This window comes from Macrobrachium nipponense, chromosome 23 (assembly GCF_015104395.2).
Source record: "Macrobrachium nipponense isolate FS-2020 chromosome 23, ASM1510439v2, whole genome shotgun sequence".
Lineage (NCBI taxonomy): Eukaryota > Metazoa > Arthropoda > Malacostraca > Decapoda > Palaemonidae > Macrobrachium > Macrobrachium nipponense.
In genome coordinates, this window is record NC_061090.1 from 27,815,481 (window position 1) to 27,931,066 (window position 115,586).

The 115,586-nt window shown below is 41.6% G+C and overlaps 3 protein-coding genes across 6 annotated transcripts in view; 2 read left to right on the plus strand and 1 right to left on the minus strand.

Annotated features, from left to right (window-relative positions):
- The window catches only part of LOC135199674 (uncharacterized), a 5,995-nt gene extending 1,421 nt beyond the window's left edge, over window positions 1-4,574 (plus strand). The window contains exons 2-3 of one of the 2 annotated variants that reach the window (XM_064227839.1): window positions 3,054-3,562; window positions 4,190-4,574. In XM_064227839.1, the coding sequence (XP_064083909.1) occupies window positions 3,054-3,057 (4 nt within the window). In that variant the 3' untranslated portion in view covers window positions 3,058-3,562; window positions 4,190-4,574. The remainder of the gene's footprint in view (window positions 1-3,053; window positions 3,563-4,189) is intronic. The other variant, XM_064227832.1, reaches the window with a different exon arrangement.
- An 8,887-nt stretch (window positions 4,575-13,461) lies between these two features.
- On the plus strand, window positions 13,462-20,875 carry LOC135199691 (matrix-remodeling-associated protein 7-like). 3 transcript variants are annotated; one of them, XM_064227862.1, is made up of 5 exons: window positions 13,462-13,618; window positions 13,741-14,006; window positions 17,280-17,462; window positions 19,023-19,144; window positions 19,581-20,875. In XM_064227862.1, the coding sequence occupies exons 2-5, from the start codon at window positions 13,974-13,976 to the stop codon at window positions 19,693-19,695; spliced, it is 453 nt and encodes a 150-aa protein (XP_064083932.1). In that variant the 5' UTR covers window positions 13,462-13,618; window positions 13,741-13,973; the 3' UTR covers window positions 19,696-20,875. The 3 variants fall into 3 exon arrangements, with proteins under 3 accessions (XP_064083932.1, XP_064083926.1, XP_064083919.1); XM_064227856.1 differs by having other exon boundaries at window positions 13,526-14,006; XM_064227849.1 differs by lacking the exons at window positions 13,462-13,618; window positions 13,741-14,006 and adding an exon at window positions 14,253-14,324.
- A 5,690-nt stretch (window positions 20,876-26,565) lies between these two features.
- On the minus strand, window positions 26,566-96,138 carry LOC135197394 (mitotic spindle assembly checkpoint protein MAD1-like). The gene is made up of 14 exons (XM_064224489.1): window positions 96,105-96,138; window positions 95,381-95,583; window positions 77,765-77,932; window positions 67,378-67,443; window positions 66,153-66,293; window positions 65,867-65,997; window positions 65,332-65,455; window positions 64,253-64,398; window positions 56,620-56,764; window positions 56,122-56,313; window positions 54,257-54,444; window positions 32,711-32,889; window positions 31,777-31,967; window positions 26,566-28,527 (listed from the first exon to the last, which is right to left on the minus strand). Exons 1-14 carry the CDS (start codon window positions 96,136-96,138, stop codon window positions 28,129-28,131), a joined length of 2,307 nt encoding a protein of 768 aa, XP_064080559.1. The 3' UTR covers window positions 26,566-28,128.
- Between the last annotated feature and the right edge of the window lie 19,448 nt (window positions 96,139-115,586).

Genomic DNA, 115,586 nt, shown 5'->3' on the forward strand with positions numbered 1-115,586 from the left:
CTACTTACGAAAAACTCGAGATACAAAAGCCTATGCGAAAAATTTTACTGCTCTACATACGAAAAATTTTCAAGATACGAAAGGTTGTTGCTGTAAAGTCCCGAGATTCACCCGGACCACGAGAACAATTTTAAAACTCCCGCGCCACCAACTGAGTAAACTCGCCACCATCCTCGCTCTCCCATTGGTTCCTGATGCTAGTCACCCCATAAGGTCCTGCTCTCCTATTGGTCAGCATCTACCCCTTGTGCTTTAAGTATTCTATTGGTCAGCATCTACCCCTTGTGCTTTAAGTCTTCTATTGGTAAAAGGTTGCTGTAAATTGAAAAAACGTTATCAATGCAATTCATTTAATTAAAAAAAAAACATTAGGTAAAGATAGAATAAAGAATAGAAATGAATGGTTATTATACTGTTTGGTAGTTTCAGTAGTTGAAGAGAGATAATGAAAATTTAGGGCTTACTGTGTAAAAGTGATTGCTTGGCGATCGTTCGTACTCCTAAGTGCTGGATGTAAACAGACGTTTGGAAGCTTTTTTTTGTTTGTTTATTATAGTTAATGGTTACTTAATAATTTGAAATGAGTACATGCAATACATTTAATAAAAAAATTGTGAATTAGATATCATAAAATATAAAATAAATCAGACTGCCTACAAATACGTATTTTTTAGAATTCTTCTTCTGTTTTATTATTACGTTACGTATACGTATGTTTCATTATAGCTGTCAGTTAACTCGGTATCTCCATTAGTAAAGATAGATAAAGAATAGAAATGAATGGTTATTATACTGTTTGGTGGTTTCATTAGTTGAAGAGAGATACTAATGACAATTTATGGCTTACTGTGTGCTAGGAAAAATGATTGCTTGGCGCTCGTTCGATACTCGTAAGACGGGTAAGAGCTGAATGTAAACAATCGATTGGAAGGTTTGTTTTTTGTTTGTTTGTGTATTATAGTTAATGATTAATTTATAATTTTTAATTGAAATGAGTACATACTGATTATTTATACATTTTATTGGCATATTCTAAGCTTTTAGCTCTTAGGTTTAGATGTCAGAATCATAGACTAGGCTACAGTAGCACCAACCGCTAACATAGGCTAGGCTTATTGCTAAGGGACATATGCTAAAGTCCTAATATATGCAGTAAAAATGGGGTTTGAACATTACATGCAGTTGAATATTACTCAAGTATGTACAGTATTTTGCCTTTTTGGAGTCATCTTTCTTCCGTCGTAACCCTAGAACATGTGTTTTAGGCCTGGAAAATATAAAATTTACTGGGGTGTTTTTGGAGGGCTTGGAACGGATTAGCCATTTTACATGTAAAAGTGTTCCAAGATACGAAAAACTCATGATATGAAGGCCGTCTCGAACGGATTTAATTTCGTATCTCGAGGTACCACTGTGTATAATATATATATATATATATATATATTATATATATATATATATATATATGTATATATATATTATATATATATATATATATATATTTATATATCTATCTATATTTATTCTAATAAAAAAGGAACCCTAAAAAACCCCAAAATATAGAGAGAAAAGTATATTTCTCTCTATATTTTGGTGTTTTATGGGCTCCTTTTATTAGATGGAATTCTGTTGTAACAGAACATTTTTACCAGTCATTATATATATATATATATATATATATATATATATATATATATATATATATATATAAATGTATAGTGTATATATATGGTGTATATATATATATATATATATAAATATATATAATATATATATATATATATATATATATAAAAACATTCACCACTGTCTCACAGATGTCCAAGGGCTTATGCGCCGATGGAACCTGATGGTCACCCCCCCCCCCCCCCCCTCCCCCCCCCCCCCCCCCACCCCCCCCCCCCCCCCCCCCCCCCCCCCCTTGCAAGAACTGCCCCGACCAAACGTTCCAACGTTTGATAACATATCAACTACCTCACACACCCCCCTCGTCAAAGAGGCCGGTGGGGGAGGGGGTGCGCTTGATTAGAATGAATATTTTCTCATATGATAAAAAGGCTTGAGCCAAATCAGTGAAGTGGTGAGACAAACCGAAAGGCATCTGAAAATAATTGATATGACTGTGCAATAGTTCAAACCTGTATTATTGTTGTATCATCAGCATTGATTTGAAATTCAAGCTTCCAACGAACATGGTGTTCATTTGCAAGAAGTAGCAGAAGGTAATAGGAAATACAGAGAGTGACTCAAAAACATAGCCCCAATTGTCTATCCTAGGTTTAGCCTTAAGGCTTTTGGAAGCGAGCAAAAAATACTGGTGAAATTATAAACTGCAGAAATACATTGAATTTAGGGTACGAACAAACGGTGCCTATTGTGTGGTTTGAATTTATATCTTGAAGGTTATGAGTTTCCAAGGACTTGAGATATCGCCTGTACTCTCGCATATTGTTGATAACGGTTGTTGATAGGGCACTTGGCCATTTAAAAAAAAAATGGTCACTACGCTATGTGTATGTGTAGCATGGCAGAAGACGTACGCGTCCCACACACACACACACTATATATATATATATATATATATATATATATATATATATATATATATATATATATATATATATATTATATATAAATTCATATTGTAATTTACATAATGAGGTGTAAAGGATGAACTAATTATTATTATTATTATTATTATTATTATTATTATTATTATTATTATTATTATTATTATTATTATTATTATTGCTGTTGTTGTTTAGGGAGACCACTGACTTACATCTCCAGGTCCTCTCAAGACACATCACTGAAAACTGACGCAAATTAAAGTGAAAGAAGTTGGACAGCCAAGAGAGACTATAGACCAAAAGAACCAGGTGGAAAACGTTACAAAAGTCAAAAGAGGCGTTACAACAGTCTGTCTACATGAGCGCTTCACATATTATTATCTTATCGGGGAATTCATTTTACCGGGAAATCGAGACGGCGAATTATATACAAAAATCTTGTAATCTTTTTGTTTTTTGGTAAACAATGGCTTTGTTTTACAGATAACGCTGAAACGGGACACAAAGGGACATTTATCTTCGCATTGTCACCACTGCATCATGGGAGGGGGGAAAAGAGCTGACTATAGTAGATTCACATCAACCGTGCATTTGACGTCTAGGCCAGCCCCTTACGACGCTCCTGATTGGCTGTTGATAAGCCAATCGCAAGGCTGGAAGCTCTCGGTCTCTATCGAGAGTTCACAGGGGTAGGTTCTATGTTCCACCTCTCCTATGGGATACGTCTTTCAGGAGAGGTGGGACATACATCCTGCCAATGTGAACTCTCGAGAGAGACTGAGAGCTTCCAGCCCTGTGATTGGCTTATCAACAGCCAATCAGGAGCTTCGTAAGGGACTGGCCTAGACATCAAATGCACGGTTGATGTGAATTTATTATAGTTGATGTGAGATCCGGAACTTTCCCCCAGATTACTCTCTATATTGGCTTTCTGGGCCTTAATTGGATACATTGACGAAAATATTCGGTGCCATCTTAGGGTTTTGTGGCTGGTATGTTTACAGTATGTCACTATGCCACAAAAGCATCTTACATGAAGTACGAAAAAGATTAAAATCTTGGTCATGAGCTTGCCCGATAACATGTAAGAGTATTATCTCGTGAACAGTGGGTTCAGCTCAGTGTCAGTTGGGTATACGTGATAAGCTTGTCCAGAGTAAATCAAATTTTACTATCGTTAGACTATCATCATGTTTGTTTATCTATAGTATACTGACTACAGCACTTTTCGATTACAGCTTTTAATAAACAAACGGATATTTTCATTATAAAGAAAGTATGGTATTAAGGAAATATGATGGATACCATTTCATTAAAATTCAAGCCTTGCGAGAGATTGTTCCATGATAGTGTTAATTAAAAAAATTGTAGAATTTCACGTATTCATAACTCATACAAAATCCTTAATATCCTTAGCCATATTTCATACAAAATCCTTAATATCCTTAGCCATGATTCATACAAAATCCTTAATATTAGCTTTGTCATAATTCACACAAAATCCTTAATATCAGCTTAGGCGTATCATATCACGATAAGCAAAACATAGCATTTAAAAAAATGCATTTCAGTCTAATGCAGTCTTCAAATTCTCATCACAATCATTATGACATTGACAGATTACAGCCTGAATATCACACCAGCCTGCCGTGATCTGTGAGCGCGCCCTGTCTGCAGCTGTGGCAACAACCGCTGCTTCTGATAGTACAGCAAATAAATGCCGTTTCCTGGCTGGTCTCTGTTCGAAGATCCTACGAGAGACGATGCCCAAGTTGCTCGAAGCTGTTCTAGACTGGATAAGGTGATGTTTGGACCGTCTACGCCAGTGGTTTCCAACGTGGGACGTAGGGGTTCATTTTATTTTTATGGGGGCCAAGTTCTTCAATTTTACCTTGGTAAACTTGAAAAGGAATAAGAAGAGAATCATTTATTAATACTGAATTTTTTTCTGTTTTTAGGGGGGTCAAATTCTTGAAAAGGAATAAGAAGAGAATGAGTTATTAACATTGAAATTTTTTTCTGCCAAGTTTGTGCCAGTTAATACATACGGTGGATATAGAGTGTGGATACTTGAAAATACTTGTGTATACGTACATGTTCTTTACTTGTTTAAACCAAGTTATTAATGGCCTTTTAGGCGTCTTCCACGTGATTGGGAGTTCACTTTTTTAATAATAGGCATTTTAAATAACCGTGGGGCCCATCAGGATTTTAGAGGTAATTAGGTGGGCGTGGCCAAAAAAAGAAAAAAAAAGTTGGGAACCACTGGTCTACGCTCAAGACATCTTGTATTTCCAGTAGCCGATTCTGTATAAGTTCTGGGGCATTTCTCTGGGGCCATAACTTATCACGAACGCTAGTTTTCTTTTTATACTGAAACAAACAACTGCTTTAATACTAAACATTGATAATTTTTTTCTACTTCAGTATAGGATTTCTTTCCTTCATTAGCTGCTATCAGCAGGAAAACTTGAAATTTCAAGAGTTTAGATGAATGCATTTAATAGTACAAAATTGAGCTCCTGTTTCAACCCCACACTGGTCTTCTTCAGTGAGTAATGTGCCAAAATTCGTATACAAACCTTGTGCCCATTAATATTTGTATTTAGCATTTCTTCATAATTCGTTACATGTTCTTAATTCATTATTTCTCTTTGGCAACTATTCTCTCTCTCTCTCTCTCTCTCTCTCTCTCTCTCTCTCTCTCTCTCTCAAGGTTTTCTGATTAGTGAAAATGTCTCCATGTCGACAGTGGAATATGGTTGGTCATGATTAGTGCATAAGTTTATTATTATTATTATTATTATTATTATTATTATTATTATTATTATTATTATTATTATTATTATTATTATTATTATTATTATTATTATTATTATTAACAGGTTCTGCCTTAGGAGCAGATTAAACCTTGGCTTGAACTGGATGACTTCAGTTTCTTCAGTCAACTGTTGAATTTCACACCTCGCTTTGTGGTTTAGGTTATTAAACCTTTTGGAATATGGCGCCTTGGTATCTACATAAGATTTAAATGTCTCTGCAGACTTGTGGCAGCAGGAAATAGTATAGCTTTGTTTAAAGGATTCAGTCTTCCATATTTTACATGTAAACTTATTTGACGTGTTTTTCATATCCTCGTTCTCCTAGCGAGGGGCTGTAATGTTTCTCATAACTCATGATGATACCCATACTCTGTTTTTTTTCATCTGTCCATCCGCCTGTGGTGGTCGCGCATGGTAACACTGCGTCCCGGGCTTTAAATAGTTACGATATGTGTACACCAAGGATATCTTGGTGTACATTTGCAACTGAAAAGTGTTTAATAATTTACTGTATGCGAATTACACCGTTGATATTCGAAATAGGATATTATTTAAAGCCCGGGAGGATATTATTTAAAGCCCGGGACGCAGTGTTACCATGCGCAGACACCACAGGCGGATGGACAGATGGAAAAAAAAAACAGAGTATAGTCAGTGTAGTTGAATTATCTTTTTTATGTGGCCCTTCCGTAGCTGATACAAATTGTGACCGAGTTAGATTCTCGCGGGGAAATTCCCATCGCCTCTTTAAAAAAATGAGAGAGATCAAAATACATTAATATACTCGTACATGTTGTTATATAACACTCAAAATCCCACAGACAAAGCTGCGATGGACACTGCACCAAAATTCTGCACAGTTTTCTGTGATGTAACAGAAATCAAGGTACCATATAATCTAACTTTACTGAAGTCATAACTAAAGGTTTAAGATTCAACATCTGGTGATGATAGACTGGAATCATCTAAGCTGGGCTGAGAAATCAGTTCCTATAAGGTAGAGGCACTATTTCAGTTTAGTTGTGATTAACCTTAGATTTGGAGACTTTTAAGTAGTCAACAGATGATGCGGAGAGAAGGAACTAAAGTTGATAGTGAATACAACATCTGTGCCCTTTTAGCTATATATATATATATATATATATATATATATATATATATATATATATATATATATATATATATATATATATAGTATATATATATATATATATATATATATATATATATATATATATATATATATATATATATATATATATATATATATATATATATATATATATATATATATATATATATATATATATATATATATATATATATATATATATATATATATATATATATATATATATATACATTGAAGCCAATGGCATTTTTCGCAAAAGATACTATCTTCTAGTCAAAACTTTAAATCAGTCTATACTTCATTTTCTCTTCTCTAAAGCTTCTCTTGAATAAGGAAAAATTCGAAATTCTTTTCATTTACTTTTTCTTTTTCTATTCGACGGACTCTTGCCTCACCTCTCTCGACATACAGGGTTTTTAATACTGCATGCAGACATTTGAATTTGTAACATATCTTCATTAGGTGCTGAATTTCTATTGGGCGGCAGGTGTCATTCTCTCGCTGGCAGTCTGAGCAGCACCATTGGGCCTTCCTGGTGCTCCGCGGGATCGTCCTATGCCACAGCTTGAAGCCTAGGGCGTAGGCAAGGGCGTGATCGCCGTCTCTGGCCGATAGATAGTCTTGATTTGCTCCATTTTTGGTAGTCGTGCCCGGGGGTGTTCTGTCGCTCGTATCTCCCTTCGGATTCTCGCGGATGTCCCGTGGTTTCCAGGAAGAAGGGAAGATGAAGTCCGTGTTCCTCTGTATATCTAACGCAGGACGTTGCTGACTTTTGTTCAGAGCTTATGGTATTTGCAATCTTTGGGAGCCAGGTTTCTCTGTGCACGACCTCTGTGCTTTCTGATTAAAGCACAGAGATTGCTCATAGAGATGCCCGGTACCCACAGATTGCAAATAGCATTTACGCTGTTGATTTATGTTTACAGCTTGTGCTGTTTGCAATCTGTGAGAACCAGACATCTCTACGCACGATCTCTGTGCTTTAATGAGAAACCACAGAGATCGTGCATAGAGAAGGCCAGTTCCCACAGGTTGTAAATAGCATAAGCACTGAACATAAATCGGCAACGGGCTGTGTTAGATATACAGAGGAACACGGACTTCCTCCTCCCCTCTTGAAGGAAACCACAGGACATCCGCGAGAGTCCGAAGGGAGATACGAGGGACAGGACACCCCCGGACACGACTACCAATAATGGAGCAAATCCAGACTATCTATCGGCCAGAGACGGGGATCACGCCCTTGCCTACGCCCTAGGCTTCAAGCTGTGGCAGAGGACGATCCCACGGAGCACCAGGAATGCCCATGGTGCTGCCCAGACTGCCAGCGAGAGAATGAGACCTCCCGCCCAATAGAAATTCAGCACCTTAATGACGTCATGTTTGAAATTCAAATGTTTGCGTGCATTGTTAAAAACGTTGCATGTCAGTTTATCAATTTTATAATCCAGTTCTGATCACCCTGCTAGAAGAAAAAGTGAAAGACAGACTGATTCAAAGCCTTGATAAGATGATAGTATCAGTGAACAATACCACTGACGTCAGTAGAAATTGCAACAGAGTGAAAATATGCCCAAATAATATACACACATACAGTAATAACAACTAAAATATTTAAATATTTCCCAAGTGAGTCACTGAAGAAAGTCAGATTATGGGTGAAACAGTAAAACTGTGAACTATTTTTTTTTATTGCAGAATGAATTTAGCAGCTATATATATATATATATATATATATATTATATATATATATATATATAATATATTATACATATATGAATTAACCTTATCACTTACAATTGTTCTGTGCCTTAATACAAATACTAATAGGACCTCTTTGAAACTGGATGGTATCTAGCCATCCAGTTTCAATGAATTGCTGTTAGTAATTATATATATGATATATATATATATATATATATATATATATATATATATATATATATATATATAATCTGTGTGTTCGTGGTTGTTGGGGGCGTTACCTATTACTGTGCGCCTTGTGCATTACTCTGTAGGCGGTACTAAAGATACTCGGATGCAGTGCTTTCTGCCTTATAAGTCCAGTCCTTTATCTTTAACCTATTCCCATGTATATGCTGTCTAACTTCTTTAACACCCCGAATTTTGCCTCATATCTATATAAAAAAAGGTAACTCAAAGACCTTAAAATACCTCTTACTTTGAATAAAAATACCTCTTACTTTGAATAATTATGACAGGAACTGTTAAAATACCTCACGTTATGAGTCATTATAGATTATAATTATAGATATAATGGTCATTATGAATATAATTATGACTCCCATATCAAAATTTGGGGAATTTTGAGTCCAATCAGCCTCGTGAGAATTTTCAAGAAATGGAGTTTAGTGTGGTTAGAAATATATTCCACAAGGTGTTTATTTTCCCAAACCTTGGGGGGAGGGGACGGGGTGTTGGGGGGGGAGATGTGTGGGTAGGGGTGGGGAGTGGGTGGCATGGAGGGATTTTTTTTTTATGAGTGGGTGTTTATTTTTCAGAATTAGGTTACATCTTGTGTTTCCGTTCGTGAAATGGGTGTTTTGTTGTTGTTGTTGTTGATCAGAAGTAGGTTACAACTTGTGAGTATTTCCGTTCGTGGAGAGTTTCACCTTGTGCAGAAAACGATTCCCATAAAAGGGGGCTATTTCCCCTAAGGGGAACTCGTACTTCTGTCACTCAGGGGTGCTTTGGATTTCTCTCCCTGCTTCTGTTTACCTGACATCCTTCCGTTTTTATCGTTTCATCAAGTCTGGGCTAGTTAAGGGCATAAAGAATAACCGTCCCATTCTTCCATGGGGCTTGGAAATGAAAAGCATTGTGTAACCACAGTAGTTGGGTCTGCCCTTTCTATGTCATTGTTGGTAATTTTCTCATGTCCAATGAGTCACTCTTAGATTGGCTAGGGCCGTCTGAATCAGCTGGATAACTGATTTTAATCTTTCCCACACTAGTTCGGAACTTGTTACAAATTGATTGGCTTTGGGGCTTGCTCCGTTAGAATCTGTTTACAAATATAATAATAATAATAACAATAAATAATAATAATAATAATTTTTTACCAATTTCAGCCAGAATAACAGCAAGGTGTTCTTACCGTATCTTATCACCTTATCACCTTATCTTTGTTTACAGTAACGGCCTGCGAATCATCTTACTAACGCTCTCATAAAAACCAAGTGCTTTGCGATAAAAGTCAGGGCGAGTTGTTTATATCCTTTATAACTTGACATGCGCTACAATAACTGCGTCTGTTTCCACTGTAACTCGACAGTTACTTGTTCTGCCTTACGCAGTTACCTTGAGTGTGCGCAGTTAGTTACCTTGAGTAATGCACTGTTGTCTCATATGCAGTTCAGTTTTCTGTAATCTTGATCTTTCAGAACAGCTGCAACTTGGTACGTGTTGTATCTTGAGTGGTACCTTATTATTGCAAAACATGAGTACGCGTGGAATAGGTCGAAAAAATGGCCACCAGTGTGCTAAGCAAACATCGAAAGGATAAAATGTCCATATGTATTATAATTGAAAAACCTATCGAATAGAAATGGAATAAAGATGAGCAGCTTTAATAAAGGATGTAAAAAAGAAGCAGACATAGAATAAAGATGGGCAAATCAAATAGAGGATAAAAAAAATTCATTCGGAATTTAGTAGGATTTTAATGAAGACGATAGATCCTTCCTTTTGACGCTTAAGGCGTAGGGGAACTTGGGGCAGAACAGGATACTTAATATTTAACCATTTTTAAAAGAATGGATAGTTAAAAGAAAAACATATTGAAGGTTATAAACATTACTTTATATATTTGGGTAACATATGCAATACAAAAAGTAAGTATATAAAAACATTTTTAGTTTTGTTTTTAGTTTTCAAAAAGTCAGAAAATTTCCCGTTCTGCCCCACATACGGGGCAGAAGGGGATACTTAACGTTTAACCATTTAAAAAAAAAAATGGATGGTAAAAAGAAAAACATATTGAAGGTATGAAACATTACTTTATATAGTTGAGTAACATATGCAATACAAAAAGTAAGTATATAAAAACATTTTTAGTTTTTTTTTTTTAGTTTTCAAAAATAAAGTCAGCAAATTTTCCGTTCTGCCCCACTTACGGGGCAGAATGGGATAGGGAAAGTCTAGTTGGCCTATCCATTAAAACTGTTTATAGTTATTCTTCTTGTTCCGGTGTAAATACATTTTTATATTTTCCATCTGATTTATCAACCTTATAGTCAGGATTGTTCTTAGACTTTTTTACATATCTTTCAAGGCTAGATTTCGGTATGTTATATTGGTTAGCAGCCTTCAAAAACCCCTATTTCAGATGATAAAACAGCTTCAACTGCCATCTGCATTGCATTTACATCCCATTTTTGTCGCGGTCTTCCTAACGTACGTTCGCACCATCTGGAATAACATAAAAAAAAGGACAAACCTATTCCAATAAAAAGTGACGGGGCAGAACGGGATACTATCCCATTCTGCCTCATCCCGTCCCGCCCCGAGAGCACGTTTTAGGTTATGAGTGACTACTGAACCGAAAACTTGACGTATTTATAATGACTATACCTTTAACTAATAGCTAATTACATACACTCTAACAATATCTTAACACACAACAGCTTAGAAGTAACAGTTAGAAAGTTACCTTGGTACAAAAATACCAAAAAGTTACAAAAATCTTGAACAAACAAGACTGACAATTGTTCCTCTCAGAAGTCACTGTCAAACCGGTCAAGATTGCTGCCGCCGTGCCGCGTCTTCTTGACCATCTGTAGGTATAGTTCAACGCCTCTCCGCCAGGCACTGAAGGTCTCTAGTGCCATATCCTGTCCTACCCCGCTATCCCGTTCCACCCCCAGGTTCCCCTATCTATGTAGAACTCTTTGAGTGCATCCTAGCTACTGGACATAAGACCAAGATCGATCCCATATGAGGGGAAAAGCGATTCAATCCCCTGAAACAGGAGAGTGTATCAGCTCTGAGTTAACCATAAAAAAAAAAAACGTTATGAATTTTATAAGACTAATAAAACGACTGAAATTCGAGGTGGTTATAGGAGAAGTCACCAAGTTAACTTTTTCTTGTCATATTTGGTATAAGTATTCAAGTATTCATAGGTATAAGTATTCAAGTTGGACATTAATGCATAATGATGGTAATAAAAAAGAGACGAACACTTGAAAGGCAGAAAGCAATACAATAGGGAAACAAAATTGCCTACAGCGTGCCGTAGAAGTAAAAGTACTACTTCTTTACTAGGATTAAATAAACCAAAATGTAATAGGATAATGCCACTTTCTACATAACACTTATGTATCAAATATAAATTAACCTAGCAACACGAATCACGAGTTTCATTTCTTTCTACCAATTACTGAGAGAGAGAGTTTCTCCAACATTTTATTTATAAAGGGCTGAATATTAAATTGTTTGAATAACTTGAAACTGTTAAAAGAATTCTTTCGATGGTGTCAGAGAGAGAGAGAGAGAGAGAGAGAGAGAGAGAGAGAGAGAGAGAGAGAGAGAGAGAGAGAGAGAAAACGGCAACATTGCGAATGATAGACAAAAGCAAAATTGACCGGATGCCACATCCATTATTAGTTGCCGGATTGTGTATTTTGTTTAGAAATAGACAAAATATTAAGTAGATGACCATGTAAACTGTAACGCCTGGTTATTATATTAAAGATAATTAATCAGACATTCCAGAATATCATTAATAAACTAATTTTTAGGTAACATTCATCAGTGGAATTTACTCCAAAAGAAACATTTTTTAGCAGTGTTGGTATAGGCTTAGAGTATTTTTTGGACGTAGAGACAACTATGAACTCCACACAATACAAGCTCAAATTTTAATCGATGATTTTTTGTTTTGTTCATTCCACCAATGACAGTAATCTAAAAGTAGTTATAGATTTTCGAAAGAATTTCCAAGCAAAATGATGATTACAGCCATGACTAGAATTGTAAGTATAAAGCGCTTTTTGAAAATAGTATTCGAATTATAAAGGTGAGATATAGTTAAGTAGTACACCATGTAACCAGAATTTCATTAAAGTACACCGGAAGGCACAACAGAAACATAATAACGTCAAAGAAACACGGCAAACAACAACAACAAAAATTATAAGAAAAGCGTAACAAAGAGGGTAGCTTTATCGAGTGAGGGGTGGGCATTGATTTCCTATAATATGAAAAACGAATTCCTTGCAACCATCAGCCATCACCAGGTGAAGTTGAAAGTACGGCTAGCGCCTTTTCCTCCTTAATTTGCATGTATTTCATCACAAATCGTATTCATACACCTAGAAATAAGATATTTATGTGCCAACTGGTTATTACTTAGCCTAATCATCTCTTCAGTTATAGTCATTATATCGCTGTAGTGAGATTTAACAGGTCTGCTAAGTTGCTATAGTGATGGACTTAGTAATTGAGTTGTGCTCTACCTATAGCTACTTGTACTTTGTCTGTTTTTCATTTAAATTCTTATGATTATTTAAAGAAAAACAAAATATTAAAAATAGAGGCGAACTCAAGTTAGTAACAGGGGCGTTACGAACGTTCTATTGTCGTGTTTTCTGGAAGTAAATAAGATAAATGGCCAGTAGAATCGACACATAGCTAATGAATAATCACGAAAAATAGTATATCTTTCTTAAGGTCATTAATGTGACAATCTTTTGGAATAATTCGACGACATGAAAAAACTGTTGTGCAAAACGCGTCGCCATTGACGAAAGAAATTCCATTTGTGAATAGAATGCTTCATTCAGCTGACAGCCAATACGCCACTTCGTTCATTATAACAATGTTATTTAATATTGTATTTGGAATTATGTAGCATTCATTTGCAGATATATGAAAAATATGACATATTAGTTTAAAATTAGATTATCTTAGAGTGGCTTATTCGTCAGGGAACAATATATAAAAAACAGTTTTATGAACAGGCGATCAGGCAACTCGAAATTCGCATAGCAGAAGCGACAACGAAGTTAATTGCTCCGAGTCGACGTCGTACCCGATTTCTAGTAGTTATTTCCTTTTAAAAAAAATGTCAGGTGCGTCTTTTGCTAATGTATGTGTAAAGCCCGTCGGAATAGAATAAGATTAAAGGTAGACGAGCTGCCTGTCAGTGAGGAAATACGTGCGAATTGTATAGGTAATTCATTTGGCATTACAGGAAGTCGTACCACAACCCTAGAGATCGTCGAGACAAGTCCCTGAATGCAAGTTATCCTTAAAAGTTATTTAAGGGGACGTCTGTTGGATTTATTCTTTAATTAGACGTCGAATTGACCATCTAAAGAAGAGGAATAAAATCCAGAGGACGCCGTTGACCCAGAGGACGGAACGTTCAGGCTAGGCTGTGGCTCTTCGAGGCCTAAGCTTGTAGGCACTGACGTACGTGAGATCATGGACGGATTTGTCAATTCTCAGACTTGGGAGGTAAGTTTCAAGAAGCAAGAGGTTAATTCACTCATTTAGGTTAATTTCGTTGATTGCTGTGGCTATGTAAGGCAAATTGTTGGACTGGTGTCCTTTTAGGCTAGGTGGAACTGGTGATAAGGTAGCCATAGGTAGCCTATTGGGTAAAGCACCGCTGTGCGGACAGGCAGACACCTGTACCGTTGCGCGGTCACTTTCCCAAAAGAATAACTTTAGCACTGCCAGCAAGTCAAGTTAGAGGTCAGTCACAAGCCAACCTCTATGGAAGCAACACCTCGAGACCTCTACTTTCTTCTCGAAGTAAATATTTTCTCCGAAGTAAGAAATTAAGGCCGTAATTTCCGATTAAACAGAGGTTAATGAAAGTCTAGCCATGTGCAGTGTGAACTTAGGTACCTCCATGACGCTTTCAAAATTTTGGTAGATCTACCTATATAACTAGCCTAGGTATTCCGCGACGAGCTAGACTATGGCAGTTGCCGTTTTTCTATTCAGTTTTACCTCCTGAATAAGAATGTAAATTACTGTTTAGTTGCAGTTTGCCGAATAGATATAACTTTCAAATCTTGTACAGCAAGTAAAATATAACGTAGGAAAACGTCAATTGCCATAGTCTAGCTCGCCGTGGAATAGTACTTATATAGAAATACTAAAATTTTTACTTGAACACCTAGCGTAACATATAGATGATATACACCATCTCGATGTTTGCAGGGTCATTTGTGTAAAAAAACTAACCATTTCTTGTGCTAAATATTGCACCACTCGTACCCATAAACACTGGGACACTTTCTTCACAACAATCTTAAACAACGATGGTGTTTATGTTTGCGGACGGTGAAACTTAGCGATTGTTCGAGAAGAAGAAGAGTGCGCTACTTAACATTTAAATGATTAGTTACAGACCAAAATAATGTTATGAATTGCATAAATTTATCACGTATTCATGATAAACCATTTTTAAATATTTATTGTTGTAAAAGTAACCAGATTCCTGACACAAATTTCATTGGTTTTGCTGTGAATATTACCTACGATGTGTTCGCGCTTTCTGATTTTTTTCACTGTTGCCAATTGGTTTGTGTTTACCCTCCAAACTTGGGATAAGACTTGAAGAAAACCGTGGAAATAAGTAAATTTTGTGTATCTATTTGTAATATATATATACATAAATATTAGAGCAATTTTATCATTATTGCATTATGTGACATCTAGAATTCATGGAAACATTTTGTTAAGGCATCGGCATATGTGCCAACTTCCACGAAATTGGCAACGATGACTTGCCATTCCTAGCATGCTTAATATTAAAGGTTACCTTTGTTTCAGCTGTACAATTATTAAAAATTAAAAACAAATGATTTCAGCCTTACAATTATTAAAATTTCTTTGAAAAGTCAAAATTATTCCCGCCATGGCTTTGCTGTAAACAAACGTATTCTAAGTGAAATTTGGAACGAATTAAGAACGAAATGTGTATAATTACAATCAAATAAGTACTGTGGAGTTTCAGTTGTGATGACAGTAAGGACAAAACCACTGATTACAAGGTAAAAATGCATTTCAGTTTAAACCATGACCCCGGGAATAAGACATCCCATACTCTCACTGATATAGGCAACAAAATGTTTATTGTGCAAATTACAACTACAATCTGGAGTAATATCAATAAACATTACATACATTCACAAATATTGTTCAAATGAGGGCTGGGAAGGACATGGCCACAATTGTAGAACCAAATTGCACTCACAGCCATACCATGCCATACTGGATTTAAAAACTACCTTAAAAACTGCCTTGAACACATATTTTACGAAGACTTCACATGCTTATTTTACTTTGTAAGGCGGTTTCATATAGTATCTCATTTTGTTGACGAAACTTCAATCTTTTGAATGGTATGCTTAAATATTGAATTGTATTGTTGTTTTACCAATTAAATATAGTGAAAAACTGTTAACCCCATCACAAACTCATTAACTTTAAATGAACCATCATACCTGTATTTATGTTTTTGCTTGTGGAATTGTTTGTGATATTTACAATAATTTGTTTATGTTTGTAATATCCATTCCAAGTAGGCAGCCAATTTGCACGTGAATTGTTAGTCAGTGAACTAGAGAGGCACAGTAGTGGTCCTCAGTTTTACCAGAATAGGAAGCCACGATATTTGCAGAGCAGGAACCCATAATTCCATGTTGGAATTCATAATTGCCGACAACTACTGTGTCCCTTTACCTCGATAACTACTGGTTTACGTACAAGATGAGTGCGGTATTTACAACTAGTATCTTGGGGATGGATGCGAAAACAAAAAAACAGACTAAAATATAAACATAAAGGTATACGTAGTCATAAACAGAAACTTGATCAAAAGACTAAATGGCTCAACTGGCAACTGGGAGGAATTAGGGTGCTTTAGAATCCAGTTGTAAGGAATTAGCGAATTGGGGGACATTTGTGCAGTTTACATCTATGATACCATGCTTTGATGCACAGTTAAGCCTCTGCCTCAGATTTTTTTCAGAATGTTTTTGGCACAAAGTTGTTGCAAATACAATATCCCAGTTAAGTTCTGTAGTCTGAAAGTTTTTCAGTTCCCCATGGTAAGTTTCTTGAAAAGAACCTAACTCAGTTAATGGGAACTTCTAAGGGAACAAAATGACCCTCATAATCTCATGACAAGCAATAACTTGGGGTTCCAGGCAAAGTAAGACTAGGCATGCTAGGTTAAGATGCATCATTTCACTGTAGTACATTTCAGTTAAGGTTGTGGGGTGGGTCCAGGGCCAGGTACAGTGCATTACTATCTCCGTAAGTTGTCTCTTGGTTACCACTGCCGCATTTCCCTGTTAGGTATTTGTGTTGACGTTCTTTGCCTTGTGAATTTTTGGGGATTACACGGATGCACCACATACAGTATTATTAGTTCCCTCTGGTGTGGTTTATGCGTATTGCATTATTGCTACTAATGCTATTCTCTCTCTCTCTCTCTCTCTCTCTCTCTCTCTCTCTCTCTCTCTCTCTCTCTCTCTCTCTCTCTCTCTCTCTCTGACTCTAAGTTTACTATTATGGCCTTCCCATTATTGTTAAGGTCCAATTGGAATGGATTTATAATTTTTATTGGTGATTTTATGTTGATTGATTAAACTTGCAGTTTTTAATATTGGTTTGACTCTAATTGGTAACTGAATTTTGTGAACTTTCACTCATAAGACTGTTTGCTTTATTCTGAGTTAAGTTGAATTGCTTTTCTTTTTTCTTCTACAGGCATGGTTTGAGTCATATGAAGTCCTATGGGATAACACTTCTTATATTTTTGTGATATCCGTTCTGCTGTCTGTTGTAATAGCTGTTGCTACATACTTGATGCCCATTGGCTCGCAGGAACTTCATAGTTCGGAGAGAAAGGTGGAAGACGATGAAGATATAAGAGAAGAAAGTGAAGAAAAGGTATACTAAATTGTATTGTTCTTTGTTGACTTAATCACTTTGGTACAATTCAGATCTCAGTGCATACATGGTTGCCTTTTTTTAATTTAAAGCTTGTGAGCAGCATGCAGTCTACAGTATAAACTGTCATGGTAGTGTCATAATTTGTAGTGATGATAAACCTTATGTTTTTATGTTCACAAGTTTATATTATGTAGTACATATATATGTGATCTTTGTATCTGTATTGTAAAGGATATTTAGGAACTGTTTTTAGTACTATTATTGAAATGGAACTTTAGACAATTTAACTGTTTTCCCTTACTATTTAATAAGCACCAGTGAAGTGTAAACATCCCTCTTCACATTTATTGAACCTTTTGATAGGTATAGCCATCATTTTACCTTATAGTTGAATATGCTCTGGATGTATACTGTGTCAGCTCTTTATGACAGCTTTAGAATTAGGTATCATGTTTAGGGCCAGATGGGCACTTTACGTGTTGGTTGGTTTTGGAACAGAAGGCTGCTGTCTTGTTTGCAAATCTTATGTACATGCTTATTATGCTCTAGAGAACTCGTATACAGGAATTGAAATGTTAGTTCATTAGGGTATAAGTCATAGTTGACCTGTTAACAAAAGCAGTAGAGGAAAAGGTTTTTTATTCTGTTATGTAAGCTGAGACAGTTGATGCATTGGTTGTTTTGCTGCATAACCTAGTTTCTTGTTTTCAGAGTATGAACACTGCTTTATTTATTTTTGCATTAGAATAAGGTAGTATGACATGTACACATTTAGCATTAAGCAAAATCGTTTTTCATTATTTACAGGAATTTTTTTTCTGTATGCTGTTTAGCCTTTTGCAAAGTAAGGTTTGCATCTTTTGAAAACAGACATGAAAGACTTCACTTTTAGCAGCTACTATTTTCAGTGTGCCTTATATGATGTGCTGTAGGGAGTAAAAAAGATTCTTTATAACATCTCTCAAACACCATGTGCATTATTTTCCGTTTTTATTTATTATCCATGCCCATTGGTCTCACCTGTTATTTTCCTATTTTTTCCTCAAATTTTTTCCTATAAGGAAGAAGCCTATCAACCTGTAATTATTACTTTATACAGTTGCTAAACAACTGCATAATGTATATTCTATATCAATAAGATATGCTTTACAACTATTAGTTGCATATTAGCAGGTCACTTTTTATAGGAGTATATTCTTCATGTAACAGGCAATTGGGCTTTATCCAACAGAAGATTGTTTTGCAATTTATAGCACTGTATAGTAAATAAAGTAAGCTTAATTTGCTTTTCAGTTCCCCATTGTGTTATAGTGTCATTAGTTAAGAAGGAAATACTAAATGAAATATGACTCACTAATGCTAGCTAATTCTTCATTTCAAAGCAAATTTAAATTTTTTTAGATTTTTTTTAATTAAATGCATGCATACTCGTCATTCAGATAAAGAACATTTACTAGAATTTTGTCACTGAAGTATCAGATAAGGTTGTTTCTGTTCTTAGAGTTAGTCTTTTTTTTCTTTTCCATATTTAAATATACTTGGCTTAATGTTTTGTAGGATCTTGGAAGTAAAATTTTGGAAGAAAAACGTCATGTTGACTTGAAGAATGCCCAGAGGAGGGCTTTGGAGAGGAGCATGGAAAATCAGTTGACTGCAGAACAAAGAGAAGCAGAAAGAGAGTAAGTACAAATGATTTACTGTTCTTGATGTATGTAATAATAGAAAATAATCTGTGTAGCTTTAGTTCATAATCTTGATTGATAAAAATACCTTCCCAATTCTTTGTGTTAATATTTTTCACAGGTTAGTCAGCACTCTGAAGGATCATATTGATCTAGATACAGTGTATGTACATTATAAAGACCAAAATTTTAACAGAGAAGCATAACTAAGATTAAAAAGACAGCTTGGTCTTTCTGGGAAGGGGTCCTCACCAAAGAACTCATAAAGTCACTTCATTTATGCATTATTTTTATCTGCTGTTGACATTGGAAGTTGATGTTTACACTCCACTTTGAGCATTTTTCTAACCCTGGTAGAGGTGCTGTGTTTATTAGTACAGTCCATTAGTTTTTTTTTTTTTAAGTAATTAAGATTTATTCTTTTTCAACACAGGGCCCAGTCACAGCAGTTAGCAGCAATATTCAAGATGATGCAAGAACAAGAGGAAAAGTTTGGGAAAACATCAATTGATGACATAAAGGACCAAATGAAACTGTATTGTGGATAAATTTCTTATTAACCAAGACATCTGTTCTTGCGGCAGATCTTGCAAGAATAACAATACATAGATGATAATTTTGATAGCTGAGTAATTTATGTATAATGGAAGTGCTACATAAAGTATGATTCAGTATCAAAGCCTAGAATGCCTTTAGTCAAAGCATATAGTTGAGCTGATAATTTGGATTTTATTATATAAGTACTACTAACACTAGGCCGAGAGTAAGAAAAATTAATCCAAAGTGGAAAAATTATCAGAACTATATATATATATATATTTTTACTCCAATTTCTCTAGTAATTCTTGTTTGTGACTTATTTTCATAGAATTTGTAGGAGCCAGTTAATGTATTTTGGTGCTGCATTTTCAGGTTCATATTTTTGTATGGAGAGGATTTTATTTGAAGTGTGGTTTAAGCTCACTTTCATGCACCAAGTTACCGATAATTTCCATGAAAATAACAGAATATTTGTTGATTTTTGTGTGACAGTACTGGTACAGTATATCTCATTCCTAATCTCTGCAGTAAATTGATTACGCTTGAAAGCCAAATTTCTCATATTCCTATGCTGTATAATACTTTATACTTTACTAATGTCTTCTTCTTTCATCTTTAATAAGAATGAAATAAAACTTATTTTTCTGGCATGTTAAAATATGAAATATTTTGAAAAAGTTTGTCCATTTATTTTGAGTGATGTGAGTCTTCATTATTGTTGTATTTCCATATTCTTATGTAAAAAAAAGGCTGTTTTTTATTATTTGCTCTGTACAGATGAAGTAGTAAGAAAAATGTAGATTGTTAAAATCCTAATGGATGCTTTTGAAGGAAGAAATAATACAAATGCCATTTTTGCCTGTCTTGGTAGGTCAGACTTTCAACCCACCTTGTTATTAATTAGCACGATGCTGACGTGTTAAGAAATGTGATAAACTTGAAAGTGGTCCTTTACAACATGGACTCTGTGAGCAGGTACCTTTACCTATCATAAAAATGGAAACTTGAGTCAGCTGCCCATTTCTTATCATTGTGTGTACAGAATTGATATAATCTCCCCAAAATATATTTTATAACAAACTTGGGATAATGATAACAATATTAACAGGGGACGGTGGCACATACTTGGGATTGAATTCAGCAGGGGCTTCAAGAGTTTTGAGGTAGTTTTTCTTGTTTTTTCAGTCTTAGAAAAGTAGGAAATGATTGTGTATATTTGTAGTTGGAAAAATTACACCCAGTTAATGAGATGGCTGCTTTCTAGCTCTCTACCAAGTAGCTCAATTAGGAATTTTGCTCTGTAACAACATTTATATAACTGGACTTGGTCTGACACACTGGTACAGGCCAAATTTGTATTTGTAAAGCATTAGGTTATATTTGTGGAACAAGAAGAGCTTTAAATTTTTTTTTTTTCAGACTATGCAAAAGATTAAAAAGATTAATATTTTTAAACTTTTAAATGTGACAGTTTACTACTGAAGGAAATGAAGGGGAAAAAAGAGAAAAATTGGCTTTTGAATTGTGCTCCTACGGTAGGCAGGTATGAAAAGGGTAAATTTGTACACTTTTTTACATTTTTTATCAGTTTTTCTTGGGATTTGTCCTGTAGTACATATACTGGTTAATACTTGGAAAACAAAGTAGCATTGCTTGGAGAAATCTAAGGTTCTAAGGAAATTTGTGATAACTTTAGTCAATGAAGATTTTATTTATGTCTGGTTAAAACATCATCTATAACTATTAGATGAAAATTTACAAGATAACATACATAGTATATTGACTGTACAAAGATAGTAATTGCAAAAGTTATTAGAAGCAGTGGTCTCAATGTATTTGTTTTGTAATAATTATGAAAGGTATAACTGAAAATATGGAATTCATGAAACTAGTCTCCAGTTGAAAGAAGGAAATACTGTATGCTATACAATATTTGTAGTATATCTAAATGTTTTTGAGTATGTATTTTACTTTTTATATCCAAAATTGGAAGTATGAAATTTTCATGCTATTATAATTGTTTACCTGTTCATATTGGTGCATATTAATGTGCATTAATGTCCTGGGCATGCTGTTCTTGCATTTATTCATCGTTCATAGCTAAATTTTTAGTCCGTCCATCTGACCATTCTATGATTATGTCTGGAAAATTTTAGATGGTTACTGTTATATTTTTGAGGGTTATATGGTGGCCTTTCCTTATTTTTAAGGATTTGGAAAGAATGAAAACCAGCAGGCAGTCATTTATTTTATTTAATTCTGTTTTGCCATCCTTGGAATTTGTAGGAAATAGGTTGTTGTCTCTTACTAAAGGGTGTAGGAAATGAGTTTTTTATAAACTGAAGAACTTTGGTGTGACTTCAGACTGGTGAAGAAGCTGTATGATTGTGTTATTTAGGTAGTTCCACTATGACACCCGTGGTAATATAGCAGAGGGAAATGTACAGCCATGGAACCAAGCTTTTACTAGATTTTTTCATTAAAAATTGAACACTAGGTAATGTCTTCATGGTAACCTTATTATGATTCTGCAAATGTTCAAGTGATGTAATTATTGATACTACGTATTGTGAGTTTTGGCGTCAAGACTGCAGCAATCTTTGTTGGTTCTACTACCCTTTTTGCTTCCTTTCTCTTTGGCTGTGTAAAGTCTTAGATTTAATTTCTGTTTTTATTTTGCCCATTAATTAAGACTAAATACTATGGACCATCCCTATGAGAGTAGAAATTAGGCTTTGACATAATGGGGACAACTGCCAGCTTTAGTTTGGTCAAATCTAGTAATATTAAAGGTGCTTGTATGTTTAGGAGATGTATGCAAAAAGAATTTAAACACTTTCAGTTTTTAAGTGGTATTTCTGACTTTTTTTCTGAATTTGGGACAGTTTTCTATTTGTTCAAAGCTTACCTTTATGAAGTTAGAATTTGAAATAACTTCCATGTCTATCACAAACTAAGTACGTACTACAGTACTTAGAATTTTGATAAAAAAGGCTTGCATAATTCCCAGCATGAGCAAAGTCCAAGAAATTTCTAAATATCTTTTATAAGATACTGTAATAGTTACATATCCCTGAGTAATTACATGAGTTTTTCCCTTGATTTAGTTAAATGTAAAGTAAATCCAAAATCCTCTGTTGTATGCACTTTTCTTCCAGAATTCCCAGTTGTTCCAAGTTATCATTGAGTTTCTCTTCATGTTATTCCATGCTTTGTCTTAGTACAAATCTTGCCCTGCTACTACTATTTTGGCCAGCTGGTCCTTGTGCCTTCTCATTATATCTAGACCATCTCTGATGTCTAATCACTTGCAACCTGGTTTTCCCACTACACTGGGGTCATTGTCCTTTGCATTTTTTGTCACACCTTTTCTCAAAATCACCTTTTTCCTATGTCTGTTTCTGCTTTATAATGTAAGTAGGTAGTTTGGCTTTGTTTGTTATTGGGATATTTTTGTTGACTATTATTCTAGGAAACTGCTATTCTTTTACTACTTAGCCCCTCAGTACCTGCTTCATGGTCTATTGTTCCCTTCTACCACAACATGCTTCTGCAATTCCCTCTCATTTTATTTTCTCCTGATGTACATTTGGGACAGAAAACAAATTCAATGTATACTTCTTAAATGTGCATCTTATAGTAGAGTAATGAGCTTGTTTGCATACTTTCGGTAATATTTTAGTCCTTTCAAACTTGTGGATACTGAATGTGTTTTTAGAATTCTGATTACTTGATCTGAATTACAGGAAACTGTATATTCCTGAAGTTGCAGTGTGAATAGGTGATTTTATGTCTTGAAGTAGGAGTTAGTAGGTATATGAGTATGAAATTGCCTGCTTGGTTTACAGCACAGGCACTGCAGTTTATATGCAGTCTTGTGTCGTAGAGATAGTGTACTCTAAAGTAATTTTGAATTACATACTATACTTTCTTTTTTTCATACTGGGTACACATATCTATGCCATATCAGTAAAAACGGATTCATAGTTCCTAGTCATAATTTTATTTTTTTCCAAAGTCAATGTGATGTAAATTTAGATCATTATCTAGGCATTTAGACCATATTTAGAGGCGATTTCAATTACTATTTTATTGCATGTCATAAATTTGAGACTTGTGCTAATGACTAACATTATTTTTTTAGCAGCTACATGTTCTTTGCATTTAACAGGTACTGTAATCTTCTTGTTGATCATGTTGCAAGACAGTGTTGAAGGAATTTGTGTATTGAAGGAATTCCTACAATTGAGGCATTACCTTTACAATCACATGGCATTTATCTTTTGCATTCTGGTTTCTTGTCTTCATAAAGAAAAAATAATTTTGAACCAACAGTATAGAAGCATACTGTAATAGTAATAATGATAATAATAATAGGATGGTTAGGGTGAGCTACTTTGTCTTGGCAAAGTAAAGCCATAAAGTTTGGCTCTGAAGTCTGGCCAGGTTATAGGATCTTGATGCATCCTGTTGTTACTAATCAGGGTGGAAAATATTGTATTCATGAAGGAATTTTTTTCATTCACTAATAGGTGTGAGCGCCTCGGTGGCGTGATTGGTATGGTATCTGCGTCCCACCTCGGTGGTCGCGGGTTCGATTCTCGGCCATTCCATTGAGGAGTGAGAGATGTGTATTTCTGGTGATAGAAGTTTACTCTCGACGTGGTTCGGAAGTCACGGTAAAGCCGTTGGTCCGTGCTGAATAACCACTGGTTCCATGCAACGTAAAACACCATACAAACTAATAGTTGTGTTTAGTATTTGGTTGTTTCTTATATTATAGGTTTGTTTTGTCTGTCATCCACCCATCATGTTAGTTTATATAAAAAAATATTTAGCCCCAAATATATGCTTTATTCCACAAAGAACTTATCAAATATGTTTTATAGGGGATTAAGAAGCCCTCAGAATTATATATTTTTTTGTGAATGACTAGACTTCAACAAGCGGTGAAAATTATGTTTCCAATACGAGCCAGTTTAGGTAATTTGTCAGAATCCTATTTTTATTTATAACTATTTTTTTATTTATAATTACAAATTTTGAGAGAATTGCAGTTAAATTTTAATTTTACTTTTTGAAGGCAAACCCTTCTGGCCAGCCCCATGGAAATCAAATGCTTTGACTTCCTTGTTTGGTTGAAATTATGTAGTAATGAAGCGAAATGGAGTTGTAAAAGGCTCTATTAAAATTTTACGGTTGTAAAAGTTATAACTTGAATATAGTAGTGTTACTTGTATTTATATGGATTGGGTTATTATTGCCAATGATGTCTTGTCTATCATAAATTGTTTGAGGCTGCTTAAAAGGAGGCTCTTGGCAGCATTGGTGTCATTTTACATTATATTTTAAAAACTTGTTGGGAAAGTAATGGAAAGCATGATATAATATTTGTTCATAAAAATATGTCCAATATAAGTTTGGCATAATTTTAATGCAGAACTTCTAACCATTCTGTTTAAAAGTAAATCAGGTTTTTGCAAATGCAGTATATTTCAGTTGTGAAGGGTTATTAGTTCTGTATTTTGGGATTCAGTAGTGAGTAGAGTAAGCCATTTATATGTTAAATAGCCATGAAGTTTGGGCCATAATTTATAGCTTTTCTTTTGCTTGGGCATTTTTTCTCAACATCACATCCTCCTAGTCCCTCTTGCAGAATTTGATGAAGTGATGTCATTTAAGTCATTCTTACCTGGTTCTGGTCACCATACAAGAAATTGGTTTAAAGTTTGTTCACCTGATGTAACCAGTACGTAGTATGGTGGTTAGATGATCACACATCAGATTTTTTTTTTTTATGTATTTATGCAAGATGTATCATTTTCATAATTACCGTAGTATTCAGTGTAACCATACAGAGCAAAGTTGTTACTCTCACACTATCCAAGCACATGAAATATTATAGGAAGATTGAGAAGTCTCTAGTTTCAGTAAAATGTTACAGGCAGATTGATCGAACCTTTGTGATTGCATTGTCACAGGATAGTTTATAATACTGGTATGATTACAGTAAAAGGTTATAGTAAACATACTGATATGATAATTTTTTTATTATTATTGTTATTTTTTCTTTTATTAGTTTAGAATGCTTGCAAATCTGTAATTGACTTACAGGTTACATATCAGATTGCCATTGTTGCTGATGATAGTTCATCCAGGGTTCTGATTGAGTGGCCTTAGTGGAATTGCAAAGAATTTCTTGACAATATTATAGTGGTTGCAGTTCAATACAAATCAGGTAAATTTGCATAATAGAGCTAATCTGTGGTAGAGTTTCTGGTTTCTCTCAAGTATACATACGTACATGCATTTTGAATGTGGATATCAAAGAGCTGAATTATGAATAGGCTAACAAATGAAGATGGTAGAAAGAACCTGTACATGTTAAAAGGTGTAAACTGCTTGTAAAATGATCATTGTTAATATAAGAAATGCACAATTTTCTATTTTAAGTTATTGTTGAAATGCCTTTTTGTGAAGATGACTTTTGCATAAACAGCCCATGTAGAACACTATATATTTTGTAGTGATCAGTAGGTCTTGAGGTTTTAATGAGTTTAGTAAAATTTTTAAAATGTGCTTGATATTGTCCATGTACGTATATTAAATTTTTCATTGATAAGTATTTACCTGTTAGAAGGAAAGACATTTTTTAAAACTGTACTAGAAGTATTTTCATATAATATTGGTGAGGTTAGGAGATATGCTGCACCAAGAATATGGTATACTAGAATGCAATAATGCAAGTGCAGCCTTAGCATTTTTACAATGTGATAGTGACCTCGAAGTATGGAAACCATCAGTCCTTGCAAAGAAGTATATCTGGTAACCACGAACAGAACATTTGAGACTGAAAGTAAAGGTCAGATAAAGTGAGGTTTAGCAATGTATTCTTTCCATTATATTGTTGAATATACATACATGTCTTCAGTTAAAGCCATAAAACTAATATATACATCAAGTGCAGTCTTTCATATACAAAGTAGTTAACTTAAGGGTACTGCAAACAGAAAACTGCTTTTGCAACATGTTGTCATTTGGAAGCATTAAACCAAGTTATTGTATATGAAGGAAAATATCTTTTTGTACAACAGTGGCAAAGTTGCATTTTTTATACAACAGCTACAAAGTTATGTAGATGTACGTGATAGTTTGTCATTAATTTTGCACATGACATTTTTATACTTTTAAAAAAGTTAAGCTTCAAAAGTTAAGCCACAAGTAGCACATTGGATATTTTACTTCCAAAGTTGACTGAATTTGATATGCCTAATATTTGAGAATATATATATACCTTCCTAGTTTACATAGCTATATATAGTATATACAGTATTATATTGTAGTCTTGCATGGTAATAAAGTTTATAAAAAATATTTTTATTATAGAGGAGAAATATTATAGTAAAAGAACTGTAGTTCCAATTCACACACATGTGCTATGTCTTTGTGTCAATGTTGATGTCTTGTGGCTGCATAAACAGGAAATTTAACTTGGGAAATAAACTTTTAACTTCAGGAGTTAAAATTAACCATCTAAATCATATCATGTACCATTTGTCATTAACAAAGGATGTAGTCAGTGCTCAAAGGAGTTGAAGCCTTGAGCAAAATAGTTTTCAGGCAATTTGTAGGATGACAGTAATAGTTCCACATGCCTTCACCATTTGGTAGTAAGGCCATATCTCAATACAACAAATGATAAGTATATAAAATATGCCTGGCCACACATGACATTGGATCAAGAGTATGGTGGTAGTGGTAAAGCAGGTGAAGGTACCATAGCTGTGAGCTTAAATTCTTGTGATATACTGTAGTTTATGTTCCCTCTTGATCTTCAACAATCCATGTGTTACTAAATATACAAATTCTAAATATGTTTTACTTCAGAGAAATATTCCATGATCTATTTAATCTAATAAGATCTCATTACTATCTTAAACCATGTGCATTTAGTTGTGTAGATTCACTTCATACTGTCACCTTGCCTTGGTTTTGAGATAGTATGCAGCACCCAAACAAATAATTTTACTATTGAAACTCCAAAATATGTAACTGTATTATAAATTAAATGAATTTGTACTGAGTTTTGTCCATTTACTGATGAATGAATGTATGGTTTTTTTTAAGCTTCCATTCATAACTGAAAAAAATTGAAAATAAATGTTAGTTTTATAAACACCTATATGTTGTAGAAGTAACATACAGTAGATAAAAAATACATGCATAAAGGAATAACAAAAAATTGTTTGCTTGCCCACAATCATGAGAGAGACCTTTCTTTTTGCTCGAAGGTCCTTGAGCAGTCTCTGGTTACATTTTCGAGAGATCTTGTTTGTGTATATTTATTAGGAATCCAAATAAAAACAACAAATCATTTGGCACTGTTGTCTAACCCAAAGCTCTTACTGTTCTTGGCCAAATGATCTGTAATACTGTAATTGTTAATCTAAGCATATCAAATCATCTCCGTCATCCTCTTCGGCTTCTTCCCCTTCCTCATTTTCTTCTTCATCCTCTTCCTCTTCCTCCTCTTCTAGTTCTTCCTCTTCCTCCTCTTCCATTTCTTCTTCTTCATCTTCAGGTATCTCGTCCCCTTGGCTCAGCGGTATTTGTGGCCTCTGCTCAATTTCTCGATGCATGTGTTCCATTTCATCATCATCCATTTCATCTTCCACTCCACTCAAAGGAGATTCTGTGGAATGTTTCCTGAACAAGTCTAGTGTTACAGCTGATAAAAAGGCTGGGAATGAGTTTTTCCTTTGAAGATATGTGTCCATTAGTTCCTCTAGAGTGTTTGAGAAGTCTGTTTCCAGTAGATGAACCTGACCATCTGTCGAAAGCTGAAAAACATGGTTTTATTAAATCACATTATCACTAGGGTTCGCCTTCCCTAAATAAGAATTACTGTAAATTAATTTTTTAATAAAAGATGAGGCCAATAAAGCAAACAGCCTAACACCATCAGCTTGCTCAGTCCTAAAAAAAGTGTGGAACTCGAACATACAAGTGACAAAAAGCTTTGCAGATTACTGGAAAAAAATACCAATCACATAGCAAAATCATAAGATTACTGATTATCACAGCAAAGGTTCTAAATATCATGAATTATTACTCTGAACAGGAGTCAACAAGGCAGAAAAGTATGAAAACTAATTGTTACAATGCTGCTTTTATAAAACATGAGTTTTGATTCTGGGGTCTAGTTACATTCCTGTTACTGTACTGTATTAATTAAGTTAGGTATATCTTGGCTTTACCAGACCACTGAGCTGATTAACAGCTCTCCTAGGGCTGGCCCGAAGGATTAGATATTTTTATGTGGCTAGGAACCAATTGGTCACCTAGCAACGGGACCTACAGCTTATTTGTGGGATCCGAACCACACTATATCAAGAAATGAATTTCTATCACAAATAAATTCCTCTGATTCCACGTTGGCCAAGCCGGGAGTCAAACTTCGGTCCACCGGATTGGCGGCCGAGTGCGAAAACCACTCTCCAGCGAGGAATTCTGTACTGTATTATTACTGTACTGTATTATTGAGAATAGATATACCAAACCTGGTTCATTCATAACTGCATTACTTGTAAATTAACAATGATTTTCAACATGCAGTTTACTGATGCAAAAGTCACTATTTTACAGCATTTATCAGTGATAATATATCTGAGAATGCAAAAAAAAAAAAACTGGTCTTCCCAGTTATTCTGTCTTAATGTCAATCCTCTGCTGAACGTTTACCCATTACTTTTAACCCTCATTTTGAGCGTTAAAAGTAATGGAGATTCTTTGCACTCGATGGCTTCTTAAAGGGGCCGGCCGGCTAATGCCCTTTTTTAAGGACAGGACTTTGATATTCATACCACTTAATAAGGTGACTTGGGACATCTTCAAACCGCATATGATTTTCGCCTCTGACCTTCGGTTTTGTGACGCCAGGGCGATTTATCCCGAAAATAACCATTTTTCAAATTCTATCTCCTCCCTTGATATTTAATATTAAGACCTGGGATTACTACCATATATAGACCTGATGTAGACCTCCAATCGAATGGAGAGTTTTTTTTCTAAAAGTCATTTTTTTGCTAGATATGAATTTTTCAATATGGTCAAAAAATAAACCCTATAAATCAGGAGAAAAAAAATTTATAAAAAAAATACGAAACAAAAATTGGAAAAAAGGGCTCTATTTGATTGTTCTATAATGTCTTTCTGAGTTATATACCAAATTCCAATGTTATAGCTTTAAAACTAAGTGAGAAGATAGATTTTGAAGGTCAATAAGTATAGTTTTGAGATACGGGCGTTCAAAGTTTTCCTTTCGTATTTCTATAAAGACAATATTAATAAATAATGATTATTATGAATGTATATTTGTTTTTTGTGTATTAATAAACCAAAACTATTTTATTTATCATAATTTAATCATAAATGATGATCCCTTTGCTCATATATCGCAGCCTGGGGCACGGCTTGAGGCAAGATGGGGCACTCCTTCCTACGCAATTCTCTCTCTCCCCTTCACTAACTCTGCTTATTACAGCTAATTTTCTTCTTCTGTGTGTTAGCGAGATGTTTTCCTTGTATTTTCCTCTTTGGCATGATGAAATTCTTGCCCGAAACAGATCAACAAACGTAATTGCAAGAGAATGTCAAGAGGTGAAACTCGAAGGCGTACACTTTTTTTTTCAAAGACAATTTAATAAATCATGATTATTATGAATTTCTTATTCCATTTTGGGTATTAAAAATCCAAAACTTTGTTATTTATCATAAATGAAGATCTCTTTGCTCAAAGATCGTAGCCTTAGGCACAGTGTGACGTGTGCTGTCAAGCAAGACGGGGGCGTTACTAAGCAACCCTCCCCTCTCTCTTCACTAACTACGCATATATTATGATATTCTGTAATAATACTTGAGCGATTTTTCTTCGTCTGTATGTTAGTGAGATGTTTCCCTTGTCTTTTCCTCATTGGCATGATGAAATTCTTGCCCGAAACAGATAAACAAACGTAATTGCAAGAGAATGTCAAGAGGTGAAACTCGAAGGCATACACTTTTTTTACAAAGACAATTTAATAAATCATGATTATTATGAATTTCATATTCCATTTTGGGTATTAAAAAACCAAAACTTTGTTATTTATCATAAATGAAGATCTCTTTGCTCAAAGATCGTAGCCTTAGGCACAGTGTGACGTGTGCTGTCAAGCAAGACGGGGGCGTTACTAAGCAACCCTCCCCTCTCTCTTCACTAACTACGCATATATTATGATATTCTGTAATAATACTTGAGCGATTTTTCTTCGTCTGTATGTTAGTGAGATGTTTCCCTTGTCTTTTCCTCATTGGCATGATGAAATTCTTGCCGAAACATACATAAACATACGTGAAAGCAGGCGAATGTCAGACGTGACTTGGAACGTGTAGACTACTTGACGTCTGTGATCGCACTAAATCAGGACTGGACTTGGTAGCTTGAGCCTGAAGTCTCCTTCTCGACTCGGGGAATGTCTACAGATGCCATTTCTCCCAATTTCTTTGACAATAATTATCAAAATTTACGATAATAGAAGAAATATTGCATTTTCTTGTACGGATCAATGTTTTAGGCTTATTGAGTTACGTTAACTAATTACCCTGTAACTACGAAAGTAAGAGGAATTTTGACGAAATATTTCGTATACGTATTCTCAATTGCCATATGAAGCTACATGAATTTTTTTATGACTGCATTTTTCGCCCTATACCTCCATATATAGAGGTTCCGGCCGGCCCCCTTAAGGCTGCTAAGTGAATTACTGATAGTATATAGTATTCATGTTATGAGCAATTGTAATAGTATGACTACCTTAATAACAAAATGTATGAGTGATGAAATTAACGATAAGAAACTAAAGGAAAATACTATGTGCATTAGCGATTAATAACAAAAATGTAAGACCCAAAAAATGCCTGTGGTTTACCTATGTATACCACAGGGTGGCTGCTAAGGAAGTGGTGGAACACAGACCAGTGAGAAGACGGAGAATGCACGAGTAAGAAAAAGGAAAACCTGACAAATTGTGAAGGATAAGTTTTTCACTCACTTGGAACATGAAGAAGTCTTCAGGAGACTCTGCATACATATTGATCAGTTTGTAGTGATTATCACCTGTACTATCTATTCTGTATCCAGTGAGAAGATAGATAGCCTCCCTCATTTCAAGAGATTTCTTTTTAAATAGCTCCATCAATCGCTTGTTCCTCGTCTCAATGGAAGCCATCTGCTCTTGTAAACCTAAAGCATTAATAAAAAATAAACCACAATCATAAGTTTTTGAAAAAAAGTTGCAGGTTATCTTTACATTTTCTGAAAGACTACTTTCAATTTAAGATTAAAAAAAAAACTGTTTAGGTGGAAAAATGAAAACCTTTATCTAATGAATAAAATAAAATACTAAAAGCACTTTCATTAAGTAAAAATAACTGCATATATAAAGAATGTGACAGATTTAATAAGGGGGGGCATTCTTTGACATTAGTCTGGTCACCAAGATGCTCTGGATAGACCATAAAAAGGGTAAACCCTGAGGACTAGATAGCAACTACACTATCAAAAAGTGTTGTACTGAAATGAAAAAACAAAAAGCAATAATAAAAATTATACATTTTGTTTTATATGGCTGTTCCATTCTCAACCATCAACAGCTTTCTTTTCAGCAATTCAGTTTACCAAACAAAATTTTTAGTTTCACAAAACCATTTCATTTATTTAAAACAAACACTTTGGGCAACAGATAAACTTTCATGGTTATATTTATGCTAATCATTAAGAAAATTATTAATCTCAATTCTAAGATACACTCACAGGTATTTCAAGTTTTGATTTAGTGAAATTATTTTGATAACCTCTGCTTCTTATAAACTTTCATAAGAATGAAATATCTATCACATATTTTAAAATACAGTAGGAAAAAGTTAGATTCTTAAAATATTGCAGCTATGCATACATTTTTGAAACAACTAAGGGTTCACACTTACTCAAAACCTCTTTGCTTGAATGGCCCTCAGTGGCCACCTTCATTCCAACCTTCTGTGTTAAGTTATGCTGTTCTCCTTCTTCCAATAAACGTACACGTTCTCGTAGAGATTCATTTTCCTTCTCTAACATCTCCAGTTGCGTTTCACGATTTTCTATTGCGGTACTCAGGGGATTGTTTCTGTCAATATTTATGGAACAGGTATGAGACACTTGTTAGCAACAAAAAAATTCAAGTGAACTGTATTGTACAACAATAAACTGTATTAATCTTAAGTATAATGCTACCCTCTGGTGATGAAGTGTTTTTCATTTACCATTAAAACAATTGGGATCTTGAGAATGGATTTAAGAGAGTACTAATATGTACAAGCAATTAGTTGTGCACTATAAATGCAGGGGGTACTGGAATAACTCAAGACCTAGTGATGTTACCGTCCTTACACAGTACCAAGAGCAAAACAATGATAGATATATCAGAAGAAATTTTTATGAATTTCCATTTACAAAAGATCAGCCTCAAGTACATTCCTCTTTTATCACAGTAATGTAGGAAGGCACAAACTTGACCTCTGGGACCTGCTATATGCAGATGACCTTATGTTAACTGCAGACTCAAGGTGAGGAGGTTTCCAGAAATTTTTAAGGCAAAAAAGTGGAATGGAGAGAAGAAGACTGAAAATCGACATAAGCAGAGCAATCTTATGGTGACTAGGGAGGCACAATAGAAAAATAAAGTCTGAAAAGTGGTCATGTCAATGCAATGAGAAAAGTGTCGGGGTAAATTCAGTGGGCAGTCCGCGGTTGTCAGCGATCGGGTTGTATGGTGCTTGCCTAGCAACGACGATAACTGAATTTTCGGCGCAGACATGCGCCGATCTTCAGTTATAGGTGCTATTATCACTGATTTTCTGTTATCGTCACGCTGTTGGGAACAGAACCACCGCCAATGACCAGGGACTATCGAATTTGAGTTATTAACAATTTTCAACTGTTTTATGTCTAAATAAACATGTCCTGAAGCAATAATAGTAAACAAATTTTAAGACATTACATATTGGAGAGAGAGAGAGAGAGAGAGAGAGAGAGAGAGAGAGAGAGAGAGAGAGAGAGAGAGAGAGAGTCTCTGTGACTAACTCTGGATAGGTCCAAATGACTTATGGACTGTTTTATATGTAAATAATCATATCTTGAACTATTATTGCTAAAAAAAAAAAAAATATTAGTTATTGTACAATAAAGTTTCATACATACTTACCTGGCAGATATGTACTTAGCTATAGACTCCGTCGTCCCCGACAGAAATTCGAATTTCATGGCACACGCTACAGGTAGGTAGGTCAGGTGATCTACCGTCCCACCGCTGGGTGGCAGGAATAGGAACCATTACCTTCTAGAACCAGATTTTCTCTTCCACCTGTCTCCTGAGGGGAGGCTGGGTGGGCCATTCAATCGTATATATCTGCCAGGTAAGTATGTATGAAACTTTATTGTACAATAACAATATCATTTTCATACATTCAACTTTCCTGTCAGATATATACTTAGCTGATTGGCACCTTTGGCGGAGGGTAAGAGCAGCTAATTACTGATTAGACAGGTAAACAACATACGTTGTAGGTAATAAATAAATAAAACCTTGGTTCCTATGTGTTTAGACGAAGGGCCGACTTCCTAGCTATTGCTAGTAGTCTGCTTCGTCTCAAGAGCCTCAGCGAGGATGTGACCTATGGCTAAGAGTTCTTGTAGATCTGTCAATGGGGTCTTATCCCCTTACTCGACAGTATCTAAAGGTCATTTGTCAATGGGGTCTTATCCACTTACATGACAATACACCTATGCCTAGTGGCATAATTAAGGAGCACAATTAGTTAAGGATCAGTGTCGGCTCCCTATCCCAGCAACGTATCCGTAGACACGTATAACCAAGAGAGAAGGATCTCTCGTAGGTCAACTTGACCTCCTTCGTGTAATGGAAAGTCAACACAGAGTTGCATCTCCCGTAAGTGACAGCTAATATGTCCTTATGACATATTGTTATGGAAAGAACAAGAATTCATAAAAGCTCGCACTTCATGCGCTTTTAATTCTCAGCTGTTTGAAGGAATCATCAAGTTACTCATGAAGTGCTTTAGCGATCACACTTGTTTCAAGGAAGACCAGGGCTTTCTTTGAAATGGATCTCTTCTGGATGAAGCCTAGAGCCTGGCTGGCGTCTGGCTGGCGCCTCGCGCCTGCCTGACGCTTGGTTGGCGCCTAGCTCCTGGAAGGCGCTTTTCGCCTGACTCATGGCTGGCGCCTCGCACTTGCCTGGCGCCTAGCGCCTGGAAGGCGCTTTTCGCCTGACTCCTGGCTGGTGCTTCGCGCCTGGCTCCAGACTGGCACTATCTGGCGCCTGGCTGACTCCTCCCCACTTGCTGGAGCTTCGAGTTTGGTAGAGTCTCGAGGATGCCTGGCGATGTCCACATCGGACACTCTTATCTGTCCGATTTGTTTGCCTCTAGCACATCTGCGCTAGGTTGGAGGCCCCCTCTTTCTCTTCATCAGACAATGACAGTGTTCCTTGGAACTGTCTGCCTCTGGCGTTTTTTACGCCTGTTTTGGCATTTGGCGCCTGGTTGGCGCTACATTGTCCGAAAGTCCTGAACCTCCACAATAGTTTATCAGGAGACTGGAGAAGGGTGGAAGAAATTGTTCCACTTTGAGCTTTTGGTCTCTCCGGCAAGGGGAGGTGATTGTAGTCAGCTACATCCATTAGACGATAGGATATCTAACAGTACGAGAGATAAGAGTCTTCCTCCTCCGAGGATCCTTCTTGAATCCTTCCGTTGCTAACGAGATCTCTTCTTACCTGTTGATGAAGTTCCTCGTTGCAGAATCTTCCCTATCCTTGTCCGAAGGAAGGGAAGGAGCTTGGAAGTAGAAGGAGACTCCGAGCTGAAATTGGGAGGACTCCTGATTTCTAGCTCTTTATTGTATCCCTCTGAATACCTTCTGGGAAGCATTTCGAGCCCTCATCGCACCCCAAAGACTCTGTAGGCAACCGTTTAAACCATCTCTTCTTCTGTAGGTGAAAATGTAAGTACCCTGCCTGGGCAACGAAACTTCTATCTGAAAGCGTTGAGTCAGGAATAGAGGGTTTTAGTTCTTTTGCCAGACATACTATGCTGGCAAGAACCCATTGCCGAGTCTCCATTGAATCTGATGCGAGATTCTAATGCACAAAAAATTAACTTGTCTTCTTGGTAGTTAAGGGCCAAGAGAAAACAAAGAATTCCCTCATAAAATTTCTCAAAGAAGTTTGATGAGGAGCAGTTCCATCTTGTCGGAACACGGAATCTGAGGCCACAAAAGATCCCATTCGAAGTACATAATATCCTACTCTTGTCGTATTGAGGTATCGTATAAGATCCCGAAGATCTTAATCCTCTGCTATCTCTAATTCTCCTTGTATAGACAGAGTATAGCCTTTTACTGTGCTCTTTGATAGCAGATATATACAAAGGAGATTCTTCCCTCTGAAAAGGAAGAAAACCCATATGTGGTTCACAGAGGTATCGGAAGAGGACAGTTTCCTCTTCCATCAAACACGATCTGCAACAATTCTATGTCCTGGCCATGACTATTGTCATTCACCTTGAAAAATCCTCTCATTCATGTCCACTTCTGCTCAGTCTGCACGCAGACAGACTCAGAGTGGAGAGGTTGTTAAGGTCTATTTATAATAGATGATGATCGAAAATCCAAACTTTCTTGGAACAGACTTCTAAAACATGCTGTGAGAAGAACATGACCTCTGTGAATCTAATCTCTCTAAGACCAAAATGAGGCATAAAGTATCATTCTCTCTTCCTTTGACGCCCATTTATCTTAATATCCATTAAGAATGTATAATCTAGGGGAAAAAAGACTAAAGTTTATTCCCCTTTTTAAACTAAAAAATGGCATATATTGCTACCTTTCTTGGTTCGAGAATAAGGAAGCAGTATAGAAGCAGCATGTTCGTCTTCCATCTTGCGAAGAGATCTATGACGAAGACATCTCGCAGGTTTCCACAACTTTCTTTCCAACTAAGATTAGATATAAGTCAATAGTTATATTGTCGATCGAGAAGGTTCTCACGGACGTGTAATGAACCTCTTAAGGATCGTTACGTTCCGTGTCTGTGTTCCGAACAGATTCTCTCTTGTTAACGCGAAAAGAGGCGAAAAAAAGAGATTCTCAATACTTCTTGAAATATGAGAGAGCTGTGGAAATGGCTTAATTGATTTAAGTCCTTTCGTCCCTCCTTGGGATCGAGCCCCCTTCAAGATAGACGAGGAACCAAATCAGGAACTAACCGTGCCGTTACTGAGCCTGCTGTCAGAGAGGCTACTGAACCCTTTGATTAATAACTCGCTATATCGAAAAGTTAGCAAGTCCAATATCTTGCTTCTGTAAGCATGAGAGCATCAATTAATATATATAGCTCTACTGCATTAAATTCATTTGTAGTCTCATTCATATAATTCTGATACATTGCGGTAAACATTACCGCAAGGTTATAAGTGATCTTTTTATTGAAAACTTCTTAGCAAAACGAATACCATGTTATTCATGTTTGCCTATAAATCCCCTCAATTTGTGGCTAAGTCCATGATTGTAGGGGGAATATACGGTTAACCATTCGATCCCGTAGGAGAGAGAGATGTAACCAACCGATCATGACCGAGAACTGGATGGTACTGTATTGGCTTACAATTACAGTCGTCTCCTTCGCTGCCTCACTGTCTTCTTCCTGAGTTGCCAGTTACTCCATTCAATGAAGGAATATAATAAAATTATTCTCGAGCGTAAGGAAGCTCTCAATAATGCGTATTTAAGCCAAATAACCTTTGTTAAATACCGAAGCTGACTAGGTATTGTCGTAACAAACCTTTTAAGCGAATTCCTTACTAGGAAATTCCTGTAAGGATATAGATAATTCCGTAGCGAACCACAAAGGCAACTATGTTATGCGTATATGACTTGTCATTCAGTAGTCGTATACTCTAAATCTTCTTACTACATTCTTTCCTTTCCGATGCAGAGAGAGAATGGAAATCTTGCCCTCTTCGTTCTTTTCGTCAATAAACACGAATTAGTCTTAGTCGAAAGAGATCGCAATGAAAACCCTAGGATCAAAGAGAATCCCTCAAATTTTTATTCTCTTGGATATAAGGCCGTATTCTACGCCTCTATTATCTGAAAGAGCCTCTAATCAATGAATGAGAGCTTGTACGAATCTTGTTCAATTTGCAAACGATTGCCACTCTTTCTGTAAATGGTTGGTTGCATTATTTTAGAAGGGGGAAGATTTTAATATCGTCTTATTAGTAATGAACTAATTTTTTCAATAAAAAAGGTCGCTAAGGTCTTATAAACTGAGAGACCTGCCACCTTATTGGCTTCCAATTCCAATCTATCTTCCATTTCCTGTCCAAGTTGGGAGAAGAATGAGCAACCGGAGGAGAGTGCCTCCTTTCGTAAGGTGAAGAGCTTTTAGCAGTACCGATTCTAACCTGACAAGGGCTACGGCCGCCTGTGCGACATCTTGAGTCTCCACCAGGAAAAAAAGCCGATCTTGCTCTTGCCTTTACTTGCATTAAGACTCCTGAGAAGGGCGACGGCCGCCTGTGCGACAACTCCCGTCCTTATCAGGAGAAGGCCTCGAATGTCTTTACCTTTCGCAGAATCAGGCATTCCTGCGAAACTTCCCCAAAGAGGAGCCTCTCGGTCCGCCTCTAACTCCATCTCCGATGAAGATCCTGGTTTATAGCTTCAGGCGCTTTGTGCCTCGTTTCAGGCGCCTCAGGCTCTTTGCGTCTCGTTTCAGGAGCCTCGTTCCAGGCGCTTTGTGCCTCATTTCAGCCGCTTCAGGCGCCTCTTTAGAATCCTCTCGCCTTGTCGGCGATATGCGCCTGGCCGCCTCGTCTGAGCCGTCAAAGACTTCTATCAGACGGGATTTCTTAACGGGAAGGAAGCGATCCTTTCTCCTGGGAGGATCCTTCTTCAAAACTTCTATTAACGAAGATATCTACTGTTGCCTTTCTCCTAGGATCTTCGTAGCGTCGTCTTCTTTCTCCGTATCCGATCTAGGGGAAGGAGGATTTAATGAATAAATCTCTTTCTTCTTCTTCTAAGGTGGATAGTCTTCCGGAAAACTTTCCGGGCTAGAATCCCAAGCTGGCGATTTCCACGATCTTTTAGAAGGTCTCGACAGCTTGTCAGAACTCCACCCTATTTTCCTTTCGATGAAGACTCGGATGACGAAAAAACACTGTTTTAGGATGCCTTTCCAACGGCTATCATTGGCAGTCTGCGACGCTACTACAGATCCTACTGAGGAGACGCCCGACCGGTGGGGATTCTCTGAAACTTCCTTAAGGCTTTCGACATTCCTTCTCCTCTGGGCTTGTGAGCTTGGAAGAGGTCTAGGCCTGAGAGCGAGACAGAGCCGATCGGAACGCACCCTCCACTATTTTAGGACGCCTTTCCAATGGCGAACTTGGTAGTCTGGGACGTTCTACAGAACCTGCCAAGGGGACGCCTGATCGGTGGGGATTCTCTGAAACCCCCTGGCGGTTGTTGACATTCCTTCTCCTCTGGGCTTGGGAGCTTGGAAGAGGTCTAGACCTGAGAGCGAGACAGAGCCGATCAGACGCACCCTCCACTTCAATGGGGAACACTATACAGGCGGTCCCCGGGTTACGATGGGGGTTCCGTTCTTAAGACGCGTCGTAACCCGAAAATTGTCGTAAGCCGGAACGACGTTCTTGAAAACATGTCCACAGGGAAAATTTCACTACTAATTTGCAATTTTTCTTAGGGCCGTATCTTTAAAATTATCACTAATTTACTTTTTTCATGTGCAACACTGTGTATTCACAAATTACTGTATATTTTCATTAAAATACAAGAGAGAGAGAGAGAGAGAGAGAGAGAGAGAGAAATAACTCCTTACGGTTTCAATAGATTGAAATGAACGTCTGTAGGCAACTTTTTCACCCTCCCATAAATACATATATTTCTCCAGAGAAGAGAGAAAGAGAGGACTGTGCAATTATGTTTGTCTGTCTATCAATTCTTTTGCTGAGAGCGAGAGAGATAAAACGAAGAAATAGAAACACCAAATGTATGACAAGTATCTTGTGGAGAGAGAGAGAGAGAGAGAGAGATTGTCCTTACAGTGTTTAAAAGAGAGAAATGGAATGATTATTGTATTTAAAATACTCAGATATGAATTTTGTACTTACAGTTAATAAGTATTATTATTGGAAAATATTAATGATAAGCTTATTACATAGATAGATAGATAGATAGATATTTTATTGACCATTCTCCACAGAAACATCAAATACAATATTATGAAATTACACAACGGTCCAAATACATAAACTCATTTCACAAGTTACATTTCCTAAAAAGGAAAAAGAAAATTAAAAAGAACTGTATTCAAAACAAATGGCAACAATAATTAATATTAATTTTTTAAATAACACAAAAGAGATCATATCGAGAGCTGTTTAGAATATCCAATTCTATATCACATAGAAACAATAATATACAATAGACTAATAAACATCACACATTCAGATTAGACTGGAAATGTGTTAAAATTGTAACACAAAATGAAGTCAGCTGGGCGAGGCACAATGAGAGAGTTTGCATTTTATTATTTGAAAACTCAAAATTAAGCTTGCGATATGACAAACATTTGCATAGTCTGATCTTTCTACCATCAAGTCGCTCATTGATGAGATATCAAATTGGGTCCGAATCTGGTAGGTCCTGGGGCATGCTTCGATTACATGTTGCTCAGTTTGTATTTGGCCACACACACACAACCTCTCCTCTACAGGTAACCGGCCCCTCCCTCTTCTGTTCCAACGGCCAACCTCAATAGCAAGAGAATGGGAACTCAGTCTTAATCTTGTCCACTCCATTCTCTCCAACTCATTTACATTGGTTTTTTTACTATAAATGTCATGAACGTTAAATTCTGAATTGATGTTTTTATAGAAAGTTAATCTACCTGAGTTTGAGGTAGTTATCTTCATGTTTCAATCTTTCAGATGCTTGCATTAAATCGTCAATATCATTATCTAACAAGTCTCTGATATAACGTGAGGTAGGGGTATTAAATTGCAAAATTAGATTAATTACATGGGCCAGCGGATCGTCTCCCATTGTACCACGCTCCACCCAAGCTTTAGCGAAAAACTGTCTCTGCTTTGACCTGACCAGTGAACGAAAATCAACAAGACCAAGTTCGACTAAGCAAAGAGAATTTGTAGTGGTTTTCCTTACACCTAACAGTTGTTTTATGCACCATAAATATAATTTTTCCATGGGTCTCAAATCACCGTTAATCCAAGATTCATTTCCATACATTAATGCTGGTGACAAAGCCGAATGAAAAACCCTTTTTCTGGGCTCAGTTCGTGTCGCTGCGCGAAATATCCTTTAATCCATTATTTCTAAGGTAAATGTACTAACACATACCAGAGAATAAATAAAATAAAGAAAAGGTCAGTACAACTGACTCGCTCACCCTCCAAGAGGGTGTCGGTATGAACACTATGGCGAGTGAGACCACTACCATGAACTGCTTGCCAATAGAAATCTCCCACTACAAAATCCCCACAAGAGGGGAGCCGACCCACAGAGTGGGCAGCAACTACTACTACTCCATCCCATGCTGCCGACTGCTGCGCCTCTGGTGGCCATCCTTTCAGTTAGCGCACCGCGTATACACGTGCCCTTTTTTGCTCTGTGTGTGCCCTTTTTTCTGGATTTATTCATCATGGAGCGTACAGCCATTGCAGCAGCTAAGTTAAGTAATCAATATTTATTGCTATTTGGTTTTTTCCGGCCTTGAGTCAGTATTTGCCGTTTTTTAGGTATAAATACGAGCTCTAGGTCGGAAGCATGGCAGCATGGTTCTGCCTCGTGGCGGGTTCGTTCTTGGTCTTCCATACCCAGAACCTTCCCTTACATATTACGCTCTGTTATTTGTTATCCTATTTAATTTAAGGGTACAGCCTACGGGGTTTATGTCATGCATGCATGTCTTTTCACCTTGCGTAGGCATCTTCCATCCAGACCCTAGCCACAGCTCTTAGTATCGGCCCCGGCTAGCTTTGAGTGGTAGACTTTCTTTCGGGTTAGTCGTACACTCCTGGATTCTTTCTCCTACTATTTCATTTTCTTTCTTTATTTAGTGATTTTGTTTATCATGTATTATGTTTACGTTAGTGTACGGCGTCTGGCTTCTCCTAGCCTAGGTTTTGTCCCATTGACTCATGTGCTTCCGCTCTTCAGCTCGGTTGCTTCTCTATAGCATCTCTCGTGTCAGTTCGGTTGTGTATCCTAGGCTTTATTGTTTTATTGTATCTCTTGTTACCGCTCCGTGGTCACTACGTAATCACGGAGCAGCCAGACGCCTGTCCAGTCATCTTTCCCTCCTCCCGCTCTTCCATAGGGCCGGGGGGAGGGTTGGTCTGCCACGCTCGCTCTACATACCCGAGCCTGCCTCCCTCTCCCCCTAGGCGGAGGGAGTAGGGGGACGGTACACGACCCAGAACTGGACTCGACCTCTCCAGCCTCTCGGTACGCTCGGATGACAATGGGGGTGGGGGACTGGCCTTTCCCCCCCCTCCCGTCGTTACTGTACCCTCCGTCACTCCGTTGCTAGCTCGAGCCTGTTTGCCCTCTCGCCCTTTCCCACCTTACTGGGGCTCTTTATCTACCGGAGCTCCGGCATCCACGTGGAAAGGTGCTAATCCACCCTGACGGGCGGACTGCGGCATACAGTTGGTCTCCACTAACCACTCCGTCGCGCTGATATCGCGTCACGCTCCGCCTCGCACCGGACTTAGTCCGGTACGTTCCATATTTTAGGTTTAGTTTAGTTTTTAATTTAAACTATATTAAGTTTAATTTAAGCTATATTAAACCTCCCCTCCATTTGCATGCTCACACCGGATCTCTCCGTTGTTATAGCCTATTCAGGCGATAAGGGAGGGGTTATGCCCGAAAATTTTTCGCGCTCCGGCATGCAACGGAGTTCTTTTAACCTTTAGCCTGTAAGTGATATCTTTTAGGATGCTCATGTGTCTTTTCACTTACAGACCACCAACAAACTGTGAGCATCCGGGATGCAATGCCATGCTCCAGGACCCCTGTGGGCATGAAGTCTGCGGTCCCATGCTCATGCGCGACTCCGCACGGGAACCTCCAAGCTTGGGTCTCCACGAGGACCTGCACGATTTGCTATGATCTGGTGAGCCAGCTCTTAGACGGGGTAAGTATTTCCAACTCCGTTAGCCAATCCCTACAACTCTATAGTTCTTAAGTTTAAATTTAACCTTATCTTAAACTTAAACTGATTTTATATGGGATTTTGCATCCTCTATAATTTTAAGCTTGTACTTAGGTTTTAATTTTAAGTTTAATCTTAAAAAACTAACAAGTACCCTCTCTTCCAGGCTCCGGCTGTTAGAGACACCGCACTGGCTACCCTGCGGGCCTGGGTCGGAGGTTTTGGGAAGAACGCCGCCAAGGGTCAGCCCTACATACTTGAAAAGAAGTTGGCGGTCCTGATCTTCCCCGGCGGCAAGTCAACGGGCTACGTCGACCCAGCGGAGGCGGGCCCGACTATTGCGCTGATTCAACAGCAGCTCGCCGCTTCGTTGACTGATCCAGGCCAGGACATCTCGTCGGAAGTCGCGACGCTGGATTTAAACATTGAGCCCATGGTAGGTGTTGACGACCTGTTGGTCGAGGGTTGAGTAGTTGGACGCCCAAGGGCTTCCCTTGGGCGCCACTGGATCTTCTACTCCTGCACAATCTCCAGCTTCCTTCCAAGGCTTTACAGGAGCCGAGCTTTATACTTCTCCTGATGCTTCGGTTAAACCTAAGGTTAAAGGACAAGCGGTAAAAACCTTGAGTAAGACGTCGTCGTCGTCTAAAAAGACGTCGTCGGCGTCAACATCTCGCAAGTCTCCGGCTACAAACCCCGGAGCAGAGAGGTCTAGAGCTTCTGGGTCCGGCTCCAAATCCTCAAGGAGTAGATCCTCCAAGGAGAGATCGCACACTCCAGCGGAGTCAACCGTTCAGTCACTTCCTTTGGTTCCTGTTCAGAGCTACCCATCCACCTCCGCAGCAGCTCCGGCTTTGGATCCCAATGCTGGTCTGTTTGCAACACATGGGGGGATCTGGTTGGGTCTCTCAAGAACAGTATGGAACAGATGTTCTCCCGGTTGTCTGATAGGATCAACTCCCAGGACAACATTATCGCCGGACTGAGCCAAGCTCCGCTAGCTTCTCCCCCACCTCTCGGCACAGGGATACCTCAGTTGCCTCCTTATGACTCTCTACCTCCGTTCAGCATGAACAATCCCTGGAGAGTGGCGTCATGACGCCCCCCTTCCAAGACGGGCTTATCTCTATCCCGGAATGTGGAACTCGAAGGATTGAGGACTTCGAGTTCTACCCGGAAGATCTCCAGCCTCCGTTCATCGGCTACTGCCAGGTCCCACCGCCGCATTGCCATGACGCGAGATGATAAGGTCCCCTAAACCCGAGACAGTCCCTCTATTAACAAGGGACCAGGCTCAAAGAGAATGGCTCAGGTGCTTAGAGGACATGGACTGTTCAAACACGAAGATACAGCCGTTTAAAAGTCCATTTACAATCTTCACAATGGAAGAGGGTACTCCGCTTCTTTTCCTGACGAAGATTGCCACGGTCACTATCCCACAGCGGCCCAAAAGGGGGACTCGTTACCGCAGCTAAAGGAAGCGGACCCCTACGTCTCCTTTACTTCCCTCAACTGGAGAGTTTGTGGGAAGACCTGCCCAACACTTTTTCTGCGGGCAAACTCAAACCGACTGTGCTATGGAGCAGTTTTGGTGAGAAGCTGCCTAGACTCCCAGGATAGCCTCATTCAGGCAGAGTTTGATGCCAAGTCTAGGCTGGCCAGGTCTCTCAATACCATGGCCATGACAGAGGTGGCTACCATTTCTTATGGTTCCGAGCCTCTGTTCAAGCTAATCACCAAGTCACTGACTCAAACGGTGCAGTCTGACTTGTTCGAGTTTGCCACAGCCAGAACAAACTGTCGGAAACATGTCCTCCAAGAAGCAACTATTCGGCATGAACCGAATAAGTTGCTTTCATCAAACATCTGGGGAGCAGACCTCTTCCCAGATGCAATGGTAAAGGAGGTCCAGGCAGAGGCTACGAGGCTTAACCAAAGCCTTAAGGATCGTTGGGGTCTCACGGCAAAGAGACGCCAAGATCAAGCTGTCAGGGGTAAGGCTCAGAAGAAACCTAGACGTTTCCAGCCTTACCAAAAGAAACAGCAAAGGTTTGCCCAGCCTGTTTCGGCGTTGGGTTCCGTTGGTGCAGGCAGCCCAACCCTCTACCTCCAAGGCTCAATCACAGCCTATTTATGTGATTTCTCCCCATCCTCACCCTCCACCTCTTACGCTGTCTCCCCAGCCTTCAACAAGTGTTCAGAAGGCCAGGCTTTCAGAAGTATGACCGCTCTGGTAAGGGGAGGCAGAGGTAAGCGATCCTTTCGTCAGAGAGGATCGGGAGGGTCCCTTAATAGGGGAAAGCACTTCAGGGGATAGGCCGCGGATGCTACCAACACCAATGAGGACTTCCAGGTGAGGGATGGGAGGCTGGTTTTCCTTCCTTCCCCACCGGTGGGATTCAGCAAAATGGGCCAACAAAGCATTGTGTCGAAAGGCCTGGGTTGGTCTTGGGTGGCGAAGCCGCCCCCACCCAGACCTTTTTTCCGCCAACTTCCATCCAAAGAATTGACGGAGTATGCGGAGGACCTCCTTCAGAAAGGAGCAATAGCGAGAGTCAACAGATTAAAGTTTCAAGGGCGCTTATTCAGCGTTCCAAAGAAAGGCTCACAAAAAAGAAGGGTAATCTTAGACTTGTCCCGCTTAAACTTGGCCATTCGCTGCGACAAGTTCAAGATGCTCACCATCTCGCAGGTGCGGACCTTACTTCCCCGTGGGGCCGTCACACCACCTCTATCGATCTTACAGACGCATACTATCATATCCCTATTGCAAGACACTTTCGCCGTATCTGGGCTTCAAGATAGGAGAGCAGGCATTCTCCTTCAAGGTAGTTCCCTTCTCGGCCTCAAACGTAGCAACCCTCCCAGGGTTGTTCACGAAAGTTGGCGGAAGTGGTCGTCCAACAACTAAGATCGCAGGGATTATGGTAGTAGCGTATCTCGACGATTGGCTAACGTTTGGGACCCCCCCAGCTCCACAATGTCGAGGAATGCCACAAAGCAACACTGGAAGTAATCCGGTTCCTGGAATATCTAGGCTTCAAGATAAACAGGACCAAATCAAGACTCACTCCGGAGTCAAACTTCCAGTGGCTGGGCATTCAGTGGAATCTATCCTCCATACTCGTCGATTCCATCAGCCAAGAGAAAGAAATAGCGAAGTCAGTAAAGCAATTTCTAGGACACAAACTTGCATCAAGGAGAACCCAGGAAAGGAAGGTTCTGGGTTCACTCCAGTTTGCATCAGTGACAACATCTTGATGAAAGCCAAACTGAAAGACTTAACCAGAATCTGGCGCTCACGAGCAAATGTCAGGTCCAGGGACAAATTATCCTCAGTCCCTCAGATTTCTACGGAACCTCGTCTACGCCCTTGGTCAAAAGTCAAAGAACCTTTGTGCAATATCAGTACCCCTTCCTTAGTTTCCTCCTCCTCCGGGGATTACCAATCCCACACAGACGCTTCGTTAAGCGGTTGGGGAGGATATTCTCAGTTCAAGAAGGTTCAAGGGACCTGGTCACCCCAGTTCCGTCAGCTTCATACTAAACGTATGGAAGCCATGGCAGTGGTTCTTGACTCTAAAAAAGGTTACGTCCGCCAAAGAACTCCCACATAAAGCTAGTCTTAGACAGCGCAGTGGTAGTCCATTGTATAAACAGGGGAGGCTCCAAATCACGTCATCTAAATCATGTCATGATAGCCATCTTCTCCCTGGCGGACAAGTTCAGTTGGCACCTCTCCTCCACCCATATAGCTGGAGTGAAAGAAACGTCATAGCAGATGCCCTATCCGATCAGTTCCTCTGGAGTCGGAATGGTCACTGGACAACAGTTCGTTCCAATGGATTCTTCAGAGAGTTCCAGGTCTACAAGTGGATCTCTTCGCATCTCAAGCGAACCACAAACTCCCATGTTATGTGGCCCCCAACCTGGACCCTCTGGCCTATGCCACGGACGCCCTGGCCCTAGACTGGAACAACTGGGAGAAGTTTATGTCTTCCCTCCAGTGAATCTTCTCCTGAAGGTACTGAACAAACCTCAGGACATTCACGGGTCAAGTGGCTCTAGTAGCCCCAGACTGGCCGAAGAGCAATTGGTACCCCCTAATTCTGGAACTGGGTCTTCGTCCTCTTCGAATTCCCAATCCCAGGCTCTCCCAGTCAGTACAAACGAAGACTGTGTTCGCTTCCTCAGGAATTCTCAAAACCCTAACTTTATGGATTTCATGAAGTTTGCAGCTAAAAGAGATGCGAATATTGATCCTCAAAATATTCTCTTCTTGGAATCTGATAAAAGAGATTCAACTTTGAGACAGTATGATGCTGCAGTCAAAAAGTTAGCAACCTTCCTGAGAGAATCAGTATTAGAATCATGACAATCAATTCAGCTATATCCTTTTTCAGGTCTTTATTGAAAAAGGCTTAGCAGCTAGCACTATTACGACAAACAAGTCAGCCTTGAAAAAGATTTTTCAATTCGGTTTCAATATAGACTTGACAGACTCCTACTTCTCGTCTATTCCCAAGGCTTTGTTGGCTAGACTTAGACCTTCTATTAGGCCTAACGTCAGTATCATGGTTCCTAAATGATGTTTCTAAGCTGGCTTCAGAAACTGATAATGACACATGTTCATTTATAATGCTCTTAAGAAAAACTCTATTTTTATTAAGCTTGGCTTCAGGAGCTAGAATTTCAGAACTGTCGGCATTATCCAGGGATCCGGATCATGTTGAATTTCTTCCCACAGGGGAAGTGCTACTTTCTCCGGAACGTAGTTTTATAGCAAAGAATGAAGATCCTTTGATGAGGTGGGAACCATGGAAGGTTGTACCCCTTCCACAAGATATTTCTCTTTGCCCAGTATCGACCTTACGAGCCTTTCTGTCCAGGACCTCCTCATCCTCATCAGGTCCTCTCTTTAAGAGAGAAAAAGGTGGTACTTTATCTATTAAAGGCATCAGGCAACAGATCCTGTACTTTATTAAGCAAGCCAATCCTGACTCCTTCCCTAAAGCACATGATGTCAGGGCAGTAGCCCCACCTCAATTAACTATTTCCAGCATATGAATTTCGATGATTTGAAAAATATACTGGATGGAAATCGCCGACAGTATTTAAACGGCATTACTTAAAGTCCCTTTGGAAGCTCTGAAATTTTCAGCAGTTGCGGCGGGTAACATAGTTTCCCCCGACATCTGCTTAATCTTTAGTAGAAGATCCAGTCCTCCTTTCTACCTGCCTCACCCAACAGTTCGTCTATACCTGCCATGTTCATCTACGTTTACCTTGAGTCTTAGCTGCTCTTATGATGATATAGTGGGTGCCCCTTATTTTTTTGCTAGGGCCACTCACAATTGATTGTATATAATGATCTCTTACATGTGATCCCCTTATTTTTATGCTAGGGGACACATAGTATTTACAATGGTTACGGGTTTTGTATATTAAGTCATATACATTCCCTTTTATATTATTATTGAAGTTTGTTCTATTCAAGTTATTGTTATAATTGCTTTGAGTTCTTTGTACATATCTTTACACAGATACTGTTTTCAACATATATTCCATGTAATCTGTATATATGTTAAATTTAAGTTAATTTTAAGAAATATATTAGCAGTTAAGTTAAATTTAAGTAAATATTTCTAACTTTGTATCATTGTGTATATGTATATTTATTAGCAATTATATTTCTTTATTTTATGTTATCTTTTTATTTGAGACCCTTTTTTGTCTATTTTTTTTTGTTTTTTTTATTCTTTACAATCTTGTGCTATTTCTCTGGTACGATTTCGCGCAGCGACACGAACTGAGCCAGAAAAGGGATTTTGACGTAAGGAAAAATCTATTTCTGGGCGATTGGTTCGTGTCGCCAGCGAAATCCCGCCCTGCCCAGCTCCCGATCGCTAACAGGATTGTCTGCTAACTCAGGATCGGCCAGAGAGTTCGCAGCAGTCGGCAGCTGGGATGGAGTAGGTAATAGTTGCCGCCCCCCTCTGTGGGTCGGCTCCCCTCTTGTGGGGATTTTGTATGGGAAGATTTCTATTGGCAACATTGTGGGTCCTGGTTCACTCGCCATAGTGTTCATACCGACACCCTCTTGGAGGGTGAGCGAGTCAGTTGTACTGACCTTTTCTTTATTTTATTTATTCTCTGGTATGTGTTAGTACATTTACCTTAGAAATAATGGATTAAAGGATATTTCGCTGGCGACACGAACCAATCGCCCAGAAATAGATTTTTCCTTACGTCAAAATCCCTTTCTTGATATAGAAAGGAACATCATTATTTTTATTTAAGAATGAAATAAATTTAAAACATGACACATTTCTAGTTGTGCTTCTGCTTTCACTGATGATGATATAGAGCCATCAGCAGTAAAAATACATCCTAAATATACATATTGCTCAACAAGGATCAACAACAATACTCCCTCAAACCATTGGCTCGTTATCATGTCCATTGCCATTTATCACAAAAAATTTAGTCTTACTACTATTTATTTTCATTCCATGAGAGCTACAAAACTGATTGAGTAAATTTAACTTTTCCATCATACCACGCCTGGTTGTTGAAAGGAAATATCGTGTCATCCATAAGGACAAGGATGTGTAACCAACCCAAAAACCCATCAATACCACAATTATTTTTAATTAATCTTATAAGATCGTCCACAAAAAATGACAAACAATAGACATGAGGTTGGTGACCCCTGGCGAACACCAATTGTCGAAGCAATTAGAGTTGTCCCAACAATACTATTGGTAATTTTGTACATAGAAATAAGTGCTACTATCATTACAGATCCACAACCCAGTCTTTTCAATATCAAAAATAAAGTACGCCTTGGTACTCTGTCATAAGCTTGTTGGAAATCAATAAATGTCACAAAAAGTTTGAATTTTTTCCTCTTTGCAAGGTCAATCAACATCGTAAAGATATGATATGCTCCAAACACCCCCTTCCCCTCTGCGACCCCGCCTGCTCCCTGCATGGAGTAAACCAAAGAGAGAGTCGGGCACACAGAACTGCATCATACAATTTAGCTATTGAGTTTATCACATTTATCGCCCGATAATTTTTAACCAATAACCTTGAACCCCGTTTAAAGCAGTAAACACTTTGCATTAATCCACGATACAGGATACAATGAGGACATAAATATATTGTTAAACAAGGCTACTATACATAAAATCCAAGACACAGGTAAACATTTTATATAATCCAGGGGGCACTCCATCAGGTCCGCGTCGCTTTCCCACTCTTCAAACGCTTGATTTGTGATTGTACTTCATGGCATGAAATAGGATCATCCAAAATGGGTACATTATATCAGTTTGTAAGCCATCAAGATTCTCAATCGTATCCCCCGAGTGGTCATACAGTTGTGTGAAGTGTTCAATAAATTCCTGATCTGATGGTGAAGAAGCATTACCAGTCAGTTGAATTGGTATTTAACTCTCCGCGCCAATTAATAGCACGCCAAATTGTAGCACTATCATTCTCACTTAAAAGGCATTCCCACCTATTTACAGTAACATCAACACCAGGTGCGGGCCTCCTAACTACCGATTTACCTGCGCACTCGTAGAATATAGTACCTAGATTACCTTCAAAATTGTCAATATTTTCCATCAAAAGTAGGTTCTCTATGTTTCGCCAACTCACTGACAAACAATTCTTGATTCATTTTTTTCTGACATTATAGGCGGAGTCACATATTTATTAGTAGCTTTACTTTGCAACACTGCATGACCACCGCGCTGAGACGCTCTCATCTCAGTAAGAGAGAGAGAGAGAGAAGAAGAGAGAGAGAGAGAGAGAGAGAGAGAGAGAGAGAGAGAGAGAGATTACATAAAACCATTATTCGTTGACCATTGTATGGCATTAAGCTCCGAGTGTCACTCGAGTTGAGTTAGGGAAATTGATACAGAAAAAGACAAAGGGAAGAATTTTCTTTTGAAATTAGTTATCGTATTATTACTACTTCTATTATTATTATTATTATTATTGTTATTATTATTGAAAATATAATAAACATGTGCATCTACCATAAAAATTCTCTCATTCTCAGTAAGAAAGAGGAATTATCCTTACAAGTGAAATGGAAAGGTCATTTTCATCTCTTTAAAATACGACCATTATGAATTTTGTAATTAAAGTTTCATTATTATTATTATTATTATTATTATTAAATAACTGAAATTATCAATAAACATTTTACATACTGGTACCATAAAAATTCTTTCATCTCGGTAAAAGAGAGAGAGAGAGAGAGAGAGTGTTTATCTCTCTCTGTTCTCTCAAAAAATACTTATAACGCTTCCAGCGAAAGAGAGGGAGGGAGTTACCACTATGACACATTATTATCTTGTGTGGCAAAGAGAGAGAGAGAGATGAGAGAGAGAGAGAGAGAGGAGAGAGAGAGGAGAGAGAGAGAGAGAGGAGGAGAGTTAACCTTAATTAAAAGTGACATGGATAGATTAGTACGTATTGTATTTCTTTAAAATACTATCACATATGAATTTTGTAATTACAGTTATTATTATTATTATTATTTGAAAGTATTAAAAACAAATAGTACAAGTACATAAAAAATCTCGAGTCTTAGTAAATGAGAGAGAGAGAGAGAGAGAGAGAGAGAGAGAGAGAGAGAGAGAGAGAGAGAGAGAGAGAGAGGAAATTTCAGGACCACGTGATTGCAACACTGCAGCTCTTCCCCCAGCTCTTCCCCCTCCTGGCTGTCACAGAACTTGATATATCTGACAGTTTTAGTACCTGGATCTCTAGGAAAAGGTTACAGAGAAGACTGGGATTTCCTTCATTCTTCCATAATTTTTTAAATATAAGCTAAAATCTTACTAATTCACTATGGTATTTTCTTTAATGAATTGATATTATTGCTGTATAAATTAATATTAATATTTGAAAATAGTAAATCATTTATTTATCATACAAAAAAACATACATCTTTGTAGGAGAGAGAGAGAGAGAGAGAGAGAGAGAGAGAGAGAGAGAGAGAGAGAATTATTATTTTTATGGAGATACCGAGTTACTGACAGCTATAATGAAACATTACGTAACTAATATTAAAACAGAAGAAGAATTCTAAAAAATACATACGTATTTGTTGGCTTCATGATCGCAGTCTGATTTATTTTGATATTTTCTTAATGAAAGTATTTAGTCATGAAAATAAACATCAAAATACACTAATTAGGAATTATTTTCGTCGGAAAATACAGAGAGAGAGAGAGAGAGAGAGAGAGAGAGAGAGAGAGAGCGAGAGAGAGAGAGAGAGAGAGAGAGAGAAAAAAACTGTGCTAAACTATAAAGGATTCTTATCATAGTATGCGTTTTTTAAAAGCGTCGTAAACTCGGAGCGTCGGAAGCGTCAGCGTCGTAACCTCGGAACAAGCGTCGTAACCCAGGGCGGATTTTTCAATGAATATTTAAGAAAAAGTGTCGTAACCTCGGAACGTTGTAAGCCGGACCCGTCGTAACCCGGGGACCGCCTGTATTCACTTCTTACCTTTTAAGAGCTCGCATTTTGAGCTACATCCATTACCTTCAAATTTGTATATATAAATTTGTAGTTTCTGTGGAGTAAGAAGGTGATAAGGATGCAACAACTACTAGTACTGCTAATACTCTAACTGCTCGTTAGCACAAACGCTATTAAAGCTTCTAAAGTAAGCGTATCTAGTTAGTATATGCTTTTCTGACTTCCTAAAGTAGGAAATTAGAGTTTAATATTTCCTCAATAAAGTTGTAACCTTTATTACATGTAATAATGAATAAATATTAATAATTCCCTTTCTTGCAAACTATGTGAGTGTCTACCGATAAATTCGGTAGTTTCACTTAATATTTTCTTCGAAATTTCGAAGCGAAATTCATTAAAAAGTTAATAAAAGCGTATGCCGAACCAAAGACCCAGTACTTCACTGCAAAAAACAGACCGAAGATCGATGGCGATGAAACACGAAAATCAAGTCAGGAGGAACCGCAAACGTACGTTTACATTCCAACGGACAGAGAAAATCTGGTTCTAGAAGGTAATGGTTCCTATTCCTGCCACCCAGCGGCGGGACGGTAGATCACCTGACCTACCTACCTGTAGTGTGTGCCGCGAAATTCGAATTTCTGTCGGGGACGACGGAGTCTATAGCTAAGTATATATCTGCCAGGGAAGTTGAATGTATGAAAACTATGTTTAGATTGGTTCATGGACAATTTTGCTCATCGCTTGTATGAAACTGTGAACGGCAAATTGTAAAAACATGTAAAAAAGAATGTCAAACTATCTTGTACAAAAATAATTGTCTCACACTAAAATATCCCATTCTCTCTAGTGGTAGCATCATATAGATATGGGTTATAATGAGGGAATATCTCGCTCAAGATGTTCTGATTCTCTCAGGATTCTTATGTCCCCTCCCCAATTTTTTTTTTTTGCTGTTTTCTCAAAACATTTTTTTTTCAAAACTAAATGCCTCTTTCTCAAAGACAGAACCAAATTAAATGAAATTATATCTTTAATATACGTAGTACATATAACGACATATCTTTATTTTGTTGTCGGGACAATAATTTTTTAGTGCAATTTTTTTTTTTTTTTTTTTTTTTTTTTGCATATTTTCTAAGTGGTCATGGTTTTTTACAATTAAAAAAAAGAAAGAGAGAGAGCTTAAGAGGTTGAATTTCTTAATTTCCCCCTGCGAGTAATGAAAATTCTCATTATTGTTGTAGAATAAGTGATAAAAATTTTAAGCAAATCCCTTAAGAAAAAATGTAGGGAACTTAGAGGATTGATGCCAAAAAGGAATATATATAGTGTGTGTGTGTGTGTGTGTGTGTGTAGGAGTAGATTTATAGCAATGTGCAAGTTCCCTTCTTCCCCTGTGCGTTCAACTCGTTATGAAGGACTTTGTTCCCTACACATGAAGAAATATGGGGGCCTTTTGTTCCTGCATGGGTACCTAGGAAAACAGAAGGGCAAATTCTTTCACATGTAAGGGCTTGCCATTTCACACCCAGGTCACTTTGATATTTTATCTTCAACTAGGTTGCGTATTGATTTCCATAGTGTGTGTGTGTGTGTGTTAAATCATGTTCCATAAAACCAGCAGTTACCACACACAGAGAGAGGAGCATTTACTGCTACTGACATACAGTATACTTAAGGTTTGCCCAAAGTACGTACTTGAAGTGTAAGACTTTTGTAGTAGTGGGGTCATAATCTCCTTTCAGGGTCAGGTTTTCTATTCTTCCTTCTAAGACTTCTTTTGCCTGGATTAAAGCTTCATTTTCTTCTTTTAGTTTCTTCACCTCTTCTTCAAGCTCAGCCATTTTCTTTTCCATGCTCAAAACTCTCTCACTTCGATCCCTCTTCTGTGAACGGAAAAAGGTTTACAAAACAGAAACTCAAAGATACAAACCTATCTAATCCACAGTATTTAATAACTTACTTCATTACAGTTTGTTTCCTGTGGTAATCTATGATACAATATCAAAATTCATTACATATACATTCACCCATACAGAAGTACTGTGCCTATTTATCCAATCTTTCCTAAACCAGATCTAGTGAATCTTTACTATACTAAGATATAACAAGAGATTATGTAACCTTAAATCATCCTCCGCCAGAAGAGAAAAAAAGAATTGGATAATTGGTTGAGAAAAAAATCTTATGTTAAGCATAAAAGGCCTGTACTGTTCTGCGCAGCAGAAAGAAGGCACTGACAAGGAAAAAGCTGTAACCACAGTATGGGAAGAATTATGACTAGAGTATGGTGGGAAGCATTACCAATGAACCACTGGTGGACGGATGTAACAACAGAGACAACATCAAAAGAATAGAAAAAAAGGCTGAGATGGTTTGAATATGTGATGAGAGGCAATAGGTCTGAAAACCTGTAGGTATGAAAGTATGGAGCAAAGACCTGTAAGACCTGTATGGGGGATCAGACAATCTTGAAATAATGGCACATATGAGGCCCTAGATCTAATAGGCATTCAGGTAGGAAAAAAGTACAGAACTGAGAAGAATGGAGGGAACTCATTTCATGTCTAAGCCCCTACAAGAAAAAGTTGTAGTAAGGACATGCAAGATGACAGTAAAAAAAAAAATTTATATATATACATATATCTATATATATATATATATATAATATATATATATATAGATAGATATATATATATTAAAAGATAGATAGTAGATGTAGATAGATAGATATAATAGATGATATATATATATAAATATATATATATATAATATAATTATATATCTATATATATATATATAATACACACAGAAAAACATTACTCAATGCTTTTCATTTAATTCAAATTGTTAGATGTCTGTGGGGAGTAGTAAGCAATCACTCAGAGTGGGAGAGAGCTAATCAATGTTTTAAACAAATTTGAAAACTTGACTCGTCAAACAATTGTCTCATACTGTTATTAATGAACCTTTCTGATCTACTGCTTGACTTGGATTGCAAACAAAATTTTTCTTAAAGCACAAAAATCATTTCATTACCATAAGTTTTATACTGCTTTTTTTTATTTTACTTGGTAATGTTTAGCTTATCTTTAAAAGAAAACTAAAGCATACCTTGAGCTATGCAAGAAAACTTTGTCAAAAGCCCTTCTTAGTTAACACAAGAGCCCATTACTGCATAGTGCTATCCAGCATAGAACCTGAGAGCTCAAAGACTAGCTAAGTATATATTAGTTTAACCAGACCACTGAGCTGATTAACGGCTCTCCTAGGGCTGGCTCGAAGGATTAGATTTTCATTTACCTGGCTAGGAATCAACTGGTTACTTAGCAATGGGACCTACAGCTTACTGTGGGATTCGAATCATATTAGGTCGAAAAATGAATTTCTAATCGCCAGAAATAAATTCCTCTGGTTTCTCAATGGCAGCAACGGAAAGCGGATTCTGTCTACCTAACTGATAGGAGAGTACGCAACTCACTCATCCACTGAGGAACTTTCAAAGACTAGCACTGTTACTTGTAACCATTACCTAACAGACTTTGGGCTAAAAACAAACATACTTTGGGAGTTTCAGATCCTTCAACAGCTGACTTGTAAGACTCTTCCAGTTCTTCTTCCATTAGCTTAAGCTCTTCCCTGTATGACTGTAACTGACTTTCGAGCTTTTCAATTCTTTCTTGGCTAACTGTAGAATAGTTGATGGTGAGTTCGGCTTCATATGTGGTGATAATGTTCTTTAAACTGTCCCTCTCCTGTAACAAATTACATATTCAGTTGTGGAAACAAAAACAAACTTTGAACATTAAAACAACTGCACTAATCACAATATTATACAATAAAGCAGAGCCTACATTTGCATAAGTGATGAATATTTTAAAAAATGAATATTTCATTGATTAAATTCATACCCACCTGTGGAAAAGACAGATAAAAAAGAAATAATACAGAGATAAAAAATAAATGACAAGACTATATATAAAACTACACTGTGCATAATATTCAAACAACATTCACTTTATTCATTACAAAAAAATGATGTCCAGCACCATTTACTATACCTGTGTTAAAAGAAGCACTTTTCTGTTCAGTCTCTTGACTATCTGAACATTCTGCTGGATTACAGTCTGTTGCCTATCCAGCTGTGATCTGAGACTCCTGATCTCTTGTTCTCCATGCACCCGACTTTGCTCCATACACTTTTGACTAAGGAGATAGCGTATGAGAATAAACATACAAGTGCTTCAGGAAGTTATGTGGTATATACAAAGGAACTAGAATTTAAGGACAGCTCAATGATAAACAGTAAGTGTACAGAATTGCAATGATAACAACCTAATATACCTACAAAAATACATGTAAATGTCATTAGTACAACCAACAGCATTTTATCTTTTTAATTCTCAAGTATTTACAAAAGTAACTAGTGTAAACAAAGATATGGCATATAAGTCCAATAAATAATACGATGATGTTACTACTGTAGACTCGAGTTCAAACTCTTCCTCTGATGGGGTTTGCAGTTACTTGAAAATATGAGCATAAGGCTAATAAATACCCCTGCTAATGACTTCAAAAAGTCATCAGTCAATCTCATGTGCCATGACCTCTAAGGATTAATAACTGACAGCATAAAGCAACCCCTAACCAGTAACTGTTAAATCAATGAACTAGGTGGTTGTAGTATTAAGAAATCACTCAACATTCTTTATGAAATGATACCTGCTCTTTTGTATTAACATTTATAACTAGGTATTACTAGACAAGTATAAGTGTTATTATTATAAAGGATTAGTTTATCCAGACCTCTGAGCTTAACAATGGCTCTTCTCGGGCTGGTAAAAAAAAAAAAAAAAAAAAACTTACTTACCAACATGATGATCCTATTAAATACAAAATCTTTGCCTTCAGCAAGAATACCTTTTAATATTGAGTTTTGAAAATGATATTGTTATGATACAATAAAGTTTCATACATACTTACCTGGCAGATATATACTTAGCTATAGACTCCGTCGTCCCCGACAGAAATTCAAATTTTGCGGCACTCGCTACAGGTAGGTCAGGTGATCTACCGCCCTGCTCTGGGTGTCAGGACTAGGAACCATTCCCGTTTTCTATCAGATTTTCTCTTCCACCTGTCTCCTGTGGGGAGGCTGGGTGGGCCATCAATTGTATATATCTGCCAGGTAAGTATGTATGAAACTTTATTGTATCATAACAATATCATTTTCATACATTCAACTTCCCTGTCAGATATATACTTAGCTGATTGACACCCTTTGGTGGAGGGTAAGAGACAGCTAACTACTGAATAGACAGGTAAACAACATATGTTGTAGGTATTTATAGACCTTGGTTCCTACCTGATTAGGTGGAAGACTTCGTGGCTACTGCCTGGGAGTCTGCTTCACCTCAAGAGCCTCAGCGAGATAGTGATCTGTGGCCAAGAGTTCTTGTGGGTCTGTCGATGGGGTCTTATCCACTTACTCGGCAGAGCCTGACTGGCATTTGTCAATGGGTGCTAATCCACTTATATGACAACACGCCTTATTTTAAGGAGCACACAACCGATCCCGATCACCCGATCCTATCACCTGCGTTAGTTCTAAGATTGTCACAACCCATAACTCGAAATACAGTAAAAAACGCACACACTAAAGTACAAAAAAAATTTTTTTTACCCCTCTGATAGTCAGATACCACTGGAGTTCCTTACTGAACCAAAGCGACGGCTGCCTGTGCGACATCTGACACTTCTTCCAGAAGGAAGCCAAGAACGTATCCGACAAGAGGGTTACGTATACAAAATTAAGGATCAGCGCTTGCTCCAATACGCAGAACCATCTCCGCTGACACAAACGGACCTAGAGAAAAACATTTCTCATACATTACGCGCACGTCCTTCAAGTAATGAGATGCAAACACCGAGTTGCACCTCCAATATGTTGCTTCTAAGATATTCTTAAGCAACATATTTCTCTGGAAGGCAACAGACGTTGCGATAGCTCTTACTTCGTGAGCTCTCACTCTCAAGAGTTTAAAAGAGTCATCTGGGCAGTTCTTATGCGCCTCCGTAATAACGCTTCTTACAAAGAAGGCCAAGGCATTCTTCGACATCGGTCTTTTGGGGTCCTTTACCGAGCACCATAGACCGTGCTGCGAACCCCCCATCTGTTTCTTTCTGTCCAGATAGAATTTAAGCGCTCTGACCGGGCAAAGAGACCACTCTGCCTCTCTGCCTACTAGACTAGCCAGGCCCTTTACCTCGAAGCTCCTGGGCCAGGGTTTCGAGGGATTCTCATTCTTAGCAAGAAAGAGAGTCTGGAACGAACAAATAGCAGAGTCTCCTTTGAAGCCCACTCGTGACTCAAGGCGAGCAGGTCACTGATTCTCTTTCGCCGTAGCGAAGAGACAACAGAAATAGGCACTTCCTTGTAATATCTCGAAAGGAAGCCCTGTGAGGTGGTTCGAACCTTTCAGAAGACAGAAATTTCAGGACCACGTCCAGATTCCAGCTCGGAACTCTAGGTTCTTTTGATTTGGATGTTTCGAAAGAACAAATGAGATCATGCAAATCCTTATTGTTGGCCAAATCTAATCCTCTGTTCCTGAATACAGCCGAGAGCATACTCCTGTATCCTTTAATGGTTGGTACAGAAAGATGCGATTTCTCCTTCAAGAAAAGAAGGAAATCTGCAATCTCGGTCACAGAGGTACTGGAGGAGGACAGCTTCTTCGACCTACACCAACTTCTGAACACCTCCCACTTCGATTGGTATACTCGCATAGTAGATGATCTGCGGGCTCTAGCGATTGCGCTTGCCGCCTTGCGAGAAAACCCTCTCGCTCTGACAAGTCTTTCGATAGTCGAAAGGCAGTCAGAGCAAGAGCGGGGAGGTTTTGATGGTACCTCTCGGAGTGGGGTTGTTTGAGCAGATCTGTCCTGTTTGGAAGAGATCTGGGGAAGTCCACCGTCCACTCCATTACCTCTGTGAACCAATCTCGGGCTGGCCAATATGGGGCTATCAGAGTCATCCTTGTCCCCTTCGAGGCCACGAACTTTCTGATCACTTCCCCCAGGATCTTGAATGGGGGAAAAGCGTACACATCCAGTCCGGACCAATTTAGGAGAAAGCGTCTACTGCAAAAGCTCTGGGGTCGTCTGCCAGAGCGCAAAAGGTGTCTATCCTCTTGGAGAGGAACGTGGCGAACAGGTCTATTTGAGGCTTCCCCCAAAGAGACCAAAGGATCTGACACACTTCTGAGTGGAGGGTCCATTCTGTGGGAAGGACCTGGAACCTCCTGCTCAGCCTGTCCGCTCTCACGTTCCTCTCCCCTTGGACAAACCTTGTCAGTAGTTATATTTCTTTGATTCGCCCAAATAAGATCTCTTGTCAGTTCGTATGGAGAGAGAGAGTGAGTCCCTCCTTGTTTTCTTACATAAGCCAGAGCGGTGGTATTGTCGGAGTTTATCTGCACTACCCCGTCTCTGACTATCTGCTCGAAGCCCTTTAAAGCCAGATGAATGGCTAAGAGCTCCTTGCAATTTATGTGCCATGACACCTGCTCTTCCGACCAGGTGCCTGACACTTCTCTCGATCCTAAGGTTACACCCCAACCCGTCTCCGACGCGTCTAAAAATAATATCAGGTTCAAGTTCCAAACTTCCAGGGACACACCTCTGTTTTCCTCTAGAGGGGGTAACCACCACCTTAAGTGATTTTTCACCTCTACAGGAATTGGAAAAGTATCAGAGAGCTGTCCTGTCTTCCAATTCCAATTCCTTTTCAGGAAGAACTGTAGAGGACGGAGATGCAGTCTTCCTAGAGGAAAGAACTGTTCCAGCGAGGAAAGGGTCCCCAGAAGGCTCAACCATTCCCTTGCTGAACTGCGCTCCTTCTCTAAGAAGCTGGAGACTGTGGCGCAACCTTTCGATATTCTCTCTTGAGAAGGAAACGCTCAAAAACCCCGAGAATCCATCCGAATCCCCAGATAAACCATGTTCTGGCTGGGGATCATCTGAGATTTCTCGAGGTTCACGATCAATCCTAATGACTTTGTCAGGTCTAATGTCGTTGAAAGGTCCTCCAAACACTGTTTCTGCGACCTGGCCCTGATGAGCCAGTCATCCAGGTATAGGGAAATGTTTATTCCCATCAGATGTAGATGTATTGCCACATTCTTCATTATACTTGTGAAGACTTGAGGAGTAGTGGACAGGCCGAAACACAGGGCCCTGAACTGATAGATCCTTCCCTCCATCATGAAATGAAGGTACTTCCTCGACGAATGATGAATCGGGATGTGGAAATAGGCATCTTGAAGATCGAGAGACACCATCCAATCTCATTGGCAAAGGGCTGCAAGGACTGAAGCAGACGTTTCCATGCTGAACTTCTGTTTCTCTACAAATCTGTTCAGCGCATTTACATCTAGTACTGGTCTCCACCCCCCCAAAGTTTTCGCTACTAGAAAAAGGCGATTGTAAAACCCCGGGGAGTTGTGATCCAGTACTAGCTCGATTGCTCTTTTGTCCCACATCTGTTCCACCATTTGACAAAGAGTATCCATCAGTACAGGGTCCTTGTATCTGGCGGACAGTTCCCTCGGTGTTGATGTCAGGGGAGGGCTGTCCTTGAATGGGATATAATATCCCTTCTTGATGACCGACATGGACCATGTGTCGGCTCCTATGCTTGCCCAGGCTTCCGCAAATTCTTGTAACCTGGCACCTACAGGTGTTTGGAGGATCACTTTCTCATTTCCCCTTCTTAAAGGGTCGGAAGGAAGCTCTTCCTCTTCTTTCCGTAGTCTTTCTTCTGGAAATTGTTCTAGCCGGAGGGCCTCCTCGAAAGGGCTGCTGCTGCGTTGGACGAGCCCCTTTCTTTTCTTCATTGGCCACAGGCCTATTCTTCCTCGAAGACTGCCTGAGGAGATCTTGGGTCGCCTTCTCCGTCCTGAACTGCTTTAACTATGCATGTAAGTATGCTATGCAAAGGCTTCTGGGTTTAGGTCTTCCGCTTCATGGGACTTTTTGGCCAAACCCCAAGGATCCAATCCAGGAAATTAAACACCTCCAAGACGTGGAAAAGCCCCTTGAGGAGGTGGTCCATTTCCGAAAGACCCCATGTTGCTCAGGCCGAGTTCAAAGCGTGTCTTCTCGAGGAGTCTACGAGACTCGAAAAGTCCGATTCGGCCGAAGTAGGCAGAGACAATCCCATATTTTCTCCTGTCTCATACCATATGCCTCTTCTACCTGTTAGTTTGGCAAGAGGCATACAAACGACCGTCCTCCCTAGTTCCTTTTTAATCTTAATCCAGGAATCTAGAGACTGTAGGGCCCTCTTCATAGATATGGCCGGTTTCATCTTAAGGAAGGACGAAGACTTGAGAGATTTAGCGCTCGAAAATAGATAGCGCGGAGAAGGAGGAGCAGCTGGAGTCAAAGAATCTCCATATTCTTCTAGGAGAGAATAAGAACTTTAAAGTTCGACAGTCCTTCTTTGTTAGTTACCTCGTCTTCCGGTACGTCCTTCAAGTCGAGAGGATCGGAAGGAGAAAGCTCCCTTCTTTCGTCTGTCTCTTCCTTTGACTTCTTCCTTTCCGTCGATGAAGAACTTCTAACAGGCGAGGGACTAAGAGCTCTTGTCTCCCTACGCCTGTCCTTAGGAGAATCTTGACTAACTGGCGCCTGGCTGGCTCCTGGCGCCTATCAGGCTCTTCGCATATAGAAGGCGCCTGGCGCCTGGCAGGCGCATCGCTCTTGGCAGGCGCCTGGCAGGTGCTTCGCTCCTGGCAGGCTCTTCGCGCCTCGCAGGAGTCTTGCACATGTTAGTTTCTTCTATCCTAGCTGGCGCCTGGTTGGTGTTCGGCGCCTGGAACGATCTCGAGGCGCCTGGCTGGCTCATCCCTTTCCGTGAGAACTTCATAGTCATCATCATCCTCACTGTCAGGTGTTCTCTGGCGTCTGCTTGGCGCCTGGCAGGCGCTTCTTCCTCTTCTACCTCTCGCCTGCCTGGTGCTTCGCTCCCCCCAGAGATGGCCGCCTGTGCGACAACTCCCCTGGAAGGCTCATTGCGCCTGACAGGAGATCGGTGTCTAGATCTTTTGACAGGAAGCTTGTCGTCCTTTCTACGAGGAGGCTCCTTGGAAAGGACTCCTACCAACGTCGCTAGCTGCTCTTGCATGTTCATCAAAATCTTCTTGGTAGAAGACTCCCCTTCTTCAATAGCAGGAGAGGGAGATCTGGAAGGCGCTTGAGGCTCCCTTACAGCAAAGGGAGTTAACTCCTTTCTAGCTCTCTTTATGACCGAAGGCGCTTCTTCTTCGGAAAAGCGCTCGGGGCTAGAGTTCAACTCAGGCTCTTTCCAGTTTCTCTTTAACGGACGGGAAAGCTTCGTATCTTTCCATCCTCGTTTCGGTGAGGGAGATCCCGATGACGAAAAGCACTCTCGTAGGACGCTTTTTCTGTAGCGATCCCTGGCAGTCTGAGATGTAACAGATTCTGCCGAAGGGACGCCTGATCGTTAGGGATTCTCCACAACCTCCGTACGGCTTTCGGCTTTCCTTCTCCTCTGAGCCAGGGAGCTTGGAAGCGGTCTAGGCCTGGGAGCGTCGCAGAGACGACCAGACGCCCAGTCCACTACACTGGGGACACTTACATCACTGGAAATATCACCCTCACTTTGCTTACCTTCTAATGCCGCCATTTTCTCTTGCATTTTTGAAGGGAAGCCTTGAGTTCTGCAATTTCAGAAGCCGAATCAGAAGGATTAGCAAACCTGTGATCAGCCTGATAAAGATGGAGAATAATAATGAGTAGAAGAAGGTACAGAACTAGACAAGGGTTCGTTAGATCTAGATCTACTAAGGCTTTTATAAGCCGCCTTTCTCTCTCTATCCCTCTCTAACTTCTTCAAGTAAGAAGTTAGAGTCTTCCATTCCTGAGCACTCAATCTTTCACACTCATTACATGTGTTATCTAAAGAACACTCAACAACTCTACATCCTCGGCATGCAGTGTGAGGATCTACCGAAGCCTTCGGAATCCTCACCTTACAGCCTTCATTCACACACACTCTGAAACCAACACTAGAGTCAGACATATTCAAGAAAAATCCAAAGCCAAGTCCAAAAACAGTTCCACGATAGCGAATGCCAAACAACGATCCAAGTACGTCACCAAAAATCGGTCGAAAGAAGATCAAAAGCGTTGAAAAAAGAATTCCAGTCAGGAGGTAGTAACAACAATGTTGACACCACCGGCGACAGAGAAAATCTGATAGAAAACGGGAATGGTTCCTAGTCCTGCCACCCAGAGCAGGGCGGTAGATCACCTGACCTACCTGTAGCGAGTGCCGCGAAATTTGAATTTCTGTCGGGGACGACGGAGTCTATAGCTAAGTATATATCTGACAGGGAAGTTGAATGTATGAAAATATAAGTTTCTTTGATGGTTCCAAATTGGGCAATCAACTAATAAGTGTTGGACAGTCATTGGTGTCTGGCATGTACTACATTTCATTGGGTCTGGATGTGGATTTGACATCAAATGACCGTGTGAAAATGATAAGTGTTACTCTTATTTTTCACAAGCCGTTTATCCTTTTTAAGGTGTCATATTCACTAATATTGAACCTGAAGATAAACATACTGTACAACCATGAATGTTTTGAGTGATTACTGATCGTACCTGGCTGTCAGCTGTTCTATCCCAGTGGTTAGCTGTATATCCTCCCTCTTCAACTTTGAAATGTGACTCTTCAACTCCTGTACTGTTGGCTTCTGGGTTAAATTCAATTCCTCCATGATGATATCTTCAAATGTCTTCAGCTTATTCTGACGGTGAGAGGCAGAGAGAATATTGTTAAGGTGCCTGACAGAATCTCTTACTACTTATTGACTTCAAAAATAAAATGGGATGCTAATTTACAGTGTCATATACTTATTTCTCAAGTGTTGTTTATATGCATTATGGTTATTTTAGGTGATATTTTCAGGTGCACTGTGCTATGAGTCATTCTGTGAAAGCTTGCCTGACAAGTTAGTGACCTTTTTAGCTTGTTTATTATGTCCACATATTTGAAAAAAACAATATGTATTACTAAATAAAAACCTATTCAACTCCTCATCTATCTTCCTAGTGGTAGAAGAACTCAAAATGAAATTTCCAAATAAGAATCACAACAAACATCAAACAAATCTTGGAAACAAATCCCAAACAGAAATTTTGTAAACCTTAAAACCTTACCAGTTTACAGTTTATTTTCAAGAAGTTGTAATTCATTTAACAAAGTAACCCTAATAGCTGTGTGATTCAGGCTATTTAATAACTTAAACACCTCAAATAACGATTGCTGTGAGTTTGAAGTGCCACACTACACTTCTTAGTCTCAATTTTAGGGCAACAATTTCCCAGTTGCTTTGTTTTGTGAACATAAATATTTTGTAGATTTTTTGGTTAATTTTAATAACCTCGTTCTGGTTTTCTTTCACCTATGAAAAGTCTATTCTGTTCAAACTTGTATAGCAATTAAATGGCCTTTCCAGCTCATTCCATAAGAATGGATGCATGTTTCAAATAATACAACAAAACTTCTGTTAGAATACAATACAATACAGGCTTGCCCAAAAAATGTCATTAGATGAAAGGTGACAATTGCATTAAGGTAACAAAAGTAACGTAAAACGCAAAAAACAATGCAACTTGGGCACACAGTATGTACTTGTAGGTAATGCCCAACCCCACCTGGTGAGAATAAGACAACATACCTTATAAAGGTCAGCTTTTGCTTGGAAGTGTGCTAAATCTTCACACCGAGACTCTAAAAGCATGATCTGTTGCTTTGCATTCACTAACTTTTCTTCTATAAGCTTTGTGTTTATGGCAGTGTCCCTGAAAAAATAAAAAAAAATAAACCTTTGAGACGATCTTTCTATTCCTTCATACTAAATGGCTTAAGTTGGAGTCCATAAAGCACAGACATCAGATATTTCATTACAACTGAAAGATATCAATCGCTTTGCTTTCCATGAAATTTTTCTAATCAAAACAAATGAACATAAACAATGTACAATTTGAAAATTGGTATAATTTTTGCATAACTACCTTTGAGGTAGCAAGGAAGTCCTAGTGCGTAGTATATTACTTGAGATAAAGTAAATTCAAAATAAAAAGCTTGTTCCAAAAATTTCATATAGTTCTCAATTTAATCAAACCCAAAACAACAGACCAAACACAAATGTGCATTATGACTGCTTAAGATATACAACTAAATTTGTAATCTTCAAAATGTCACATACTTACTTGAGAAATTTGTTTTCTCCCTTTAACTTGTTGTTCTCTTTTTCCAGGTCATATAACTTTGAAACAGTTGATTCAAATATCTCATTTTTCTTCTCTGCTTCTGAGAACTCACTCTGTCTTATTTCAAGATCCTAAGGAATAAACCAAGAAATTATTTTACAACACACTGCTTCTCTCTCTGTGGAGTTAAACATATAGTAGATGGTATGCAAGTTGAACATCTCTCAGAAACACAAATACTACCAATGATTTCTAATAAAAAATTGAAAGAAGTGACTCAACTTACCTTAATTTTAGCTTTAGCCTGTTCTAGTTGTAACTGACACGTCTCCAGTTGAAGCTGGCTAGATGAAAGTTCTCTTATTTTACTTTCTGCTGTATTCAGTTGTTGTGCCAACACATCTGCATGAGACCTAGTGTTTTCCACCTGAAGGAAGGGAATATAAAATACATAAATATAAGGTCTAACTCAGTAATAAAATTATATATATATATATTATATATGTATAAAATATATATATATATATATATATATTATATATATATATATATATATGTATATCCGGTGTAGCACAAAGGAACACGAACTTGAGAATATCCTGAAATCCACAGTAGAAAGGTAATTGAAACTGGGGACTTGGAACAAGTACTTTTGTAGCTTAGTCTACATTTCCAAGTTCACATTGAATATAATACTTCATACTCAAAAACAGAAAGAAGGGTGTGGTTGCAGTTTGTCAATCTGGGTGGCGTGTTCTTTAGGCAAAAAAGACGAGGAAAGAGGATCAAGGTATAATCCAGGATGGAGATTTGAATTCCTGTTGATGTGACTTCAATAAAAATGGACTCCAAACAGATTCCTTTTGCGGTGAACTTTGACCCTGCAGATTATTGAGGAACTATCCCAATCAATATCATGGCTGTCTTAAGCCAATGATCCGCAATACCATTACTTGTTAATCTTCTTTATATGGCATATTTGTGCTGAGAGCATCTTACCTTTGGTTCTTTTGATGTTTGTCTAGTGTAAATATTTTGAAGTTCACAATGAATATAATAGAAGTTAACAGACCTTTATATACAAAAATAGAATGAGGGGGCAGGGTTACAGTTTGTTAATCGGGACAAACATCAAAAGGATTAAGGAGATATATATATATATATATATATATATATATATATATATATATATATATATATAGTATATATATAATATATATATATAGATATATATATATTATATATATATATATATATAATATATAGTATATAGTATATTATATATATATATATATATATATATATATATATATATAATATATAATTATATAGATATATATATATTATATTATATATATATATATTATATAATATATATAAAATGGAACAGTGTTACACCTCTGACAATGGGAAGATGTAAAATACAACAATGTCCCTTTGTGATAAAAAGGACTTCTGTCTTCTAAAGTTCAAGAACTAGACACTATCCAAAAGACTGCATTTCTACGTACCTCAACAGTTTTCTCATCGACCTCTGTTGCCAAGTCCACAACTCTCTGCCGCAGAAATGACACTTCCTGAGTGAGAAAAAAGGCTTAAGTGAAAGGGAATTCATAAACTGTCTTACAAAACATCAAGTAGCCATATGCAGATGTATGTACACATTCACCAATATGTCTGAGACAAATGGTAATCCTACTAAAGCTATACCTACATATCTGCCAAGAACATATATACGTAATGAAGTTCTTTATAGTTGCTTTACTTGATGATCCTTGCAGTAAACTGTTAAGCTAAAGACCAGGTCACAATTATAGTAATAATATAGTAGGATAGCCAACCAAAGGAAGATACTAAAGTCATAGAGGTTTCCATTACCAATTATCAACAAAAGGTTTTTTCATTGTGCTACAAATAATCTTTACCTTATCCTATGTCAACATCCAACCAACTAATAGACATCTGAAAATGATATTGTTATGATACAATAAAGTTTTATGCATACTTACCTGGCAGGTATATATAATTAAATTCCCACCCTCCTCCCCTCAGGAGACAGGGTTCAGAGAAAATCTGAGGAAAACGGGAATGGTTCCGAGCACGTGCCACGGGAACGGGGTGGCGATCACCTGAACTACCAGTGTACTAGCGGTTGCCGCGAGTTTTGAAATTCTGCCAGTGCGACAAGAGGATAAGCTATATATATACCTGCCAGGTAAGTATGCATAAAACTTTATTGTATCATAACAATATCATTTTTATGCATGACACTTACCTGGCAGGTATATATATAGCTGATTGACACATTTGGAGGTGGGTCATAGACAGCAACATCGTCATAATTTAAAAATTAACTAATTTTTAAAATTATTAATAGGTTCCTTACCTGCTAAGGTAGCTGACTTCGTAGGTCCTGCCTCTTAGCCTGCTAAACCTTAGTAGCTCTCAACTAGGATGTGACCTGTTTGTTGAGAAAGCTAATAACAAGGGTCTGACAACTGGACATGACCAATTTGCAGACAGAAAACCCTAGCCCTCATTTACCAAGGGCATTCATGCTAGGAAAGTTAGTCACCTGAACCACACACAAACATTATAACGAAAAAATAACACCATAAACTGAGAAGGCAATAACCTTCTCAGACAACCATTAAAACACTATAACCAAGTTAAAATAATAGCCTAGCATGTTAGTAGGTTATGGGGTGGAAACTCCTTTGCCCAGTACTGTACCTGAGGATACGTACGGGCCCAACGTTTGACAATTATCAAAAGTTGTCTTAACGTCTCTGAGGTAATGCGAGGCAAAGACTGAATTTGTCCTCCAAAACATAGAGTCTATAATCTCCTTGAGGGCTAAGTTTTTTCTAAATGCCAATGACGTAGCTACGGCCCTCACTTCGTGAGCTTTAACCTTAAGTAAACCGAAGCATTCTTCCTGGCATAACAAATGTGCTTCCTTAATGACTTCTCTTACGAAAAAAGCCATAGCATTTTTAGACATGGGTCTGGTAGGGTCTTTCACAGAACACCAGAGAGAACCTGAGGAACCTCTAATATTTTTTGTTCTTTCCATATAGAAACGTAAGGCTCTTACCGGGCAAAGAACCATTTCTTGTTCTTGACCTACCAGATCGGCCAGTCCTGTAATCTCAAAAGATCTTGGCCATGGTTGAGAAGGATTCTCGTTTTTGGCTAAAAATTCTTCCTGGAACGAACAAACTGCTTTATTGTGTTTCCAACCTATATGTTTGTTAATAGCTTGTAGCTCACTAATCCTTTTAGCTGTAGCTAATGCTACCAAAAATATAGTCTTCTTCGTTAAATCTCTCATAGAAGCACTGTTCATGGGTTCAAATCTATCCGTTCCTAAGAACTTGAGAACGACATCAAGATTCCAAGAAGGTGCTTTGCAAAATCGGTCCTTCTTAGTATTAACCCCTTAAAAGACTTATTTTTTCAACATAATGTTTCAAAAAGAATCTAATTGTTTTATTGAATTAAATTAAAATATAACTTGTTTAGACTCTATTCTAATTTGATTTCAACAGAAAATTGTGATTATTTTATGTAAAATTGTAATTTTTAGAAACTCCACTTGAGACCTTTTTATGGCCAATAAAGAGTTATCTCGTATAAATTACTATAATCATTTTATTCTATCACGAGATATCTCGTATGCTTCGTTTTAGTAATTTTGATAATAGGAATTGAATAAAAATCATATTGATGCTTGATAACTTTTTATTTTTCCACTTCATTTTGATAAAAGTATTTTTTCATCATTTGAATAAAAAAAAAACAAAAAAAATTCACCATTAGAATAAACAAAATCATATATTTCTCTTCATTTGGGTATAAAAAAAAAAAAAAAAAAAAAATTCACTTCACATAAACCAGTGTATTTCCCAATCATTTTGTATGGTATGATTTGAAGCAGGGGGGGGGTTATACACAGACTAACTTCACATATCTCACACATGTAGCGAGACTCTCGTCTGATCGGTTTTCCATTATTATCCCTTTTCTTAGAGCAAACAACACATTGCCTTGTAGGAAATTTCTTTTGGGTGTAGGAGGAATGTCAATTGGAAAATGCCTTCCTGAATAGCGGGTAGGATTCGCTGAAATAGATGGTCTACCTGGTCTTGTTTGAGGGATTTCAGCATGATACTTCTTCAGAGTTGAATCAATTATTTCCAACCTGAATTTGAGAGATGAACAGCAATTTTCATTACTCATCTTGAAACACTGATATGCATTCCAAAGGGCTAGATCTAGATGATGGAAGAAAACTTTTTTGTAATATTTTTTTGTTCTTTTCCTGGGAACAGGATAATTTGCCAAGTTTTGATCCAACTTATCCACACCACCCATTGTGTGGTTATAGTCTTCTACAACTTTGGGCTTCTTTTTTCGTACCTCTCCTACTCGCAATTTCAACTTCATCACTATTGTGAACTGTGGAGAGTAGAACAACATCTTTTTTATCCTTCCATCTCATGGCCATAACTTTACCCCTACGATAAGCAGACATTTCCCCCTTCTTCAACTTTTCAGTTTTTCAATGAAACTGGCAGGTCTTTTAGATTTATTCTAACAGTGCCATAGCAATCTGCTCTACATTTTACTAGAATATCCACTACTAACTCAGGACTGGTGTAATAATTGTCTATTGTAAGGCCACTAGCCTTTATTCAAAAGAGGTTTCAGTAAAGTATTACAACCTGTGAGGATTTAGGCAATTCATTGAAATCCTGGTCGAATTGTGTTCCTTTACCTACATAAATAAAAAAAAACTCCACACATATCCTGTACTCGCTTCACATAACATAAAGAACTTTATGCCGAATCTTGATCTCTTCAATGGGATATATTGTACCCATCCCAATCTTCCTTTATATAGCAAGAGACTCTCATCAATTGAAATATCTCTTTGTGGGGTGTAGACAGTTCTAAATTTAATTTCTAAGTGCACATAAATAGGATATTATCTTATTCAGTTTGGGATTAGGATGCGAATTTGCATCGTATGCTTCATTATCAGAAAAAATGCAGGTACTGCCTGATTTTCTTGTATCTTTTTGAAAGGCATTTTCAGCAAAAATTGGGGTTCTAAGAAGTGAATTTTTTTTGTAGACCAATACAAGGATTCTTCAGGCTTCTTCACAATTCCTTTTTCAAAGTATTTAGTGCTAAGAAAACTCGAGTTCAGTGGAGTTACAAATTGCCACGTATTTGGGTCTGCATTGCATTGCTCAGCAAATCTATTGGTTTCAGTGCAAATAAGTTCAATCAGTTCATCATCAAAAAATACATGGAAAAAATCTAAAGGCGACATACTTTCAATATTCCCTGGGATATTGAGACCTGTTGTCCCTATGAATGGAAATCGAGGGGGTGGGAGGGGCAGTAGAAGTAGAATCTGCGATTCTCCTCCATTGTCGTTTCATCCATTACTGTATCTGTATCTGTATTGGTATCGCTGTCATCGTCACTGGAATCATCCAAGCTTGAATCGTCGCCTTCTGAGCCAGAAACTTTCAAGCTCTGTAAATGATTCCTCAGTATCACTGTTGTCATGGTAAGTTTGCCATAACTGGGCTAAAATAAAAAGAAATAAAATAAAGGCTAGAATAATAAATAAATAGTCAAGATACTAACAAATTACTCGACAATATATCATATAAACAGTCTAAAATAAAAAAAAAGAACAATGAAACTTACCTAAAACGTGAAAATGAAGAAATACAGAAGATTCTAAAAGTCACCACTGGAGAGCTAGTAAAATAGTGCGTACTCATCGTAAAAAAAGGAAAAAAAAAATCCTTGGAAAAAATTATACTTGACGTATCACAAAATGATCAAGAGACAAACAAACGACACGAAATCATCATAATAAGTCAATAATATAACATATAAACAGTCTTAGATGACAAATAAACAACCAAATTTACTTAGAACTGGCGAAAATACGATATAAAATACGTACAAACGAACGAACAACCTCTCAAGATCACCGGTTACTCTATATACCACAAAATACTCATGGGGTTAGCTAACAAGACACAACAGCATCACGATGAATCAATAATATAACATATAATCAGTCTAAGATGACAAATAATGCAACCAAACTTACCTAATTAGGCAAAAATACGCAAAAAACAAAAAAAACAAAGGTCAAAGATGGCAGCTGAAGTGCTACTAATGACGCGTCGTCTGCACGAAAAAATACAGAAAATTATCGTTGGTAAATCACGACTTCCAGCAGCAAATACCACTGCCAAACGTATGATATAGGACGAGATATCTCGGAGAAGCCTGCTGTAACAATACTGAGCCACGAGAAATCTCGTATTAGCCCAATATTCACGTTTAACTTTTCAACGAGATATCTCGTGGTAAGTCCAAAATTTTTAGCACACTGATAACGATATATCTCGGGTTAATCTTGTAAGGGGTTAAAAGATCTGAGAAGATCCCTAAGATCTGCGTCATTGGACAGATCTAATCCTCTGTGCCTAAACACTGATGATAACATACACTTGTAACCCTTGATGGTTTGATTTGCCAAACCCACTTCGTTCTTTAGATACAGAAGGAAATCTGCAATTTGGGTCACAGAGGTACTGGATGAAGAAACCTTCTGACTCTTGCACCACTTACGGAAGTTCTCCCACTTCGACTGGTACAATTTGATAGTAGAAGTTCTTCGTGCTCTAGCAACTGCCTTCGCTGTTTCTCTAGAAAAACCCCTCGCTCTGACAAGTCTTTCGATAGTCTGAACGCAGTCAGACCCAGAGCGAGGGTATTCTTGTGGAACCTGTCGAAGTGGGGTTGTTTGAGAAGATCTACTCTCATAGGTAGTCTTCTCGGAGAATCCACTGTCCATTCCAGTACCTCTGTGAACCAAGTTTGGGCCGGCCAGTAGGGAGCTATGAGTGTTAGCCTTGTTCCTTGACTTTCCCTGAATTTCTTCATTACTCTTCTTAAAATTTTGAACGGTGGAAAGGCATACGCGTCCAGACCCGTCCAATCTAGTAGGAAGGCATCTACTGTGACTGCACGAGGGTCTGGGACTGGAGAACAATAGTTCGGTAACCTCTTCGTCGCTGAGGTCGCGAAGAGATCCACCACTGGGCTGCCCCAAAGATTCCACAGCTTCTGGCATACGTCTTGATGCAAGATCCACTCCGTTGACAGAACTTGTCCTTCCCTGCTCAACAGGTCCGCTCTGACATTCTTCTCCCCTTGAATGAAACCTGGTGAGCAGGGGCGGCGTTTCTCGTCTCTGCCCACAGAAGAATCTCCTTCGCCAACTTGCAAAGAGTAAACGAGTGGGTTCCTCGTTTGCGAATGTATGCCAGAGCTGTGGTATTGTCTGCGTTGATCTGCACCACCTTCCCGTTGATCAACAACCTGAACGCTTTCAGAGCCAAGAAGATCGCCATCAATTCCTTCCTGTTTATGTGCCAATCTTTTTGCTCCTTGTTCCAAAGGCCTGACTCCTCTCGAGGGCCCAGCGTCGCTCCCCAGCCTGCGTCTGACGCGTCGGAAAATAATATCAGGTCTGGGTTCTTCTGCTGGAGTGACGTACCCTCTGCTAACCTTCCCGGGGTTAGCCACCACTTTAATTCCTCCTTTATCTTGAAAGGAATTGGAAACAGGAAGGAATCTGGTTGCGATCTTCTTGGCCAGACTTCGTTCAGGAAGAACTGTAAGGGCCTCATGTGAAGTCTTCCTAGAGAAATGAACCGCTCTAGCGAAGAGAGTGTCCCCAGTAAGCTCATCCACTCTCTCGCCGAGCATTGGTCTTTCTCTAGGAATTCTTGCACCTTCCGAAGACACAATGACTGCCTTTCGGGGGACGGAAAAGTCACTGAGGATATCAGAATCCCCAAATAAACTAGCTCCTGTGTGGGGATCAGATGTGACTTTTTCAGGTTCACCATCAGACCCAACTGCCTTGTTAATTCTAAAGTAAGATTCATGTCCTCCAGACATTGTTGCTTTGATTGGGCTCTTATGAGCCAGTCGTCCAAATAGAGGGAGACTCTGACCCCTAACAGATGAAGCCACTTTGCCACGTTCGCCATCATTCTTGTAAAAACTTGAGGGGGCCGTGCAAAGTCTGAAGCATAGGGCCCCCTGAATTGATATATCTTGTCCTCCGGATCACGAATCTAAATATTTTCTGGACCTTGGGTGAATAGGAATATGAAAATACGCATCCTGAAGGTCCAGCGTTACCATCCAGTCCCCTGGACGCACCGCTGCCAGCACTGAATCGTTCGTCTCCATCGTAAACTTGGTCTTTTCTACGAACAAGTTTAGATGGCTTACGTCCAATACTGGCCTCCAACCTCCTGAAGACTTCGGTACTAGAAAGAGTCGGTTGTAAAATCCTGGGGACTCGTGATCCAAAACAGGTTCTATGGCTCCTTTCTCTAACATGCTGAGCACTTGATGCCAAAGAGCCTCTCTCTTCTCTAAATCGATGTAATGAGCCCCTAAGGTTCTTGGGGTTGTAGCGAGAGGTGGTTTCTTTAGGAAGGGGATCTTGTAACCTTCCTTCGCTACACTTACGGACCAAGGATCCGCTCCCCTCTTTTGCCAGACTTCCCTGAAGTTTAACAGTCTGGCCCCAACACACGTCTGGAGGACTTCTAACTCATTGTTTGGTTGAGGTTTTCGAACCTCTCTTCGTAGGCATTCTTTTACCTCTAAAAGTTGGTCGGGAAAAAGTCTTACCCCGAAAGGGCTGCTGTGTTGTCCTTGAATCCTTCGGAGTCTTCTTTACAATCTTAGATGGCAAATATTTCCTCACTGAAGAAGTCAGCAGATCTTGGGTAGCCTTCTGAGTAAGGGAGAGCGCTATATCCTTAATAATCTCCGACGGGAAAAGCTGTCCTGAAAGTGGGGAGAACATCAACTCTGACTTTTGCGCGTTCGAGACTCCTTTCGCAGCGAACGAGCACAATAGAGACCTTTTCTTTAAAACACCTGCTGTAAACAGTGAAGCAAGTTCATTAGCTCCATCCCTCAAGGCTTTATCCATACAGGACATGATGCTTCTAGGTAAATCCGAGTCTGAAGAATCTTCCATCTCTGAAGTCCAAGCCAATGCACCCAACGACCAATCGAGAAAATTAAAAACTTCAAAAGTCCGATAAATACCCTTTAGTAAATGATCGAACTCTGAAGAAGTCCACCACACTTTGGCTGCGTGTAAGGCATGCCTACAGGAGCTGTCCACTATATTAGAAAAGTCTCCCTGGGAGGAGGCAGGAACTCCCAGGCCAAGACTTTCCCCCGTAGCGTACCAAACACCAGACTTCGAGCCAACTTCGCGAGCCCAACTTGGCCGGGAAAGCAAAAGAAGTCTTCCCCGACTCTCTTTTCCTCCTTCACCACTTATTAATACGTTTAAAGGGCTTTCTTCGCTGAAATCGACAAGGTCATTTTCAAAAAGGAAGATTTCTTGGGTGCTTTCGTCTTCGAGAATTGAGACAGAGGAGATAGCGGGGCTGAAGGCTAAAAATCTCCTTCAAACAATGAAAGGAGGCACTCGGTTAGCTTCTTGTAGTCCGAGGAAGGAGCTTCCACATTCTTGTCCTCTTCTGAAAACTCAACAAAGTCTTCCTCCTGAGAAGAAATATCCTGAAATCCAAGATCCTGATGACAATCCATAGCGGGATCCTTATCCACAGTTTGCCTGGAGAGCGAATGCGGAACTGCCTCCTTGCAAAACCCCTCTCTTCCTTGTCGGGAAGACGGTTCCACATGCTGCCGCCTGCGTCCTGCGTCCTCTGTAACGTTTGCGTCCACCATGCGTCCATCACTCTTCCTCTTGCGTCCTGCGGTGTCGGAGAATCGTCCTTCCTTATAGGGACACACTGTCCTGGGTTACGAGAAGATCCCGCCTGAGAACGAGGCGGCAACTGTACGTCCTGCGTCCTCTTGGAGGACTTAACAGGGAGCGACGAGTCCTTACGTCTAGCCGAAGGTTGTTCGGTCTTTTCCCAGGATTTAACAAGCACTGCCAATCTCTCCTGCATGTCCCGGAGAACTTCCTTAGTCTCTGCTTCCTGACGAGACTCCTGAGGCGGAGGAGATCGAGGACGCACTGGGCTAAAACGGAGAGGCGAGCGATCCTGACGTCTACGCAGAGGAGTTTCTCTAAAAGGGGAAACACCGCTCATCGCACGGCTAGCCACATCTAAGGGACGAGAAATCCTCTTCCTCTTGATAGGGATTGCTTCCTCATCATCCAATGAAAATATCTCAGGGCTACTCCAACCCCCTTGCTCAAAAACCCTTTCATCCTGTGACGAGGTCGGCATGTATGATCTCTTGAAAGGACGCAATTCTTCCACAAAACGCCTACTCCTTCCTGAAGCCGAACTATCAGAAGAATAAATGCACTTCCCAGTATCGCCTTTTCCTATGGCGTACTGCTGCAGCCTGGGACGCAACAACAGGACTGCCTGAAGGGACGACTGATCGAGAGTAAACCCCTCTCGCCTCCCTTCGACTGTCGACATGCCTTCTCCCTTGGGTCTGGGAGCTTGACAGAGGTCTAGGTCTAGGAGCACGAGAGGGACGATCAGGCGCCCCCTCCACAACACTGTCATTAAACACTTCCACTTTGTCTGTTAACTGTTTAATCTGATCTCCCATGGACGCAAGGGGAGCGAACACTTTCACAATTTGCGGATCAGTAGTATCCTCAGATACAGCAACGGGCGCAGGAGAAACCTGAGGGGAAGGTGCTACATCTACATGTGAATGAGCTGGAGAAGACACAGGCAAAGATTCATTCACAGGTTTACTCGAAGAACCAGATCTCTCACTTCTAGAAACTGATCTTCTCACCCGATCTTTTTCCAGTCTCTCTACATACTTAACAAGAGCCTTCCACTCTTTCTCATTCAGACACTCACATTCATTGCACCTATTCTCCCACGTACATACAAACTCTCGACACTTCTTACATACAGTATGGGGATCTACCGATGATTTCGGCAGTCTCACTTTACACCCTTCTTTCACACAAACTCTAAACATACCCCCTGAATCAGACATACTAATGCAAGATCAATTGCGATTGCCAAGCTAACTTCGTGAATACGATACCAATATCCAAAAAGTCAGTCAACGAGCAGGAAATTCTATCAGAGAACCAACAACGATGTTGCCGGTTCGGCTGGCAGAGAAAATCTGAGGAAAACGGGAATGGTTCCAAGCACCAGCGCCACGGGAACGGGGTGGCGATCACCTGAACTACCAGTGTATTAGCGGTTGCCGTGAGTTTTGAAATTCTGCCAGTGCGACAAGAGGATAAGCTATATATATACCTGCCAGGTAAGTGTCATGCATAAAATTACAGTTTACTGTATATCACAAATGTAAAAATAGAGCCAATACTATGCCATTCAAAATTTTAGTACTATGTGCACCTTCATCTAAAAACATTCAAATTTTTAGTATTAGTACCTTCACCTAAAATCATGCTAGAACTTCCTGGAAAGTTATAATTTGTCAAACAAAATTCTCCAACTCGGTCCTTGTATATGTTTATATGTACTGAAGACAATGGACTGTCTTATGACTTAGCTGGGGATATTCTTACATATTTATCAGGTCTGCTGATTGAGATGCAATATTTCAACTTGCACGACTTAAAATTGGTGCTGAAATAATCTTCAATGTCCTACTGCTTCTCGTACTGTGTTACTCTTAAACTTGGAAAAGAATTCAACAGACATCTGACATAGGCTAAGCTATATTTTTGTACTTTAGTTTACACTTCACATCACAGCCATCTTCAAAATTTGCTTCATTTTAAGAGATCTATAAACATTACAGAATATAAAAAATATTTAATGACCATACCTCGCTAAGCCTATTATTTTGCTCGATGTACTCTCGCTGCATATTTACAACCTTTGTCTCAGCTTCGTATACGGAAACATTGCAATGTTGCTTAGCTTTCCGTGTTTCTTCCTGGGCCTCCTTCTGGGCGGCTTGCAACTGTCTGATCTTGTGTTGAAGGTCATCAATCTGAAACGGTACAACATTTTTGGGAAAAGCATTAAGAGTTCCATTCTTAATCATTTTACCTATTCAGAACGGAAAGGGAAATATAGTTATTTGAAATAATCACAATAATGCGATGTAATCAATTAGGAATACAGTGCTATGAAAGGAGTGTATTGAACTGTTTAACCAAACAATATATGAGTGTAATGAGTAGAGAATACACAAACACACTTGTTCTAAAGACAGAAAACAGATAGGCACTGATAGAAAATGAAAATTACCAAATTCTTCAACCAACAAAAATCGTTATCCTTAATTAAAGGTTACTAGAAAACAACTTCATTGTAAATTTTTAGTAATTTTGCCTTCAGTGCGCACTGGTATAGAGGCACAGTAGGTGACATGGAAACCTTAATCATCCCTTTAAGTAAAACCTCTTTCAGCAGGATAATGAACTCGGACAGTTAAGAATGGAGTCATTGGTGAAGTGACAGCAGTCCATAATAACCATGAGAAAATATATAGCAATAAAGAAAAATTATGAAAATCCAGCACTAACGTACAAGTGGCCTCAATCATTCTCACTACTTCTGAGAAGACAAGGTAATTACATACTACTGATGCATCTAATTATAGGTTTAAAGGTGAATGATAAGCAGCAGAGGCAAGCACAAGATCAGTTTTGTTATACAAAGTCCTAGAGACCAAACATGAACAACCATGATAGGCTCCCAAATAGCCTCCCCACCCACTTAGGGCATGAGGAGTCTGGCAAATGGCTGTTAATTAATCAGCTGCTATACCAATCAGCCTAAGAAAGAGTTTAACTCTAGACAACTGCAGAGGGAAGTCACTATTGATACTACAGTAGGGCCTCGTTAATCACGGGGGATAGGGCCCAGAACCCCCCGTGATAAGTAAATACCCGTGTTATCCTGTTACCCCCCCTGAAAATTGCTTTAAACCGCCTACTTTAATAATTAACCCACCCAAGACCACTATTTCAGTGTTTATAACTGCCTACTTTAGTTCAAGCACCAAATATTTCTTCAACTATCACCTTAAACTAAATTCAAGACAGTTTCAAAGTTATTCTTTCCTATCTTCAATTTCCCCTTCATCAGATCAGCAAACAAAAGTATAATTACCTAACAATTCCTTGTTATTTTCATGATTTGGCTGCTGCACCAAACTAAAAGTACATAGTATATCTATTTCGTGAATGAACATATTTATGATAAAAAAACATGATTTACTGTAATGATTACAGCACCCAACTATAATATTAATGTGTAAACAGCAAAATACAGCAAAAAATAAAAATCTAGTTTTGTCTTTTGTTTACGTTTAGAATCAGCTGATGGACGTTTATTACCGAAAGAATCATTTTGGAAAACAATTTAGTTCCTAAAAGAAACTAATTTATTAATGGAATTATTATTATTATTAACTTTGTACATAATATTTTATATTATTATGATACAGTAATTCATATTTTATTAAGAGAGAGAGAGAGAGAGAGAGAGAGAGAGAGAGAGAGAGAGAGAGAGAGAGAGCAGCCAGCTTGTGACGAGAGTAACTTGAATAGCTTGAGAGAGCAGCTTAGGACTAGAGTAACTTGAATAGCTTGAGAGAACAGCTTGGGACAAGAGTACTGTTGACTATCTTAGCTCGAGAATGACAATGAAATTTGTATTTTAAATATTTTATGATGATAAGAAATAAAACAAGGATAGTGATAAGATATTCTCTTGTATACTGTTATAATATGTGATAATCATTGAGTCAACTATAAAAGTTGTATTGAAGCACTGTTTCGTAAATCACAGAAAGAATAAAAATATGGCAACACATTTTTATTCTTTCGCGGACCATCTTGTTCTTTTATTACGATAATAATAGATCAGTATTATAGTTTTTTTTCTGTAAGTGATGTGAGAGAGAGAGAGAGAGAGAGAGAGAGAGAGAGAGAGAGAGAGAGAGAGAGAGAGAGAGATTTTGCTGTTTACATCATAGTATTTGAAAATTTGTAAATGAGTTTATCCTTAAAATGCATTTAGTCATGAAAAGAAGAAGAAAACAGTAATTAGTGAATCTTGCTCTATGATAAAATTCGTGATTTCGTTAATTTTCTGGAATATACGTAGCATTTGGGCTTCACAAAAAAAGTAAGTAAAGTGATTTATGACAGAGTTTAGAGGATACTTATGTAAAAATACATCGGTACTTTGTAGAACGGTGACGTCACGGTGGTCATATGTATTTTTTTCGTAAATGAATATACATTTATGATAAAAAATAGTTACTGTACTGCTTAGAGTACCATACTGTAATATTAATGTAATCACATCAAAATAAAGTAATCATTGTTCATTGTACTATACTGTAAACATGTAAAGTGTATTTTTGTCTTTTGAAAAATGGATTCCCCAAGGAATTATTCCTTTAAGAGGCTTTTTATTATGAAGATATGCCAATAATATATAAGATTTGCATTTTATTATGAATATATGACAATAATATATAAGGTAAAAATGGTTTTATTACGTTTACGCTTCGTCGCCGATTGCAAACAACATACGATAATCTATGACAATTATCGTTTGTATGACTGCAGTGTTCAGAGAAGTTGATTACGTTATACCAAAACAATAATGAAGTTCGAATTGAAAATTTATGTTTTCCTAAATGTTATTACTACTGTAATTACACTACTACTATTAACATTTCTAAAAGGTTAAGAATGACAAAGGTGCTGTGAAGTGTAACTCAATGTTTACATTTCTGCTGGCCGCTCAACTACAAGTTGATGTCAATGACGTGGAATTATTCCATGAATAGGTTATATATTATGAAGATATGCCAATAATATATAAGGTGAGAATGGTTTTATTACCTTTATTGTCAGTTAATATCATAATGTGAATCTGTTCATGCATTTGTTGGTTATCGGAACTGGACGTGGCTTAGCCTACCACCGACAAGCCCGGATGCTGTGATTCATACCAGCGATATATAGACTGAGAAGTGGTCCAAGGAAAAACCTGTGATTAACTGAATCCGTGATTGCTGATCCGTGACTAAGTGAGGCCCCACAGTACTCAGCTCTCAAGTTTTTAATGAATGTAACATTGGAAAAAATTGAACTTGCTAAAAATAAAACCAATCAATGACATAAAGAGGAAAATATAACAATTTGTCAAAAATTGTATTTTTCCTAACTATACAAACCTGAGGTCCTTTAACAATAAGAGATACTTAGCGGCAGCTGAACCGGTCGTAAGCTTCGAACAAGGGGGTTCGGTAGTTAACTACTTGTCCGGCAGTTGGTGGTCAGCCCGACTGCGAGGAGAGGAGTCACTTTGCTTTAGGCCCAGGAAACGCAGAGTGAGGGGTGGCATGAGGTGGGACTATGTGTAAAGGACCTCAGGTTTGTATACTAGTTAGGAAAAATACAATTTTCGACAAATTGTTATTTGTTCCGATACGTATACAAACCCTCGGTCCTTTAACAATAGGAAGACTCACTTATTGGTGGGTGGAATCTGAGTCTTATGAACAGACTGGTGTTCATCCTACCTTGGTTCCCTCCCTGGTCGTAAGAGCAAAGGGAGGGATCCTAGCCTCTGCCCAGCTGATCGGGGTGTGCACCACAGGATCAGTGGTCAGACTTCTGGACCGAATTTATAAGAGGGAGGCAAGAGTACCTCTTATAAATAGCAAAAACACAAGAATTAGTTCCTACTTCAAGAGCCAATATGAAGTCATGGGTTTGTCTCTTGTTGGCTTCCACTCCCCCCCTTTGTTGGGGAGTGGTGGATAATTACTCCTATTCCTACTTAAAGGGATAGGATGGAGCTCAGTCGTGTAGCTTACCTGCATCTGCTTCCTGTTCAGCGAAGTGACGACCGCGGCCCTCTGCCAACAGGTAGAGGAGGAAGAGAAGCCAGTCACACTCTCTTTCACTCGTCCATTCATGCAGTCACACAAGGATGTGATGCTGTTCTGTCCGCTCGGGTGCTGGGTAGACTACACAACTTGTTGAGCAGCCACCACGGGTCCCAAGGAAAAGGAGGAAAAGGTGTCCAAGGACCTGTGGGTAATATCCCAAAGGTAGAAGGAAGTGAAAGTGGTCTGGTTGGCCCAAACCCCTGCCTTCAGAACCTGCACCAGGGAGAAGTTCTTGCGGAACGCAAGGGTTGGACCAATACCTCTGACTTCGTGAGCTCTCGGACGAAGGGTACGGGTGTCGTCTCTACCATCCATGTCGTACGCCCTCCTGATCACCTCACGCAGCCAGAAAGAAAGAGTATTCTTGGAAACTTCTTTCTTGGTAACCCTGGTGCTAACGAAGAGGCGTTGACACTCAGGCCTGAGGTGTCGAGTTCTCTTCAGATAGCGCCGTAGGGCCATCGTAGGACAAAGCAGCATCTCATCCGCATCATTATCAGTGAAGTCCTTCAGGGAGGGGATCGTGAAAGACTCGAACCTGTCGTCAGGGACCGAAGGATTCCGAGTCTTCGCTACGAAGTTTGGGACGAAATCGAGCGTCATGGATTCCCATCCCCTGGAATGCTTGATCTTGAAGGAAAGACCATGAAGTTCCCCTACTCTCTTTGCCGATGCCAGGGCCAGCAGGAAGAGGGTCTTGAGGGTCAGATCCCTGTCTGACAACTCTAGGAGTGGCTCGAAGGGTCTTTGAGTGAAACTCCTAAGGACGAGAATCACATCCCACCCCGGGGGCCTGAGTTCCCTGGGTGGGCAAGACCTCTCGAAGCTCTTCATATGGAGGGAGATCTCGAAGGAGGAGATATCCACTCCTCGCAGTTTAAGGACTAGGGCTAGGGCAGCTCTGTATCCTTTAACTGCAGAGATGGAGAGGAGCTTCTCTCGGCGAAGATACACGAGGAAATCCGCTACCTGGTGAATAGTGGCTCTGAGAGGAGAGAGACCCTGTCCATGACACCAATCACAGAAGACGGACCACTTTCCCTGGTATACAGCTGCAGAGGACTGTCCGAGGTACCCAGCCATCTCTGTTGCTGCTTGGCGAGAAAAGCCTCTCGCTCGCAAGAGATGGTGGATAACAGCCAGCCGTGAAGACACAGGGACTCGACCGACCGGTGGTACCTTTCTACGTGTGGCTGGCACAGGAGGTTGTGCCAGGGGGGAATCTCTCTCGGTGCTTCGGCGGGCAGAGCCAGCAGGTCCGGGTACCAAATGGCTTGAGGCCATTTGGGCGCCACCAGGATCATCCGAAGACTATGGGTGATCAGCGCCCTGCCGATCACCTTGTGAATCAGACAGAACGGGGGAAAGGCATACACGAAGAGATTGTCCCACGGGTGTTGAAGCACGTCCTATGCAGCTGCCCATGGGTCCGGCACAACCGAGTAGAAAACCTGGAGTTTTCTGTTGTGCCAGGTGGCGAACTGATCTACGACTGGACGCCCCCACAGGTTGAAGAGCCTTTGCGCCATGTCTGGGTGAAGGGACCACTTGGTTCCTGTCACCTGATCCTGACGGCTGAGCTTGTCGGCTACCACATTCCTCTTGCCTGGAATGTAGCGGGCTGACAGCTGTACCGAGTGTGCCACGGCCCACTCGTGCACCTGCAATGTCAACTGATGCAACGGGAGGGACACTAGGCCCTCTGTTTGTTGACGTACGCTACTACCGTGGTGTTGTCGCTCATCAACACCACAGTGTCCCACCAGATGATCTTGGAACTCTTGGAGAGCGAGGAACGCTGCCTTGAGCTCCAGGACGTTGATGTGAATGTGCCTGTCGTGATGGTTCCACACACCCGCAGCCAGCAACTCCTCCAGGTGTGCGGCCCATCCCTCCGTCGATGTGTCTGAGAACAGCAACATCTCCGGGGGGATGGGGGGATCCCTCGGTCGATGCGTCTGAGAACAGCAACATCTCGGGGGGGGAGAGAGAGAGCGAGAGAGAGAAGAGAGGAGGAGGAGGAGAGGAGGAGGAGGAAGAGGAGGAGGAAGGAGGAGGAGAAAGAGAGAGAGAGGAGAGGAGGAGAGGAGGAGGAGGAGGAGGAGGAAGGAGGAGGAGGAGGAAGGAGGAGGAGTGCGAAGAGGCACTCCTCTTGAGGTTCCCGTCATCCAGCCACCAGGCTAGGTCCTGCCTCACCTCCTCCGTGAGGGACACGGGGAAGAAAGGTGGACGGAGGAGGGACACGGGGAAGAAAGGTGGGTCTCTTGCCTGTGACCAACACTCCTTTATTCTCCACTGAAGAGACTGCAGGTGAAGACGCCCGTGAGGGACTAGCTTCTCGAGAGACGACAGGTGACCAATCACGACCTGCCACTGCTGAGCTGGCTGCTCCTGTAGGGACAGGAACTGTCCTGCTGCCTCCCTGAACCTGCTGATCCGCGAATCTGCAGGGAAGACTCGCCCTGCTACCGTGTCGATCAGCATGCCCAGGTAATTCATTCTCTGCTTGGGCTCGAGATCTGACTTCTCGTAATTCACTTCAATCCCCAGATCGCGGCAGAATTCGAGGAGTCGATGACTAACCAATCGTCGAGATACCTCAGAAGATGTATCCCTACCGAGTGGGCCCAAGCCGACACCAGCATGAACACTCGCGTGAACACCTGTGGGGCGGTTGAAAGACCGAAACAAAGTGCCCTGAATTGGTACACCGTCCTGTCGAGGATGAAGCGGAGGTACTTCCTGGAGGATTGATGGATGGGTATCAGGAAGTCGTTCTCCCTGATGGAATCGAGCACTGACTGTGCTGTTTCCATTGTGAACCGAGTCTGGCGAACGAATTGGGTCAAGGGAGAGAGATCTATCACCGGGCGCCAGCCCCCCCGAGGACTTCTCCACCAGGAAAAGTCAACTGTAGAAGCCCAGCGACTGATCCCATACGATCTCCACAGCACGTTTGCTCAGCGTGGCTTCTAATTCCTTCCGAAGCGCCACGTCCTTGGCCGAACCAGGAACGTACATCTGATGATGGACCGGGTTGGAGGTGAGGGGTGGCCGAGACTCGAAGGGTAGTAAATATCCCTCCCGAAGGACGTTCACTATCCATGTCTCCGCTCTGAAGCGCTGCCATGTTGCCCAATGGCTCGCTAGACACCCCCCCACTTCCGGCAGCAGGTGAGGGGGAACACCGTCCCTAGTGTTTCCCTCCTCTCTTCAACTTCTTCTTCCCAGTTCCTCCTCGAGAGGAGGCGGCCTGGGAGGAGGGCTGGTTACGGTCACTCATTACCGTCGAAGTCGAAGGCAGAGTCTTTCCTCTCGGCTTCGACGAAGCGATCGTCTTAGCCGCAGAGGAAGCGCTAGCTAAACTCTTGGGCTTAGCCGCAGTCGTTCGAGGTTGCCCAGCCACCTTCGAGACTGCCTGGTGGACTAAACGGTCACTCTCTCAGTGCGCCATTGTTCCACCGCATCGTCCACCATCTCTCTGGGGAAGAGAGAGGAGTAACTCCGCACCGGTTTGTTGCGAAGACCCAAGGCCGCCTCTCGCCCAGCAGCCCTGGTCACTCGAGTGAGGACAGCGTCCCTACGCCTCAGTACCAGGTTGACCCACAGGTTAGCCGTCTGATGGGCCAGGTAGGAGATGGCCCTACCTCCAGACTGGCAGTCTCACAAAAGCCGGGTCCCCTTCAGGAATGATGTTTCCCGAGGAGGCCGCAGCTTTAGACACTGTGAGGGACCACAGGTCTAGCCATGAGACTGCTTGGAATGCTGCCATAGCGGTAGATTCCAAGGCAAGTGCCTCTTGCTGCGAGAAATGATATTGTTTTATGATACAATAAAGTTTCATCATACTTACCTGGCAGATATATACATAGCTATTGACTCCGTCGTCCCCGACAGAAATTCAAATTTCGCTGCACTCGCTACATGTAGGAAGGGTGATCTACCGCCTGCCTCTGGGTAGCAGGACTAGGAAAATACTATTTACCCGTTTTCTAATCAGATTCTCTCTTCCACCTGTCTCCTGCGGGGAGGAGGGTGCTGGGTGGGTCTTCAATGTATATATTTGCCAGGTAAGTATGTATGAAACTTTATTGTATCATAACAATATCATCTTATACATTCAACTTACCTGTCAGATATACAATAGCTGATTGACACCCTTTGGTGGAGGGCAAGAGACAGCTAACTAACTGACTAGACAGGTAAAACAACATGTTGAGGGTATAAATAAACCTTAGTTCCTACCTTATTAGATGGAAGACTTCGTGGCTACTGCCAGGAGTCTGCTTCATCTCAAGAGCCTTAGCGAGATAGTGATCTGTGGCCAAGAGTTCTTGCCGGTCTGTCGATGGGGTCTTATCCACTTACTCGGCAGAGCCTAACTGGCGTTTGTCAAGGGGTGCTAATCCGGCTTATATGACAACACGCCTTCTTTAAGGAGCACACAACCGATCCCGATCACCGATCCTAACCCGTTGTTAGTTCTAAGATTGCCAAGAGTCATCCCCAAACTCTTAGCAAACAACCACAAACTCAAAACTCATACATACAAAAATAAAAAATTTTGTACCCCTCTAATAGTCAGCTGTCACCTCTCGATTTCCAAATGAAGCGAAGTGAAGGCCGCTAGTGCGACATTCTGACACTCCCATGCACAGGAAACACGAGAACACATCCGACAAGAGGGTTACGTACAATTTAAGGATCGGTGCTCTCTCCTTTACCCAGAACCGTCTGTGCTGACACAAACGGACCTAAAGAAAAACATTTCTCATACGTTACTCGCACATCTTTTAAAATAATGAGATGCAAATACTGAGTTGCATCTCCAATAGGTTGCGTCCAAATATTTTTCAGTGACTATTTCTCTGGAACGCAATTGATGTCGCGATTGCCCTTACCTCATGAGCTCTTACTCTTAATAGATTAAAAGAGTCATCTGGGCAGTTCTTATGAGCCTCGGTAATTACACTCTAACAAAGAAGGCCAAAGCATTTTTAGACATCTTGGGGTCTTTTACCGAGCACCAAAGACCATGTTGTGAGCCTCCCAACCCGCTTCTTCCTGTCCAGATAGAATTTCAGTGCTCTAACTGGACAAAGTGATCTTTCTATTTCTCTGGCCTACTAGGCTAGTAAGTCCTTTTACCTCGAAACTCCTAGGCCAGGGATTCGAAGGGTTCTCGTTTTGGCAAGAAAAAGAGTCTGAATGAAACAAATCGCAGAATCTTCTTTGAAACCAACTCGTGACTCAAGGGCGTGCAACTCGCTGACCCTTTTAGCCGTAGCCAGAGATAGAAGAAATATACACTTTCTAGTGATATCAGGCGGAATGAAGCCGTATGAGGTGGTTCGAACTTTTCCGAGGATAGAAATTTTAGAACCACATCTAAGTTCCAGCTCGGAATCCTAGGCTCTACTGACTTGGACGTTTCAAAAGAGCGGATGAGGTCGTGTTGCAAATCTTTTATTATTCGTCAAGTCTAAGCCTCTGTTTCTAAAGACTGACGAAAGCATACTTCTGTATCCTTTAATTGTTGGTACAGAGAGATGTGACTTTTTTCCCTCAGGAAAGAAGAAATCCGCAATTTCGGTTACAGAGGTATTGGAAGAGGACAGCTTCTTCGACCTGCACCAGTTTCTGAAAACTTCCCACTTCGATTGGTACACTCGCCTAGTAGATGATCTGCGGGCTAGCAATTGCGCTTGCCGCCTTGCGAGAAAACCCTCTCGCTCTGACCAATCTTTCGATAGTCGAAAGGCAGTCAGAGCAAGAGCGGGTAGATTTTGATGGTACCTCTCGAAGTGGGTTGTTTGAGCAGATCTATCCTGTTTGGAAGAGATCTGGGGAAGTCCACTGTCCACTCCATCACCTCCGTGAACCAAATTCGGGATGGCCAATATGGGGCTATCAGAGTCATTCTGGTTCCCTTCGAGGCCACAAACTTTCTGACTACTTCCCCAGAATCTTGAATGGGGGAAAAGCGTACACGTCTAGCCCTGACCAGTCCAGGAGAAAGGCGTCTATAGCATAGGCCCTTGGATCCTCTACCAGGGCGCAAAATGTGTCTATCCTTTTGGAGAGAAACGTGGCGAATAGATCTATCTGTGGTTTCCCCCAAAGATACCAAAGGGTCTGACAGACTTCCGAGGTGGAGGGTCCATTCTGTAGGAAGGACCTGGAACCTCCTGCTCAGTCTGTCCGCTCTCACGTTCCTCTCCCCTTGCACAAATCTCGTTAGAAGGACCACATTCCTTTGATTTGCCCACATCAGCAGATCTCTTGCCAGTTCGTATAGGGCGAAAGTAGTGAGTTCCTCCTTGCTTCTTGACATAAGCCAGAGCGGTCGTATTGTCGGAGTTTATCTGAATTACTTTGTCTCTGACTATCTGCTCGAAGCTCCTTAACGCGAGGTGAATCGCAAAGAGCTCCTTGCAATTTATGTGCCATGACACCTGCTCTTACCGACCAGGTGCCCGACACTTCTTCGGACCCTAGAGTCGCACCCCAAACTGTCTCCGATGCGTCTGAGAACAATGTCAGGTTTGGGTTTCCGAACTTCTAAGGATACTCCTCTGTTTTCTTCCAAGGGGGTCAACCACCACCTTAACTGTTGTTTTACTTCTAATGAGATCGGAAACGTGTCCGAGAGCTGTCCTGTCTTCCAACTCCAACTGCTTCTCAGGAAGTACTGAAGCGGACGGAGATGCAGTCTTCCTAGAGGAAAGAACTGTTCGAGCGAGGAAAGGGTCCCCAGAAGGCTCAACCATTCCCTCGCTGAAGTACGCTCTTTCTCTAAGAAGTTCAATACTGTGGCACAGCCTTTCCTTACTCTCTCTTGAGAAGGAAATACTTGAAAACCCCGAGAATCCATCTGAATCCCCAGATAGACTACGTTCTGGCGGGGACCATCTGGGATTTCTCGAGGTTCACGATTAATCCTAATGTCTTCGTCAAATCCAGGATTGTTGACAGGTCCTCCAGACACTGCTTTTGAGACTGGCCTGATGAGCCAGTCGTCCAGGTATAGGGAGACGTTTATCCCTTTCATGTGAAAGGTGTTTTGACACATTTTTCATTAAGTCTGTGAAGACTTGGGGAGCCGTAGAAAGGCCGAAACACAGGGCCCTGAACTGATAGATCCTTCCCTCGAACATGAAACGAAGGTACTTCCTCGACGAATGGTGAATCGGGACGTGGAAATATTGCGTCTTGAAGATCTAGAGACGCCATCCAATCTCCTTGACGGAGAGCGCAAGTACTGAGGCAGACGTTTCCATGCTGAACTTCTGTTGTTGTACGAATTTGTTCAGCGAACTTACATCCAGTACTGGCCTCCATCCCCCCGAGGGCTTTCGCTACGAGAAACAAGAGATTGTAAAACCCCGGGAGCTTTGATCCAGTACCAGCTCTATTGCTCTTTTGTCCCACATCTGCTCCACCATCTGACGAAGAGTATCCATCAGAAACAGGGTCCCTGTTTCTGGCTGACAGTTCCCTCGGTGACGTTGTCAACGGGGGTCTGTCCTTGAATGGGATATAATAACCCTTCTTGATTACTGACATTGACCAAGGATCGGATCCTATGTCTTCCCATGCTCCCGCAAAGAATTGTAACCTGGCTCCTACAGGTGTCTGGAGGAAAGATTCTCATTTTCCCTTCTTAAAGGGACGGAAGGCAGATCTTCCCCTTTTTTCAGTTGATTTCCTTCTGACGATGGATCTAGCCTGAGCGCCTCCTCGAAAGGGCTGTTGTTGTTTGAGTTGGCTTAGATGCTTTCTTTCCTCACTAGCCACAGGTCTATTCTTCCTTGAGGATTGCCTCAAAAAGATCCTGAGTGGCTTTCTCAGTTAGCGAATGCGCAATGTCTCTCACCAAACTGCGAAGGAAATAAATGCTCAGAGAGAGCGCATACAGCAAGGCGGATCTCTGTGAAGGAGAGACGGCCTTAGTGAGAAAGGCACTATGAACCGCTCTCTTCTTTAGTATTCCCGCACCAAAGAGGGAGCACACTTCCGCCGATCCATCTTGAACCGCCATTGTCTATGCATGTAAGGATGCTATGCAAAGTTTCAGGGCTTAGTTGTTCTTTTTCATGGGACTTCTTAGCAATGACCCCAAGGGACCAATCTAGGAAGTTAAATACTTCTAAGGTGTGAAAAAGTCCTTGAGGAGATGGTCCATTTCCGAAAGACCCCATGTTGCTTTTGCTGAATTCAAGGCATGTCTCCTCGACGAGTCCACGAGACTGGAGAAGTCCGATTCAGCTGAAACAGGCAGAGACAATCCCATGTTTTCTCCGTTTCGTACCATATGCCCTCTCCTGCCCCTTAGTTAGCGGGAGGCATGCAAAAAGATCGTCCTTCCTAAACTCCTTATTAGTCTTGATCCAGGAGTCAGCGATTGTAAGGCCCTTTTCATGGATATGGCCGGCTTCATTTTCAGGAAAGACGAAGACTTGTGTGCTTCGTACTTGAAAATAGAGAGCGAGGAGAAGGAGGAGCGGCTGGAGTTAATGCATCTCCATATTCTTCTAAGAGAAGAGCAGAAAGAACTTTGTAATTCGAGAGCCCTTCTCTGTTAGTAGCTTCGTCCTCCGAGACGTCATCTAAATTAATAGGATCGGAAGGAGAAGGCTCCCTCCCTCCTCTGTCTCCTCTCTCGATTTCTTCCTTTCCGAGAAGAAGAAGCACTTCTATAAGGGAGATGGGCTAGGAGTAACTCTCTCCTTACGTTGATCATTAGGAGAGTCACGTATCACTGCTCTACACCTGTTAGACTCCTGTCGGATGTCAAGCTCTTCACGAGGAGAATGCGCCTGGCGTTTAGCAGGAGTATCTCGCTGAGAATACTCCTGAGGCCTGGTAGGAGTAACCTGTTTGGAATACTCCTGGCGCCCGACAGTCGTTACACTCTTCGAATACTCCTGCCGTCTGGAAGGCGCATCTCGCTCCAAATACTCCTGGCGCTTGTTAAGTATTAGCTCAGAATACTCCTGGCGCTTGGTAGGCGCATCGCGCTTCGAATACTCCTGGCGCCTGGTAGGAGTAAAAAGTCCAGAATACTCCTGGCGCCTGGAGGAGTAGCGAGGCCAGGAGTAATCAAGGCGCTTGGCGGCAGGAGTATCTCCAGTTCAACGAATACTCCTGACCTACGGAAGGCGCATCTAGTTCCGAATACTCCTGATGCTTGGTAGGAGTATCGCTCATGGAATGCGCCTTTCGAATAGCAAGTATATTGCTCTTAGCGGGCGCTATACTCCTATCAGGAGTTCTCTCTTCTCCAATAGGCTCTTGTTGCTTGGATGAAGATCTGGGCCTAGAACGATCTACAGTAAAGTCTGGCTCTTGGCGCCTACTTGGCGCCTGGCTCCTAGTTGGCGCCTGACGCTTGGTAGGAGTTACTTCCTTTCCCACATCTCGCCTGCCTAACGCACCGCTCCCCCCAGAGATGGCCGCTTGTGCGACAACTCCCCTGGAGGGTTCGTCGCGCCCGACAGGAGATCGGTATTTGGATCTCTTATAGGAAGCCTGTCATCCTTTTTACGAGTAGGCTCCTTAGAAAGTACTCCTACCAAAGACGCTATTTGCTCCTGTACATTCATCAAAATTCTCCTGGTCGAAGGCTCATTCGAATCAGGAGAAGGAGATCTGGAAGGCGCTCGAGAGAGTTTTCCCTTCCAAGGATCTAAATCCTTTCTAGCTTTCTTGATTACCGAAGGCGCCTCCTCTTCAGAGAAGCGCTCGGGGCTAGAATTAAGCTCAGGTTCTTTCCAGTTCCTTTTTAGCGGACGTGAAAGCTTCGATTCCTTCCATCCTCTTCTCGGAGAAGGCGAACTAGAAGATGAAAAGCACTCACGAAGGACGCTTTTTCTATAGCTGTCCCTGGCAGACTGAGATGTATACGATTCTGCCGAAGGGACGCCTGATCGTTGGGGATTCCCCACAACCCCCACCGTAAGGCTTTCGACTTTCCTTCTCCTCTGGGCCAGGGAGCTTGGAAGAGGTCTAGGCCTGGGAGCGTCGCAGGGACGACCAGACGCCCCCTCACTACACTGGGGACACTAACATCACTCGAGAAACCACATCACTTCTCTTACCTTCTAATGCTTCCATTTTCTCTTGCATTTTTTGAAGGGAAGCTCTGAGTTCCGCTATTTCTGAGGCGGAATCAGAGGGATAAACTTGTGAACGGGCTGAAACAGGGGGAAGAATGGTCATAATTACGAGAAGAAGAAGAAGCTACAGAACTACTAGACATTTTCCGGCTTTTGTAAGCCGCCTTCCTCTCTCTATCCTTCTCTAACTTCTTCAAGTAAGAAGTCAGATTCTTCCATTCTTGCTCACTCAATCTCTCACACTCGTTACACGTTTTCTCAATTGAGCATTCAACCTTTCTACAACCACGACGTAGTGTGAGGATCTACCGAAGCTTTCGGAATCCTCACCTTACAGCCCTCATTCACACACACTCTGAAGCTAACACTAGAATCAGACATATTCACGAAAATCCAAAGCGAAGTCCAAAAACCAGTCCACGATAGCGAATGCCAAACAACGATCCAAGTACGTCACCAAAAATCAGTCGAAAGATGATCAAAAGCGTTGTGAAAAAAGAATTCCAGTCAGGAGGAAGTAACAACAATGTTGATACTACCGGCGACAGAGAGAATCTGATTAGAAAACGGGAATAGTTCCTAGTCCTGCTACCAGAGCAGGGCGGTAGATCACCTGACCTACCTGTAGCGAGTGCCGCGAAATTTGAATTTCTGTCGGGGACGACGGAGTCGATAGCTATGTATATATCTGACAGGTAAGTTGAATGTATGAAACCAGAGGTTCTCCGACAGGAGCTGCTGCAGACACCCCCATAGTTAGCCTAGCTAATTCCAGGTTAACCTGTTTGGGCGACAGAGGGTCTTCTGAAGGCACGTAAAAGCGCCTCTGTCGCGGTAGAGGTGGGGGGAAGGAGCTTGGCCGACCTGCTGGACCGAAGCGAACCCTCCTGTCCGGAGACGAGAGCTTCCACCTGGCTAAGCACACTTTCGGCCAAGGCTGATCGCAGCAGACCCACCGTCGTCCTGGGTTCCTTTTTGGGTCCCCAGAATGACTCCAAACCCGATGTAGGCTCAGAGGGTGGGATCGGCGATCCTTCCCCGAGGTCGTTGTGCTGACGGATCAGCGCGATAACCTCGGCGAACGACCTCTGGATCTCAGGAGTGACTGCGTCCTGCGGAGACGGACCGTCAAGCCCGTCCAGCAAGGAGGAACCACAACAGACCCCTCATGGTCTCCTCCTGCCACTTGCGCGTTCGATCTGGTGGGTCCTAGGACCGTGCCAGGTTCGTAGGGCGTCGTGGCGGGATTGCGAGGAGCGCGCCCCTCGCGATCACTCTTGGTCGCCTCGCTCTTCCCGGTGTGCTGGGGGGCTGCAGGCGATCACCAACCCACGGTGGCGATCGAGCTGCAGGCCTAGTCGAGTGGTTCTCACGGGGAGAGCGGCTGGACCGAGAACAGCAGCGACAGTCCTGAGCGTCAGGAGAGCTGCTGCTGGTCCCCCTCTCTGCCCGGTCCTGGTGGGGACGGCGGTCAAGGGACCGGCAGAGTCCGCTGTTGCGGTGGGAGCGAGGATTGTCCTCACGGCGCGTCACGCTGCTTGGACCAGCCGAGGTTGGTCCAGGCGATCTAGGGGACTGCTTCCTTGCCTCAGCCCGCAGCCGGTCTGGGACCGTCGCGTCAACCCTGGGTACTGGCAGATCGCCGTGAGAGCGATCGCTGGTCTGGTGGGAGTCGCCTGGATCCTGGCGTCGAGCGGACTCGGTTGCCTGGGTCTTGGTTGCACGGGTGACCGTACACTCGGTACCTCTCGCGAGCGAGAGGCCGAGACGGTACCTGGCACCAAAGCAGAACCTCTGGCGCCAGGTGAGGAGGTACCAGTGTTAGCTGGCGCTCCTCCAGTCCCCGTCTTCTTCCTTGCAGAAGGAGAGACGGGCCCCGTTCCTGAAGGAACAGGAGGACCAGCGGAAGTCCCAACCGTCCCACTGGAGTGGGACAGACCCTTAGAAGTCTTGGGGCGAGCCTTCTTAGGGGGGAGGAGGCTACCTTCTTCTTCTTCAGCTGTGGGGCCTTAGAAGATGAAGGGGAAGCGGCGACAGACGACGTTGAAGATGACGACGTCATCTTCCTCCTCTTCTTCTTCTTCTTCGTCAGGTTCCTCAGGACCACCGTCAGGTCTTCCATCCAGGACGGAGCCGGGGCAGTTGCCGAAGCAACAGGGCCTGACTGCACCTGTCCGGAAGGACCTGGAGTGGGAGCAGCAACAACGGCGGCAGGAACTGGTACTGGAACTGGAGCGGCAGAAAACTCAAGAACAGCAGGTGGGGCAGGAACCAGCGGCATCCTCTGTACTGGAAGCAGGTCCAGGGGAGAGCTCTTGGGACACCGGAAGTCAGGGGCTGGAGCAAGAGCGGCAAAACTAGGCGGCGGCGACAAGGAAAACCTCTTCACCTCCGGCAGTGGCGCCTGAACAGCAGCTGTCGGGGTAACCATGGCGACGTGCTAGGTATAGACCAAGCGAGGTGGAGCAGCATAACCAGGCGTGGACCCCGTCGGGGTGGTCGGGCCGTGAGTTACCAGCCTGGCCCCTCTCGCCAGATGACTCAGCAGCCCCTGCACACAAGGCCCGGCCGAGATCGTCCTCCGTGGCAAGCAAGTCTGAGGAAGGAAACAGTCAGGTCAGTAAGAGGGGGGTCTCCCCTCACCTGGGGAGGGGGGGGGGACAGTTCCCACCCTGAGCGAACAGACGACCCCGAATACAACCTAGCCCCCATCCTCCACGCTCGACTGATCAAGAGAGGAGAAGGAGCGAGATACCCCCCACCCGAAGGGGAAGGAGCGATACGAGGGAGCTGCAATGGAGGGAGAAAAGAAGACATGTCCGTAACCAAAGGAGTAACAGGAGAACCCTCCGATGACTCCTTGGCCGGCTTACGCGGTTTCTTCCTCCCCCCATAGCGCTCCTACTGCTCCTCTGACCAAACAACACATACATCACATGGCTCGGTGCGAGAGCATTCTCGCCCTCAACACCGAGTACAAAGTTCATGAGGATCAACCTCTACAGAGGACCGAAAGGCCCCCACACTTACGGCCCTCCACACCAGGGCACAATCTGTGGCTGATGGGGGGCGAGGGGGTCTCCCCGGCTCTCGGGATTCCATAGTATCACAAAAAACACTGTATGAATATACAAAACAGACGTGTACTTATGTATAGCCTCGCACACACACACACACACAGTAAAAGGAAAAGAGAAAAGCATACGACGAGAGGCGGGCAGAGAGGCGAGGAACACGTCTAACCACCAGCACGGCCGAAAGCAAAGTGACTCCTCTCCTTGCAGTTGAGCTGACCGCCAACTGCCGGACAAGTAGTTAACTACCGAACCCCCTTGTTTGAAGCCTTCTTATTATTAAAGGACCGAGGGTTTGTATATGTATCGGAACAAAATATACGTACCAGTTCTTTATCTCTTAGTAGTTTTCTTTTAAGATCCTCTACCCGAGTATCACACTCAAGTCTTGCCCTCTTATTACATGTCGCTTCATTGTGTAAACGTCCTTTGAGCATAGTTATGGTTGACTTGGCTTCAGCCAACTCTGTATCTTTCTCTCTGAACCTTTTGGCCACATCTGCAAAATCAAGAAAAGAATTGTAGGTGTCTTATAAAACAATTAAAATTTTAATATGAAATGAGAAGGAAGGGCATATAATAAAATTGTTACTGATTGCTTACCACAGTCTACATGAAATACAGGACATTTTTAAGGAAACTGCCATATGAACTATAATAAGCATGTGTATTCACAAAATAGATGTTCAAGGCAGTTTTGAATCCAATATGGCCTCCCACCAAATAACGATGCACTCTTTGGCTCGTTTGGGCACTTCCTTCCCAGCGCTCATTTAATGGTGTACTGAACACTAATTACATATATATATGTAATGTTTATCAATATTACTCATATTTTAGTTGTAATCAGCAAAATAAAACAAATTTTGTTGCCTAAAGTACTAGTGAGAGTATGAGACATGGAATTCCAAGGGGTCATGTGATTGAACTGAAATGCATTCTTACTTTGGTATTTTTGATGTAGAAGTGGTTTTTGTTGGTGAACTATTATTTACAAATACCCAAGACTCTCTACCTAAACCCTCCCCGCCATTTCCAACCCATACCTACTGCCACACTTTGCGTGTGCAATTAGTACCCCCATTCTCTCAGCCTCTCCCCTCCGTTTTGTGTATCCGTCGAGCTCTCCTAGAACATGACAATTCTAGTCAATAACTCTGCATAGACTGCAAGAAATGGTCTCACAAATACGACAGCCACTAAGGACTGGGGCGTCAAATGCATTTTGCTGTGCTTAGTAGTACAGGCGGTCCCTGGGTTACAAGGGGGCTCCGTTCTTGAGACGCGTAGTAAGCCGAAAATGGTCGTAAGCCGGAACATCGTCAAAAATCCTAAGAAAACATGACAATTTGTCGAAAAATGATATTGTTATGATACAATAAAGTTTCATACATACTTACCTGGCAGATATATACTTAGCTAAGACTCCGTCGTCCCCGACAGAAATTCAAATTTCGCGCCACTCGCTACAGGTAGGTCAGGTGATCTACCGGCCTGCCCTGGGTGGCAGGACTAGGAACCATTCCTGTTTTCTATCATATTTTCTTTCTTCCACCTGTCTCCTGCGGGGAGGCTGGGTGGGCCATTAATCGTATATATCTGCCAGGTAAGTATGTATGAAACTTTATTGTATCATAACAATGATATTGTTATGATACAATAAAGTTTCATACATACTTACCTGGCAGATATATACATAGCTAAGCCTCCGTCCTCCCCAACAGAAATAATTTGCAAATTTTCGCGCACGGCTGCAGGTGGTCAGGTGATCTACCGTCCTGGCCCTGGGTGGCAGGATTAGGAACCATTCCCGTTTTCTATCATATTTTCTCTCTCCACCTGTCTCCTGCGGGGAAGCTGGTGGGCCATTAATCATATATATCTTCCAGGTAAGTATGTATGAAACTTTATTGTATCATAACAATATCATTTTCATACAATCAACTTACCTGTCAGATATATACATAGCTGATTGACACCCTTTGGTGGAGGGTAAGAGACAGCTAACATGGAATAGACAGGTAAACAACATATGTGTAGGTTAAAATAAATAACCTTGGTTTCCTATCTGATAGGGTTGGTAGACTTCAATATGGCTTTTGTTGCCAAGGTGAGTCCTGCAATCAACCTCAAGAAACTTTAGCGCAGATTATGTGGATCTTTGGTGGCCAAGGAGTTCTTGTGGGTCTGCCGATGGGGTCCGTTATTCCACTTACTCGGCAGAGCCTAAAAGGTACTTGTCAATGGGTGCTAATCCACTTAATGGTACAATACACCTATGCCTATTGCATAACTAAGGAGCGCAACACCGATCCCGATCACCTGATCCTAACACAAGGGTTCGCGCTCAAATTGAAAAGAGTTATCCCCACACTCCTTTCAAAAACCCCAATAATTTCACTAAGTTAAATAACTTTAACTCAAAGTTAAGGATCAGTGTCGGCTCCTTATCCCAGTAACGTATCCGCAGAAACGTAAAAACCAGAGAAGGATCTCTCGTAGGTTAACTTGACATCCTTTGTGTAATGAGAAGTCAACACAGAGTTGCCTCTACCGTACAACACAGCTAATATGTCTTATATGACATATTGTTATGTAAAGAACAAGAATTTGCAAAAGCGCGCACTTCCTGCGCTTTTAATTCTCAGCTGTTTGAAGGAATCAAGTCACTTATGAAGTGTTTAGGAGATCTCCATGTTCAAAGAAGACCAGGGCTTTCTTGAAATGGATCTCTCCCGTCTGAAGCCTGAAGCCTGGCAGGAACCTTCGCGCCTCCGTGGGTTCTTCGCTCTTGGTTGGAGCCTAGCGCTTGTCTGGTACCTTTCGCTTGACTGGCGCCTCGCGCCAGTTTGGCGCTTTGCCTGCCTGGAGCTTCGCGGCTGGCTGGTACCTCGCGCCTGCCTGGCGCCTCGCGCCTGGTTGGCTCCTCCCCACTTGCCGGAGCTTCGAGCTTAGTAGAGTCCTGAGGATGTCTGGCAATGTCCCCATCGGACACTCTATCTGTCCGATATGTTCGCATCTAGTGCATCTGTGTCAGGTTGTAGGCCCGGTCTTTCTCCTCCATCAGACATGGACAGTGTTCTTGGGGCTGTCTGCCTCTGGCGTTTTTACGCCTGTTTTTGGCATAAGGCTCCTGGTTGGCGCTACATTGTCCAAAAGTCCGAACATCCACAATAGTAAATCACAAGACTGGAGAAGGGTGGAAGAAAATTCTTCCACTTTGCTTTCTTTTGGCCTCTCCGGCAAGGGAGGTAATTGTAGTTCAGCTACATCCAGTATACGATAGGATACCTAACAGTACGAGAGATAGAGTCTTCCTCCGAGGAGGATCCTTCTTGAGTACTTCCTTGCTCACGAGATCTCTTCTTACCTGTTGAAGGGGTTTCTCGTTGCAGAATCTTCCCTATCCTTGTCCGAAGGAAGGGAAGAAGCCTGGAAGTCGAAGGAGACTCCGAGCTGAAATTGGGAGGACTCCTGATTTCTAGCTCTTTATTGTATCCCTCTGAACACCTTCTGGGAAGCATTTCAAGCCGTCATCGCATTCCAAAGACTCTGTAGGCAAATGTTTAAACCATTCTACTGTAGATGAAAACGTAAGTACCCTGCCTGGACAACGAAACCTCTATCTGAAAACATTGAATCAGGAATAGGGGGTTTTAGTTCTTTTGCCAGACATACTATGCTGGCAAGAACCCATTGCCTAGTCTCCATAGAATCTGAATGCGGGATTCCAATGCTCAAAAAAAAAAAAAAAAAAAAAACATTGCACTTTCTTCTTGGTCGTTTAGGACCAAAGAGAAACAAATAATTCCCTCATAAAAATTTCTCAAAGAAGTTTGATGAGGAGCAGTTCCATCTTGTCGGAACATGGAATCTGTGGCCACAAAAAAGATCCCATTAGAAGTACATGATATCCTACTCTTGTCATATTGAGGTATATAAGATCCCGAAGATCTTAATCCTCTGCTATCTCCAATTCCCTTTGTAGAGACAGAGTATAGCCTTTTACTGCATTCTTTGATAGCAGACATATACAAAGGTGATTCTTCCCTCTGAAAGGGAAGAAAAAAAACCGCTATGTGGTTCACAGAGGTATCGGAAGAGGACAGCTTCCTCATTCCCTCTAGCACGATCTGCAGCAATTCTATGTCTTGGCCATGACTATTGTCATTTAGCTTGAAAAATCCTCTCATTCATGTCCACTTCTGGTCAGTCTGCACGCAGACAGACTCAGAGTGGAGAGGTTGTTAAGGTCCATTTATAATAGATGCTGAAAGAATATCCAGACTCTCTTGGAAAAAAACTTCCAAAACATGTTGTGAGAAGAACGTGACCTCTGTGAATCCAACCTCTCTAAGGCCAAAATGAGGCATAAAGTATTATCCTCTCTTTCTTTGACGCCCTTTATCTTACATTCTGCAAAGAATTTATATTTAGGGGAAAAAAGACTAAAGTTTATTCCCCTTTCTAAAAAAAAAAAAGATGGCGTATATTGCTACCTCTCTTGGTTCGAGGAAAAGGAAGCAGTCTATAGGAAGCCTGTTCGTCTTCTACCTTGCTAAGAGATCTATGAAGAAGACTTTCCGCAGGTTCTCACAACTCTTTCCAATAAATGTTAGACATGTTAACAGTTATTATCGTCGATCGAGAAGGTTCTCTTTGTTAACGCGAACAGGAGCGAAAAAAGAGATTCTCGATGCTCTTTGCGATATGAGAGAGTCGTGGAATTGGCCTAAGTGATTAAATGGGTAACGAAGTCAGGAACGAATCTTGCCGTTACCGAGCCTGGTGTCCGAGAGGCTACTGGTCTCTTAGGTTAATAACTCGCTAAAACGAGAAAATCTTGGATGGTGCTCTTGGCTCACTGTGACAGGCTGGCGCTTCTGGCGCAGGCGCATTGCGCCAGGTTGGCGCTTCTGGCGCTTTGCGGCAGGCTGGCGCTTCTGGCACATTGCGCCAGGCTGGCGCTTCCTTCTAATTCTTCTCAGGTTATGTGCCAGAAAATCTGTGCCTTTATGGTACCCGACATCCTTTCACATGTTAATTCCGTTCTTAGTAGGAAAAAACTTTATATACGTAGTATAGTCCATTCAAGGAAACAAGTTCTGCCACAAAGAGAATGTTTCCCATCCGACTTATCCATCTTCTTCTGAGCAGGTACTCTAATAAGCCATGCTTTCATAAGCCTGAGAGCATTATATAATATAATGTTCTGCTGCGATAGAATCCTTTAAAAATGTTACCTACGGTAAACAGCATTGAAAGGTTGTAATATCTCTCTTATTGAAAGCTTCTTAGCAAAAGGCATACAATATTTTATTTATGTTAGCTTAACTATCACCTCAATCCGAGGCTAAGACCGCGATTGTAGGGGAGAGATACGGATAGTTATTCCATCCCGCAGGAGAGAGAGATGAACCCGACCGCTCATGACCGACACCTACATGGTACTGCGTTGGTCTCTCAGCGAAAGCAGTCTCCGTTAGCCGTCTGGCCTTACTCTTCCAGAGTTGCCAGCTACTCCATTTAATAAAGGAATCTATAAAAAAATTATCGAACTTCAGGAAGTTCTTATTAAAGCATATTCAAGCGAAACGAAACAAGACTTCGATAAATCTAGAAGCTAAGTAGGTGTTGTCTTAACAATCCCTTTAAGCGTAGTCCTTCCTAGGAAGTCCTAGAAGGATACTGGTAATTGAGTTGCACAGCAAAGAAGTAACTACGGTATGTGTTTATGATTTGACCGTATCGTATTCTCATACAGCAGATACTCTACTACCTTCTACTATCTTCGTTCTTTTCGTTAATAGAACGATAGAAAGTGTATATATATATCCTTAAGGAAGGAAGTTAATCCAGGAACTCTTTAAATCTTCGTGATTTCCTCATAAATCGCGGAAGAGACAGAATTCCTGTTTCATCACTAGGGTTTTTTTTTTTTTTACCGAAAAGAAGTAAGATATTTCCTATCTGCCATCATACCCAAACGTCGATGAGATTCTTATTAAGAAAAACTCCCAAAGCTCTTGCTTCCTCAAAACGAGGGAAGAGCATGGATGAAGGAGAGTCCGCATTGAGAGGAACTGCCTAACACAGGAGTCTTCTGAATAATGAAAAGGGGCTTCTCTAGTATCAGAATCCTTCTGACAAAAGCAACGGCCGCCTGTGCGACATCTTGCACCTTTGCCAGGGGAAAGTTGCTCAAGTTAAAAACTCAAAGAGGAGCCTCGCGACTGACCTCTCTCTCAAATGAAGATTTTGGAATATTCTGGCGCCTGGATCCTTGCGCCTAGCGTCTGGATAGTTCCGCACGCTAGAAAGGAGACTCGCTTCTGGAACGTTCCACTTGCGTGGAAGGTCCCGTGCGCCCTGATAGTTCCGAGCGCCTCTAGTCTTCTTTTACGAGCCTCTTGCCAGTAACCGTTCAATGGAAGCATCCTTCTGATTGCCACTCTACTATAAGGCTCCTCAGTCTAGCCGTCTGTTTTCTCTTTAAAGGCGCTTTGCGCCAAGAAAAAAATTTGTTCTGGAAACGAACGGCTCTCGCTTTTATCTGTATGAACGAGGCTCGCTATGGTCTGTTGGAACGCGGCTCGCGCTAGTCTGTTGGAACGCGGCTCGCTGCTGGCTGTTGGAACGTGGCTCGCGCTAGCTTGCTGGCTGGCTCTCAGCCTCTCGCTCAGTGTTCTCTTAGTTTTCAGAGAACGCGCCAGATCGTCCGAACTCCAAACATGTACATTCTTCGTCTTTTCGGATGTAAGATGAAGAAACGGAAGAAGACGCACTTTTTTAAGGATGCCTTTCCAATGGCTATCCCTGGCAGTCTGGGACGTTCTACAGATCCTGCCGAGGGGACGCCCGATCGGTGGGGATTCTCCATAACCTCCGTAAAGCTTTCGACTTTCCTTCTCCTCTGGGCTTGTGAGCTTGGAAGAGGTCTAGGCCTGAGAGCGAGACAGAGCCGATCGGACGCACCCTCTACTATTTTAGGACGCCTTTCCAATGGCGAACTTGGCAGTCAGGGACGTTCTACAGATCCTGCCGAGGGGACGCCTGATCGGTGGGGATTCTCCATAACCTCCGTAAGGCTTTCGACTTTCCTTCTCCTCTGGGATTGGGAGCTTGGAAGCGGTCTAGACCTGGGAGCGAAACAGAGCCGATCAGAACGCACCCTCCACTGCACTGGGAACACTAATTTACTTCTTACCTTATAAGAGCTCGTATTCTGAGCTACATCCAATTATCTTCAAATTTATTAATTTGTAGATTCTGTAGAGTAAGAAGGAGATGAGGATGCAAAAACTACTATTACTGTTAATACTCTAACTGCTCGTTAGCACGAGAGCTATTAAAGCTTCTAAAGGAAGCGTAAAAAGTTATATGCTTTCCTGACTTCCTAAAGTAGGAAGTTAGAGTTTTATATTTCCTCAATAAAGTTATAACACTTATTACACGTATTAATGAATAAATATTAATATTTCCCTTTCTTGCAAACTAAATGAGTGTCTACCTAAAAGTTCGGTAGTTACACGTAAACAATTCTTCAAAATTTTCGAAGCCAAAGTTAATAAAACAAATTAATATGCGTATACCGAACCAAAGACCCAGTACTTCCCTGCAAAAGATAGCCCAGAAGATCGATGGTGATGAAATCCAAAAATCAAGTCAGGAGGAACTGCAAACGTTGTTTACATTCCAAGCGACAGAGAAAATATGATAGAAAACGGGAATGGTTCCTAATCCTGCCACCCAGGGCAGGACGGTAGATCACCTGACCTACCTGCAGCGTGTGCCGCGAAATTTGAATTTCTGTCGGGGACGACGGAGTCTTAGCTATGTATATATCTGACAGGTAAGTTGATTGTATGAAAATATCATTTTCATACATTCAACTTACCTGTCAGCTATATACTTAGCTGATTGGCACCCTTTGGTGGAGGGTAAGAGACAGCTAATATGGAATAGACAGGTAAACAACATATGTTGTAGGTATAAAAGAAAAACCTTGGTTCCTACCTGATAGGTGGTAGACTTCGTGGCTGTTGCCCGGGAGTCTGCATCACCTCAAGAAACTTTAGCGAGATATGTGATCTATGGCCAAGAGTTCTTGTGGGTCTGCCGATGGGGTATGATCCGCTTACTCGGCAGAGCCTGAAAGGACTTTGTCAATGGGTGCTGAACCACTTATATGACAATACACCATGTTAGTATAAAAGATTGTTCTGAGTTATCCCCAAACTCTTCACAACAACCATAACTCGAAAACACAATACGCACACATACATAAATTTCAAAAATTTTTTTTTTATCATACTCCTCTAAAAAGATATCACAAGAGTTCCTTACTGAACAACAGTGACTGGCTGCCAGTGCGGCATCGTGCCCTCTTTGTCAGCAGAAAATCTAGAACATATCTAGTAGAAGGTATGCACAAAGTTAAGGATTGGTGTTAGCTCCCGTACCCAGGATCGTATCCGCAGACACGAATGGACCCAGAGAAAAACATTTCTCGTAGGTCACGCGAACGTCTTTCAGGTAGTGAGATGCAAAAACCGAGTTGCACCTCCAATATGTCGCTTCAAGGATTTTCTTTAGCGACATATTCTTTTTTGAAAGCGCGAGACGTCGCCACTGCTCTTACCTCATGAGTTTTCACTCTTAAGAGTCGAAAAGAGTCGTCAGGACAGATCTTGTGAGCATTTCCTTGTAAATCTCGAAACGAAGCTAGATGAGGAGGCTCGAATCTCTCAGATGAAAGGAACTTGAGGACCACATCAAGGTTCCAGCTAGGAGGAGCTGGTTCTCTAGACTTTGTAGTCTCAAAAGATCTTATAAGATCGTGTAGATCCTTATTATCAGCAAGCTCTAGGCCTCTATTTCTGAAGACTGCCGACAGCATGCTTCTGTATCCTTTTATTGTAGATACAAACAAGTGAGAGTCCTCTCTCAGGAACAAAAGGAAATCAGCGATTTCGGTCACAGAGGTACTGGAGGAGGACAACTTCTTCGACTTACACCACCTTCTAAAAATGACAATTTGTCCAAAATTGCATTTTTCCTAACTATACAAACCTGAGGTCCTTTTACAATAGGAAGGTTACTAGCGGCAGCTGGATAGGTCGTAAGCTTTCGAACAAGGGGTTCGGTAGTTAACTGCTTGTCCGACAGGCGCGCGCGACTGGGAGGTAAACAATCACTTTTGCTTTTGGCCCAAGCAAAAACTGCAGAGTGAGGGGTGGCATGAGGTGGGACTATGTGTAAAAGAACCTCAGGTTTGTATAGTTAGGAAAAATGATATTGTTAAGATACAATAAAGTTTGTTCATACTTACCTGGCAAATATATATATAGCTGTATTCTCTGAAGTCCGACAGAATTTCTAAAACTTACAACACACGTAGTGGGAGTTGGGTGGTTAGTACCCCACCCCTTTCCCGCCGCTGGGAGGCGGGTATCAGGAACCATTCCCATTTTCTATCAGATTTCTATCTCCACTGTCTCCTGAGGGGAGGTGGGTGGGTACTAAAAATATATATATCTGCCAGGTAAGTATGAACAAACTTTATTGTATCTTAACAATATCATTTTGTTCATGAAACTTACCTGTCAGATATATATATAGCTGAATCCCACCTTTGGCGGTGGGAGAGACAGAAAAAGGATTTTAGGAAACATATAAATGTAGATGATTGACATCTTGGTTCCTTACCTGTTAGCATAGCTGACTTCGTGATTACTGTCACCCAAGCCTGCTTCTGCCTTCACTAGAGTTTACCAACAAGGTAGTGACCTGTGTAGTTTGGTGCGCTCTAGATGATCTGTCAACGGGGACGGGACCACAATGTGACTAGACCATGACCATACTTCTGAGGGCAATGAGGGCAAAAACCACCACCTAAGTTAGCCTAACAACAAACTCCCATATACCAAAGGCTAAAGGAAGGGACGACTGTACTCGGCAGCCGACCCTACAACCATAAACATTACAAATATTAAAAACTCACCTACCCTTTTCTATGGGAAAGGATGAGTGCTACCTCCTGCCCCCAAAAAATAGTGTTTTGCGGCGACGTATGGCCCAAGAGAGTAACAGTTTTCATAGGTCGTTCTCACCTCCCGTAGGTAGTGCGAGGCGAACACTGAGTTACTCCTCCAAAAAGTAGCACTTAAAATGTCTTTAAGAGCCATGTTTTTCTGAAAGGCTATTGAGGTCGAAATAGCCCTTACTTCGTGCGCATTAACTTTTAGCAGCTTAAAGTCGCTGTCTTTGCAAGAAGAGTGCGCCTCTTTAATGGTGTTTCTTAAAAAGAATGCCAGTGCATTCTTGGACATGGGCATGTTTGGTCTCTTGACCGAACACCATAAGTTTCTCCGAGAACCTCAACAATCCTTCGTTCTACGAAGATACTCTCTAAGAGCCCTAACAGGACACAGGACTCTTTCTGGCTCTTGACCAATGATCTCTGCCATACCCTTGATCTCGAACGTTTTAGGCCACGGATTGGAAGGGTTTTCGTTTTTGGCCAGAAACGACATACCCAAAGAGCAGACCGCATTATGCCCTTTGAAGCCGACGTGTTTACTGATAGCCTGTATTTCGCTAACTCTCTTCGCCGTCGCCAGAGCAGTTAGGAATACAGTTTTCTTCGTCAAATCTCGTAGAGACGAAGAGGAAAGAGGTTCAAAGCGATTTGACATTAAATATTTGAGGACCACATCCAGGTTCCACGAAGGTAACTTCGGTAGCGGCACCTTGGTCGTCTCGAAAGATCTCAATAGATCATGGAGATCCTTGTTATTAGCGAGGTCAAGACCTCTATGGCGAAAAAACTACAGATGACGCTTCTGTAGCCTTTAATGGTTGACACTGCAAGCTTTCAGATCTTGTCTAAGATAAAGCAAGAAGTCAGCGATCTGGCTCACAGAGTAGTGGTAGAGGAAAACTCCTTTTCTCTTACACCAACTTCTAAAGGCTGCCCACTTCGATTGGTAAACCGCGATTGATGATGGTCTCCTCGCGGTGGCGATAGCTTTAGCCACTGATTTCGAAAAAACCTCTCGCTCTGGCCAACTTTTGGATAGTCTGAACGCAGTCAGACTCAGAGCGGAGAGGTTTTTGTGGTACCTCTCGAATGTGGGGCTGTTTGAGTAGATCTCTCCTTAACGGAAGAGATCTCGGATAATCCACCAGGTAGAACATCACCTCTGTGAACCAGATCGCTGCGGGCCAAAAGGGGCCGATTAAAGTCAACCTCGTCCCCTCCGATGCTGCGAATTTTCTCATCACCTCCCCCAGGATCTTGAAGGGGGGAAAAGCGTAGAGATCTAGGCCCGTCCAATCCCATAGAAGGGCGTCTACTGCTACTGCTTCCCGGGATCGAGAACCGGGGAGCAATACAGGGGTAGTCTCGCCGTCCTTGACGTTTGCAAAAGATGTCCCACTAAGACATCCCCAAAGACCCCCACAGCTCCTGGCATACGTCTTGATTGAGGGTCCACTCTGTCGGCAATAACTGTCCTTGTCGATGAGGAGATCTGCCCGGACGTTCTCGGACTCCGGCAATGAACCTTGTCAATATCGTGACTTCTCTCTCCTTTGCCCAAAGTAGAATCTCTTTCGCTAGAGCGAACAGGGAGCGAGAGTGTGTTCCTCCTTGTTTCTTCAAGTATGCAGGGCTGTGGTGTTGTCCGAGTTGACTGAACTACACGACGGGAGACTTTGTTCTGGAAGAACTGGAGCGCTAATTGAACCGCTGCCAGCTCTTTGAAGTTGATATGCCAGGTTACCTGTTCCCCTCTCCAGGTACCTGACACTTTCCTCCCCCACTAGAGTTGCTCCCCACCCCGTGGATGACGCGTCGGAGAACACTAGGTCGGGGTTCTGAAGCTTGAGGGATATGCCCTCTGACAGCTTCCACGGATCGAGCACCATCTTAGATGGTTCTTCACCTCTTCCGAGATGCTTAACTTCATGTCGAAGTTGTCCTTGTCTGTCCAGTTGTCCGACAGAAAGAACTGAAGAGGTCGGAGGTGTAGCCTCCCCAGGGAAACAAACTTCTCCAGCGAGGAAATGGTCCCCAGCAGACTAATCCATTCCCTCACCGAGCATGAATCCTTCCCTAGAAAGGCTGACACTTTTTCTATGCCTTGTTGCTGACGTTCCTGGACGGAAAAGCCCGAAAAGCCACTGAATCCATCTGAATCCCAGATACAGATGGACTGTGTTGGGGTCAGATGTGACTTTTCGAAGTTCACCAGAAGTCCCAGGGACGCAGCTAAAGACAGAGTCGTTTTGCAAGTCCTTCAGGCACCGGGTCTGCGAGGAGGCTCGTATGAGCCAGTCGTCCAGATGAGGGCGAGATTCTGATGTTGGAAAGATGGAGCCACCTCGCCACGTTCTTCATTAAGATGGTGAAGATAAAAGGGCCATACTCAGTCCGAAACAAAGAGCCCTGAATTGAAAGACCTTCCCTTTCAGTACGACGAAGGTACTTTCATCGATTGGGGATGTATCGGGACGTGAAAGTAGGCGTCCTGGAGGTCGAGTGATACCATCCAATCTCCAGGTCTTAAGGCCCCCAGAACTGATGAGGTGTCTCCATCTTGAACCTCTGCTTTTCTATATAGAGGTTTAGACGACTTACATCCAAGACCGCCACCTCCGATTGTTTCGGTACAAGAAAACAATCTGTTGTAAAATCTGGCGTTGCCAGGTCTAAAACCGTTCCACTGCTTGTTTCTCGAGCATCTGCTCGAGCAGGTCGAAAAGTATCTTCCGTTTTGTTTGAGGATACGATGGGGACAAGTCCCTGGGAGTGGAAGTCAACGGGGGCGGCTTTTATGAAAGGATCTTGTAACCCTTCTCTATGACGTCGAGAGACCAGGTGTCCGCCTCTCTTTCTCTCCAGGCTTCTGCAAAACAACTGCAGCCTGGCTCCTACCGGTGCTGAAGGCACGATCTCTCAATTCTTGCCCCTAGACTTGGAAGGGGCTCTACCTCTAGGAATGCTTCTTCCTCGAGGAGACGATCTAGCGGAAGTCCCTCCACGAAAGGGCTTCTGCTTTCTAAACGGTTGGGCTCCTGAAGACGTTGAAGGGCCAGCCGGACGTCTCGAAGACTGAGCCAAACAGGTCTTGCGTGGCTTTCTCTTGAAGACTAAACTGCCCAGATCCTTCACCATAGCTTGGTGGGAAGAGATGACTCGAGAAGGGAGCATACAAAAGTTCTGTCCTCTGTGCGGGAGAGACAGATTTAGCCGCAAAGTTGCAATAAAGCGACCTTTTCTTAAGCACCCCTGCTGAAAAATGAGAGGCTAACTCCTCTGAGCCATCCCTGACGGCCTTGTCCATGCATGACAATACACTGGACAGCTCCCCCAAGCTGATCGAGTCTGGCTTACGAGACTGGTTGTCTAAAGCTCCGAGACACCAGTCTAAGAAGTTGAAGACCTCTAAGGACCTAAACAGTCCCTTCAAAAGATGGTCCAGTTCGGAAGTCGTCCATGACACTTTAGCTGAGGCTAAAAGGGCCCTCCTTGAGGCATCAACCACGCTGGTCGAAATCACCTTGAGCAGACGTAGGAACCTTCAATCCTAATTCCTCGCCTGTCTCATACCACATCCCTGCCTTACCGCTAAGTCTAGACGGAGGCAGGGCGAAAGTAGTCCTTCCCTTTGCTTTCCTAGACTCCATCCAGGCGGTAACCTTCCGGAAAGCTCTTCTAGTAGACAAAGACGTCTTCATTTTCACAAACCCTGGAGTCTTGCTAGTCTTCGACGACGAAAACTGAGAAGGAGGGGCAGCAGGCTGGAAAGTATCCCCAAACGAATCACGAAGTAGCCGTGCCAAAACTTGGTAATCTGACGAAGCAGACGTAGCAGGTTGTTCTTCGTCAACATCCTCAGAAGAACCGCTAAGTTCTCCTTCTTCCTTACCCGAGTGCAAATCCGAAGGAAGAGGCACAAGTCCTTTCGCTCCAAGTCTCCTATCCGAACGATGACGAGAAGAAGAGGGTAACGGATCCTTAATAGTCACAGGATCAGGAATCACCTTTAGAGGCGAACGTGAAGAAGAAATAAGACGTGAAGCGTCAGCCAAAGCCTCGGGAACAACATCCGAGTGATAGCGAACTTCCACATTCGCGTCCACAGAGCTCTTACTACAACGTCTACGAGCGTCCATCTGAGCGTCCAACCTAGCGTCCTCTCGAGCGTCCAAATCAGCGTCCGACCGAGCGTCCAGCGAAGCGTCCAAAGGAGCGTCCATCGTAGTGACTCTTCTAACGTCTCGCGAAGCGTCCTTACGAACGTCCCGCGAAGAAACTTGATCAGCTAACCGACTAGCGTACCGTTGAGCGTCAACACTGTCATGTCGAAGAGGGGCAGAACGCATAGAAGTCCGTCCGACAGCTACAAAATAGTCGTCAGCAGAAGCGTCGAAGTCGGAACGCCGAGCGTCCTCTCTACGAGAAGAGAGAGGAGCATGAAGAGATCTCTCTCTAACCTGACGTCTAACGTCACCTCTAGACGAACCCTGGGGAGCAAAACGAAGTCTAGAGGGCGAAATATCAGGAGACGGGGACGAAAGAGGAGCAGTTGGAGAAGACTGCCTTGTTCTCTTGATCGGAAGTCTATCGTCTTTCCTGCGACGAGGAACCGTCTCCTTCTGCTTCAGTAAAGCGTCCAGTTGTCGTTGCATAGCAATGATGATCTCCGTCTGAGATGCCTCCTTACGCGGAGACGAGCTGCGCTTGTGAGAAGGAGAGGGGCGAGGGGACGCCTTCTTCCTTCTCCCAGGAACAGCCTTGGCTCTAGAGCGACTAGGGCGCTCGCGGGCGTCATCATCAGATGACGTCCTAGACTTCTTCTGGGGCGGAAAAGCTACGCTTTCCGGAGAAGAATGCCACTCAGACATAGCATGACGTGAAGCGTCAAGATCTTGAAGAGTCCTCTTCAAAGGTCACGAATCCGAACGAGATTCCCACCCCTTGCGCGGGAGGACGCGTCGGGAAGACGAGAAACAATCCTTCAGGATACGTGCTTGAGCACGCTCCTTAGCAGCTTGGGAAGCGTCCACAGGAACTGCTGAAGGGACGTCAGATCGGTGGGGGGTCCCCGTAACCCTCCTTCGGCCTTCGACATGCCCTCTCCCTGAGTCCTGGGAGTCGGCAGAGGTCCCAGCCTAGAGGCGCTATAGGGCCGATTTGACGCCCCCTCCACTTCACTAGGGGCACTATCACTGCACTTATTTTGCCTGTTTTCAAGGGCAAAGCACTTAGATTCAAGCGTCTTCAATGAATCCAGGATAAGCGAAAGGGCATTACCCTCCGCAGACACCATTGAGGGCCGAAGGCAACACTACGGGGTTAGGAGACACAAAATCTAAAGGAGGGTTAGAAGGGGATACATTAAGACCCTGTCTGCTACCAGACTTACTCCTGGAGGAAGACCTCCTGATCCTATCACATTCTAACTTATTTACGAAGGATTCATACGTCTTCCATTGTAAATCATCCAAGCTTTCATACTCATTTACAGCGCAAATCATATTTACACTCTTGCCCCCTACACCCTTTACACAATGTGTGAGGATCAACCAAGGCTTTTGGTAGCCTAACCTTGCATTCCACTTTCGCACACACCCTGGCGCTAGCCGAACTACATCCAGACATATTTAAAGAAAAAAACTAAGCCAAATTCAAAACAGTCCAAAGTCACGTATGCCAAGCTATCGATCCAAAACCAAAAAACCAAAAAGTCAAGAGGATACTAGAGCAATGAAAAGTTTTCCAAAATCCTGAGGCGGAGGTGTGTAAACAGATGTTTACGACACCGGCGACAGAAGAAATCTGATAGAAAATGGGAATGGTTCCTGATACCCGCCTCCCAGCGGCGGGAATGGGTACTAACCACCCAACTCCCACTACGTGTGTCGTAAGTTTTAGAAATTCTGTCGGACTTCAGAGAATACAGCTATATATATATCTGACAGGTAAGTTTCATGAACAAAATGCAATTTTGGACAAATTGTCATTTGTTCCGACACGGCATACAAACCTTCGGTCCTTTTACAATAGGAAGACTCACTTCTTGGTGGGAGGAATCTGGGTCTTTTGTGAACAGACTGGTGTTCGCCCAACCTTGGAATGCCTCCCTGGTCGTAAGAGCGAGGGAGGGATCCAAGCCTCTGTCCGATTGATCGGGGTGTGCACCGCAGGATCAATGGTCAGACCTCTGGACCAAGTACTAAGAGAGAGGCAAGCGTATCTCTTCGTACCAGCAAACAAGAACAAGTTCCTATTTGCAAGAGGCAACATAAAGTTATGGTTTGTCTCTTGTTGGCATCCACTTCCCCCCCCTTGTAGGAGGAAGTGGTGGATATTCGCTCCCATCCCTAGTGAAAGGGATAGGATGGGGCTCTGTCGAGTAGCTCACCTGCATCTCGTCCTTATCCAGCAAGGCGATGACCGTATCCCTCTACCCACAGGTAGAGGGGGAGAAAAAGATAGGAAGAGAAGCCAGTCACTCTCTCATTCACTTATCTATTCTTACAGTCACACCAGGACTCGATGCTGTTCAGCCTGGTAGGGTCTGGGTTAGCTACACAACGTGTTGAGCAGCCACCACGGGTCTCAAGGAAAACGATCCAAGGACCTGTGGGCAATATCCAAAAGGTAGAAGGAGGTGCCAGTGGTCTGGTTGTACCAGACCCCTGCCTTCAGTACCTGCGCCACGGAGAAGTTCTTGTGTAACTCGAGGGAGTGTTCTTCTAGGTCATCTTGGTGCTGACGAAGAGTCTTCAACACTCAGCCTGGGATGTCGAGTTTCATCAGAAAGCGCGGTCGCGCTTTCACAGGACAAAGCAGCATCTCCTTCGCATCGAAGGCGGTGAAGTCCATTAGGGAGGGGATTGTGAAGGACTCTAACCGATCGTCAGGGACCAAAGGGTTCTGAGTCTTCGCTACGAAGTTCGGTACGAAATCGAGCGTCACGAATCCCCATCCCCTGGATGCTTGACTTCGCAGGAAAAGTCATGCAATTACCTCAAAGGAAAAGAAGGGAATGGTCGCATGACCTATCACTCTTCTCGACTTCGGTGATGTCCTGTACCCATACTGGTCTATCCGTCTGCAGCGAAGTGTCTCACATTCTCCTATCCCCATGCAGTGAAGTTCTTCTTCTCGCTAGTGGATAGGACACCGACACTCAATGGTGGGTGTTGATGGTATGGGTACTGTGACACGCCGTTAGGACGAAGAAAAGACTGTTATGGAACAACCGAACTAAGTCCACAGCGAAGTTCGTAACTGACTTGGGCGCTCTGACAGCTGCCGACTGACTGCGTTCGGTAGGAGGCAAGTTGTCCAAGCACCCGAGCAAGTCACGTGACCTTCGCCTTAAAAGGGTTATGCCAAGAGACTAAACAAATAATTTGTTCGTCACCGATGCCAGACGGCGAGGTGATGATTCTCTTAAGGCATATGCCCAACAGGCGAAAGTCAATTGCCTTCTAGAGACCGAGGTCCCTGATGGCAAGATATCTCATAGTATAGTTCACTCTCAGCTAAGGAGAAACAACACTATGTGTCTTTGAAGATGAAGGTGTACAGCCTACGTCTTCACAGCTGAATCGAGAGAAGGATTCTCAAGATTCTGAACCTGTGCTACAAAGACTGAGAATGCTAACCGCTATTCATTGCTGTCTGGTGAGGATCGTAGTTGCAATGAAAGCGGAGCACTTTTCAGTAATGAAGACACAGGGAAATACTGCCTGAAGAACTGCTTCTCATGGGCTGAACATTTGGAAGTAGAGCTGTCAGGTCGGAGAGTAGGCGATGTCTTCTGACACATCTGTTAATTCGGGGCGAACAATGCATGATTGCACACCTGCGAATACGAGATATTTTGAAGACAAACTCAGATGTCTGCAAAAATCATTCGCATTATCGCGGTGCGATGCAGCGGGAGACTAGTACAGACTTCTGTTACCGTGTGGTAAACAGAAAGATGAGAGTCCAAGAGATATCTCTGTTGAAAATTCTCGCAATGTCGAAGGCGATGAAATCGAGCGTCACAGCAGTAGATGGTCCTTCATTATTGCGAGAAACCCCGTTAATCAGAGACCTAAGTCCATGATTGTTGGGTAGAGAGTACGGTTCGGTGTGTCAAATCAAACCAGGGGAGAGAGAGACGTAACCGACCGTGCATCTCGGAGACCTAGCTGATACTGAGCTGCTATCAGGCAGTTCAATACGCAGTAGCTCTCGGTGACTCGTCATCCTGAGTTGCCAGGTAATCCCTTTCACGAAGGAATGCGTTCGGCTAGAACCATCGAGCATAAAGAATACGCTCGAGCAATTATATTTAAACGAAACGGATTTCGGTAAATACAAAAGCTGATTTGGTGTTGTCGTGACAATACCAAGTATCTAAATCGAAACTGATAACTGCTGGGAGGTTGCAGGCAACCCCGAGTTGCAGTTCAATTAAGATACAATTCGTCTCGGTCACAAAACCGTAGAGTTAACTACGGTATGCGCCTACCCCCACCCCCCGGACAATTCAACTGTTAAAAGAATCATGTCGCGAGGGTAATATACGTAGTATATTTGTAGGTTCTGTACAACGACCTCTATCCTAAATTCTTTTCCCCTCGAGGAATGAGAATAAGGATTGGAGATCGACCGCCTTCGTTCTCTAGTCAAGAGAGTGAAAGAGAAGTCTTTCCCAAAGGAAAGCTTCAATGGTGAACAGAATACCGAAGACGATAGTTCAAGCCAAACTGGAAGTTCTCGTCCGTTCTTCTCTATTCCAGGTTAATCGCCTACTGTGAGATACTCTTCTTTCAGCAGCAGTCTTCTTCCAAATGCTAGAAATTACAGGAATTCGAGCATAAGCGAGGTTCCCGATTATCGTGTAACAATTATCGGGGGATTCTCGCTCACTTTGGACCGTCCTGGTCTCGCCTAAGTGTTTGGAGATCGTAAAAAAACTCAACACTGAGTGCGCTAGAAATTCCGTTAGAATTCTAAGCACTCTGCGAAACCCCCACCGAATTCGTCAAACGATATCGGCTGGTGGTCCTCTCGATTCCCGTAGAAATCGAGAAAGAGCAGGATCCCTCCTCAACGACCGGGGCTTACGTCAGGTAGGACCCAGAAGGTCCCCCAGTAGCGCAGTCCCTAACGTGGGATCTTACAGAGAAATCTCTGTAGGATCCCTCCCCTTTCCCTCGTAGCCGTAAGGAGAGAGGGAATGGGGGAGGAATTGGATACTGGCTCGCCTTCCCAGCGGAACTCTCAGAGCCTGGGAAAACGTATCGACAGGAGAAAACGTTTTCCCGAGGAGGGTTACGAACTCATACTGTAGGTAAGGGTCTGCCGCCACTGTGAACGTCGTCTGGGTGGGGCTGATCGACACCTGACAGGAGAGAGCCGATACCGTCCTCCGACTCATTCCAGTCCTCGTCGAGGTCGAAACCTCTCAGGAGGACCGAAGGGGGTATTGAAATACGGTGTCCAAAGACACGTAGAAACGCCTGTCGCAGTAGAGGAGGTGGAAGTAGCTTGTTCGACCGGCCAGAACTGAGAGAGCCTTCTTGTCCGGAGACGAGAGACTACCTGGTTCAACACAGTCGGCAAGCTCCGATCGCGGCAGACCCAACGTCGATTTGGGTTCCCTCTCGGACCCCAAAACGACTCGAGCCGAGACGTGGCTCTGCTGGTGGGAGCGGCGATCCTTCCCCGAGGTCGTTGTGCTGACGAATCAGCGCCATAACCTCGGCAAAGTTCCTCTGGATCTCGGAAGTCACAGCATCTTGCAGAGTAGGACCGTTAAGCCCTTCGAACAAGAGCATATTCCGAGAACCTTTCTCCTAAGAAGGGGGGGAACAGCGACAGCCCTCTCGGTCTCCTCCAGCCACTTGCGCATACGTCCTGGCCGGTCCAAGAACCGTGCCTGGCACGTAGGGCGTCGTGGTGGGATCATGAGGGGCGCACCCCTCACGATCACTCCTCAATACCTCGCTCCTCCCGGTGTAACCCGTGGAGGTTGAAAGTACGGGAGAGGCAGACCTGACGCTCCCTCCTCGCTCGCTGGCAGAACCAGCAGGCTTGGAGGGCTGCAGGCGATCGTCAACCCGCGGTGGCGATCGAGCTGCAGGCTGGTCGAACCGTCTCGCTGTGGAGAACGGCTGGACTGAGCACAGCGGCCCCGATCTCGAGTGTCAGAAGAGCTGGTGCTGGTTGCCGTACCCGATCGCTCTCTGTGAGAGCGACGGTCAGGCGACCTGCAGGCTCCACTGTCACGGTGAGACCGGTGCTTGTCCTCACGGCATGTCACGTCGCTGGTTCCAGCCGTGGCTGGCACCGGCGCAACGGGGGGACCTCTTCCCAGCCATCAGCCCGTGGCCGGTCGTGGACCGTCACGTCAGCCCGGGTAGCCAGCTGGTCGCCGCGAGAGCGAGAGCTGGTCTGGTGAGAGTCGCAGTGAACGGCTGTCACCAGTCTTCCGCTCCGTGCCGTGAACCTGACGC

Coding starts and splice junctions, on each gene's coding strand:
- LOC135199691 (XM_064227849.1), top strand. CDS start 14,268: ATGGAAGCAACACCTCGAGACCTCTACTTTCTTCTCGAAGTAAATATT. Junction 17,463..19,022: donor GAGAAGAAAGTGAAGAAAAG/GTATACTAAATT, acceptor AATGTTTTGTAG/GATCTTGGAAGTAAAATTTT. Junction 19,145..19,580: donor CAAAGAGAAGCAGAAAGAGA/GTAAGTACAAAT, acceptor TTTTCAACACAG/GGCCCAGTCACAGCAGTTAG.
- LOC135197394 (XM_064224489.1), bottom strand. CDS start 96,138: ATGGGGGTACTAATTGCACACGCAAAGTGTGGCA. Junction 67,444..77,764: donor AAAATAATAGGCTTAGCGAG/GTATGGTCATTA, acceptor TTTCTCACTCAG/GAAGTGTCATTTCTGCGGCA. Junction 56,314..56,619: donor AAGTGCTTCTTTTAACACAG/GTATAGTAAATG, acceptor AATTTGTTACAG/GAGAGGGACAGTTTAAAGAA.